At 38.0% G+C, this 144179-nt stretch overlaps 2 protein-coding genes and 3 non-coding genes across 5 annotated transcripts; 1 reads left to right on the top strand and 4 right to left on the bottom strand.

Moving 5' to 3' along the window:
- Positions 1–20942: 20942 nt before the first annotated feature.
- LOC128058456 (small nucleolar RNA SNORA40) lies at positions 20943–21069 on the bottom strand. Its single transcript, XR_008200478.1, has one exon. It is a non-coding gene; the product is annotated as a small nucleolar RNA SNORA40 (small nucleolar RNA).
- An 8295-nt stretch (positions 21070–29364) lies between these two features.
- Positions 29365–30381, top strand: GPR160 (G protein-coupled receptor 160). Its single transcript, XM_052638382.1, has one exon. The coding sequence runs from the start codon at positions 29365–29367 to the stop codon at positions 30379–30381; it is 1017 nt and encodes a 338-aa protein (XP_052494342.1).
- A 9849-nt stretch (positions 30382–40230) lies between these two features.
- On the bottom strand, positions 40231–111209 carry PHC3 (polyhomeotic homolog 3). Its single transcript, XM_052638373.1, has 16 exons — positions 111190–111209; positions 108558–108723; positions 104783–104938; positions 103617–103694; positions 86687–86845; positions 84370–84468; positions 77661–77907; positions 69216–70087; positions 68881–68928; positions 64734–64887; positions 59592–59842; positions 56181–56340; positions 50395–50509; positions 46167–46299; positions 45844–46075; positions 40231–40385 (listed from the first exon to the last, which is right to left on the bottom strand). Exons 1-16 carry the CDS (start codon positions 111201–111203, stop codon positions 40231–40233), a joined length of 3039 nt encoding a protein of 1012 aa, XP_052494333.1. The 5' UTR covers positions 111204–111209.
- LOC128058155 (U6 spliceosomal RNA) lies at positions 47281–47386 on the bottom strand. Its single transcript, XR_008200408.1, has one exon. It is a non-coding gene; the product is annotated as a U6 spliceosomal RNA (small nuclear RNA).
- Positions 111210–139125: 27916 nt separating the features above from the next.
- On the bottom strand, positions 139126–139198 carry TRNAG-UCC (transfer RNA glycine (anticodon UCC)). Its single transcript has one exon. It is a non-coding gene; the product is annotated as a tRNA-Gly (tRNA).
- Positions 139199–144179: the final 4981 nt, after the last annotated feature.

Raw genomic sequence — 144179 nt, 5'->3', positions numbered from 1 at the left:
TTGACCTAAATTGTAGATTTTTCTTTCTGGATCTGTCTTTTAAGGCAAAGGAATAAAAGCAGAAAGGAACAAATGGGACCTAATTAAACCTAAAAGCTTTTGCATAAAGAAACCATCTACAAAACAAATAGACAACTTACTGAATGAGAGAAATATTTGCAAATGATATGGCTGACAATTGTGCTGCAGAAGACTTTTGAGAGTCCCTTGGACAGCAAGGAGATCAAACCAGTCAGTCCTAAAGGAAATCAGTCCTGAATATTCATGGGAGGAACTGTTGCTGAAGTTCCAGTACTTAAAGTGGCCAGCTGATGTGAAGAGCCAACTCATTGGAAAAGATCCTGACGCTGGGAAAGATTGAAGGCAAAAGGAGAAGAGGATGGCAGAGAATGAGATGGTTAGATAGCATGACCAACTCAGTGGACATGAATTTGAGCAAACTCTGGGAGACAGTGAAGGACAGGGAAGCCAGGCCTGCTGCAGTCCATGAGGTCACAAAGAGACACGACTTGAGATGAACAATGACAAAGGCCTGACGAGGGGTTAATATCCAAAATAAACAGCTCAGACAGTGCAATATCCAAAAACAAACAAGCCTAATCACAAAATGGGCAGAATACTTAAACAGACATTTCTCCATAGAAGACATACAGAGCTCAACATCACTAATTATTCCAGAAATGCAAATCAAAACCACAGTGAGATGTCACCTCACACTTGTCTGAATGGCTGAAAAGGAACACAAATAACAAATGTTCGCGAGGGTGTGGAGAAAAGGTAACCCTTGTACACTTTCGGTGGAAATGTAAATTGGTACCACTGCTATGAAAACACTATGGAAGTTCCTCAAAAAACCAGAAGTATAGTTGCTGAATGATCCAGCAATCCCATTCCTGGGTGTATATTTGAAAAGAAAAAAAACATGAATTCAGAAAGAAAACAGTGCACCCCAGTGTTCATAGCAAGCACTGTTTACAATAACCAAAATATAGAAGCAACTGACGCGTCCATCAACAGTTGATTGGATAAAGAAGATATGGTATATGTATACAGTGGAATACTACTCAGCCATAAAAATGAAATCCTGCCATTTGCAGCAATGTGAATGCACCTAGAGGATGTTAATGCTTAGATAATTCAGAAAAAGACAAATACTGTATGATACAATGTATATGTAGAATCTAAAAAGACAAATGTATATAGCAAAAGAGAAACATATTCACAGGTCATAAAAGCAAACTAGTGGTTACCATTGGGGAGGGGGAAGGAAGGAGGAGCAACGTAGGAGTATGGCATTAAAAGAGATACAAACTACTATATATAAAATACATAAACATCAAGAATATATTATACAATATATGGAAATTATAGCCATTATCTCGTAATAACTTTTAATGGAGAATAGTCTGTAAAAATACCGAATCTACTGTACACCTGAAACTAATGTAATATTGTGTCAACTCTACTTCAATAAAAATAATAAAATTAATCAATGTGAAATGTGTGTTATATTTTCCAAATCCTGAGAGAATGGGAAAAAACCAGTGGGTGTTTATGGTAGTAGAGTAAGCTGGCATAGGTCTGGAATGCTGTTGTCAATGACTTACAGGACAGCTAGACCCCAGGTTGATTGGGTAGGCTATCCCAGATTGTATGAAGTTGAAAAAGGGATCTTCCTTAGGTGGCCTAGTTTAGTTTCTCAGCAATAACCAACAAAGCCATAGTTTTAGAAACTATAGACAACTGAACTTGAGCAATGTCATCATCTGATTATTGAGTCATCCCAAGAGCCGGGGACTGCTGGTGAGGTCTCATTGAGTGTGAGTTTCTGATCGGTACTTTCCAGATCATTGTATGCTTAAACCCCTTCCTTTGCTTAAGAGCAGGACGAAAGTTGAGGATAACCATTGAGAACTAGGAAGCAGTCTCTAGTTCAAAAGTCCTTTGAGGACTTAGTAAACATGTTTACTAAGCATTAGTCCCATATATATTAGGACATTTCTGGTGGTGATGCAAACACTAGCTCCCAAATAACATGTCCTGCTTTTGAACAACTCCCAATCTTACAACCCTCTAACTATTGCTCTTATGAGTGCTTTCCCCATATGTGTTAACTTCTTTAGGGATATTCCCGTTTATTGATATCATTCTTAAAATTTAGTGGCAGGGAACTCAAACAGGGGCTCTGTATCAATCTACAAGGGTGGGATGGGGAGGGAGATGGGAGGGAGTTTCAAGAGGGAGGGGACATATGTATACCTATGGCTGATTCATGTTGATGTTTGACAGAAAACAGAAAAATTTTGTAAAGCAATTATCCTTCAATTAAAAAATAAAAAAAAAATTTTAATTTGGTGTCGAAAGCAATATAAGGTATGGAACCCCTTTCTTTTTAATTACGAACATTGCACTTGTGTTAATCTATTTGTTCCCACCAAAATGATAAAAAGATGAACACACATGTGTGGAATTTGCAATAAATAAGACATAGTCACATTATGAGGGAAGGATATAGGAAAATATACATCATTAGAATGTTAATTTATAAGGAAACCTAGAGCATTGGGTAAAAATTAATGATAGCCTTATGGAAAACTGAATCTCATCAATGTAACCTAATTTTTTCCAGAACATTGTAAGGATCTGGAGGAAACAGGGCACATACATCTTGACTTTCTCATGCTGCTGATTTAATTGTGAATAACATAATCAGCAGCAACCCAGGGAAGCACAGTTCAGCTTACATGTTACCACAGTCAGATGGTGGGAAGGTCAGAGACATCGAGGATGTGCTGCTGGTATGGAGTAGCACTTACCAATTAACCCTTCAGAGGTCAGTCTGGGACCAACCAGTTCTTTGTTAGATAAACTTTAATCTTGTGTATACATTTGTGTGTCAGAAATACTGGAACAGAAGTCAAAATAACCTGGATAAATTAGGTACTTACAAACTGGACAGTGTCAAATGAAGGCTAATTTTGTAAGCAGGAAGTTCACATTAGAGAATGGTTGGTTTTGTGTCTGTTCCTGGCAGAAAGAGCCCCTGGTCAGGGTGAATCACGAGGTAGCTGAACCATCAATAACTATAACATGTGTAAAGTACCACATCTTATAAGCCAGGGCTCTGGCTGAGGATACTTACATGAGGCTGAGAGCAGCCAAAGATACAGTGAAGGCTTACAGTGGATAAAAATTTTGAAATAGAAGCAGGGACATATGCAGCTGGACGGGAAGGGTATGAAAAAGAAGCAATTGGAAGTATTTTGTATTAAGTAGAATAGGCTAAAATGCTGTAAAGTTAGGTAAAAACTACAGTGGCTCAGATTGAGTGCGAGTTTGTTTCTCCATGTAGCAGTCCTAGGTGAGCATTTGCAGCCCTCCATGCCCAGCTGGTGGCAGCTCTGCTTCCTTGACCGTGTGCCCTTCAGAGTTGCTCTGGCTGCTTAGAGAAAGGAGGATGAGTTTTGCCCAGAAATGGCTGACATCACATCTGCCCACACCCCATTGGCGAGCGATCAGTCACATGGCCATTCCTAACTGCGTGGACGACTGGGAAATATAGCTCAGCTGTGTGCTTCAGAAGAGAAGAGAGCACAGACTTTGAGAACCAGTAACCATTTCTGCCATACCTCTGAGAAACAGCAGTTGAGTTGACAAATTCTTTTTTCAGTTTTCTTTTTTGATATGGACCATTCTTGAACTCTTTATTGAATTTGTTACAATATTGCTCCTGTTTTGTGTTTTGGTTGTTGTTGTTTTTTTTTGTCCATGAGGCGTCTTAGCTCCCTGACCAGGGATTGAACCCATACCCACTGCCTTGGAAGGTGGAGTCTTAACCACTGGACCACCAGGGAATTTCCAACAACAGAGAATTTAATATTAGTTAAACCATCATTCAAGAATGGTCAGCAGTCCCTGTGGAGGAGAATATGGCAATATCTGACAGAAGTGTATAAGTAAACATTTACCCTTTCACCTGGCAGTCTCACTTATAGTAATTATTCCAGAGGAAACACCTCCACAAATCACTTTTGTGGAAAGTAGTTAGTAACTATAAACCAGAAACAAGTGATAAAGGGTGGGTCCATATGGGTGGAGGAAATAGCATTGGAAATGGGACTTTTCTGAGTATCTGTTTTTATATACTTTTTACTTTGAACCATGTAAATATTTAAATATTCAACTACATGAAGTTAAACAAAAATAAAAACAAATCCTGAAATTTAACATACAAAAAACAACTAATAATCAAAACCAGTATATCAGATTGATTGTTGTTGTTGTTCAGTTGCCCAGTCACGTCCAACACTTTGTGACCCATGGACTGCAGCATGCCGGGCCTCCCTATCCTCACCATCACCTAAATGCATGGCTCGTAGCTTCATTGAGTTATACCAGCCCTGTTCGCTGTGACAAGGCAGTGAGTCGTGAATGGGATCAAACTGATTATACAACCATAAATTTTGTTATTCTTGTTGTTCATTCACTGAGTTGTGTCCAATTCTTTGCGACCCCGTGAACTGCAGTGTACCAGGCTTCCTTGCCCTTCACTATCTCCTAGAGTTTGTGCAAACTCATGTCCATTGAGTCGGCGATGCTGTCTAACCGTGTCATCTGCTGCTGCCCTCTTCTCCTTTTGCCTTCAATCTTTCCCAGCATCAGGATCTTTTCCAGTGAGTCAGCTCTTCATATCAGCTGGTGAACGAATTGGAGCTTCAGCACCAGTCCTTCTAATGAATATTCAGGGTTGATTTCCTTTAGGATTAACTGGTTTGATCTCCTTGCAGTTCAAGGGACTCTCAAGAGTCTTCTCCAGCACCACAACTTGAAAGCATCAATTCTTCAACGCTCAGCCTTTTTTATAGTCCAGCTGTCACATCCATACATGGCTACTATTTCACCATAAATTTTTAAAAAGAATTAATTAAACTAACTTTAACAAAGTGCTACTCTGTACCCCTAGAAGGATATAGTCAAGGGCAAAAGGAACGGGAGAAGGAGCTGCACTGTGTTTATATGTTTAGTTCTTGGCAATGGTATCATTGTAGTAACTCGAAAACTAGTATGTACTGTAGTTAGTAGAAGTAAATCAATATCCTAATGTAACTGGGAACCAGGTTGTCACTGGGAGAAGGAAATAAAAATAAGGAATGAGGTAAGAAAGAATCCTATGATGTTAGCCTTGAAGTGGAGGTTATCAGTATCAACTCCTGACTAAAAAAAAAAAATTCTAGCCCTGCCCACTGAAAAGGCCTAGACACAAAGACACCTCAGTAATAATGTGCACACCTCTTGCTCAGAGGTGTTGTTTTCTTTTCTAAATAATGGTTTTTGCTTTTTTACCCCAAAAAAGAACTAGGGCTTCTTGAAAAAAGTGACTCTGGGTCTGCAAAAGTACATGGTGCCTGAAAGCAAATGAATGCTTAAGGACTGAACATGTTGGGAGGACAGAGTTTCAGATGGAGGGAACTCCGACAGGATGAATGTGGGAAAGTTTAGCTGTTCAAAAGAATGATGATGTCAGTGGATTTTAACATACTGAATAAAAACAAATCCACTTATCTATAATAGAAGGCCAAGGGAAAATAATTGCCAGTTTGTAAATGCAGAAAAATCACTGTTTTGCAATTCTCAGTGTGGTGATTGATTCAGGATGCTAGAACTAATATCAGGTTAGACTTTGTTAGGAAACAGCATAGTTTTATCAGTCTCAAGGTATTACCACCCTAGAGATCACTTATTGACTACAAAAGGGAACAGGTACCCCAACAGTAGAGAAATACGGCAGACACCTCCTTCATCAGATGCTCTAAATTCACATGACCAATAAGGAGATAAACTGAAACAGTGGGACATACAGTCTAGTGTTCTTACCAAAAATGTTTATCGAATATGGAGGAAACAATTAGACAAATACAGATAGTGTAATATTCTATAAGATGATTGGCCTCGAGTCTTCAAACATAAAGTATCAAAAAGGAAAAAATGGTAGAGAACTATTCTAAATTAAAAGAGACTGAAATGACGTAAGTAAATGCAATCTGTTATCCTTGATTGGATCTTAGACTTGTTTTTAAAAAGGTATAAAGGATAACATTGGGACAATTGGGGAAATTTTAATATGTACTTTGTATTGGATGGTATTATTTTGTCACTAATTAATGTTCTGGGTAAACTAATGGTATTGTAAATTTAGGAAAATGAGCATCTGATCACAAAATAAAAAATCATTATAGGGAAAGTGGGAAAATATAAGGAAAACCTATATGGAAATAACCATTGTTAAAATTTGGTATATTTTCATCCAGTTTACAAAACAAAATTGAATTTTACCATACCTGGTTTTTACTATTGCTTCTTTTTGCTCCATATCATTGTCCATTCTCCATTTTATTAAATAGACCTCAAAGATACTATTTTAAATGGTTATTTAATACTGTATGTTTTCTTTTTAATTTAAAATAGGTTTTCTGTTTTATGAGATTTATTACTGCTTTTCATCCATTCCAACATACTATCAGTTGTAAAACATTATTATTTCATGTACCACTAAAAAGAAACTATCTTGTCAAATTACGATACTAGGGTTTTTTTTTTTTTTTGGTCATAACTTTTTTTGTATATGCCTTGTTAGGAAATTATAAGCAAAACAAATTTGGTTAAGGTCTTCCTAGAAATTCTTTGCATCCACTGTCCAACTTTGCTAAATTGTTTTCCAGTTAGGTCGTCAGCACCTGTGTTCCACACCACGTGCCCGCCCCCAGTATCACCATGAAAAGCATTGGATGGCATAGCATTCAGTAGTGCTCCACCATCTTTGAACTTTACTCTTTAAGTGGATGAATTGTATGATACGTGAGTTCTATTTCAATAGCTGCTTTTTTTTTTTTTTTAATGCTCCATTATGATGGCTGGAATTTCCTTCCAAGCTGCAAATTCTGATGTTCCCTGATCTGACAGAAAGTGTCAACAGAGAAGGTGTCAAACAGCCACCAGGACTTCTCAAATGGTCTCTAAATGGTAGTTTATCAAAACATTGAGTGATTGTATTTATCCAGTCATGCCACCAGGAATAACTCCTAAGTTCACTCTTGCATGGGCAGTGATGTGCCACAGCTGCCTAACCGTGCTTGTAACATGCTGTCAGCATCCTGCCTTAGAGATGTAAAAAGTGTTGGGGAACAATGTGCCCTAAAGTAGGTGAAATACAGTCTTGTCTTTTAAAGTAAAGTTCCTTCATTTTCACTTTATTTATTTTATTCTTCCTTTTGTATTTTGGCTGCACTGAGTGGCATGGGAATAGTTCCCCAGCCAGGGATCAAACCTGCACCTCCACAGCGAAAGTGCAAGTCCTAACCATTAGGCCACCAGGAAACTCCTATTTTCATTTTTGTATTTATCCAAGTAACAAAAAATACATTATTCATAGGATTGTCTAGTTGGGTCACAAGGCAGGGGGAAAAGCCATTTCTCTGCCTGCTCCCTGCAGGTGACCTCAATCCCTTTAGCTGATAGCATTTACATCTGTACCTCTGGTAACATGTGTATACCACAGTTTTCAGTTTAAGCCTCACCTGTTGACTTTCTAAAGGGGAGAAGATTATTTAGGCCTATTCTGCCTTTTCTGGCAAGCTCCACTACACCATCCCGGTACCCATGAGCACTTTGCAGATCCCATGCTCTCAGTGTAACTGTTACAGTTGGGGTTAGATCAGTACTCATTCGTAATGTTAAAGTTAAAATGACTGCAAAAGCTACCCACAGTTAACCAGTATAACATGTATAACATATTCTTCCCTGAACAACCTTTTTGTTTTCCTTTGCGTGATCTTTTTTTCTTCTTTGTTTCTCTATACTTACAAATTCAACTGCAGACCCTTCCTTACTCTGTAAATAAATCTCTTTAAGTGCACCCTGAGGTATTTGGAATTTTCTTCTTGTAGAAGTTTCTCCTATAGCCACATGCACTGTTTTGTTTGAGACTGTGTGCTTTACACCTGTTGTATCTAATCTTCTCCCTCCTAGGAACCCTTCCTCTTTGGTAATGAATACCCTGTTTTCTGGATCCCATGTCTTTCTCTTTCCTAGTTGATTCCCTTGGTTTGATGGAAGCGTGCCTTCCATTTTCCTCCTAAGAACTTTGTGTGATACAGACATTTTTGAGACTTGACATTTCTAAACATAACTTAGTTTTATATTTACACTTAATTGATTTTATTTAAGTTAATTGACTTAACTTGGCGGGGAAATTTATTTTTTCCATTAAAGACTTAAGAATTGTAGATAATTTTAGTTTTTTCCTTATTCAGTATATTTTTTTGAGTCACGTAGTTAGAATTTTTTATATTTATTTTTAATTGTGGAGTAATTACTTTACAATATTGTGATGGGTTTTGCCATTCATCAACCTGAATAGGCCATGCTGCTGCTGCTTATTCACTTCAGTCGTATCCAACTCTGTGTGACCCCATGGATGGCAGCCCACCAGGCTCCCCCGTCCCTGGGATTCTCCAGGCAAGAACACTGGAGTGAGTTGCCATTTCCTTCTCCAGTGCATGAAAGTGAAAAGTGAAAGTGAAGCCGCTCAGTCGTGTCCGACTCCTAGCGACCCCGTGGACTGCAGCCCACCAGGCTCCTCCGTCCATGGGATTTTCCAGGCAAGAGTACTGGAGTGGGGTGCCATTGCCTTCTCCATAGGTATACATATATCCCCTCCCTCTCCCACCCCTCTAGATTGTTGCAGAGCAGCAGCTTTGGGTTCCCTGTGTCACACAGCAAATTCCCACTAGCTATCTGTTTTACATATGGTAATGCATATGTTTCCATGCTATTCTCTCAAACCATCCCACCCTCTCCTACCCGCACTGTGTCCACAAGCCTGTTCTTTATGTCTGTATCTCCTTTGCTGCCCTGTACGTAGGATCGTCAGTACTGTCTTTCTAGATTCCAGATATATGCGTTGTGTGTGTGTGCTAGTCGCTCAGTCGTGTCCGTCTCTTTGCCACCCCACGGACTGCAGCCCGCCAGGCTCCTTTGTCCGTGGGATTCTCCAGGCAAGAATACTGGAGTGGGTTGCCATTTCCTTCTCCAAAAAGGGTGATAAAAGTGTGTAAAATCAAGATGATAACCATACTTAACAGCACAGTCGCAATAAAGCATCACTGAGATCATATATATGCGTTAATATATGATATTTGTCTTTCTCTTTCTGATTTACTTCACTCTGTATAATAGACTCTAGGTTTATCCACCTTAATAGAACTGACTTACATGTGTTCCTTTTTATAAGTTGAGTAGTAGCAATAACCTCAGATATGCAGATGACACCACCCTTATGGCAGAAAGTGAAGAACTAAAGAGCCTCTTGATGAAAATGTAAGAGGAGAGTGAAAAAGTTGGCTTAAAGCTCAACATTCAGAAAACTAAGATCATGGCATCTGGTCCCATCACTTCATGGCAAATAGATGGGGAAACAGTGGCTGACTTTATTTTTCTGGGCTCCAAAATCACTGCAGATGGTGATTCCAACCATGAAATTAAAAGACACTTACTCCTTGAAAGAAAAGTTATGACCAATCTAGACAGCATATTCAAAAGCAGAGATATTACTTTGCCAACAAAGGTCTGTCTAGTCAAGGCTATGGTTTTTCCAGTATGGATGTGAGAGTTGGACTATAAAGAAAGCTGAGCGCTGAAGAATTGATGCTTTTGAACTGTGGTGTTGGAGAAGACTCTTGAGAATCCTTTGGACTGCAAGGAGATCCAACCAGTCCATCCTAAAGGAGATCAGTCCTGGGTGTTCATTGGAAGGACTGATGTTGAAGCTGCAACTCTAATACTTTGGCCACCTGCTGCAAAGAGCTGGCTCATTTGAAAAGACCCTGATGTTGGGAAAGATTGAGGGCAGGAGGAGAAGGGGACAGCAGAGGATGAGATCATTGGATGGCATAACCGACTCGATGGACATGGGTTTGGGTGGACTCCGGGAGTTGGTGATGGACAGGGAGGCCTGGCATGCTGTGGTTCATGGGGTCACAAAGAGTCGGACGTGACTAAGCGACTGAACTGAACTGATTATTCCATTGTGTGTATGTACTGCAGCTTCTTTATCCATTCATCTGTCATTGGACATCTAGGTTGCTTCCGTGTCCTAGCTATTGTAAATAGTGCTGCAGTGAACATTGGGGTACATGTATCTTTTTCATTTATGATTTCCTCAGGGTATATGCCCAGTAGTGGGATTGCTGGGTCACATGGTAGTTTTATTCCTAACTTTTAAAGGAATCTCTATACTGTTTTCCATAGTGGCTTTATCAGTTTGCATTCCCACCACAGTGTAAGAGGGTTCCCTTTTCTCCACACCTCTCCAGCATTTCTTGTTTGTAGGCTTTGATGATGGCCATTTGATCAGTATGAGATGATCCCTCATTGTAGTTTTGATTTGCATTTCTCTAGTCATGAGTGATGTTGAGCATCTTTTCATGTGTTTAGCCATCCGCATGTCTTCTTTGGAGAGATGTCTGTTCAGGTCTTCTGTCCACTTTTTGATTGGGTTGTTTGTTTTTCTGGTATTGAGCTGCATGAGCTGCTTGTATATTTTGGAGATAAATTCTTTGTCGGTTGTTTCATTTGCTTTTATTTTCTCGCATTCTGAGGGTTGTCATTTCACCTTGCTAATATTTTCCTTCATTGTTTTCCTGCACTTAAAGCTTTTAAGTAGGTCCCATTTGTTTTTGTTTTTATTTCCATTACTCTAGGAGGTAGATCATAGAGGATCTTGCTGTGATTTACATCAGAGAGTGTTCTGCCTGTGTTTCCCTCTAAGAGTTTCGGGTCTTACATTTAGGTCTTTAATCCATTTTGAGTTTATTTTTGTATATGGTATTAAGAAGTGTTCTAACTTCATTCTTTTACATGTAGCTGTCCATTTTTTCCTAGCACCACTTGTTGAAGAGTCTGTCTTTTCTCTATTGTAAATTTTTGCCTCCTTTGTCAAAGACAAGGTGTCTATGGGTGCATGGATTTATCTTCGGGCTTTCTATCTTGTTCCGTTGGTCTATATTTCTGTTTTTGTGCCAGTACCATACTGTCTTCATGACTGTGGCTTTGTAGTTTAATCTGAAGTCAAGAAGGTTGATTCCTTCAGTTCCATTCTTCTTTCTCAAGATTACTTTGGTTTTTGGGGGTCTTTTGTGTTTCCATACAAATTATGAAATTATTTGTTCTACTTTTGTGAAAAAATACTGTAGGTAGTTTAATAGGGATTGCATTGAATTTGTAGATTGCTTTGGTTATAAGTCATTTTCACTATATTGATTCTTCCAGTCCAGGAATGAATGTAGTATATCTCCATCTGTTTGCATTGTCTGATTTCTTTCATCAGCATCTTATAGCTTTCTGCATGTAGGCCTTTTGTCTCTCTAGGTAAATATATTCCTAAATATTTTATTCCTCTTGTTGCCATGGTGAATGGGATTGTTTTGATTTACAAAAAGAAAAATCTTTTTGATTTTTCCTTGTTAATGTGTAGGAATGCAATGGATTTGTGTAGGAATGCAATGGATTTATGTATTAATTTAATATCTTGTGACTTTACTGTTTTCATTGTATTTGCAATACTGTATATACTGTATTCATTCATACTTTAGTGATTTTCTGGTGACATCTTTAGGGTTTTCTATTTAGAGAATCAAGTCATCTGCAAACAGTGAGAGTTTTACTTCTTCTTTTCCAATCTGGATTCCTTTAATTTCTTTTTCTCTGATTGCTGTGGCTAGAACTTCCAAAATTATGTTGAATAATAGTGGGGAGAGTGGGCACCCTTGTATTGTTCCTGATTTTAGAGGAAATGCTTTTGGTTTTTCACCAATGAGGATAATGTTTGCTTTGGGTTTGTCATACCTTTATTATGTGAGGTATGTTGCTTCTATGTCTATTTCTGGAGAGTTTTTTTTTTTAATCATAAATAAATGTTGAATTTTGTCAAAGGCTTTCTCTGCATCTATTGAGATGATCGTATGGTTCTTATTTTTCAATTTGTATCACATTGGTTGATTTGCATATATTGGAAAATCCTTACATCCCTGGAATAAAAACCACTTGATCATGATGTATGATCTTTTTAATGTATTGTTGGGTTCTGTTTGCTATAAGTTTGTTGAGGATTTTTGCATCTATGTTCATCAGTGATGTTGGCCTATAATTTTCTTTTTTTGTGGCATCTTTGTCTGTTTTTTTGGTATCAGGGTGATAGTGGCCTCGTAGATGGATTTGAGAATTTTCCTTCCTCTGCAATTTTGTGGAAGAGTTGAGCAGGACAGGTGTTAGCGCTTCTCTAAACTTTTGGTGGAATTTGCCTGTGAAGCTATTTGGCCCTGGTCTTTTGTTTGTTGGAAGATTTTTTTATTACAGTTTCAATTTCTGTGCTTGTGATTGATCTGTTCATATTTTCTGTTTCTTCCTGGTTCCGTTTTGGAAGGTTATACTTTTCTAAGAATTTGTCCATATCTTCCAAGTTGTCCATTTTATTGGCATATAGTTGTTCATAGTAGTCTCGTATGATCCTTGGTTAGGAGAATTTTAATAGTAGGGACAGTGTATTAAAGTCTCCATCCCATCATGACCCCATCTGACAAGTTCCTGCTGATGTTATCATTGTTTTTTGACTAAAATGTCTTTCCAGGATTTCTTTATGCATATGTGGAACTATGTGTTTTGTTTTGTCTTCTTACTGCTTTTACACAAATGGTGGTGTGTTCTATGCACTGTTCTGTATCTTGATGTTTTCCTTAATAATGTTTCTCAGAGACATGTCCATGTCAGTATCCGGAGAGTTTCTTTTTAAAAAATAACTGCATAGTATTGCATTGGATGAATTTATGTAACTGTTTCCTTGTTGATGGATATTTAGATTATTTCCATCCCTTTGTTATAATAAACAGTGCTTCCATGAATAATCTTATAGACATTTTTTCATGCATGAAAGTGAATCTGTAGGATATATCCTTAGGAGTGGAATTGTTGGCTCAAAGAACATACACATATGTTTGCAACTTTGATAGATATTTTCAAATTGCTTTCCAAAGGAGTTTTTCCAGTTATACTGCTACAAGTCTCACAGATATACACTACTGACAAATTTGGGAGGGTGCCTGTCTTTTTAAGAAACAGACAGGATAGTTTAAATTTCTGGTTTTCTGTATGAGTGATGTTGATGCCTTTTCGTATATTTAACACCTCATTTTCCCTTTTTGTTAATTGTCTCTTCCAGTCCTTCGCTCTTTTTACTGTTTCACTGTTGGACTTCTGATCTTTTCTCTGGTTGATCTGTAAGAGATTATATTTTATATATTTTTTTCCAATTTGTTGTTTTAATTTTTCCTATAGTTTTTATGTCAGAAAGTGTTGTTATTATTTGGTTAAATTTAGCAACCCATTAAAGGTATTTCTGGCTTCTGGTTGTTGAAGAGCCTGATCCTAGGCCTTGTCTATCCATCCTTTATATAGTAGTTTCCATCTGCTAATTCCAAACTCCCACTGCATCCCTTCACCATCTCCCCTCCCCCTTGGCACACAGAAGTCTGTTCTGTTTGTCTGTGAGTCTGTTTCCATTTCATGGATAAATTCATGTATGTCATATTTTAGATGTCACACATGTGATATCATATGATATTTTTCTCTTTCTGACTTCGCTTAGTATGATAGCCTCTGTGTCCATCCATGTTGCTGCAGATGCCATTCTTTCATTCTTGTTTACATTTGAGAAGGCTTTCTTGCATTTCTAAAAAGTAGTTTTATCATCCAAGTGTTTGTCCCTGGAGACTGTAGTCCTACACTTGCTTTGAAAAGTGTTTGAGAGGTCTTTCACGTCTTTGTTTTAATGTATAGATCACGTCTCCATTCCTTCTATTGAAGAACTGGACCACTTGACCTTTAGGGTTATCCACTGTGACTTTTGCTGATTGCACACTCATTGTGCAGCTCAGTAGCCCCTCTGTGTTCATCACCTTGTTTAAAAACGGCTTTATTGAAGTATAACTGACATACAGTAACTGCACATAACTGATGTGTACAGTTTGATACCTTTTGCCATGTATCTATACCCATGAAACACCACCAGCATCAGGAGAGTAAACACATTTATTACCCCGAAAGTTCCCTGTGGCCCTCTGTAATTTCTCCCTTCTCCCACTCCTGTCTCCTCAGCAAGTAGTATCTGCTTTCTGTCATTCTAGGTGAGTTTGTGTTTTCTGAGATTTTATGCAAATGGAATCATGCAGCATGTATTCTGGTTTTTGCCTGGCCTCTCCCACTCAGCATAGTTATTTTGAGACTCGTCTGTATTGTTGCGTGTATTGATAGCTCCTCCTTTTTATTGCTCAGTAGTGATCCACAGCATGGGTCTCCCACTATTGTTTATCCATTCACTCATTGATTGAAATCTGGACTGTTTCCAGTTTTGTGTCCTTTGCCTTTCTTGCAAATTGGCAGCTGGATCCAGAGATTGGCAGACTCAGGTTCAGCCTGTAGAAGGCACAGAATGTCGGTTCCTCTCCCGCTGTGACATCACAGCCATAGGTGCTTAGTGCCAGCAGCTGTTAATTCATGGGTGGAGTTTCAGCTCTACAACTTATTTTTCATTTACAAGTTGGAACACTTTAAAGAGCTGCTTCCCCTCATCTTCTACTTGGTTACCCAGTGGTACGCCTCATATAAGGCAGCATAAATCCTGTATTTTTTCCCTTAATTCACCTGTTTTCAAGGGATCCCTTCTATCCCTTAATTCTTGGTATAAAATTTGTTTTCTCTTGGAAAACTGGTTATCTCTTCCCTTCTGTTATCAGTTTCGAAATTTCTGATGTATCTCAGCACAGGTCTATTTTCTTCCATCAAGGTGGAAGGTTTTCAGTCTTGAAAAGCTTTCAGTTCTAGAAAATGGTACACCTTTTTCTTCCTTGATTCCCTTCTTTCCAGTTTATTCTCTTTCTGTGACTCCTATTGTTCAGATTACCCACCTGCTGGATTGGTTTTCTGTTTTCTTATCCTTTATCTTTTTGTTCTACATTTTCTGGGAAATTTCCTGAACTTTATTTTCTAACTCTACAGTTCAGCTTATCATTTCTGCCATCAGACTTTTATCTTCCAGGAGTGATTTCTTTTCTGTGGTGGTGGTTGGAAATAGCTTCCTCTTTTTGTTTCGCGAATGCAGTACCTTCTTCCTAAAAACGATGAGTTTTTAAATAACGTTTTCTTCTAGCACTGTGTCTCTTTTCTACAAGTTATCTTTCTTTCTGCTTGTGGGTTTGACTTTTCATTGTAGAGATTTTCTTCGAATGTCTGAGAATCTGTGGATGTCTGGTCATACTTACGAGTAGAGCATAATCTGGGAAGTTTCCTCAAGTGTCAGTGTCTTCACTGTTTTTTCCTGGATTGATCCCTAGAGAAGGATGTTTGGATCTTCATGTTTTGTCAAAATGGTATTCTTGCAATCTAAGTGGGGAAAAGAAGGCTGGGGAGGTCTCAACTTTTAATGTGCATGGTTTTACTCAGAGTCTGTTTTCAGCCTGGTAGCCCTTCATCTTCAACTCTTGCCATAGTCTAGAGACTCTGTGTTCCCTGTGCCAGAGAACACCTCCATTCTTATTCCACAGTTTGGGAGAGACTGTTACGTGTTGCATTGTATTGGGGAAGGAATCTCGGATCTGTTTCTTTCATTTGCAGGTAATCCTCTTGTTTTTAGCCCCATCTTTGCATCCCTTTTCAAAGCTACCTGGGCCAGCAATTCCTAAGCCTTTGGGGGGCCCTGAAGTATAAATTGAATTGCCACTGTGCTTTCTCTGTTGCTGGCATTCTTCAGTCTATTATCAGTATATATGACTCATCTGAAGATTTGATTAAAAATGCTGATTGATTCAACAGCTCCAAGTTGGAGCCTGAGATTCTATATTTATAATAAGCTCCTTGCTGCTGTTGTTTAGTTGCTAAGTCATGTCTGACTCTTCACAACGCTGTGGACTGTAGCCCACCAGGCTCCTCTGTCCATGGTATTTCCTAGGCAAGAGTACTGGAGTTGCCATTTTCTTCTCCAAGGAATCTTCCCAACCCAGGGATCGAACCTGAGTCTCCTGCTTGGCAGGCAGATTCTGTTCAGTTAAGCCACCTAGGAAGCCTATAGCAAGCTCCAAGGTGATGCTTATGTTCCTGTTTTCTTGGAAAGGAAAGAAACAGCTTTATTGGAGGTTGTATCCTAATTTATATAGTGAATTTCCTATTGCTGACTATTTAAATTAATTCTAGATTTTTACTTTTAAATTTAACACTGTGAGATGAAAGCGTTAAAAATAAATAAAACATACCCATTTCCATGTTTGGTTTGAATTTTGAAAGATGTATATTAACTTGTTGAACCACCAACTCAATCCAAATAAATTACATTTTCATCTCTACGAAAAAGTTCCCTGGTGCCTCTGCCCCAGCCTGGTCCTAGGTTTCTACTGATGGTCTGTCTGACCCTATAGATTAGTTCTGCTGTTCTGTAATTCCATATACTTGGAATTATACAGTCTGTACTATTTTGTGTTAGGATGTTTTCTTTCAGCATGTTTTTTCAATTTATCCCTGTGTAGCATGTATCAGTACTTTATTCCTTTTCATTGCTGGAAAGTATTCTGCTGTCTGTCTATTCTACTACTATTCTACTTCCTATCCATAAAAAGTACATTCTGTGGGGTATACTACTGTTTAGGTGGTGCTAGTGTTGAAGAATCCACCTGCCAGTGCAGGAGACAAAAAGACTCGGGTTCGATCCCTGGGTATTGCCTGGAGAATCCTGTGGACAGAGGAGGAGCCTGATGGGCTGTGGTCCATAGGGTTGCAAAGAGTCAGCCATCACTGAAGTGGCTTAACACACAGTTTTTTATCCATTCTCCTGTTGGTGGGCGTGTGGTGTGGGTTTTGGAGCCATGGTGAATCAAGCTGCCACTCACGTTTGTGTCTGAGTCTCTTTTTGTGGACATATATCTTCATTTTTCTTGGGTAAATACCTAGGAGGAGGGTTATTGGATAAGTAACCGAATGTTAACATTGTTAAGAAATCTGCACACTGTTTAAGCACTTTCAGGTTGTTCTTCATCCTCGTCAACACACATAGCGTCAGTCTTTAAATTTTAGCTCCTCTAGTGGGTCTGCAACAGTATCTCACGTGGTCTTTGTTTCCTGAACACTTCTGTTCAGATCTTTCGCCCATTTTTTGAAAGGCTAATTATCTTAGAGTTAAAAGAATCTGTTTTTATTCTGGGTCTAAGTCATTGATAACTCTGAATGTCATCTCACTGTAAAGTCTGTAGCTTTTGTTTTTCTTAACTATGCTTTTAAAGAGAAGTAAATATTTGCTTTTTAACTGAGTCCAGTTTATCAACCTGTGTGTGCGCGTGAGCACATGTGCACATGCTGAGAAAGCTGTGACCACTGCAGTGGATGTCCGGTTGTTTTTCAGTCACTAAGTTGTGTCCAGCTCTTTGTGGCCCTATGAACTACAGTGTACTAGGCTTCCCTGCCCTTCACTGTCTCCTGGAGTTGGCCCAAACCATTGAGTCCATTGAGTCAATGATGCGATCCAACCATCTCATCTTCTGTCATCCCCTTCTCCTCCTGCCTTCAGTCTTTCCCAATATCAGAGTCTTTTCCAGTCAGTCAGCTCTTCACATCAGGTGGCCAAAGTACTGGAGTTTCAGCATCAGTCCTTCCAATGAATATTCAGGGTTGATTTCCTTTAGGATTGACTGGTTGGATCTCCTTGTTGTCCAAGGGACTCTCAAGGGTCTTCTCCAATACCACAGTTCAAAAGCATCACTTCATCGGTGCTCCGCCTTGGTCCAGTGCTCACATCCATACATGACCACTGGAAAAACCATAGCTTTGACTATTCAGGACATTTGTCAGCAAAGTGATGTCTCTGCTATTTGATACACTGTCTAGGTTTGTCATAGCTTTTCTTCTAAGGAGCAAAAGGCTTTTAATTTCATGGCTATAGTCACTGTCCACAGTGATTTTGGAGTCCAAGAAAATAAAGTCTGTCACTGTTTCCACTTTTCCCCCATCTATATGACATGAAGTGATGGGACCAGATGCCATGATTTTAGTTTTTTGAATGTTGAGTTTTAAGCCAGCATTTTCATTCTCCTCTTTCACCCTCATCAAGAGGCTCTTTAGTTCCTCTTCGCTTTCTGCCATTAGAGTGATACCATTGTATCTGAGTGTTGGTATTTCTTTCCACAGTCTTGATTCCAGCTTGTCATTCATCCAGTCCAGCGTTTCACATGATGTACTCTGCATGTAAGTTAAATAAGCAGGGTGACAATATATAGCCTTGATGTACTCCTTGCCCAGTTTGGAGCCAGTCCATTGTTCCATGTCCTGACTGTTGCTTCTTGACCTACATACAGGTTTCACAGGAGACAGGTGAGGTGGTCTGATATTCCCATCTCTAGGAATTTTCCACAGTTTGTTGTGATCTACCCAGTCAGAGGCTTTAGTGGAGTCAGTGAAGCAGAAGTAGATATTTTTCTGAAATTCTCTTATTTCTATGATCCAGCAGATGTTGGCAATTTGATCTCTGATTTCTCTACCTTTTCTAAATCCACCTTGAACATCTGGAAGTTATTGGTTCATATACTGTTGAAGCCTAGCTTGAAGGACTTTGAGCATTACCTTGCTAGCATGTGAAATGAGCGCAATTGTATGGTACTTTGAACATTCTTTGGCATTGCCCTTCTTTGGAATTGGAGTGAAAGCTGCCCTTTTTCAGTCCTGCAGCTACTGCTGAGTTTTCCAAATTTGCTGGCATATTGAGTGCAGCACTTAACAGCATCATCTTTTAGGATTTGAAATAGCTCAGCTGGCATTCCATCACCTCCACTAGCTTTGGGTCCCCCCTGCCCAATTCTTATTTATCTGAAATGCAACTTTATTTGGAAATAGGTTTTTGCAGATGTGAAGATAAGGTCATACCAGAATAAGGAGGGCCCTGAATGCAGTGACCAGGGTGCTTACAAGAAGAAGGGAGGACACACAGAGACAACACAGGGGAGAAGCCTGGGTGAAGATGGAGGCAGAGACAGGTGTCACGCTGCCACAAGCCACGGAGTGCTGTGAGTCTCCAGAAACTGCCAGAGGCAGGGGAGGACGCTTCTCTAGAGCTGTAAGGAAGCACGGCTGTGCTGAGACCTTGACTTCAGATTTCTGGCCCCCAGAACTGTGAGAAAATTAATTTCTGTTGTTTTGACTACCCAGTGGTAATTTTTTATGGCAGCCCTTGGAAGCTAGTACACCTACTGGGATCACAAAGATCTTCTGTTTTTTTCTACAAATTTCAGCTTCACTTCTACATTTAGTCTTATGATCCATTTGGAGTTTATTTTTGTGGATATGGATATATCCATATGGATATCCATTTTCCAGCACCACTTTTAGAAAATACTATCCTTCCCCTTCTTAATTAACTTGTCCTTTTGTTGAGAATCAACTGACCATAAATGTGTGAGTCTACTGGATTCTTTTCTGGTCCATTGATTTATAGAACTATCCTTACAGAAATGCTGCTCAGTTGTGGCCGACTGTGCGACCCCATGGACTGTAGCCCTCCAGGCTTCTCTGTCCATGGAATTTTCCAGGGGAGAATACTGGAGTGGGTTGCCATTTCCTACTCCAAGGAATCTTTCCAACCCAGAGATCGAACCTGTGTCTCTTGTGTCTCCTGCATTGGTAGGTGGATTCTTTACCACTGGGAATCCTATCCTTATGCTGCTGCTGCTAAGTCGCTTCAGTAGTCTCCGACTCTGTGCGACCCCATAGACGGCAGCCCACCAGGCTCCTCTGTCTCTTGGAGTCTCCAGGCAAGAATGCTGGAGTGAATTGCCATTTCCTTCTCCAATGCATGCATGCATGCTAAGTCACTTCAGTCATGTCTGACTGTGTGTGACCCTGTGGACAGCAGCCCACCAGGCTCCTCTGTCCACGGGATTCTCCAGGCAAGAATACTGGAGTGGGTTGCCATTTTCTTCTCCCCCTTATGCTAATACTCCCTCTTTATTTCTGTACCTTTATAACAGTTCTTAAGATCAGGTAATGTAAGTTCACTAACTTTGTTCTTAAAAATTATTTTGGCCCTGTTGGGTCCTTTACATTTCCATATAAGTTGTAGAATCAGCTTGCCAATTTCTACAAAAAACTTGCTGAGTCTTACAGTCCGTCATAAACATCTTCATTGATTTAGATCTTTAATTTCTTTCTGCAGTATCTTTATTTATAAGCGTAAAGGGCTTTTAACATTATGTGTGACACAGACAAAATTATTTGTCAATACATTTTTGAGGAATTTAACATGTTCTGATTCCTTCCACTGCCAGTCACCATAGTTCCTCCAGTGTTTGAGTCATACTCTTCAAGAGAGCCTTTTTAAAAAGAACTTTTGCTCAGTTCACAGTTGTCAGTCCAGAATTCTTTGAGGTCACCTTCTTTGATCTCCAGTGGGATATGGACACACTTCAAAAATTCCCCACCTGTAACCTTTGGGATCCAGTTTTCTCAAGCAGTTTATCTTAGGACCGTGTTTAGGGTCAGAGGAGACAGATGTGATTGGTTCTTAATTTTGCACACCCTCTAAACATGCATAAAGTTGAAGTCATATTCACTCCTAAGCTGTCACATCCTAGGACAGATCACTGAGCTATGCCATTACCTTTTGAAGTATAGACGTTGTGTTCTCAAGATGAAAAGTCTGAAAAAGCAAGCCATCCTTGTTTCATGTCAATGCTAAAATTAGAGTACTAAATCAATATAATCATTTCCCTCATAGTTTATGCTTTTAAATTATCAGTTCTATAATCCTGGAAGCAACCTTTGTGTATATCAGAACCCATGTTACTTTAATCTGCTTTAGGTATCATGTTCCTTTTTATCTGTATCAAAATTGATGCTGAACAGTGAGTTCTGAGTTGCAAAAGAGGATTTAGATTTATACCTGTCTATAAGTTTTTGTCCACAAATGATACAAAAGCATACACAAGTGCTATTTCTGAGTGTTTAAAATATTCAGAATACTGTGCTTGCATGTGGTTTGTTAAACTTAGTCCTACATTTTTCATATTTTTAATGCTATGGCAAATGTGATTTCGTTTTCCAGTATCACTGGTATATAGAAACTGATTTTAAAAAATTAATCTGCAGCCTTGCTAAATTCACTTATTTTAGTAGCTCTTACTGCAGACTTTTTAAGTAATGATCATATCACTCATGATTAAAGACAGCTTTACTTCTTTCCTATATACATACCTTTTATTTCTTCTTAATGACTTCCTGTGTTAGCTAAGACCTCTAATGAAATGTTGAGGTGGGTTGGAGGGTGGACATCCTTGCATGGCTCCTGATTGTAGGGAGAAAAGCACGACTCTTTCAGCATTTGGGTTTTTCATTGATGCTTTTTATCTGGTTGGGAAGTTGCCTTCTCTTTGTTTTTGTGTGAGTTTTTTTATCATGTTGGGTTTTGTTAAGTGCTTTTTCTGCATCTCTTCAGATGATCATATAGCTTTTCTCCGTTATTCTGTTAACATGATGAATTACATTGATTTTCTAGTGTTGGAAGATTGTATTAGCTATGATGTATTAGATTATATTGTTATTTTTATATATTAATGAATTTAATTTCATAGCATATGTTTTGTTAAGGTTTTTTGCCTCATATTCTTGAGGGATGATGCTTTGTGACTCAGTTTTCTTGAAGTGCCTTTGTTTTGGTGTTGTAAGTTGGAAGGTATTTCTCTCTTCTGTTCTCTTTGTCTGGTATTTCTTCCTTAAATGTTTGGCAGAATTCATCTGTGCGAGCATCTGAGCCTAAGATTTTCTTTGTGGGAAGGTTTTTAAGTACGAAATCAATTTCTTTAATAGGAATTTTAAACATGTGTTTATCTATTTATTTTTGGCCAGGTTGGGTCTTCGTGGCTGCACAGGCTCTTCTCTAGTAGCAGCACATGGGGGCTGCTCTCTAGTCGTGGCGCAAGGGCCGCATCACGGCCGCTTCTCTTGTTGCCAGCATCAGGCTCTAGAACACCTGGGCTCCGCAGCTGCCGCTGAGCCCACTGCTGATTGGGCTTCAGTCGCTACGGCTCCTGTGCTCTGGAGCTTGCTGCTCGGCACGTGGGATCTTCCCAGATCAGGGATTGAACTCGTGTCTCCTGCACTGGCAGGTGAATTCTTTACCACTGAGCCAGCAGGGAAGCCCTATGAGCCTTATTTTTTTAAGGGATCTTTTTGAATGAGTTTTGGTAGTTTGTATCTTTCCAGAAATTTGTCTGTTTCATCACAGTTGTCTCATTTATTGGAATAAACTTATTCTAAATAGTCCCCTATTATCTTTATAATGTTTGTAGGGTCTATACTGAGACCCTCTTTTTCCTAATTTTCCTAAGTTTCTTTCTCAGTTTGGTTGGAGGTTTACAGTTTTATTGTTTTGGTTTTTTTTTGTTTCAAAGAACCAGCTTTTGACTGTTTTTTCCGTTGTGTTTTAAAATTTCTGTTGTTTTCTGCTCTTTCTTATAGCCTTCCCTTGGTTACTTTGGGATTTACTCTATTCTTTTTTTTTTTGGCCACACTGTGAACCATGTGAGATCTTAGTTCCCTGACCAGGGATTGAACCTAGACCCTCAGCAGTAAGAATGGAGAGTCCTAATCACTGGACTCCAGGGAATTCCCTTACTTTTCTTTTCCTTAAGGTGAAAATTTGGGTCACTGAATCAAGACCTTCTCTTCCAATATAGGCAAATATAAGAATGTCAGAACAATACCGTGCAAAAGCAATTAGTTTAGTGGAAATTAAAACTGAATTTTGATTTTCCTGATTTTCTTATATTTGCATTGCTGCTTTTCAAAATTCTTTTTCTACTATAGATTTATAAGTTCTGATAATATAAATAATACATGCTATTCCTTAAGGAAATGTTAAAGGTCCAGAGAATTACAAGGCATTTTAAGTGTCAGGATAGGCCATAACATATTATCACAAATCCTTCCAGCTTGATATAACAAACTGTCTTCTTGCTTACACTGTCCATCCATTCTGAATCCCTGGGGGCTTTGCTGCTCTGCCGCACACAGTCACGCAAGCACCCAGGTTGACAGGTCCCACTGTGTTGAGCTACACCATCTGGAATACATGCCGTTGATTCCCTGTGGCAGGAAGAGTACCCTGAGGGACTCTGCTCCGCTCCTGTGGGTACCAGTAATCTAAATAGTCACTCTTACTTGGAAAGTTCATTCACATAAATTAGATTCCCTTCTACATTTCCAGTTGTGAGATGAGCCATAATTGTGGCTTCCTGAAGAGTTTTGAAGTCAGACCCAATGTTGAACTTCAAGCTTCAACACTTAACAGTCATGTATCCCAGGGAAATGTGCTGGTTAACCCCCGGGCATTTCCTCATAGGAAAAAAATGCCTACTTTTCATGATGCTTGTAGGGGTTAGAAAAAATGTATGTGAAAACGCTGGACAAGGTGTAATACATTATTTCTCCCACAGGCTTTCTTCACTCAGGAGGTTCAGCAAATCCAGCTACAGGCTAATCTCATTTTCTGTGTAACAGTAGACCAGAATGTTAGCTGTGCTCATCTTCCCATCCTGTTAATGAAGACGGTTTTGTTAAATTTTTCTGTGATTGCGTAACACAGCCGCTTGATTGTAATAATGCTATGAAGTTATGTATCTTTTTTGTTTTACTCTCAAACTTTCATTAATGTGCAGCAGACTTTACAAAAGCTACATGTGTGATGTTGCAGCTGATTTTTATAGATGAGAATTCAGCTGCCTGCTATTGAGCCAGATACTGACTGAAGTTATTTGTGAAATGTGAAAGAGTGCAACTGTGCTCACTCAGTTTTTTTGTTTGGGAAAAGAGAGTAATTTTTCACTTAAAAAAAAAGTTATGTTAACATGGAACAAGTGCCAAAGGTCCTGAAACAAAACAATTTGAGAACTGCTAGTTAGGCTCTGAACCAGTGGGTGAAGACTGCCGTGAGAGCAGGATTCTTGTTATCTGCACTTGTATCTCAGGGTCTTTGGTGACTTCATCCAAGTATCAGGGTCTCCCGGCAATGATACAGAACCTGCCTGCCACTGCAGGAGACCCAGGAGACTCGGGTTCTCTTCCTAGGCCAGGAAGATCCCCTGGAGGAGGAAATGGAAACCCACTCCAGTATTCTTGGAGAATCCCATGGACAGAGGAGCCTGGCGGGCTACAGTCCATGGTGTCTCAGAGTTGGACATGCAGAAAGAAAAACACAAATATGGCATATTAATGCATACTACTGCTGCTGCTGCTAAGTCACTTAAGTCGTTTCCGACTCTGTGTGACCCCATAAACGGCAGCCCACCAGGCTCTCCCGTCCCTGGGATTCTCCAGGCAAGAACACTGGAGTGGGTTGCCATTTCCTTCTCCAATGCATGAAAGTGAAAAGTGAAAGTGAAGTCGCTCAGTCATGTCCGACTGTTCATGAACCCCATGGACTGCAGCCCACCAGGCTCCTCTGTCCATGGGATTTTCCAGGCAAGAGTACTGGAGTGGGGTGCCATCGCCTTCTCCGATATTAACGCATACATACGGAATTTAGAAAGATAGTAACGATGACCTTATATACGAGACAGCAAAAGAGGTACAGATATAAAGAACAGACTTTTGGACTCTGTGGGAGGAGCTGAGGGTGGGATGATTTGAGAGAATAGCATTGAAACATGTCTGTTACCATATGTGGAATAGGTCGCCAGTCCGGGTTCAATGCATGAAACGGGTCGCTCAAAGCCGGTGCACTGGGATGACCCTGAGGGATGGGATGGGGAGGGAGGTGGGAGGAGGCTCAGGATGGGGGACACATGTCCACCCATGGCCGATTCATGTGAATGTATGGCAAAAACCACTACAATATTGTAAAGTAATTAGCCTCCAATTAAAATAATTTAAAAAAACATTTAAAAATCAGAGGTGACTGAGCACATGTGTGCACATACACCCACATACACACATATAATCTAAGTATCTTAGATTGTATCTTTTATTATTAGATAATAATTATTTATTACAATAATTATCTATAATAGATAAATAATAAATAGATTATTTTTTAGATCTCTTTTCTTCCTTTTGCTGGAAAAAAGATTATAAGCAATTAGTTACTTGCTCTAATCCCACAAATAGTTTTTCTAAGCAGAGATCTGAAGGCAGTTGCACTGAGCTGCAATTATTTAGATGGCTATTAATGGTGGTTATTTTTGTTTTCATTCACACACAGCTTATTTGCATGGCGTTTTGGTGTGCCAGGAACCAAAAATAAGATAATTAAAGGCAGTGAAACTGAAGTAAAATAGGAAGATCATCAGCCAAGAAGGGCCTATTGGAGGAAGCAGAGTAAGTATAGTGTGTCATTAAGAATTTGAGCAGAGACTGGGTCAGTGAAAAGAAATAATGTTTTGTTTCTCTCAGGATTAACAGTAATTGTTAATTGTAATTGTAAACAGTAATTTGTTTCTCTCAGTATTAACACTAATACTTCTAAACTGGCCAGATCACACAGCAAGCCCAAAGATGCCTTGAAAAGGACTTGCACGTTAGCTTCTTAAGTTGTGTAAGAGCATGACTTGACTCATAAGTAGTCTAAAACATCATGTAGGAAAGGATTGTATCTTAATAAATCTCTGAATCCTAGTAGTCAAGGGAAGACTGGGGACAGGTAACCTATCAAAGGACTTTTGTCCAACAAAATATTGCAATTTTAAATACTTTCAGTGGTTTCTGGGGGACGTGGGGTATAACATTTTCACCTAAGAAAGTTTTGGTTTCCACGTCATTTTCCAACATACTTCCCTTTAACTGCTAAAAAGCAATAAAAATTGCCTCAATTGCCTGTCTTCCCTGGGTCTTGTTTTTCTTGCCTCTGAAGTTTCTTCCAGCTCTGTGATTCTCTTACATATGCCATTTTAAACTTGTCTTCTCTCTTCCAGTCTTCTCTTGAAGAGGTTCCTGGTTTGTGACTCCTTGGCTGGGGCTGCCCCCGCCCCCTTCCTCTTCTCTGACCCTCCTTAGCCCCTGGGAGACACTCAGGGCTACTTGCCTGCTGTAGGGACCTGTCTTTCTCAAGCAGCTCCCCTCAGAGAGTTAGTGGTGAAGTGGAAACTTGGCACACATTCCTTGGATGTTTCCTACTTAAACACGATTCCTTAGCCTTACTTTCTGAATTTTGGATAGGAGTTATAAAGGATACAGTCATTTTATACTGATGATTCTTTCTTTCTTTTAATCCTAAACATACTTTTTAAAAGTAGGTCTTTATAAACCCATACCATTTCCCTTCCCCTCCCCCATTCCCAATATCTGCCATTTAAAACTAAGCCAGTTCTTTCCTTGGCACAAGGAGGATTTCATATGGTCTTATCATTCCACCCAGGTTTCTTTACCCAAAGCCAGTAGCATTTCATGGTGGTAGCCATGATTCTGTGCCCTGGTGTAACAAATCCGGAATGGAACTTTTCTGAGAGGATAAAGTTTATAGTGTATTTTGAGTATAGTTTAAAAAAAAAATTGAGCATACACCCAGAACTTGTTTGATTTGTTCTTTTATAACGTATAGTTATGGAAATAGGTATTGGGTGATTTTTATAGTTATCTTTACATATATACATGTGTGTGTAAATAGGTACATTATTTGTGTGCCTTAATGACAAGGTAGATATATATCCATGAGAGTATGTTAAAGACAGAATTATCCATGATCCTTGTTAGAGAACAGTGAGGCAGACTTTAAGACCATGGCGATAGGCACGGGCACCACAATACTGGGGTTTTGCAGTCGGGTGTGGAGACTGGACTCAAGCTCAAATGCAGTAGAAGTGGGAATTTACAGCCAAGGAAGAAGGTAGGGGTCTGTGAATGGACTACTACCCAGGAAAACAGCAGTAGTGAGAGGGGATTCTGGTTAAACTGACTTATCAGAATTCTTGCTGAAGGCAGGTCAAGGTGGTTAAACATCACCTGAAGTATAGTGAGGATGAGGAACCTGATCAGACATAGAGGGGGAGAGATTCTGGCTAAACCAACTAAGCAATATTCTTGCTAAAACTGGGTAATGTAAAGACAAATAGAAAAGCTTAGAAGTTGGCCTAGTTGAGAAGAATTGAGAGACACTGTCAAATTACAGTTGATTTTGTCAACAGAACTGGTGACCAGCCCTCTCCCATACCAATTTCTTTTCTTTACCCTCAGACAGGATCCTCACAGCTTCCTTGAAATTGTGTTACCTGTTTCTAGGCAATTTTTTTTTTTTTTTACTTCTTAGACTTGATACTCCCTTATTTTTTTTTTTTCCTTAAAGTTTGAGAAATTCAGAAAAACCTGTAAGTGGAATACCATATTAATAACTTAATGTGTACCTTTTTACTTTTTCTGTACATGTATAATATCTTTAAAAAAAACATGAAGAATTGCTAGGTAAGTGCAAAGGAACAGGAATGGAGCTTGAACAGCTTTACAAGCAGGAAAAAGCAATGATGAAAGAGGAAGTTCAAAGAGGAAGAAATCCGGAAAGGATGGAAGAAAAAGAAGGAAATTCAAGAAACATCCTAAAGACAAAAGGCACAGTTGACCCAAAGTTGTTTCTGCAAGACTGTTCTACCACTGTGTATAACAGCAAGGAAAAAAAACCCAGCCCCAACAGTAACAAAAAACTTACTCATGAATGTCAACAATTAGGGATAGGCTAAAAGTGATACCTCCTTATGATGGGCTACTAAGCAGCCATTAAAAATGTTTCTTGGGATAGGAAGACTTAGTTTTCACTCTGTATTTTCTACACATTGAATGTTGTTATGCCTTGTGAATGTTACATGTTTAAAAAAAAATACCATGCTAAATTTCAACAGGAGGTTTACTTAAGTGAAACGCAGGATAAAAATTACGCAGCTCCATTCTTGTTCCTTTGCACTTACGATGGCACCCACTCCAGTGCTCACGCCTGGAAAATCCTGTGGACGGAGGAGCCTGGTGGGCTCCAGTCCATGGGGTCGCCAAGAGTTGACACGACTGAGCGACTTCACTCTCACTTTTCATTTTCATGCATTGGAGAAGGAAATGGCATCCCACTCCAGTACTCTCGCCTGGAAAATCCCATGGGTGGAGGAGCCTGGTGGGCTCCAGTCCATGGGGTCGCCAAGAGTCGGACACGACTGAACGACTTCACTCTCACTTTTCACTTTCATGCATTGGAGAAGGAAATGGCAACCCACTCCAGTACTCTTGCCTGGAAAATCCTGTGGACAGAGGAGCCTGGTGGGCTCCAGTCCATGGGGTCGCCAAGAGTCGGACACGACTGAGCGACTTCACTCTCGATTTTCACTTTCACTTTCATGCATTGGAGAAGGAAATGGCAACCCACTCCAGTGTTCTTGCCTGGAGAATCCCAGGGATGGGGGAGCCTGGTGGGCTGCCGTCTATGGGGTCGTATAGAGTCGGACACGACTGAAGCGACTTAGCAGCAGCAGCAGCAGCTCTTGATGTTTCCAGGTAGCGCTACTTGGTCCCTGCTCCTTCCCTACCTTCTTTCATCTCTCCAGGTGCCACACTTGACAGGTCACATCCAAAAGATAAATCTTTCCTTTACCAATCTTCTCATGATTTTCACCTGAACCATCTGTTTTATATCTTTGAGCTTTGGAGATTTAAATGATGATCCTGCAGCTAAAAGGCTTTGAAAACAGCTATACTAAAGGGGCCTCATGAGTATCATCTAAATTTCATGGGCAGAAAAACAAAACCAGGTAATGTCTAGAGTCAGAGTGGAACTGAGTCCACAGCTATCAGTGGATGATTGTTCTGAGTATTCTGATCAGGCTGCTATTTGAAGCCTGTATTTTGGCTCTGGTAAATAAAGTGTTTTATCTAGCTTTTTAAAAATATCTTGAATTTAAACAATTTAAATTGAAATCAGGAGGAGACGGGCATTCAAGAAATTTATCCTCAGAAAATAAGTTAACTAATTTAAATAAAGCAGTTTGGTTATAGATGCGACCATCTGCATCTCAAAGAATGACCAGAGTATATGCATGAATTCTTCTCGATCGTGTTCTGTGTGAGAAATATAAGGTTAATTATTCAGGGAAGTGACTGGATTAAAATATTTGATTTTTGAGGTGCTTACTTTGTAAAGTTTTACAGTAGTGAGAACATCAAGATGGCATCAAGGTTTTCTTTTCACTTTTCTTTGCAGGGATGGAAAATCAAGTGAAGCACTGTTTTATTGTAGCAGCAGGCCTTTGAAATTTAACTCAAAAAATGAGTGCTCTTAATTCAGAGAACTGCTCTTTTCAGTACCAGCTGCATCAAACACATCAGCTTCTAGATGGTAACTGTCTGTTATTCTTGATTATACTTGGGAAAATACTGTTAAATATTCTCACATTAGGAATGAAAAGGAAAAACACCCATCAAAATTTTTTGGAATATTTTTGCATTTCACTAGCGTTTACTGATCTTCTACTTTTGGTGAATATTTCCCTTATATCTTATTTCAGGGATTTTGTGCTTTTAGGCATTAGATTTACTAAATACCACATCTGCCTATTTATTCAAATTATTTCTTTTACTTACGGTTTTTTGCATTATCCAGTTTTCCTGATAGCTTGTATAGATTATTACCTTTATTTCTCTAAAGCCACCAAGCTTCCATGTAAGTGTCAAAAAGTATGTTATTTCTTTGCAATTATTTTAATTTGGATTTCTGTCCTTACTTATGTTTTGGGAGATCCAGCTATCTACCAAAGCCTGAAGGCACAAAATGTTTATTCTCATCAATGTCCTTTCTATATTGGTGCTCAGAGTTACTGGCTGTCATTCTCCATGGTGACAATTTTATTTATGGGTTTTATAACCTCTTGGTCAGAAGTCATTACCTTGGTACAGGCTGTTAGGATAACTTCCTACATGAATGAGACTATCCTGTATTTTCCGTTTTCATCAGACTCTTCTTATACCATGAACTCTAAAAAAACACTCTTGCCCAAGTTGATCATCTGTTTTCTTGGTACCTGGTTACCATTTGTACTACTTCAAGTAATTATCCTTTTACTTAAAGTACAGATTCCAGCTTACATTGAAATGAACATTCCATGGTTGTACTTTGTCAATAGTTTTCTCATTGCTACAATTTTTTGGTTTAATTGTCACAAACTTAATTTTAGAGACATGGCATTACCTGTGGATCCATTTGTCAACTGGAAATGCTGCTTCATTCCACTTATACTTTGTAATTTTGAGCAAATTGAAAAGCCTGTATCAGTAATAATTTGTTGATATGTTACTATGTTAAAACTAAAGCTACAAGACTAATAATTTTACAAACAGGAAACAATGAGGCCTTGGGAAATATAAGTAGTTAACTGAAGCTCTGCCCTGACCCCAAACTTTCATACCTTTTCAGAATGTGTCTTTTGGGGGCTTTATTTATGAGTTTTAACAAAATACTTCCAAAAACATATTTATACCTGTTGGCCATACTCATGATTGTGTTACCCAGAAAACTACTACATACAAACTGTTATGTAAATCTGAGATTCTTCTGCCCACTTTTCAGATTTAAATAAACATTTTTATTAAACTCAGAGCAAGAAAATCAAGATTGTTTTCTTTAAATAGTTTAAAAATTAACATAAGGAAAGGATTAGCTCAGTTTAAATTTAGCTAATTTTTAAAACTACATCTGTTCTTAATGCAAATATTCCTAAGAGCAGAGTTTTTGTTGCTCACCATAGAGAATTGGGAGTGGTGACTGGGTCTCTTCCATGACATACCAGATTTGTTTTCAGTTGTAACTTAGATCTGTCATAGAATCTGCATGGCAACCCATAATCACATTGGCAATATACCATAGTATGAAAGAGTTTATCCTTAGCACTGTTGATGTTGTAGGTTGGATAATCCTTTGTTGTGGGAGCTGCCCCATGTACTATATAGGATGTTCCGGAGCACCTCTGCCGTTCATCCACCAGATGCCAGCAGAACCTCCTTCCCCAGTCACCACAATCAGTGTCTCCAGAAATTGCCATACTTACCTTGGGCAAGTTCGTGTGTGAGAACTACTGAAGTGAAGCAATCTGAATGGCAGAGTAATCTGAAATCACACTGTGAGTTAAACTACAAAGACACCATCTAATTTGTCAATGTCTAAATATATGTTCTGCTTCTGTGTTCCTTTCCTTCTTAATGTATGGCTTTCTAACTGACCATACATGGGACTGAGATATTTAAAACTATTTTACTAATAACTAGTAAAGACTTAAAACTCTCTGCAAATTTTAAATCTGGAAAATGTATACTGTTTCTAGCCCCTTTTTAAGCTGCTGGTTTACAAGATGCCCCATTCTTCACACAAGCTTTAAAAAAAAAAATTATTCAATAGACTATCCAAATGGAAGAAGCTTTTATTTGTAAAGAAATGAACTTACAACTGGTCTACAATATATTATTGTAATATAAACAATATAAATAAATGATCCTGTAGGCCCACTAACCTTCCATCCAGACCCACATGAAGCAATGTTACAACAATATTCTATGTGAAAATGTGCAGGTTAACAAAGGTGCAATTACAAGCAAGTTTAAGCAGCAGAGTATAAGGTGCTTTAATTTAACAGTTAATGTTGCCATCAACAAACATCTGAATGTTCAATTTTACTTCACTGAATACAGATACAACAAATATGAAAATCTAAAATTCATACACATGCTACTGTTAATATGAAAGTGCTTTCTCTTTTAAAAAAATACACCAAATGGACAATCTTTTTACATAGATCATGGTGTGCTCTTATAATGCAAAATTAACTTCATTTTCAGGTTATACATTTTAAAACTGGTAGCTACGGACACCAATCTAGGAACACTAATGCTAAGAGTTCTAGAACTATTTCATTTCCTGTAAGGAGGACTCTAGTACAATATCCAACATAAAGAATACATCTATATATAATCTTAACATTTGTTTTTTTGTAAAGATAAAAAATGTTTTCTTTCCCCTTGGTGATGCTTTTTGTTCATTCTGCGTGGATCAGTGTTTGAGGTTTTAAAATATGAAAATCCTATTTTAGGACAATGGGAGGAACCAAAAGGAGGAATTTAACATGTGCTTGAAGCATCAAAAATAAAGTTTTTTTAAAAAAAAGTTTATCACAATCTGCCTTTGTTAAATCAACAGCAAAAAGTATGCTTTCAACAAGCAAGAAGACAAAAAGGACTGATTCAACAAAGAGGCTTGGAATGCCCAACACCCGTGTCAGCTTCCATTCTGCACATTGCTGTCTACAACTCCAATCTTTATCACAAGCTCACCCCTTACTGTGAGGATAATTTTTAGAGCTTACTTTGACTTTTTTTTCCTATGGAAAAAAACATGCTTTTGAATGAGGTGATTGAGAATCTAGTTAAATGTCTTGGAAATTAGATGTCTAAAATTATTACCATCTTTGCACACTCAAACTGGTTTTTTAAAATTTAGAATACACATACAAAAAAATATTTATGTAATATTTTAACAGCAAAAATATTTGAAAAACTAGGTAAACTAAAATACTTTAAAAGTTTTAGCCAGTACCATGAAAAAAATTTTTTAAACCCAGACTATCTGGTTACTTGGATGTTAGTGTTCCTATTTACAAACACTTTATTACAGATTCTATTCTTAACACTTATTTGGACATTTTCCTGCTTTAAAAAGCTGTTTAACTATGATACAGAGAAGTTTTTTAAATCTTTTTTCATTTTGCATCTATTATGGAGAAATTAATAAAGTGTCAAACAGGAAATTACACCAGAACTCAGAATTCTCTGGTGGCAAGGAAATTTCTACCCAATTAAATCAATCCTCCCATTCTGTGTTTGCTCCCCAAATACTTGTAAATTCAAGCTCCAAGCATGGAACTGTTTTATTGTTTATAGGTTCTGCATGTTAAAGGAAACCCCTTTACTATGTAAAAGATGTGTGCTTTCTAAAAAGTAGCTATTTGTGATAATTGTAGAATTTTATGTAGTATTTCTTGCTTTAAAAAGAAACACAAAAACTAAACCTGTTCAGCAAGCTCCTTTGAGATTTTTCAGTTTTCAGAAGTTACTGCACTGTCAATACTGGGTGTAAAGCTTTCTTAGTACAGAATGTATATAGTAAGCCAGCACCAGCTTTCCTCATAATCGTTCTGCCACACACCCGCATATCAATACCTCCGGAACAGACTCGTGTCAAAGTTAACTGAGAAATATGGGCTGTTAAAATAGCTTCAAAATGTAAATCCTAATATTAAGTACCTTTAATTTTATAAGCTAATCAGGTCCATGGATTATTATGCAAAATGTGTTATAGGAATTGTGATATGATTCAGTCAGACCCCTTGGATATCATCTAGCTTAATCCTTTACCCAATGCATAAATGAGCTCCAACTTTATATTCACTGCATTAAGTAATAATGCAGTGAATGTTTGTTTATGCCAAAATGTTTATGCCACTATCAAAACTGAGGGCAAGAGTTCCTTAAGTCAGGTATACCAACCACACACTGCACTCTACATAGTGAATGTTCAAATCATTTGCTAAATGAATGGATAAATGAATGACAATATTTAGATGTGTTTAGTGATTTAGCAAGCATTTAGAAAAATCTCCACTTCCCTGGTGGCTCAGACGGTAAAGCGTCTGCCTACAATGCGGGAGACCCGGGTTCAATCCCTGGGTTGGGAAGGTCTCCTGGAGAAGGCAATGACACCCCACTCCAGTATCTTGCCTGAAAAATCCCAGGGACGGAGGAGTCTGGTGGGCTACAGTCCATGGGGTCTCAGAGGGTCAGACACGACTGAGCGACTTCACTTTAGAAAAATCTCAATTAGCTCATCTGTGTGAATTTTCTACCTTAATCCTAAGGAGAACAAAGACTGTGGGTGTCCCAGGAAATGGATCATAATAAATAATTATCTTTTAGCCAAAGCTCTTAAGTGTGAAACAAACCATTAAAAAAAGAAATTAAGAGAGAAAGAAGTAGGAGCAATTTCAAAAAATACCTCACTATGTGGTCTGGAATCATAGTTTATACAGCTTAAAGATGATTTAAACAGAATCAACCTTTTGAGTAGTACAGGCTCCATACTGAATATTCAGAAGAGGGAACAGGTTATAAGCTTAGTAATGGCCTAAGATATCACACAGCTAATTTATGAACTAGCAGTAAAACTCCAGTCTCCCAGCCAGTATTTTATCTACACTTACCATGTTCACTTAATGATTATGTCCACCTATTGTTTGCTACTGTTATTATTTGCTAAGTTATTATTTAGTACTACATAAAATTATGGTTTTAACATAAATATTACAAAAGATTTTAGCAATGAATACATCTGGTTTGCTTGAGGCAAGACTAAAGTTCCTTTTCTAAAACAGGTTGATGTTCATTTCACTACTATTCCTCATCACTCTCTTATAAATACCAACTGTTTCACCTCCATCCATTAAAGCGCCACAAAAATCAAGGATTTAGCACTGATAATAGTCCCTAAAGTATAACTTTTAAGTCAATAAATGACAACTACTATCAATCCTTAAGATTACTGGCATCAATTTAAATAGGTGGTCTAAAAGGGCTTACTTTTATTACTCTTATATTTAAAACTGTACCATGTTAGAATAAGTGCTTTAAATTTATATTGATTTTTTGTCCAAATTAAATTTCATTCATTACTTTTTAAAATATTTTAAAACCCTGGCACAGGCTTTCTTTCTATGGATTCATACTGATGCTACCAATATCATTGACAGCAACTGTACTTTTCAGTAGAGAAAAATGTTTTAATGTACTTCTTCCCTAATGTCGGAGGTTGAAATAGTCACCTTTAATAAGTAAAGTTAAATGTTCATAAGCTGTTCAAAGGGGGAAAAAAATGAAACTGTGGAAAGCATTTCCCAAAGCTTCCATGAACATGGCACTTTAAGAGGTGTGTGTCAGAGTAGAATGGGAGAGCTTTTATTAGAGACGCTGGGCTTCAAATCTGAGAAGGGCAGGTCTCCCTTTTCATGCAAGTATACTAAAATGCAAGTTCAGAAAAAGCCACATGTTTTGCTCTGGAATATGATGATTATTATTTGTACTAGTGCTTTACAGTTTTCAAAAACAACTATCATAGTATTATTTTAAGATAGATTAAATAAGCTCTGAAAAATATGTAAAAACTTCTAAAAATTCTTTAAAATTTAGGAATTTTCCAAAGATAATATAATTTTCAACATTTTTTACTGAAGAAATGGCTTGTATTAGTGCTGAGTAAAACTATATGATACATTTTTTGAACTTCTAACAAAAAAGGAATTATCTTCCCAAAGAATCTTTTTAAAGTGTACAGCTTATAGGTTGAAATTAAATTTTAATAAGATTGCATATTTACTTTCCCTAATACTGCATTTTTTGTGCTTTTAATTGAATCACAACTGTTACATAAAAATCAAATGCTCTAGATTCAGAAATACCAATTTTGATGAAAGTAGATTAAACAGATTTTTCAAGAACCACACTACTGTGCATCAAAGAAAGAGGTAGGCTTGTAGTTACTGAAATCCACACTAAGAAAACAGAACCCTACAGCTCTAGTCATCCGATTCTCAGACCAAGACACAACCTAACAAAATACTATCCGTGGATACTCTCTCCTCTATATAATTCTGATACCTCATAAAACCTTTGAGTTCTTGACAAATACTCTTCCCAACTATACCAGCTGTTAACCTTCCTCAGAAGTCAAAAATCACCGATTTATGTATCACTGAAACTATTAATGTGCTCCTAAGGGCAGGATCATTTGACCAGGAGAGTAAAAGAATGACTTTGATTGCAGGTAAATCTTGACATTAAGGAAAAAAAAAACAACCCTACACCCTGTTTATTGCAGTAAACGGAACCCAACCATTACAATTTATTTGAACTATGAATGGCCATATCTATACAATACCACCTCACTCAGTTAACTGAATTATCCTCTTGGGTCTGGAATGCTTTTCTTTCTGTTTGTCTCGTCCCCCACTTCCCTGTCATTTCCCCCTAGAAAACCTTCCCCAAGACCCAGCAGTAGTGTGCAGGAAACATCTGAGAGGACACTGTGCAGAGTGGCCAGCTTCCACTGCCCAGAGGCTGCTCAAAGACATGAGTCGAGTGCTAGGTATTAGAAATTCCTGCCCCAGTTAGTTCCTCCCTGAAATTAACCCTACCACAGAGTTGTCTATAGGGCCTCTCAGGCAAAGAAGAAAGTTATCAGTCTCCTTCGGGCTTGAGGAGGTAAGGGAGAATGAGGTCCTTTCATCCTATTAGGCAATAGTGTTCCTCAATGCCCGTTGCTCAGAGGCAGCATGAGTTCTTGCCATTCAATGAGGGGAGAGGGAGGATCTTCAAACCACAAAATATAACCAAGCTGTTCTAGTTGAAAATACATTTTTGAAATGTTCTAACAGTGTCCAGCCAGGGATTTCTTCCACTTGATATGGCTATGAAGACAGCATCTTTCCCATGCATCTGTACCAGTTTCTTCTTTCCAAAATTCTTTACACACATGTAAACACAGCCTAAAACTACACACAATCTATGCATTGCCTCACTACCATACTTTATGCCATGGTGGTACCAAAACCTTGCAAATGCAAACGATGGGTCTTCATAATATTTAGATGAACAAGTCAGGTGACATGAGGCACTAGGACAGATTTCAATCCAAGACTGGTATCTGAATACACTGTCTGACTATAACATCACACTGGATATGGGAAAATTAGCTATGCCAAAAATTTAAGCGGGCTACCTAAAAAAATTTTTTTTCTATTTAAAACTAGGTAAAATGAGTATTAACTTCAAAAGTACAGAGATGTGTTCAGTGTTAAGGTGGGATAAACTAAATGTGGCAGGTCTCCTGTCTGCTTCTCCTGTCCTCAAGCTCCATCACTAACATTGCTTTCCGCCTACTCCACATTCTCTGTTCAGAGGGGACGGCCTTAAACTGGGACTTTAGAAAGGGTCTGTTTAGAGAATGCCCCAGCAAATTAAAAGTACCATCATGGGAAAATAACCAGCCCCTCAGAAAGCGACAGGCTGTGGGACAGCACTCTCATACTGATCTTATCAAAGCTGCACCACTGTGTAAGACGCATGCCCACATAAGGCTTGAGGAAAATGCGCATCATGTAAGAATTTTTACAAACCAGCTGTTTACTTTCTTAAGCACACATGACTTAACACAAGTAAAATTTCAGACTTCTAGGGATTTCCTTCCTCAATGGGAAAAGAGTGCCTCAGTATAAAGAAGTCAGAAAATGCAAACTTAGGTAGCAGAAAGTAAGAAGAACTTCCCATGTCCCCTTTCTGCTTATCATTCCCTCTCAATCAAAATCCTGAAACAGGCAGTAATACGAAGGAAAAGGAGAAGGACAGCACTCACCCCACCTATTTCATACTAAAACTGTGCTTCGAGCTCAGGAGGGAGGTGGGCATCCAGTGTTATCATCTATATCCATTCAATGTAGAGCTGAAATTTTAGAATTCACATGATTAAATCATCCAGAAAGAAAACAACTGTGTCAATGGTAAAGCTACTACTTAAAAGCCAATGAGCCATTTCTAAAATAAATTGGAAAAAAAGCAAGTGTGTTTTTTAAGTATGTTTTGAGTGGGGACAGCAGAAGATCTCGACTGTTTTTAACATTATTATACCATTTAGGATTATAAGGTGCTCTCCAATGGAAACCCCCTCGTAAACGTTCTTGGACACCAAGCACGGTGTGAAGCACAGGGGCTCTGGGTAGGTACGTGACAACTGGGATCAGAAGAGCAAGCGAGCAGGAGAACCTGTAATGCAGGTTATATGTCGATAATATAGTTATGGGAGGTGCTCATTACTGCTAGAGGAGTCTATCCCCAAAGAATCAATTTTGTGTGGACTGTCTATGGATCGTCTATGACAAAGTTTTACTTCAGGAGAGAGTTTCCTTTGTGCCCTTCAGCCCTCATACAGTGGACTGGCTCCTGCTAACGCTTCGCCTTCACTTGTGTCCTGAAATTGCAAGCTGAGGGGGAAAGTCAAAGCATATGACAACTCTTGTCATAAAGATTAACTGCTAATAAATGAAAACTGACTGTAGAGTACCTACCTTTCCTTGGAACTTTAATCCAGTAATTAAAAATGTGATATAAAAGAAATATGTGACATACACTACAAGCTATTGTAGGTCTGGAACATGAGCCTTATACTATATTACATACTCTAATCCTACACATAACTATCAGTAAACATCTTTTTTTTTAAAAAACATTACTACACAAAAGAATCCCACAAAGCATACATTCAAACAAGAGGCATCTAAAGGTTAAAAAAATTACCCGCTGTATTTTTGTATAAAAATAATCAACATTCTCTAATGTACACAAAGCCAAAAGATAAATATCTGTGATGTCTTTAATGACATCTTTAGTCTTCTAATAGCGTAACACAATCTTTCTGAAAAGATCAGTGACAATGACTGAAACCCATGGACTCTTCCTCACTTACTGAACGTCTGCCAAATATCTGTGTATGTTCCTTCAATTACTAAAAGATTTCCACTGTATGGTAAAGAGAAGATGATAAAAGAGTCAAATGTTTTTGATGTCCAGGACTATATATAGTTTACAGGGCTCCCACAACTTTTAGTGCCATAACTAACTCAACACTAACTGTTCAATGAAAAATTTTGCTTTAAGGATGTTTTCCCTAAAACATGTACATACAAAATTAGACTCAATTTATTGAAGAGTGCTTTGCAGGAACCATACAAGGATTTAGTCAAGGAAAAAGGAATGTGCATTCTAGCTAGATCCACCTTGTTCAACACTAGAAAAATCCAAAAACCAACCACATAGCCACCACAAACTAGCGCCCTGCCAGCAAAGGCCGAGCCCTTGTTCTCAAGGCATAATCATATTATGCCTTCATCAGTGCAGAGATATGAAAGATTATTATTATGAATCAATTCTGAGAGTCAAATTATTGGTATGCTAGTTCTCATTTTATATGCCAACTTAATGGATTTCCCATTTTCTAGAATGCATAAAGCTGGGAACAATATTCCAGCAGAACAGTAATGCTATCTGAAATATTTCCATTATACAATGTATTCCTTATTACATCCCATCTTTTTTTTTTCCCAAAAAATATCCCTCTGGGTGAAAAAGACCAACATTAATCACTCCTTCATTACGGTTTCTCAGCCTTGGCACTACTGACATTTTGGACCAAATAGCTCTTTGCTGTAGAGGGCTGTCCTGTGCATTTGTAGGATATTTAGTGACATCCCTGTCCTCCACATGCCAGATACCAAGAGCAACCCTCCCCTCCCCTAACCCCTAGGCTGTGACAACCAAAATGTCCCATGACATTGTCAGATGTCACCTGGGGAACAAACCTGACCTCCATTTAGAACCACTGCTCTAAATGAACAAAAACTAAGAGGAAAACGAACTTCCTTAGTCACACCAAATTCTTGGTCAAGTTTGGAAGAGAAACCAAATCTTCTAACTTCCAGATCAGTATTATTCATGCTAGAATGCAATTCTTTTTATAGATAAAGCAACTGTTTAACAGACATGTTTTTTTTTTAAACATACACTGATATCTCATTGCATACAATTCCAGTCACTGGACTCCAAAATTATTCCTTAATTACTCCTAAATTTATATCTCTCATGACAACCTATAGAAAACTTATAGGGTAGAAAAATGTATATAAGAAAACCAAATCAAAAGAGGAGAAATGTAAATTATTAAATTACTTTCAAAAGGATTTTTATATTAATGATAAACATCACCTTTTAAAAAATTATCTAGTAAAACACTTTGAAAAATATCATGACCCTCTGTAACAAGTCTTTCAATGTTGTGTGTAACCTGTAAAATTAATTCACCCATGTTAGCTAATTATGAAAATGTATAATGAATTATTGTATCTGTACAAATGTCAGCCTTTGATGCAGGGATCCCAATGTGCTTGGCTATCCGCCACAGTAAGTGATAATATTTTAGGCCAACTTGAGCCTTTACCCTTACAAGTTGGTTTAAGAATACAATTGCTGTTATCTCAAAGCCTCATGATCCTGTTAAGATTCCTTCAGAGAGTTGATGCGTGCACAGATCTTTAGGGCTGGGCCTAGCTTGATATTCATTGCACTCATGAGATGGTCTTCTTTGAGTAAGAGAAGAGCCTGTCCATCAATCTCCTGTGCTCTGAACTCATCTGCGATATCCTGGCAGCCTAGAATTTCATCAGAGGAAGGATGTTAGAATTAATACACAACAATCTGACATCACTGCTAACAGTCACAGATAAGTCACCCTGGGTGACTTAACACAGGCTGAGAAACAAATGAAATTTACTGATGGCAGTCGTAGGCTCACTCTGGAAGAAGGCAGTATTTCTTGGCATTCTAAAAAAAATTAATTTGAAATCTAGGTAAAGCAATTTACTTGGAATTCTTGCCTTAAAAATAATATTGCAGAAATAATTAGTAAGAGGTTAAATGTACAGCTCGTTCAGTCCAGACGTAACACACCTTCATGAAAGGACCATGCTGCCACCTGAGAGCACACCACACACGCAAGCCTGGATTAACTGCTTGTAACGCCTCGAGAACTCTTCTCTGTATCCGATACCCTTCACATAGAGGTACAAAAGAATACAGCACACTGTTCTGCCGCTTAATTTGGAAATATTTTCTCAAGTACCACTTTCACTGTCATTGGTAGTTTTATTCTGATTTACAACCTTTGACTGCCAGGCACATCTGAAACATTTTTATTATTCACTCAGCATAGAACCAATCCATCAAAATTATAGTATCAATCTACTGTCGAAATGTATTACAATACTCAACTTGTAATTTCAACTTCAAATCTTAACATCATTGGACTCATCTCCACTTCTGATAAGAAAACAAATTCTTAATGAAATCTTGAGCTTGCTGGGCTAATCTCTTGATGAATAACCAATATTTTACCTTTCAGCATAAACTGGGTGCTTTAGAACAAGTAACAGTGCGAACACTCTATTTGACCCTCGAACGTTTTTATTATCCACCACATTTTGCACAGCTAATGAACTTCCCCACTAAGGGTAAAGAAACCAGCAGGGAAAGTAATGAATTAAGGACCCATGAGAGGAGAGAATACAAAAACGTGGAAGCTTCCTTATAAAAGACAAAATTATGAAAGTGAATTTAAGAATAAAAAAACTAAGAGCTTAAAGTCTCTTTTCTTCAAATCAGCATTCTAAGGGAAAACACAAAGAAAAAGATACTGCACAATGACAATGGTTACATTATACCTTTGGATAGGACTTTGTTGGAGTCATTATTCTTTCTACTGCAAATGTATCATCCTCTTGTTTATGTAAGGTAACAATGTAATCCCTATAACCCCAGTACCAAACACAAAACATTGCAGGTGCTAAACACGTGTATTTTTGGGTAAGTGAAGGACTGAATGAATAATGAACAAAAACAGAATCTGCTAAAAAGGAGCCATCTGTAAGAGTAATGCAGATTTTTTTCCCTGTATTCAGCTGTGTGGCCAGCTTTTCTCTTGCTTCTTTCTTTCCCAACTTCTCTCCTGATTGTAACCTGCCTGTCTTCTATGTGGCAGTCAGCTTTTCAATTCCTCTATTTTAATAATTTCTCAGATTTTTAAAAATTGCTATTTCAAAAGTACCCTCCACAGAATTTTTATGGTTTTGGCTATTTACCATATAAAAGAAACTAAATAGTTAAAATGAGATTACTCACCATAGAAAAGCCCCTTTTCTTTTCCCAGAGGTAGCTCTCAAAACTGAGCAGACAAAACTGACTAATCTTGCATCTAGTTGTGACTTCATCCTTCTTTTTATGAAAGAACTTATGTTCTTCTCTCTTCAGTCTTACTTACAAGAACACAGGAAAGAAGAGAAGAGAAAGACAGGGTAGGACTTACTTAGATTCAGAAAAGAGAAGCAGTGAGAAGTAATGAGGACCGTAAGAGCTACATTTGGGAATAGAAACAAGGAGTTCTCCATGAAGAAATTCATAGTATGTTCTTGTTCCTCAGTATTATTAGATCCCTCTTCAAATGTCTTCTTGTAGGTAGACAAAATATGTGTTAGCAAAATAATAAAGAACAAAATGTGGGGAAACAGCATGATCAAACAGGAATGATCTTCAGAATTTTAGATCACAACTTTCTTAAGCCAACCACAAAAAAAGGATGTTTATACATTAGTATAGAAATGAAAAAATAAAGTGATTTTAAAAAGGGGAGGCAGAGGCAAATCTAGATGCCCAAGGTATACTGAGCTAAAATTCTATGAATTTCTGACATATTTAGAATCTACATCTATAGAACAGCTGGTGCTCCAGGGACATTACAGAACATACCCTGACTGCAACAAGCAGTCAGCTCAGCTGGCTTCACATCCCCAGAAGCAGATCAGGATGGGATGGACCTCTGTACACAGACATGGGTCCCAAAGGAACCTCACAAGTGCCCAGTCACATTTCCAGCTAACCCTAAAACAAAAACACCCCATACAAAAATTAACCTCGGTAAGGATATGAAAGGCTATCACCTGCACTCAACATTACAGAACAAACGAGTCCCAATATCAATATTATGAAACTATAGTAAATAGTCATGTTTTTAAACAATACCTACTTTTTACACCTACATAGAAACTAAACTTACTGCAGATTCACAGACCAACAAATACAGACTAAAGTGATCTTTGCAAAACGCAGTTCACTGTATCAAGGAAGAGTTAAAGAAGATAACTGCAGTAAACCGAGTACAAAGAACCTTTCCTATAGAGAACTTTTTAATGTACAAACATTTAGAAGAAGATAATATTTTACTCTGGTAACAGCTCTGAGACTTGTCTGCATACCAGCTCTAATATGGGCCCACCAAGATGGTTCACAAGATGACTACAACAAGAAGAGAAAACTCTAGGAATAAATACAGGTGCCCTGATGAAAGAGGGAAACCTAGCCTCAACTGGAAAGAAACAAAAATGCAAGAGATTACAAAATTTACAAGTTTATTCATTCCATGAGAAGAGCTCAGGGGAAAAAATAAAATACAGCCCGGTATGAGCTGAAAGAGGCTCAAAAGGATTTACAAAGGCCAGATGAACACAGAGAAATGACACTAACGGCCTTTTCTGGCTGAGATTTACCTTAAGCCACAGGCATTATTCAGAGAAAAACTCTGAGAAAGAAGATGTAACGCATCACACAAATAAGCTTGTTACTCAGCCTATCAAAGCAGTTTAGAAATACTCCCATTTAATCAGCAAAAAAGTAGTTATATTCAGCACATTCTTAATACCAAGAAATTCTAAATTACAAAACAGTCTGGGTCTACCTTATATGTAATTTTCTCTAAAAGGCTGGCAACAAAATTGTCTTAACTCAATAAGGCAAGTTAAAAGAAATATTTTTTTTCAATTCAATGAAGGAAGAACAAAACAAAAGAGTTAGCCTTTGTCCTAATAAAGCAGCCAAGAGTGGCCTTGTCACAAATAGATGCTGGGGAAAATTAGAAAACTAGCCCTAAAAAAAGCATATGAAGTGATAACAAATAACAGCTGCTGCTGATTGTTCTATCTGTTTGGCCAACTACTTTCCTCCTCCCCAAAGGAAAAGAAATATTTCCCCCTCCAAATGAGAAATCAGGCTAACAAACAGCTCATATATCCCATTTGGAAGACTGAGACTGTCTAAAGATGACAGTTCCAATGTTAATTCTCAAGATACTTAGACTGGTGTAAAACTTAAAATTTATTTCACTAACTGTTAAAGCCACACCCTGTGAAGACGCACCATTCTCTAATGTATCAGCTTTTTAAAGCAGATTCTAAACCCACATGGTCAGCACTTGAATCACACCTAAGTTTTCCTAGGTGCATGCTTAAAAATCTTCCCAGGAAAAATGTATCCCTTCTTTAAACAATTTCATCTTTCTTTAAAAGTGACCATATCTTGTTTAATAGAAAAAAAAGCTTACTTCACATTTTAAAAATAAGCCATTAAAAAATAATTTAATAAAACTCGAGTTCTGTATATTTATCTCCCTCAAACTTGACATCCTGATAAAACCACTGAAAGTTGAAAACATCAAGTCAAAAATGCATTTAACACACCTAAACTTCCAAACATCATAGCCTAGCTTAGCCTACTTTAAACATCCTCAGAACATTAAGAATACCCTACTGTAAGTAGGGCAAAGTTATCTAACATATAAAGGCAGTTTTATAATAAAGTGTTGAATATCTCATGTAAGTTATTGAAGACTGTACTGAGAGTAGAAACCAGAATGAGTGCATGAGTCAAGCATGGTTTTGTCAGCTATTTACCCTCATGACAGCACGGCTGATGGAGCTGTCCTGCCCAATCTGCAGAGAGTATCATGCTTCGTATCAACAGCAAAAGATCAAAATCCAAAATCTGAAGCACGCTTTCTACTTAATGTATATCACTTTTGTACCACCGTAAAATCGAAAGTTCCTTAAGTCTGTCCATCACAAGTCAGGAACCATCTGTGTAAGGTAAAATGGCTAACAGATTTTAAAAAAAAATGCAGAATACTTCTGAATATATTTTCTTCAATCGTAAGATTTTAGCTCTAAGTCTGCTTCTGAGACAGTGGTCACCTTCATAGAAAGATTGATTACCAAATATAGGTGGATTAGTTTTAGTTAAGTCTGGACAAGTTCAAAGGGGATGTATTTTTCTGGAAAGCTTATTTCAAGAGAAACGGTATGATTCACCAAAAACCCAAAATGGAACAAATATTTTTAAAAATCTTACTTTCCATATTCATTAAGTTAAAGTGAATGATAAAAGATTTGCTGATTAAAAAAATACATACTGTCTCAACATATAGAGGCAGTGTGGGTCTCATCATTGGCAAAGGTGGTCTTCAGTACCCAGCCCAGTAGAGAAAGTGGATATAAAAGATTATTGTTTAGTAAAGATAAAAGAACATAACGACTTAAGCTGATGGAAAGAATACCAAATGAGAGAGCAGGAAATATAAATAAGAAAGTAACCCTCAATATTGGAATGGAATATCATAACTGAATTTCAGTTGTCTACTTAATTTCAGAAGTGTTCTTGATGTCTTAAACTTTCTGCAAAGAATCAAAGAATGCAGCCTCCTTTAAAAGAAACGACATTTTTGGTTTTTTTAATTTTTTTTAAAGAAACCAAAATTTTATCACACTCTGAAAGGTCTTGATTAGCTTTCAAAAATGTAAAAAAAAATTTTGGTCTGTGTTATTTCATTTAAAAAAGGTTAAATTAGGAAATGAGGAGGAAATATTGGTAGACTAGAAAACTGGAAGAGCAGAAGGGAAGAAGTGTCTGACTCAATCTCTCTACTGACCTCTCGAGAGAAATCAGACTGAAGAGAAGAGAGCACCTTTAATATCTTCACCGGCTGAGGTGTCACAGCAGAAGCAGGACTAGTCAGTTTTTATCGACTTGGGGGGTATGAGAAAATACCCAGTTGTGCTGAGGGAATAAGCAAGAGGAAACAGATCACATTTCAACAGCAAATGCCATTTAATGAGTATATATACACAGAACTTCTCTAGCCCTTTTGTGCAACAGGGGTGGACGGATCTAATGTCATTCCTCGGTGTGTGCACAAGGCAAAAATCAAGGTCAAAGTGGCCAATCACATACCGGGCAAAGAGTGGATGAAGGCCCAGACGTCATCAACTGTCCATATAGACGGCTCTGTTTGTGCCACTGGCAGCAGGCCGCTGTTTTCAGGCACCTTCCTCATCCTCACGTCCCGAAGCTCACGCTCTCTTTCCCGCTCACTCTGCCTGCGCAGGCGTGTTGTCATAGCAGATGGCACAGCATCTTCGTGAGAAGCCAAGTCTTCTTCTGCAGATGGATAAGTAATTGGAAGCTGGAAAATGTAGTACAAGTAAAATACAGCATTGCACTTTCCTTGTATTTCTGAAAAGGGTATTGTACATTGAATCAAGGTTTCTACAGACCTGCCTAAGGATATGTTCTCTTGCTGCCCCATCAGGGCCACTTGGACGACGGCCACGATGCCCAAGACTTTGATTATCAGGCTTACGATTCCAACGACTAAGTGCAAATTTTTTAGAACAGCTAACATTGTACCTAAGAAATTCAAGTAAGAAAAAAAATATTAAATGATGTGTGGGATGCTCCACTTAGTAATTATGACCTTAATTAAAGTGCAGCTGTGAATCAGTAAATGCCATTTATTTCATTATGGATTATAATACCTCAGAAAGTAAAGCACAGTGTTCAGTAAATTTATTATGCTAATAGTAAAAAAAAAATGGCCTCGTTATATATAATATAGCTCTCAATATAATACTGGACGCCTATAACAAGGTACTGATATCTCCTAATAACAGCATGATAGTGGGAAACTTTCTGCAAAATACAAACAATAACTCATTTTTACAGCTGCAAAATAATTCAAGGTTCCAGGAGAAGAAGAAATTATTAGTTAACTATTTAGATGATCATTCAAATGGTTATTTTCTTGGGTAACCATTTCTGAAGAGATTTTTTTTTAAAGAGATTAATATAGTAGAGAAGAGGAAATCTCAAATGGCTAGTAAAATATTTGTCAAATATAACTAAAATCAAAGACAGAAAGGTAAAGTTGAGTTATCAAAGTTATACAAGGAATTCATGGTTCTTAGGAATTCAGGCAATTCAGATATAGTTCATTCCTTAAAACTGGCTGGAAAAGGACCTCCCTGGTGGACTAGTAGTTGGGAATCTGCCTGTCAACGCAGGGGACACAGGGTGATCCCTGGCCCGGGAAGACTCCACATGCCCGGGGAGACTCCACGTGCTGCAGAGCAGCTAAGTGTGCACCACAACTACTGACATCCACATACACATAAGCCTGTGCTCCTCAACAAAAGAAGCCACCACGATGAGAACCTCACACACCGCAACTAGAGTAGCCCCTGCTCTCCAAACTAAAGAAAGCCCTCGTGCAGCCATGAGGACCTAGTACAGCCAATGAATTTATTTTTTCTTTAAAAAAACTGGCTGGAAGATTATTTTTATCAAAACAGACTAATATTTCTAAGTGTATATTTTAATATATACATATTTTTAAATGTGGAACATTTTATTAATTTGCCTATCATTTTATGCAGGGACCATGCTAATCTTCTCTATAGCATTCTAATTTTAGCATATGTATTGTCAAAGTGAGCACTCATGACTTTTTTTAACATCAATCTTTATAAGGCCCTGGTGGCTCAAATGGTAGAGTCTGCCTGCAATCCAGGAGACATGGGTTTGATCCCTGGGTTGGGAAGCTTCCCTTGGAGAAGGGAATGGCAACTCACTCCAGTATTCTTGCCTGGAGAATTCCATGGACAGAGGACCCTGGCAGGCTACAGTCCACAGGGCTGCAATGAGTCAGACATGGCCGAGCAAATAACACTTTCACTTTCTAAGGCATGATGACAGTTTACTGGGACTTAACTGGAGGTCCAATGGTTAAAAATCCACATTTCACTGCAAAGGGTGCAGGTTCAATCCCTGGTTGGGGAACTAAGATCCTGCACGTTATTCAGTGTGGGCCCCCCCCCCCCCAAAAAAAAGACAGTCTTTTGCCATTTATTGGGTTCCAATGCCCTAAACAGGGGCTGGGCAACTTTTTCTATAAAGGGCCAGATATTAAATGTTTTAGACTTTGTAGGCCACACAAAGGTTCTGCCACAACTATTCAACTCTGTGATTGTAACATAAAAGCAGCCACAGACAGTAATGAATGAGAATAGATGTGTTCCCATAAAACTTTACTCAGTGACACTTGGGGCCTTCCTGGTGGCTCAGATGGTAAAGAATCTGCCTGCAATGCAGGAGAATTGGGTTTACTCTGGGTGGGGAAGATTGCCTGGAGAAAGGCATGGCTACCCACTCCAATATTCTTGCCTGGGCAGTCCCATGGTAGAGGAGCCTGGAGAGCTACAGTCCATGCAGTCACAAACACGCTCAGTCATGACTGAGCAATACATTACATACAGTGACAATTAAACTGAATTTTATTAATTTTCATGTGTCACAAAATATTCTTCTGATTCTTTTTTAACCACCTAAAAATTTAAATACTATCCTTAGTTCAGGGGCCATACAAAAACAGGCTACAGAAAGGACTCAGCCTGGGTATAGTCCTCTGACTCCTTCCCTAGAAAGAAGAGTGAAAAGAGATCATCTAATAAGCAAATTTCATAGCTCCTCCTTTTTTACACATAAAATTGCTGTTGTAATTTCTTATCTTCAAAGTTCTTTTTGAAACTTTTTTGCTCTAAGATGATTTTTCAGGGAAATGACAAGAATAAATCCCAGTTAACTTTGCTATTGAAAACTGTTTTACCAAAAGAAAATTCCCTCACTTATGTTTATGAAAATATCAATGAGGTGGAAGTAAGAAGTACTATGAGAGTAAATAGGCTATTTTTCCCCTAAAAATATAAAAAAGAAGAGTGTCCTGATGGTCACCTTCATTTTACCCTGAAACAATTAAACAAGCTCCTTCTGTGTTCAATATGCTCATCTGTGGGCTCAGCTCTAAAGGTCCCTGATTTGCATTTATATCAACTAACAAACTTCTTTCCCAACTGACTAAAGAAGAGAGAAGGGAGACTAACTTCACATTCGCTGTTTAGTCCCTAAATACTGAGACAGCGAAAAAAGACAGCTAGGCATAAATGCAAACAGCCTTTCCTACCTGGCCTAACTTATCCTCCCCTCCTTACTCTTCTCTCCTCTGTATTTTCCTACCTTAGGACCTCTAAGCCTCTAAAGAGCTCCACCTAAAGGTATACTACCTGACAACTCAACCATCATCTCTGGGAGAAGAGTGATGGTAGTGTGTTAACTGTCCTGAAATATTTCTGAATAGTTAAGAAGTTTAAAATATTCTGAAAGGCAATCCTCCTCTCTCAGTTTTTCATCCCTTTGAATCAGAGAGCCACTATTCTTTCTTGTGGTATATGCAAACAAAATAGGAGTTACATAATTTGATTAGGACTATCAAAATAACATGAAAGAATATCTGAATAACAGATTGACAAATGAAAAACCACTAACTCATTTTCAGAAGAAAATACTTCTGCTTATTAAGTTTTACTAAATATATTTTAGGTGCACCATACTAAATAATGGATTTATTTAGGGAGCAAGAAATTCCCTGCTGCTGCTGCTAAGTTGCTTCAGTCGTGCCCGACTCTGTGCGACCCCATAGACGGCAGCGCACCAGGCTCCGCCGTCCCTGGGATTCTCCAGGCAAGAACACTGGAGTGGGCTGCCATTTCCTTCTCCAATGCATGAAAGTGAAAAGTGAAAGTGAAGTTGCTCAGTTGTGTCTGACTCTTTGCAACCCCATGGACTGCAGCCCACCAGGCTCCTCCATCCATGGGATTTTCCAGGCAAGCATACTGGAGTGGGTTACCATTGCCTTCTCCAAAGAAATTCCGTAGATGTATCTTTAAGATCTTAAATTCTTTGAGAAAATAACTTTTGGAATACAGAACAAGGTTCAAAATAAACTGTGTACACACTTTACCTTCAGTGGGAAATACCTGTATTAGGATTCATTAACACTTTACCTTCAGTGGGAAATACCTGTATTAGGATTTATTAACAGAATTAGAGAGGCTTTCTTTAAACTAAATTTGTGACTAGATCAATGAAGATACTAAAAAGGCTTTTTGACAGTAGTACTATTTACCTATAATATTACTGAAAAAACCTTTAGAAAAGACAGGCATTTTTGTTATCAAGTAATATAACAATGTGGAGAATTTATGCTACAGATGTCCCACTTTAAACCCTAAAATAAACAGGATATGGTTAAAAGAAATGAAACATTTTAAAATATAACAAAGTAAATCCAGGTATTTCAATATTGTTAAAACAAAGGACTAGCAGTGTATTCACAGGAGGGATTCTCCTAACCATATTCTTACCACCTGGAGATTGCTACTTCAATATTAGATTATGCTATATGTCATTAGATTATGCTATATGTGTTATGAATACAGTTTTCGCCAAGTAAAATTTAACAACTAAATAGCAAAGTAGCTCCAGATAATGTCTATTTGATATTATTCTTCTACAGTACCTAATTGTGACTAATGGTAAACGCTGCACGTTTTTTAGTTTTGTTACAGCAGTTTTTACCTTGTACTCTAGGAAACTTGAGAACAGAAATACCTTTTGGCACATGACATAGTGCAGAATCGTTTTGACCGAAGAAATTCATTAGCATACCCCATCTTTCCACAGAATTCACACTTGAGCAACTCACTGTCCATTTCTTCTAATGTCTCTAAAAAAGAAAAAAACAACGAAAAAAATTCCAAAAACTTAATTGTGGCAAATTTTCTTTTAGCTTCTACTTTGGTCAGATGCTGCTAGTGTTCAGACCCTACAGGAGACTTAAAAGGAATGGTCTTAACTTTTCAATCCACAGCCACTTTGGCAAGGCAAAGCCCCCCAAAACAACCACTTCCACCAATTCCCTCCAGCTCCTGCATAAAAATCTTACGGAGTTTTCTCTATATAAATAAATAATACCTTTTTAAAGGTTGATTTGCAAAGAATCCAACCTACATAAAATGTGCAAATAAAGTCACTACCTTCCAAAAAGTATTACATAGTATATGAATTTTGATACATTGTGCTATGTATAATATACATAGCAAAGAACACAATTCTACCTGGAGAAAATGAGGACTCCAAAAAGAAGACTTTGATGTCTGATTTCAGGGAAGCATTTAAAATAGTTAACACTCTCTAAGATCTACAGTGTACAACAGAATATATAAAGATGTATTTATCTAATTATAAAAGTCCCTTTTAGTTATATTAAAATAATTTACATTTACCTTCAAAATCATCAATAGTTTTATAATTTCTAACCTCTGCTCTTTTTTTGTCAGGGTGCTCTCTGTTAATTAAGAATGTCCTTCCTCTACCTCTGTATCCATAACTTTCTTTGAGTCATACCACAGGACCTAAAGAAACTTCCCACCTACATCCTCAAGTATCCAGCAGCAGTCACCTATAAACAAGCAACTTAATCTTCAAGACCCACAGTTTTCTCATCTGTAAAACGGGGCTTATGATACCTTCCCCAAAGAAATGCAGTGAAGATTACATGAATGCCTAACAGGTATCAAGCATAAAAAAGTGACAGGTCCACTTCCTATATTCCACGTAAGAATTAGGAGTACCAAGACCTATAACAAGTAAACACTTCAATGAAAACTGTTTAGTTCTTTAAATCACCCTATTTTACTATTTTCATGCATCAGCATAATTCCTATGCTGAGTCATAAAATATACCAAAAAAAGGAACTCTAACTAAAGCTTTTAGCTATGAGCTCTTTATGTGCTTTTCTATATTATTCACTTAACCAAGACTTGTTAAGATGAAGAAAGGGACTCTGAAATGTAGACGTGAACATGCACTCATACGTTCAAGGATCGTTTTATCCCAGTGTTACTGGAGAAGCAAATGGCAAAATCCTAAATTAAGTGAAGGCAGCAAAAACACACTGTGAAATATTTGAAGTGTCAAGGGACATCCAAAGACACTGTCATGACCAATCAAGTCATAAACTAGCAAATGATCATCTCAAAGAAATTCTCAGGACTATCTTCATAAGCAACTCCTCTATTTAGTGCCAATGAGGAACAAAGAGTCTCAAACCAAGTCAAGTAAAAACTGTTTCTTCCAATGACCCAGAGATGGCTTTCACACAGCTCTGCCCCACAACACATTCCTGGGACCTAGTGTGATAACTTCCAGGAGTACTGTTTCTAGCTTGTCATGCCTATAACCAGATCTGACCTTGAAAAGCCTGTACTAGATACAGAACCTCTCATCTGACCACCAATCCAGCCCCAAAGAACCCATTCTTTGGGCCGTTTCATTTTGACTCTACTGAAAGCTTTATTTCAAAACCTTTAATTAATTAACATAAAAATATGCAACACTTGATAATAGGTTAGGCAACCTTATGAAGGAAAAGGAAATGTTTTTGCTGAGGAGAGACGCAAGATCCCAAACAGGTATGGTCTAAGGGTTAACAACCTGACAAAAAGTTTCATCAGTTTTATTTCTCATAAAGATGAGAGGAACATTAACAGATTCAAACAAGTCCAGTTCTAATTTTGGTCAGAATTTCAACAAATTTGGGAATGTTACCAAGGCTACTTTTTCACATTTGTAGATAAAAAATTACAGAGCCAAGTAAGTTTCAAAAAACTACTGCTTGAGATAATAAAGATGGGATTCTATACAGAAACAGCTGGCAATTCCCTAGTGTCAGCTCATTTAACCAGGTATTACTCTGGGTGTCTAATGGAGTGGCCAAACACATATCCTAACTAATAAAGATCCCCAATTTTTTTTGTGCAAAGAGGAATTACTTTTCAGTTTTCCTGAAGACTTGAGATCATGTGATGATCAGCAGTAAGAAGGCAATGAGACAGAAACCATCATCAGCATGATGATTTACCAGGGAAGACATCAGACATTTTGATAAATCACATTTTAGATGGAGATTCTGGTTATACAACCAGTCCAAACAGATACAGTTTATCCTTTAAAAAAAGAATAATCATTACATTAAGTTTTTTATACTGAATTAAATGGCATACACTCATAAAGCCAAAGCCACTAAATAAATGACCCCACCATTTCACCCTCTAGTACTTCCCATCAGAAATACTTAATAAAATTACCATGGGAAATTATGAAGTATTTTAAAAACTGATACATTTTCAGTAAATGTATCTCCACTATGAAATAGATTCATCTTTTTTAATCCACAGTTAACATATAATACTATGTAAACTTTAGGTGTACAAGACGTTAATTTGATACATTTATACAAATGACTGGCTCAGTAGAAATTCTGAACATTTCTATCACATTACATTTTTATCTTTTTAGTCATTGGGATAATTAAGTTTTAGCTTAAGTTAGACTGATGATTATAGTACAATATTGTCAATATTCATTATACTGTGCATTAGATTTCTATGGCTTATTTATTATTCATTGCAAAGATTAATCATCTTTAAACCTTCCTTTTCCTTACTCTGGTATCCTGTTCGTTAAAACTACCCTTTGCCTTGTCTGCCATCAATTCTTTCCTTTCCCTTCCCACCGTGACTACAAGTATCAATTATATGCCAAACCTCTACTATTCATCCAACATGACCAGCAGTTTCAAAAACATTTTTTCATGTCACCTGCCTAAAAATTTTCAGTAATCATCCTCTTGACAGCAAAATAACTCCTAACTCCATAATCGAATCTCAAGATACGCTAGAATCTGGCTCTGCCTTACTGCCCACTATCTTCTCTAACCCAACTGCCTACTCTTCACTGCCCCCTCCTAAAGTTACTGAGCACTTGCACATCTTCTGTGCGTTTATTCGTGGTATGCTAACCTGAGAGGTTCTTTCTGTTATCTTAAATCTATGCTTTATCAGCCAAGACCCAAATCAAACCCCTCTTCACAGAAAACTCACCAGTCTGGCATTAATATCATCCAGCTTTACAGTGCCATGTTCTTACTGTCTATATAATTCACTTAATACCTAGCATATGCTGCTTCTTAGTTATCTTTCTGTTGTAGAGATTGCTACTTCCTACTAGATCGACTGCAAGGAGATCCAACCAGTCCATTCTGAAGATCAGCTCTGGGATTTCTTTGGAAGGAATGATGCTAAAGCTGAAACTCCAGTACTTTGGCCACCTCATGCGAAGAGCTGACTCATTGGAAAAGACTCTGATGCTGGGAGGGATTGGGGGCAGGAGGAGAAGGGGATGACCGAGGATGAGATGGCTGGATGGCATCACAGACTCGATGGACGTGAATCTGAGTGAACTCCGGGAGTTGGTGATGGACAGGGAGGCCTGGCGTGCTGCGATTCATGGGGTCGCAGAGAGTCAGACATGACTGAGCGACTGAACTGAACTAGATCAAAAGCTCCTTGATGTTCTAGCACAGTCCACCGTATGTTTTATACGTATTATATTATAAACCATGAGCATCACAAAGTATGCTGTGAAGTTTCCTAGGCAGTTTTCCATTTTTCTCCAATATGCGCACATAAGAGGGCACATTATATAGCTTATTAACCTAGAAAACTTTTGTTTATACACTTACATAGGCAAGAAAAAAAAATCCCTGTACATTTGTCTTTACTACTCTTCACCTCAAATGAAAAATTCTCAGATAAATAGTATGCGTAACTATAATAAAAGCAAGTATGTAGGAATTCAATGAAATTAAATTCCTAACAACAAAGGGCTTCCCTGGTGTCAGTTGGTAAAGAATCCTGCCTGTGACACAGGAAACCCAGTTTCAGTCCCTGGGTGTAGAAGATCCCCTGGAGAAGGGAATGGCAACCACTCCAATATTCTTGCCTGGAGAATCCCATGGACAGAGGAGTCTGGACAGACAGTCCATGGGGTTGCAATGAGTCGGACACAACTGAGTGATTACCTCTTTACTCCTAAACCACCACCGGGCACTTTCTGAACCCTGATTTGAACAAAATAACTATAAAAGGACATTTACACTATTTAAGTAATTATAAACAATTGAGGAAATTTGAATATGAACCAGGTACTAGATGACAAAGAATTATTATTAACATTGTTTTGGGTAACAAAGCATTAAAATGTACATTTTATAGATGCACACTGAAGTATGTACTAGTAAAAAACAAGAACTATGATTTGTTTTTAAACAGAGGAAGAAAAGGGAAAGAGAAAAAGTGATAGAGAAAAAGAGAACGGGGAATGTAGGAGGAAAAAAACAAAGGGTTGCATGAAGCTAACTTCGCAAAATAATGTTTAAAACTGGGTAATAATATTGAGTCTGGGTGAGCTGAGATTCATTATACAGCTCTAATTTTAAGTATGTTTGAAGTTTTTCACATTTAACATTCTTTTAAATAAAAAAATCAAACTGAACTCAACATAAGTTAGCAGTAAAAAATTTTACACTATCAGTTCTTTGCTATTCAAATAACAAGTAAAACAGTGATAAAAACATTGCAACAGTCCGTATATTACCAATAATGACAGAGATGCCTTCCTCTTAATTAGGAAAACTGTGAGCCAAGTCAATATCTATTTTGCTTACGAGCATGCTATTTCACTTAATTCAGCAAAGTACAGGCTCACAGTACATATTCAGTAAACATTTGCAAAGTGAATAAATTTAGATGAAATACACTAATATTTTGAGGATAATTACTTAGACACAGATGTTAATTAATTCACAATTGTAGAGCCCCGACCATACTACATGCTATTTAATTGAACAGTATCTACTGCAGAGCCATGATCAGAATCAATAAAAAACATCATTTTTGCATTTGTGTTTGTTTTCCTGAAGTCATTTTGCATACCACTTTAACTTTAATGAAATATTCACTGGTAGAACAAGGCCTATTAAAAAAAAAGATTCTTGGACACTAAGAAGATTTAGTGGTATTTTCCTCCTTGAACAAATTTAATCATCTTTTGATTGAAGACTTAACACAACTGTTAATACCCACCTGATATCAAACATAAGAATACATAAAATCTAAAACCAAACAACCTGGAAGCTCTAAATTTTTAAACAAGCTCAGTAAAATAGTCATTTAATAAAGTCTATTTAAAGAAGAAGATTGGTTGTTTTGATCCTAAAATTTTGAACTGGTTTCATATATAACAGAAATTTTCCCACTCACACTCCTTCAAAGGTCAAACTGGTATTATAAAAATTAACACCAATCTTGTTATTTTAATTAAATGGTCATTAAGAGTCTGGTTCGAGTTCCCATTATTTTAGTCAAATAATGCATTATATGAGAATAAAAGTAAATACTTCCAAGGGAAAAATCTGTGTATGATAAAAATCCATGTTCTGATTCAAGTAATAAATGCCAAAGTTAAAGAGTATCTTAAACAAAAATCCACAAACCTTCAGCAATCATGTCTTCCATCTCTGTGTCAGATGAATTATCTGCATGCTTTGCATTATTCTGTAGCTCTGGCTGAACACACACAGAATTTATCACCTGATTATCCAAAACAGGCCTTCTTTTCACAGGCTGTTCAATAAGCAAAGATGAACGACTCACCTTTAAAAGACAGAACAAAATGAAACGATCTTTTTAAAGACCTTCAGAAATAATTTAGTTTAAAAGTCTCTTGAAATTAATAGGATCTGTGATAATTTACTTGTACAATAATCAGATCCATTCATTTACTTCTTGAGAAAAGGTTATGTTCAGGTTGCCTAAACACTTTATATCACAGCTCATGAGCAGTATGACCAAAGTCTCAGTCAAATGGAACCAAGGGTCTTTGTTTAGGTGGGTAGGCTAAAAAAAATCTTTTAAAAAAATCAGTAATAAATTGTGATTATAATTACCTTTACCTTCTTCTGCAACAACCTTTAAGATTGATTTTTCATGTACAAAACTTTTTATTTATAGGATTCTTTCCTCAGGATAGATCATTACTGTATTTTAAGATAAGGGAACTAATATTCAAAGTGTGCAGGTGATTTCTTGGTAACAGCAGAAACAGGACTAGAACTCAAGTCTCCTGACTCCTAGTTAAGTAACCTATTTTAATCACAAATAGAAATGGAAAATTCCTCAAACATTAACATCCAAAATCAACAAAAATATAGTCACTTATGTTCAGTACACCAATTTAAGTCATGAAAACTACTTACTTTAGAAATGCTTTCAGCAAAAATAATCTACAACAAAAGTATTTACTGATTTACTAGGGAACCCTCAGCTAATCTTAAAAAACAGAACCTTTGATTCTATTTGAGAATGCTGGTCAAGTCTCCATCATTTTTCATACATAGTGAACAGCAGCTTATTGGAACTTTTTACATGTTACCCTGGAGAATAATCACCCATAAACTTTTTATTGGGCCTCGTTTGCAGGGATTGAACGCCCCTGCAGTGAAAGCACCAAGTCCTAGCCACTGGATCACCAGGGAATTCTCAACCCATAACCTTTTAAATTGTGTTTATTTCAGTTTGTATATATAATTATGTCTCAAATAAAAACAGTGGAAATTATTGCTGAAAAAACCACTATTGAGTGCTGATGAGAGTATACACTTAGGGTATATGAATAAATTTAAATACTCTTCCAGAAAATGATTTGCCAATATATATCAAGAGTCTTATGAATACATATGTAATGTGATCTAATACCTATACTTCTGGGAATTTATGCTAAAGAAATAATATTTCAAATGTGGATAATTTACATACAAGAATATTCCTTTGAACAGCAAAAAAAATGGAAACCTAAATGTCCAACAGTATAGATGTCCCTCAGTATCTGCAGGGGATTGATTCCAGGACTCCACAGGGTACAAAAAAACACAGATGCTCAAGTCCCTTATGTATAAATGGAGCGTTATTTGCATATAACCTATGCATTGTGCCGTGTGGTTTAAATCAGCAAGAATACTGGAATGGGTTGCCATTTCCTTCTCCAAGGGATCTTTCCAACCCAGGGATTGAACCCAAGTCCCCTGCATTGCAGGCAAATTCTTTACCACTTGAGTCACAGGGAAGCCCTTTAAATCATCTCTAGATTACTGATAATATCGAAAACAATGTAAATATGAAGTAAATAGCTGCCTGTGCATGATCAATTCAAGTTTTACTATTTGGAATTTTCTAGATTTCTTTTTTTTCTAGATTCTTGATCTACAATTGGGTTGACTCCCCAGTCTGAAACCTGTGGATATTTGGGGCGGGAGGTGGGGGGGAAGGAGCAACTGTAACTGAAGGATTATATAAATTATGACTGTCCAGAAAGTGAAATATTAGGTAACCTTTCAAAAGGTTTCCAAAGTACTATTAATCAAATGAGAAAATAAATGTTCAAGCTACACTAAGCAAAAGAAGCTGATCTGTAAGGAATTCCCTGGCAGTCCAGTGGTTAGGATACTGCACTTTCAATGCCAAGGACCCAAGTTCAGTCTCTGGTTGGGGAACTAAGATCTCACAAGAGGTAAGAAGAAAGGTGTGGTCAAAAAATTTTGTAATCAAAAGAAAGGGAATCTGAACTACATATACAATTATAGTCCTGATCATACGAAAATATATATATTAAAATACATTTTGTGGTATTACTATTTGCTCTGTACATTTTCCAAATTTTCAGTGAAAAAATAATACATATTACTACATAGAACAGTTACAAACATTTAGTCTTCACAGTAACCGTAAGAGCAAAGTATCATCTCCATTTGCTGTATGAGCAAATGAATTTCAAAAAGGTTGAGTGGCCTGACAAAGATTACACATTCAGTATATGGCAGAGCCAGGATCCAATCTCTGAGAACAGGGAGAAAAGACTGTTTCTCCACTCATTATATCAGAGGTTCTTAGATCCCAGTTTTGGTTCTTAGATCCTACACACAGTAAACTGAAAACAAAGGCAACTGGCTATAGTCAACTATCACTGTGCAGTTATAATGCCCTACCTATGAATCTGAAAAATCAGATGCTTCAAAGGGCTTCAAAATACTTAATTTTGTTTTCTCGTGTCTTTGTTTGGGGCTTTGATTTTGGCCATTTGTCTTGGTATATTTCCTAAGGAAAAATGTTCATTTCTAAACACAACATGTAATGTAGCTAACGTAGCTGTAACGTATAGCTAGTCTCAAATCAAATTACTTTTAGTGATAGGATACAGCATCTCAATTCTGATGTGTACATTTTGAAGCATTTATAAAATCTGATTGAAGCCTTAGATTTAAAAAATGAGAAAATATATTTGCTAATTAAAAACCATCAACTGGATAACTTCAGATGAATAAGATCATTGGAAGTTACTATTTTCTGTATCCAAGTTAAAGTTCTCAAGTATCACATTATACAAGAAACACATTTTAAAAGAAAATAATGCACTTCTCGTGTCATTTCAATCCCCTTAAAGGGGAAAAATTGAAAGTTTCCTTCAGAGTGAACATCTAATTGCCTTCTCTAAAAATTATTTAACTAATATCCTTATACCCTGAAACTGTTTGCTTCCATCTTATACATCTAAATAGCTAGCATAAAATTCTTGAACTATTGATATATATGGAAATATACAAAGAATAGACAGAAAGAAATTCTCTTTTTTTTTTTTTGACCCCATGGTCTGTGGCCCTCCAGGCTCCTCTGTCCATGGGATTTCCCAGGCAAGAATACTGGAGTGCACTGCCATTTCCCTCTCCAGGGAGATTAATAACTTTTGAAGTAAGCTTTTTATTAGAGAAAATACATTAGAGACCAATAGATCATACATTTTAAAATTATGCTACGTGAATAATTTTGAAAATGCAAATTTGCTTGCTACTTACAGGAAATGGCTCCAATCCCTCCTGAATCACAAAACCTTCAATAACATGGGTCAAGATCTGTGGCTTTACAATAGCCTGTGGAGGTTTGTTTTCAACACTAGGTACGCTACTGGGCATAGATGTACTATTACTTCTTGTGGTAGCAGCTGGAAGTAAGAGCGGAGGTGGAGGAACAGAAACATGTGAAGGATCTGAAGGAGATTTAATTACTGAAGCACTGACTGATGCCACTGCAGGTAATTCTACTTGCTCTGGAAAAAAAAAAAAAAAAAGTCACTTTTTAAATCTGTACCATTCTGCCCAGGCAAATATGAAAGAAAACTGGAGAACATTAATAACAGTAACAGTTTAATGTCTTATGTTTTAAAACAAAATTCTGAGACCCTTATATTTATTATCTCATCTCTCCACAATTCATGCTAAGTCGCTTCAGTAGTATCTGACTCTTTGAGACCCTACGGACTGTAGCCCACCAGGCTTCTCTGTCCATGGGATTCTCCAGCTAAGAATAACAGAGTGGGTTGCCATTTCCTCCTCCAGGGGATCTTCCCAAGCCAGGGATCGAACCTGTACCTCTTGTGTCTCCTGCAGTGGCAGGTGGGTTCCTTACCAGTAGCACTACCTGGAAATCTCCACAATAACCTTATGAGATATGTACTCCTATCCCCATTTACAGCGGAAGGCAACAACTTGCTCAAAGTTAGCATTCCAACTCTGGTTAAAAAGAACTGTCTGATAAGACATGAAAATGTTTTAGAATGTCAACTTATGAACAATTATTTTTAAATTTTTTAAAATTTTAAGCTACAGTTATTAAATTTCCTATGTTTCTATTCATATATTCCAAATGGTACTAGGGAGGGGAGAATATGCTTAAGAAAAAAAGATCATGAAATTGATAGAATAAATAGAAATTATAATAAAATATACAGGGCATTACCTTTATTTCAAGTAATCCACAACCATGCACAAATGTTCTTTGCTGTTGCTATTTTTAACAAATCTTCAATGACACTGTACATGTCACTTTGTAGGAACACTGCAGTACCAGGCAATTGCAAAATGCTGGGCTAGTTCACTTTGATTTTTCCCAGGCAAGCTCCGACGACCACAATAAGACAGATCCATAGCCTACGACAGAGACTTTACCTACCCATTTGTTAGCACTGAACCTTTACTAAGCTGTACCAAAGTGGAGAGATGGAACCAGGTGATAGCCAGGAATACCAGTGAGTACAAGATGGCTGAGAGAAGTAACAACAACAAAAAAAAGGGGCATGTGGTAAAGATAATACCACTATTTACTGAGCACTTATGTGCCAGCACTTACATGTATAAATGTCTTTACACGTTGTAACACATTTAATCCTAGCTAGCCTTATGGGTGCTGCTGCTAAGTCACTTCAGTCATGTCTGACTCTGTGCGACCCCATAGACGGCAGCCCACCGGGCTCCTCTGTCCCTGGGATTCTCCAAGCAAGAACACTGGAGTGGGTTGCCATTTCCTTCTCCAATGCATGCATGCATGCTAAGTCGTTTCAGTCGTGTCTGACTCTGTGCGACTCCATGGATAGCAGCCCACCAGGCTCCTCTGTCCACGGGATTCTCTAGGCAAGAATACTGGAGTGGGTTGCCATTTCCTTCTCCAAGCCTATGGGTAAGTACTGTTATTATCTCCATTTATAGATGTGGAGGAAAAAAAAAAAAAAGATTAACTTGCCTAAAGACATGTAGCTAGTAAGTAGTAGAGCTGGGTTACTAACACAGACAATGCTTTTAACTCCTATGGTAACTCCTCTCCACCATTAAGTATGAAAAGAATTGATATCACTATCAAAGATGGTCAAACATAGCCCAGTTAGGTACAGAAGAAAGAAAAATCCCTATCAAATAAAAATTTCAGAGGCTTCTTTGGTGGTCCAGTGGTTAAAAATCCACCTGCCATTGTTGGGGACACAGGTTTGATCCCTGGCCCAGAAAGACCCCACATGCTGCAGGGCAACTAAGCCTGTGCACCACAACTGCTGAGCCTGAGCATCTTGGTCAATGCTCTGCAACAAGAGAAGCCACTGCAAAGAGAAGTCCTTGTAACACAAAGAAGAGTAGCCCCCACTCGCCACAACTAGAGGAAGCCCACACACAGCAATGAAGAACCAGCACAGCCAAAGACAAACAGATAAAAATTTCCACTAATGAAACAGTGCAGTGATAACTGGTAGTGTCAGAAAAGGAAAAGCTAATGGTTCACACCTAGTAACTTTGATGTAATTAATATTACTATATAGCTTATTTATCACAGCAATATTATATCCATAAATTAACCTTGTTCCACCAAATAATCCACCAGGATAAACTGTACTAGAAAACCTATTTAAAGTCACACAATCCCTCATTAAAAACTAAAAGTCAGCAGGAAATACTGATTTGCTTATTTCCAGGAACAAATATACAATTGTACACATGTATTACAAGACTGAAAAACTCCATAAAAATCCTATCCCACATACCTAATTTTCACATACACTCCTAGAGTAAAAGGGATAAAAGATAATTCTGAACAGGAACTGGAAAGCAACTTTTCTGTTGGAAGGGAAATACAAATCTATGGAAAGCTGAAAAACAAGAAAAATGTAATGTCCCCTTACAGGTGTATAGATACTGCATTAAGTATAATGGTTTTTTTCAGAAAATACTGCTTGGTATATATGTTCTAACTGATTTTTGGATCATATATACAAATAGACCTAAGTTTTGTTGAAAACTTATGAGTTACTGACTTTATGAAGAATGTTTACATGCCAGTTCATAATCAGCTGTTAAAATAAAAAGCACAACACAGTAGAACAAACGCAATTATTATCCTCTCTAGATTTAAGACAACTGTGAATTGAGAAACCCCAAGTTAACAGATAAAGACTTTGCCACAAGTTACTCTGCCTGTTTGTAGTTTCATTTCCTGGGTGAAACCAATGAGTTTGTTCTACTTTTTTATAGATGCTTTTAATTTACTTATTTTTGGCTGCACTGGGCCTTTGCTGCTTTGCGTGGCCTTCTCTAGTTGTGGTGAGTGCCAGTTTTCATTGCGGTGGCTTCTCTTACTGCGAAGCACAGACTCTAGGTGCGAGGCTTCATGAGTTGTGGCTCACAGTCTCTAGAGTCCAGCCTCAGCAGCTGTGGTGCACAGGCTCAGCTGCTCCACCGTACGTGGAATCTTCCTGGATTAGGGATGGAACCCGTGTCTCCTACACTGGCAGGTGGATTCTTGTCCACTGTACCACCAGGGAAGTCCTTTATGGATGCTTTAAGAATTCTTAAAGACTTATGAAGACTCAATCCTGGTGGAAACAAGTCCCTCTATTTTTATAGGTTAGTTTATTATATGATTTGATGAGCAATCTGTACTTGCTTTTCCCTCTCATATACTACAGAAAAGTAGTTAAGCATGAAGAAAATTAAAGGAAGATTCAAAAATTTATAGTTTACTGAGGCAATTTAGCCAGAGGAATATGTCTGGCAGGATCTCAGATTATATTTCTAAGGAAATAATGTGAAGATATTGTTGAGATTCAATACTTCCAAAGTATTTAAATTTTCTTGAGTACCATTAGTAATGCTTATTAGGCAACTGAATCACAGTCACAATGCAGGGTTAGTATCCAGTGAAATATATATTTCTGCCTTTAAATAAAAACTCCCAAGAGATCTGCAGCAACATGAATCCATTTTCAGTATACAAAAACTACAAAGATTTAGTACTATAGGTAAGTTTCCTTAGATCTGTCTTTTGAGGTATTATTTTGAATAAGCAAAGGCAATGATACTGAATTTGTCTTAAATATTTTTCATAATTTTATTGACTAAATGTTTTTTGTTTTTCAGGAAGGAGAAAAAGTTGGAGTAAAATTGGTTTTCTAGCTCCTTGCTTTCTGGAGATTCACATTGGCAGTAAGAAATAAAAGCTAGAAAGAAGAGAAGGGTTAGAGATGTGGCATGCTGAAGAAGGAGAGGCTAAGTAAGTGCCCCATTATAGTTTGTTTCCGTGCCTGATAACATTGGTTCCTCTCAACTAAACATGATCATGAAGGTGATCAGATATTCAACAGGACAGAATACTTACAACAAAGCCTGAATCAAGATTAGCATTATCTGGGTGAGGGGTCAGTAAACATTTTTATAAAAGACATATGTTCTCTGCAATGACCCCTCTCTGCTGTAGTAGTATAAAGGTAGCCATAGATAACATCTGAACAAATGAATGTGGCTACGTTGCACAGAATTTTATTTATGGACAATGAAATTTGAATTTCACATAATCTTCACATGACATGAATTAACTCTTTGATTTTTTTTTTCCGAACGTTTAAAAATTTTAGAACTATCCTTGGCTCGTGCGCCATACCAAAACATGTAGCAGAAAGATCTGAAGCGTGACCTACCATTTGCCACGCCCTGATCTAAATAAAATATTCAAAATTAAAAAAAAAAAAACTCCTAACCCAGAATATATCTGTTTTAGGACTTAGATACTGGGCTATACATCATAATGTTTTAGTGAAGTAGCTAGGATTCACAGTCACTTTGATAATGTGCAGAGAACAGAGAGGATTAACTTGAACTCATAAGTAGTTCTAAAGTAGTGAATAAGAATTTGAAGGTGTTAGGAATGTTTTAATCCATGTCTCTAGTAAGAATCAGAGTAGCTTAATTTAAGTACTATCCAGAAACCAACACTTTTAAAAGCATTTACTCAATCTGAATCACAAGAAATTATGAGGAATGTCAGACATAACTTCAAATGCTTTGTGATTTTTGGACAGTGTAACTGAAATTTTCTAATAAACTTTGCCTTGTTCTAATTTTTATGCTAGAAATAGCTTGACAAATAAATCTGAAAGAGCATATGAAACACATCTGTACAACTACAACTTCAAAGACAAACGTGTTTTTGATTTGGGCAGTTCCTCATCAATTGCTCTAATTGTTTTTCATCAAAAAAAGCTCTTGAATTCTAATCTATGTTTTGCTGCAATTTATTATATAACAAATTAGTTTAAGATCATCTCTGGTGGAAAAAAAATGAACTTTTTCCATTACTAACATTTGTCTAACAGAAATTTCCCCCAAATTTAGGCACCTCCTCACCTAACAAGGGATGTTCAGAAGTCAAATCTTCTCCTCTCCCCACAGTTATAGCTGCTGGAGACAGCGTGGGTGGCGGCGGCGTCCTATCCATCCGGACACAGTCTTCTGACTCTTCTGGCATTTCTTCTTCACAGACATCTTCTACTTGATAAACCTACGACGACAAACCACACTGCCTAAAAATGTCTGTGAGACACATTTAATAAGGTGTTCCTAATTTAATTAACAAAATAAATTCTAAGTGTTTTAAAATGTAAAAGACAAAATGACTATTTGGTCGATTGAAAGAGAAGCTTTAAAATCATTCAAATGAAGTTTTTCATAATACTTGACGATTCATAATACCTGATGATATTTTTCACTGGAAGCAAGTTGTGGATCAGTACCTAAGTTATAAATCACTAAGGTTTTCCCAAAAGGTGATAGTTGAATCAGGAATTACTTTAAATTTTGTTAACTTTTAAAAATGTTTTAAATTTATACACTCAAATAACTATTTGGAGAGTTTAATAAAATTTCTATTAACTTTCAATTGTCATAAATCAAAACAGATACTAATATTTTTCAAAGCATGTTAGGTGAATCTCCAGAACGACACATATTATATAAAGAAATGTACTGCCTAAATGACTATATCCCAAGCTCTTCTTCACTGTATTTATGTAAATTAAAGAGCAAATTTTGAAAAGTAATGCCTGAGAACCTACAAAATTGTATGTGATTACATTTTTAATCTTCTAATCGACTCAAGAATCTAATGAATTTTTATAAGCTAATTATCAAGTAAACAAAAAATATCTGTCCCTGGAATCTCACTCACACACACACACACACCCCATCCTAAGCCATTTGACATATTACTTGTATTTCTTTAATATTGTTCCATACTTACAGAAGCAAGTTTTTACATTTCTGCCTTGTTATCCAATGGTAAAGACAATACTTGAGGAAAACAGACTCAAAAGCACTCTGAGAAGGAACTTTATAACCAAAAAATATGGAACCTACTATTGATTTTTATTAAAATTAAGGATGAATTTTCAATGTCCACTTGTAACAGACTGACACAAGTATTTTAATTTGTCCTCATTTTTATTGAACCATTGTTTTTGAAAGACAGGTTACTAAAAGCAAAGCCACAAAGCAATTTACCCCCCTTCTTTTATGTACAAAGCTTATTACTTATGCTTATAAAAGTGAGTTTTTAAGATAACTTACCTAAAGTGATTAATATTTCTAACGTCAAAAAAGTTTCAGTAACATTCTTAAAAACATTTTTAATCAAACTATTGAAAAAGTTTGATGATTTGAAATTAAAAATGATCAAGATTTCTGAAACCAGCATAAACCATGTGTGAGAAAAAGGACTATGAAGTTTTACCTACAAAGGCATATCTAACAACAGCAATAGAATTTAAAAACCAAAAACAAAAAAACTCCTAATTTTTCAACTCTATTAAGAAAAAAATTTCCCTTTTGTTTTAAAATTTTTAAATTCCTATTGTTACTGCTAATTTTATATAAATATAATATTCAGAGTTGTGATCTGAATCAGCTACTAAGTAGGCAACATTTTTTAAAAGTTATTTGCTCTCAACCCTGCATCTGAAAACCTGTTTCACCAGGAGAGTCCTTGCCTCGTATTTGGATCCTCAGTAGTGAAAGCAGTCGTTGGTTATTGTACAGTGCAAGAATGATAGCTGCTATTATCTGTTCATGATAAATTTTCTTAAATGATGATAATGTCCAATATAAGGAAAGTCATCCAAAAAAAAGTCCTGGGGGTTAAAGTAAAAACAAAAAAAACTTCTAGTGAGGGGCATCTGCTGCAGTGGTCATTACCTTAATTTGGAAGAGTGGTGGGGATGTTGATGCATAGGTAATTATACAAGTAACAGTTTTATCAACTACACTAGTTCAGTTTTTCTATGCAGCATTCCTTTATTAGATAATTACTCTTCTTACAAAGGGCATCTTTTCCTTAAGTGCTGAAAACTTTTTAATATTAATGCTGTCACAAGTTTTTCAAACAGCTACTACAATAGCTTTTAAGGAATCAAAGATCATGGAGATCATGCATAGAATTCTGATTTTTAAAAAAACAGGAAAAGAGTTTTAAAGGATTAAAAGAGACAAATACAAATAGCATATTCTGAAATAATCCATATTCTGAAATAATCCATCAAACAATCCTATAAAATACTTTTCATTCTTTACAAGTAAGCCTAACTATACATACTTTATTCTAAATCTCCCACGTGAAGGCAAAATAAAGAATAAAAGAAGTAGGCAAAAACAGACCGGTCAGACACCTGGCACCATCAACATAAAAAACATAAGTACAATAACTAAAAGATTGAATAAAGCAAAGAAGTGAAGGTTTTGCTCACAAGATCATTTGGAAACAATTTCTCTTTAGTTCATAACTATTCTATAACTAACAATGGCTGCCAAACTTACCTCAAAGTACATCAGCCTCATCTTCCCTAAATAAACTGTGGAAAACATTTATTAGTTCTAAATTATCTACACTCATCATATCCTATTTATCATACCCAAATATCAATGAAAAATCTTTAAAAAAAAATATTGATTTTACTTTGAAAATTCACACTTATGTTTGAAAGTTTCACATCTATTATTTAGAAGTAGATACCTATTATTTCTCTTTAGAAGTAAACATCTCTCTACCTTTAAGCATTTGAAAAAACCTGGAAACTGTGAAGGAATGAGTAACTCATGAAGAAATCTGATGGTAAAAACATAGACTTGATAAAGGTAGTAAGAGAAAAATACAGCAATGTAATAAATAGGCTATGGTACTCAAAAGTAAAAGAAAAGTAACATGGAAACATATATAGCAAATATAACCACAGCAGTGATAGCAAAGAAAACTACTCTTCTCATGAAAAAAATTCCAAAAATTAAGTAACATAAATTTTAAGGAAAAAACACAAAATTAATAGAGGGCAGAAAATAACAAGATCTTAGATTTTTAGCTTTAATTTAAGGCAAGTGTTCTGTTTTTGATATTTCTATCCCCAATAGTCCTCCAAGATTTGCCCTAACAAAAATAATTAGAAAAATAAAAGGCATAGAGAGGAACTTTATTTTTCACTTGTTAAAAGCCAATCCACTGAACTAGAAATTGAGAACATAAATTCAAATTAAATCTGATTTCTCTGAAGGTACTGTACACCTTAAAGACTGTGTTTTTATGTTACATTATCCATTGTAAACTCTTCAAAATCCATTAAAAGAAAATACTGAAATGCAAACTTATTTCTAGATGCCAACTGTTAGCTTTGCCAAGTTCTGTTCTGAATAAAAGCAGAATTCAACCTCTTCATGCTTATCAGTCAAAATGACAAGAATGAAGAATGTATAAATTTGTATCCTGAGAATCAAAATGTTGTCCACTAAGGAACAAACTTTGAAACTCTTTTCCTTTCTGAGCTAATGGTTATTTGTATTTAAGTGTTAAGATCTCTTCAGTGAGGTTTGATATAAATCTCCTTTGGGAATATTGTTTTCCTCAGTTATAAATTTGATCATTCTAACATTTAGAGACCTTATTTCAATTTTATTATAAATTATTTTATAAATTCCTTTATAGAATGTTTAAAAGACAAATGTTTTTACAGAATAATTTTCCTTTCTGGGCAATATGTGCCATTTTTAGAGGTTTATTTTGATAAATTTCATCATAGTCTCAGTTATTCAAAACTTTTACTCCTCTCAATGAATTTTTTTATTCTCAGTATTCAACTCATCCTTTTTAGCTTTTTAAATGAGAAATATTTCAAGTATATGTTTTCCCTTAGTAGAAATTTAAAAATCAGAAGTTACAATTCAAAAGATGTTACAAAAAATGGTTACCAAAGAAAGTTACAAAAGATGAACTACAGTTAATGTTTCTTTGCAAAGCTGGATTCTTTCCTAGAATAACTTTTTTTTTTTTACAAAATTTTAATTATAAAATATAAGTTTACCAAAAAATTACATCATACAAGCATACCTCCACCTTGATGCAAAAGCCCCATAACGGCCTATAACTGCAGAATGCATACAACCAAAAAGGTTAGCTAGATAAACCATACGTTTAAGAACATACAAGCCAACAAAGGGATCTATGAAGGATAATCACCTTAAGAGAAAAAACTTTGTGCAGATGACACTGGTTCAAATGCATTCCCTTGGGGAAAAAAAATCAACTCTGTAAAGATAGCAGATGGATTTGTTTAAATAGTAATAAAATTAACGAGGGACTTTAATAACCATCACAAATTATCAAGCATGCAACCATACTACAACAAATGGCATTTTTTTTGGCCCATATAGCACGTACGTCAGACACTGACAGATGGAAATTTCAAGCTTTTTAAATTCATAGGCATTTAGATCTAATGATAAAACACAACGTGGGAGAAAACTGTTTACTTTCAGTTCAGCAAGAAAGTCAAAGAGCTTCCAAGGGCTTACCACTGGTGGATCAACGGGTGCTGGTGGTTGTACTTGTAGGTTTACCGCAACAGTCTGTGGAGGAGGAAGAGTCTGAAATGGCAACTGGACCAAAGCTTCTGCAGCTGGAAGCTCCTCTTCAGACACCAAAGCATTCTGCACCAAAACCTGACCCTGGGACAGAATTTCAGGCTGCACTTGTAAAGACTGCATAGACTGCAGGGGCAGTGGTGGAATCTGAGCTGGAGGTGATGTCGACATCTGTGGAGGGGTTGCAATTGGGATTGGAGAGGACTGCAGGGCTGAATATTGCTGGTGTGATGTTGGAGACACAATCTGCTGACCTGGGGACACCAAGGTGGACTGCTGAACTGGACCAATGTGTACAACAGGGGAAGCTGGAAGTGGAAGGTGGGATGGAAGATTCAGCTGTGCTGTAGACTGCACCTGATTAGCAGTGGACTGCTGCAAGTTTGACCCTGGCTGGAGAGCTGATGACACAAGAGGGTGTGGCTGAATAAGTGCTTGTGGATGAATAATTATAGTAGGAGACTGACTTGGTGAATGAGGTGGAGGAGGAGACACCACTACAGACTGCTGTGCTGACTGTGACTGGCTAGGAGACATTGCTAGAGGAGGGGGATGACTTTGAATTGGTGAACAATGCTGTGACTGGGCACTACTGGGAGCTGGAGGCAGGCCGTGGTTTTGGAGTGGTATACAGTGCTGGGAGGGCGCTGGGTCTTGAGTTGGACTTTGAAGTGTGATTGGCTGAATTTGTTGTTGCTGCTGTTGTAGTATCAGCTGATGATGGGAAACTTTGGGAGGTGGTGAATGAAGAGGAATCTGCTGATGTTTTATTAGAGGATGAGGCTGAATTGGAGGATATGACGCTACAAGAGAAAAAAATAACAATTAGTCTTTTTACATTACATAAATTTTAAAATAAATCTAGAGGAGGAAAGTTTTCACATCAGAAATCTGTAACGAGGCTTCTGAATGATTTGAAAATGTAATGACAACTTTTCCTTGAAAAACTACATAATTTCATAAAATAAATGACACTGTGATAAGTTCCAAAAGAAAACTGCCTAAAACAACTGATATAAATCTGAATTTATACATGATTTATTCTTATTAAATTTTAAAGGTCATCAAATACTTCCAATGACTTTTAACAAAGTGTATCAACTTGAATCATTCTTTGGCAAGAAGAGCATAACTGAACAAGTATATCTTTATATTATATTATGGTAACTAAAATCATAAAATAAAGACTGCATCCTTTTTAATCCATGTCTAAACATTCTTCCAGCTAACAGTCAATTACTTAAAAAGCTTCCAAAATAAATTCCCAAATTTAAACCAAGATAAACAGTTGGTACTATTTGACCCAGGAAAATTTTTGTATAAAAAGTTAATTCATTTAAGCAAAACACGTGTGTAACTCCTACAGCATGATTAAATGAAATTTAACCATGGTGAAACGAAATTTCAGAGGCCATTCCAAATCTAGGAGAGCACTAGTTTTGCTTGCAGAAAAAATGATACCGTCAGTCATGCTGTCTAGATAAAGGATCTTGGTTTACTTCTCTTCTTCCCCACACTCACAGAACCCTACAGTAATCTGTAAGTAATAACATCAGTTCTTTCCACAAGGGAGTCACTCATAACAGGAAAAAAAGTGTATATATACACACATATATATAAGAATTAGCAAAATCAAGTACTAAGTGGTTTCCACATCATTATGCCTCTTCTGTATACTGGTGCGTATGTTTACATAGAGGGAGATGCTGATAAAATCCTATCTAAATAATGGAAACTAGGTTCACTGGAAGATAAACTGGAAAGACTGCTTAATATTAATATCATGTATCAATCACATTTAAAACATACCTAAAGACAAAATTTTTTCTTAATTTCAGACTGTAATGCCTTTTATTTTTACACTGAACTACATTTGTGACAAAAACGTTATAAAAAATTCTAACAACTTATTTCAATCTTTTTGCATTTGGTTATTATTTAAAATTCTGGAGATTCTTTAAAGAAATTAACATCTGATTAACATCTCAAGAAAGAAGCATTTAGAAGGTTTAACAAATACCCAAGCATTGTTGAAACCAAAATGGAAATTAGATAATAATCTTCATATAACTAGACTAGCATTTCTTCATGTAACTAGACTAGCATTTCAAACTAAGACTGAAAATTTTACGTCACCACCTTATAAATGTGTTGGTAAACACTCTATAATCTTGGCTTTCTATAGAGTACCTTTCCACAGAGGGGCTTAAGATGCTTTCACATAATTTTCTTTTGTACTTACAAAATGCCTGTGGAATAGGTATTATTATTGCCCTTTTACAGCTAAGGAAATAGAGGTTTTGTGAGCATAATAGCAAAGGCCCACTTTACTTCAATTTTTTAAGTTATAATTAAGATTTACCATATTCTTGAAATACAATGGAGACTATACACAGGAATAAAAAGTCTCTCTGTGCTCTAGCAAGTAAGCAAACTTTGTTTTCTAGAGCTGGTAATTCACTGGAGTAATAGTTATCTTTTCACCTAAATTAAACTTTTCTTTGATCAGACATCAGAATGTGTCTCTATATTTTATATTAGTCCTAAATCCAACTGACAAGCACATATACTATAGAATAACTGTGAGGATACCTTAAACAATACTTCTGTATAAGAAAAGTCTCAGTGCTCAGGAGAATATGACATTTGTCAACTTTTCTTATTTTAACAAACACTTTAGTATTGTCAGGTAGTCTACATACAAAGTAGAACCTTTTATTATCGTAAATAATTGTATTATTGTAAATTATTAAATATATCATTTCATTCCATAGTTACTACAACCCCATGAGGTAAGATAGGTATTCTACGAATCCAATATATTTCAGGTGAAGAAACTTTCAATAGTCAAGTGACTTGCCTGCAATCACCTAGCTATTAAGGGGCAGCACTGGGTATAAAAGAAGCCACAGTCCTAGCTGAGTCTGGGTTCCAACTATGGTCCAAATGTTTGTGTCCCCCAAAATTCATATGTTCAATTCCTAACTTTTTATGTGACTGTATTTGGTAATGGGGCCTCTAAGGAAGTAATATACGGTTAAATGAGGTCAACGGGCAAGACCCTGACCCAACAGGAAAACTTGCTATCCTCTTCTCACACTCAGAAGGAAGACCATGTGAGGACATCAAGGTGGCAGCCACCTGCACGCCTGGGAGAAAGCACTCACCAAAGACCAAAGGCCACCAGCTTTTGATCCCGAGCTTTCCATCCTCCAGATCTGTGAGAAGATCAATTTCTGTCGTTTAAGCTACCTAGTCTACGGTATTGTTTAATGGCAATCTAAGCAGACTAATTAGGCTTTCATTAAGTCCTTCTACATACTTCATTAATATCTGCAAACAAGCATATTTTTTAAACTAGATTAATTTCATAAAAGCTCTAAAAACTTCTACTAAAAAACTTGAGTTCCAATACAGCTCATGATAATTTCCAGATATTTGGTTAAAGTTTGCCTATATTTTATATATTAAGAAAAGGATTAATAAATATCAAGCAGGAATTCCACTCTCAAGAAATGGTGAAGAAAAGTAAATGATTTTAGCACCCTAGAAATGTATGTAAGGAAATAATAAACATATCTATTATAATAAATATTAGGCTGTACATTATGTTAGAACACAAGTAGATTTTTTAATATTTGAAAGTGACCTGCAAGAGCGAACATTTTTCCAATTGAAGAAAAGGACAAATTACCAAATCAAGAATCTAAAAAAAAATTTTAGCTTCAGACTAATACCCCACCAGCAAGAGGAGAAGACCCGAAAGGGCAGAAAAACTGTTAACTGCTGCCTTGCCAACTTAGAACCAGGTATTAGGGGGTTCGAAGGGACTGAAAAATCAAAAAGTGAATATCTTTGCTTGAACTAACTCTGACAGACTTTGTACCTTTCTCTTTGGAAGGAAATTAACCTACCCTCCATTTAAACTATAGAAATCAGTAAAAATTTTCCCCTGAGCAGTCATTCCAAGCACAGTGAGTTACTGCCTCTCCACACTAACTCCTTCTATCAACACTGGCCAGGGAATTACCAGGCAGTCCAGTGGATAGGACTCTGTGCTTTCACTGCCGAAGGCACCATCCAAGGTTCAACCCTTGGTCAGGGAACTGAAATTCCACAAGCCATGCAGTGTGGCCAAAAATAACCAAAAAACAAAACACTGGCCAGGGGCAGGTATGAGGCTAAGAATGCTCTAAACAATACAGAACAAAAGTCCTGTTACCAGGCCATACAGACAGCAGGACCGGGCACCCAGATGTTTATAAAGAAGACTTCACAGGTAACCACACTATCAATGGATTATTTTTACATTTTAACAAGATCTTGAGACTATGTCATATAGAGAAAGTTGGCAATATTAGCACAGAGGAAATATGAAAAGAGAAACAGGTTTAGATGGAGGAAAGGCAACCTTCAGCAGTGTATTAGTAAAATGAAACTTTAAGAAGTAATGCATAGAGGGCGGTTCAAGATGATGGAACAGAAGGACATGTGCTCATCTCCTCCTGCGAGAGCACCAAAATCAAAGAGCAACTAGCTGTTGAACAACCATCAACAGAAGGACACATCAAAAAAACATACCTCGTGTCCAAAGAAAAAGAAGCTGCAGCAAGGTGGTAGGAGGGGTGCAATTGCAATCAAATCAAATCCTGTAACTGCCAGGTGGGTGACCCACAGACTGAAGAAGAGAAATACCAAAGACGTTCTCACACTATTGTGAAGATTCTGAACCCATGTCAGGTTTCCCAGCCTGAGGATCCGACAAAGGGACTGGGAATCCCCAGGGAATCTGGCCTTGAGGGCCAGTGGGATTTGATTAGAGCACTTCCAGAGTACTGAGGTAAACAGACTCCAGTCTTGGAGGGCACAAACAAAATTCTGCATGCACCAAGACCCAGAGGAGAGGAGCAGTGACCCCACAGAAGACCGAAATCAAAACTACCTGCTAGTGTTGAAGGGTCTCCTGTGGAGGCATGGGTGAGCAGGGGCTCACCACAGGCAGAGGCACTGCAAAGTACTCACTGGCATAAACCCTCTTGGAATTTGCCATTAACCCTACCACAGAGCCCACACACTCCAGGGCTGCTGGGTCACCTCAGGCCAAACAACTACCAGGGAGGGAGTACAACCCCACCCATCAGCAGATAATTGGATTAAAGCTTTATTGAGCAAGGCTCTGCCCACCAGAGTAAGACCCAATTTTTCCCATGCCAGTCCCTCCCATCAATCAAGCAGCTTACACAAGCCTCTTAGCCTCTTCCATTAGAGGGCAGACAGAAGCAGCAGTAAGGAGTAGTCTCATAGCAGCTAAAACAAAAACCATATGACAGAAAGTTAATCAGCAAGAAAAAGCAGAAAGTTATGTCTCAGATGAAGAAACAAAATAAAACCGCAGAGAAACAACTCAATGAAGTGGAGACAGGCAACCTTCCAGAAAAAGAATTCAGAATAATAGTAGTGAAGATGATCCAGGATCTCAGGAAAAGAGTGGAGGCAAAGATTGAGGAGATGTAAGAAATGTTTGCCACAGACCTGGAAGAGCTAAAGAACAGGGATGAATACTACACTAGAAAGAACCTACAGCAGAATAACTGAGGCAGAAAAACAGATAAACGATCTGGAGAGCAGAATGGTGAAGATCACTGCTGCAGAACAAAATATAGAAAAAAGAATGAAAAGAAGTGAAGACGCCCTAAGAGACCTCTTCGACAACATTAAATGCACCAACACTCGCATTTTAGGGGTCCCAGAAAGAGAGAAAGAAAATGTTTGAAGGGATAATAGCTGAAAACTTCCCTAACATTGGAAAGGAAATAGTCAATCAACTCCAGGAACCACAGAGTCCCAGTAAGGGTAAACCCAAGGAGAAACACCCCAGTACACATAGTAATCAAACTGACAAAAATTAAACACAGAGATAAAATATTAAAAGCAACAAGGGAAAACAACAAATAACATACAAGGGAACTCCCATCACGCTATCAGCTGATTTCTTAAGAAACTCCACAAGCCAAAAGGGAATGGCATGATTATTTAAAGTGATGAATGGTAAGAACCTAAAACCAAGAATATTCTACCCAGCAAGACTCACCTTCAGATTTTATGGAGAAATCAAAAGCTTTCCAGACAGACAAAAGTTAAGAGAATTCAGCACCACCAAAAGCAGCTTTACAACAAATGCTAAAGGAACTAACTTCTCTAGGTAGGAAACAAAAAACAAGGAAAAGAAACCCAAGACAATAAAGAAAACAGGATCATACATATTGATAATTACCCTAAATGCAAATGGATTGAACGTACCAACCAAAAGACACAGACTGGCTGAGTGGATGAAAACACGGACATGTATGCACTGCCACTTACCACATCACTCTGCTTGACCCCCCAAATTGTATGTAATTATTTTATACTGTTAAGCTAATCATGTTCCTATTATAGCTTCAACTGTCATTATCTTTCATTTTTTGTCTGGCTATTGATTCTGAAAGCTGATGAATATCTTTTACTATTGTGATTATGTAACTGTTATTCACTTAATATCATTGTATCATGATTGGTCAACAGAAAAATAGAACTCTGTATCACCAAAACTAGGATCTAATAGAAAAACTTGTAATCACTTTTAAAAACACAGATGCATTATCAGAATTATCTTGAAATTTTTTGAAAAATACAAATGCTCAAGTATTGCTTTTTTTCTCCAGAGCTCCAGATATATCTCCAATGAGCAATCATGTTTAAAAATAACTGGACTAGATGCTGATCTTTTATTTTTATCTAGTCAGTTTCACTTTTTTCTATTTCATATTCAATGCTCCCATTTCATTCAGTTTATGTTCTCCAATTCCTCCATCTCTTTTTTACATTGTCTCTCAAGCCTTTATCAAGTGTAGTAGAAAAGCTTTTGTCTATGTATAAATATGTATAATATATTATATATTATTTTACAAAATTTATGAGTTTTTGTCTAAGTAAAAAAATTATGACATTTTGATTCCACTTGTTTGACTTAGTATGAACAGAATGCTAGATTTCTAATTAAAAAATAGATATGCAACAAGCAACAAAGGTCTACTATATGGTCAAGGGAACTATAGATAATATCTTGTAATAACCTATGATAGAAAATAATTTCAAAAATAATATATGTGTATTTGTATAACTGAATCACCTTGCTCTGCACCTAAAACATTGTAAGCTAACTATACTTTAGTAAAATATATATATTATAAAAAGTAATGCATAATTATAAAAGGATAGAAAGAAGAAACTTACCTGATGAGGTTGGATCAAAGGAAGATTTTTTTTTTTTTTTGGTAACATATGAAGTGCCTAGCTCAGTGCATGACACACACACACACTTTCAATAAACAAATTAAACTGGTATAAAAACATATGTAGCTATCCCACTCCAGTACTCTTGCCTGGAAAATCCCATGGATCAAAGAACCTGGTAGGCTATAGTTCATAGGGTCGCAAAGAGTCAGACACGACTGAGTGACTTCACTACCACTATCACCAGATATATGAAGAATAGGAGAGATCTAAGTAGGCTTAAGAAGCAAAAGAAAGGATCAAGCATGAGGCAGACACAAGCTGCTGTAACTATGAAAGGTCAGGAACCAGTTTAAAAAAAATGCAATCAACGACACAAGGAAATAGTGCTAACTTTAAAGCAGAAAGCAGATAATTCCTTATCCTACTAGAATTGAAGAAAGCTCAAAACTGAGAAATTCTGAGATGAACAGAAGACATGATAAGGAAACTCACTCTGCACAGCCCTGACCCTTTCAGCGTAAGAACCATGAAGGAAGATTATCTGTAGATGGCAAAGGGCACAGACATGGGTTTCAAAGGCTGACGAGAATGAAAACAACTTGGCTGGTTCCCTGACATCTTCCTCTCAAAGATGAAATCAAAGATGGAAAAAGAGCAATATGGTGAGGAAAATAATTATGCATAATCCTTATTTTTGCAAAGTGATAAATTCCTCCCACTAGTCACAACTTTAAAGAAAAATATATACTTGCTTTTTAAAAAAGCTTTTAATTTTGGACAAGTAAAGCATATTAGATAAACCACAGGCAAAATTTTTTTTAAAGCTAACAGGTTTTATCCATACAACAGGAGACTAGCACACAATGAAGATGTTAATCAAATGTCAACTGACCAAAAAAATCTATTACAATGCTTTAACTGTTGGGCTCTTTTTCTTTTTTCAAGCTACACTATTGAAACATTCTTTTGTTAACTTAAAAAATTCACACTTTATAATGTTTTAAAAGTATTCTTGTTCAAGTAATGGGTATCTTTTGTTTTGCTCCTCCTGTGAAAAAAATGAATAATGCAACTATTTTCAACAAAAGTTTTTCCCACCTGGTGCTATTAACTGGTGAATACTTGATGTCCGGGTGACAGCTGTGCTTCGTGATTCCAGACTTGGACTTTCTCCTTTCTTATTACTTTCTGGAGAAGGATCTCGTTGGCTGATTTTAGAACTGGTCACTGTTGTTTTGTTATGACAAATTGTCAATGACTGAGTTTGACTAGTACTTTTTGGCGGACCATTTTGTGAGCTAGATAATACACCCAACTTCTGGCTGCGTAATGTTAAATTCTGAACCTAAGAACCACACAACAAAAAAACAAGGATGAAACAGATGGTGTTAATTGATGTGGTAATCACTACCATTATAACAATGACAACATATTTATATTGTGCTTTTTTATACATAAAGTTCCAAATACATGAAACAACTAATTAACTCTGAAGGAAACAGGAGTTGTTATTCTAATTAATCATACCTTAAAGATTATGTGGCGATTTTTTTTAAAAGACATGAAGGAAAAGAATCATTAAGAACTAAATAAAAATAGAATATATATATATATTGCAAAAGAACTATGAATAGGAGGAAATTACCCTGTAACACGCTGCATTTTAAAGTTACCAGGTCAGAAACAGTCAAAGGGAAGGAGAAACAGGAGGAGCATTCCAGGCAAAGGGGAAAACTTGAGCCAAGCTGCAGAGGTGGGAAAGCCCAGGACGCAGAGGGAAGAGTGAGCAATTCCTTCAACTTCACTCTTGAGTTCTCCACGTTAGCACCGAGAAACATTTCAAGCCTACAAACCCCTCATAAACTTGTGAGAAATTACTATACACAATTAGGGGAGTGTGAATACAATATTGCTATCTTAATAAAGATCAGAAAAGAGATAACAAAAAAGTTACTAGGTCTACAGAGACTATTATCTCTATAGACCTAGAAACTTTTTTACTATATATATATATAAAATAATAGATACAAGATCATAAGGGAACACCAACCTTCTAAGAAAACAAATTCATGAAATCAAACCCACTGTGACAATTATTAAAAGCATTTCCACCAACTAACTTTAAAGAGTTAGAGACTTTGTTGGGATGGTTATGAAACACTCATTTGCCTTTGAGAACTAGATCTCACTAACTGAGGAGACTGTGCATGGCCCTGAAATGCTTTACTGTGGTGACTCCTATCTGTGCTGTGCTCAGATAGTTGTGTCCCACTTTTGGTGACCCCCTCAACTATAGCCCGCCAGGCTCCTCTGTCCTTTGGATTCTCCAGGCAAGAATACTGGAGTGGGTTGCCACGCCCTCCTCCTGGGGATCTTCCCAAACCGGGATCGATCCCAGGCCTCCCACACTGCAGGCGGAGCCCCACAGAGGCCTGACTCCTGTAGACGCCAGGGCTTCTACACACACTGCCAGTCGGGATGGTGGCAGAGATGATCCCAACTGCTCTCATCTGAGGTTTACGACATTTTAAAACAGTGAGACAGAAAATGCCTCTTCCGGATGCCTAACTTTTTGCCTCTCTGGAATGAACGCACCAAATACATTAATGCTAGGAAGGGAAACTGAAGTAAAAGAGATTTTAGGGTGACAAATATACGGCTGCTCTATGAATGTTCTTCAGTTTCATGTGTGTTTGGTCTCTACAACAGTACCACTAACTGATGCTCTATACCTTCTCTTTCCAAGCGCCAATGCAGTGTTCAGCCAACAGCAGACGCTGAATAAATGTTTACTTCAGCGCAGCTGAAATTTTAGTCAGTTCTAAGTTACTGAAAGAATTTTCTAAGTGAGACCATATGGAGCATCTTCTCTGATTTTTGTCAAATATTTCACAGCAATGTAAACACACTAAATCACTGCTGTATTACTGAAATTTAATGCAAAAATAAAATATGCTAAAATCTAGATTTCTCAGCTTGCCACTCAAAGTCCTCCACTGTCTGGGCCCAAATCGCTTTGAGCCCCTTTTTCCACTATTTCAGTTCACAATCCTCATTTTCTAGCCAAACTGTTCTGCTAATCCTTCTCCACACACACCTTACACTGTCTTCATTTAGAGCCCTCGTTCAAATTCCCCTTGCCTCAACACGGTCTCCTGAAGTCCAACACACTGCTCAAGACCAGTTAAATTTCTACTCATTCTCCCAAAGAAACCTCTCCATGTCTCTGGTTAGAAATCATTTATCTTCCTGTCTATACATTTCCCATAGAATTTGGATCATACTGACCTGTACCACTGACAAGGGTCTAGCTTATTTTAGAATTAATAATGTCTGTGTCTGTCACATACTGAGGCTCTGAGTGGCAGGCTCTCACCTCTGACATTCATTTTTTTAATCCCCACAGTTCTGGCTGCAGACCTAACAGAAACTACACAAGTCTGAGGCATTTTCCAATATGTGATTCTGAAATATGTATGACATGAATTTTGTTAAGCATCTTGTTCTATTTATAGTTTTCTTAAGCTAACACTAAAATCTGTCATGTTTAACCAAAAAAAATCTCAACAAATGTCTAGCAGAGGAATATTAAAATCTCTCAGGAAGCAAGGGAAAAAAATCATAAAATTTAACATGTGCCACAGATAATACATAAAGTGGACCACCTAATGATGATATTCAAAGGCTGAATTATAGCCTGAAAAACAAAACTTTTCAAATTAAAAGAATATTCAAAGCAAATGAAAGTCTGACACAATGAACCTTTAACCTGCAGCAGTACATTTAATATACTTTTTTCTTCTAATTTTCCCTTTGTTTTCTGGAGTTCTGAAAGAAAATGTGTGTGTGTATATATGTATTGTATTTTATTTATATAAATGAATAAACTTCAGAATATGGCTTTACTATCTATGGTCATCTTAGCTTAAATATTTACAATAAATTTCAAACATGTAAACTATACTCCTGAAATATATACAGAGCCAATTGAGCTGTTAATAGAAAAACCACATGTTCAGATATCCTTGACAGAACTTCACTTTTAAAAAGAACCCACCCTTTCTAAGATAAAGAATATTAAGGCATCTAATGTCCAACTTTAATTTCATCTGAACTTTTCCTATGATCACTTTGTAGAAACTTTCTGACTTAAAAGAGTCTAGGTTTCACACAAAACATTCTTGCTAATTTCACACCTCACATTTTTATAGTGGACTACCCAAATAATCACTTGTTTTAATTTGGACCTAACTATGTGTGAATTATCGCAGCATCTCTTCTTTGCAGATACGGAAATTAAGAGTGCTGGCAGCAGAACTGTTTCTAGCATCTAAATCTAAAAGACTGTTTTCTCCTCAATTCTTACAATATTCCCCTGATATCCTTGGTAAGATTTCTTACTATTCCATAACATATTTTAGTATTATGATAACTTTCTGAAAGTCAGAATTCTTTTTTCAACGTAAGGATACAAGATGGAGCATTTAAAATAGTAAATAAGGGTAAGATAGTCCCAATTTCTTATTTTTTACAATGTGCTATGAATTTTATTACTAAGGAAAAATTAACTTACACTGACTTTTGTAAGTTAAAGAATATTAAAACTTCAAATTTGGCATTTCTCAATTTGAATCAAAATATTTTAAAAACTGCAAACATATGTTTAAAAATTAACAAAGTGGAACACAAATTCTTCAAATGAACAGCCCTAAACTTGAGGAAAGTTACCACTGGAATACTCAAAGTCAGATTACTAGAGAGCCACATACCTATAAATATCATATCTGGACCCAAAGAGCTAATTCTATAAATTACTTCGACTATGTTCACATTAAAGATGCTACTAAAGACAATGCAAGACGTTTTCTCCATGAGAACCCACAAAACAGACTGTGCTCTATAGGGAGTTTGTTAATTGTATGTTCCTAATAACTGGTTTATTTTACCTTGGAAACTGCAAATCATTTAAATGGTTGTGTTTCTCTCTTCACTATTAGCTATGTAAAAGCTAAGAACCAAATTTGTGACTCATCTTTAGACAGTGTATAACAAAAACAGTAATTAGTAGCATGTGATATTTTATGTGCCAGGCACTATGCCGTGTCTATTTATTCCTTGTAACAACTCTGAGCTATTACTTCCAGTGTAAAGTGAAGAAATTGAAGCTAAGCATAAGTAATAACAGCTAACATTTAGTGAATGCTAACTAGGTTAACAGAAACTTCCGTTTTTCATTTTATTAACCTATTTAATTCTCATTACAACCCTATGAGGCATTATAATTATTTCATAAATATTTATTTTACTTTATATTGTTGAAACTGAAGTGAGAGTTTAAAGACAGAAATGAGAAGGTGGTAGAACATGTGTTTGAATTCAGAGAATCTGGCTCCAGAGTCCAAACTTATAAACACCATGCTATGACCTGTCCAAAATGAATCAACTGGCAAGTGACAAAGTGACTTGCCGCAAGTCAGCTTACAAGCCCATGTCTTCCTATTCTTCCCTTTGCAGAGATGGTACTAATGAGTACCTATAAGATTTTAGGCACTAAATATATATTACTCTTCAACTTAACCCTACAAGTACGTATAACCATGTATAACCACTAGAGATGTTTGGTAACTTGTCTAAAGTCATACAACTAATGAATGACTGCAGTGGAAGTTGAACTTAAGCCCATACAGGACTTCTTGCACTTAAGTTCAATGGCAACCTAACTCCAAGCTCCATGCCACTTTATAATTCTGTAAGCTGACAATGGTCTAGCTCTATTAGGTTTTATAAAAAGACAAAAACGGGAAGATAATTACTTCAATAAATTCACTCCACAAAGAGACATTTAAAGTTTAGAGCCCCAAACATCTTAATGTTAACAAAGGTCTCATTTTGTAAACGTGGAAAGTGACGTATACAAATAAGTTAAGGAACTATAGAGGGTCACATAACACATTAGGAGAAACCAGAGTTTAACTGATCACCACCTTTATATGCTGATATACAAAAACAGACCTTTATGATTAAAAGAAAGATTCCATGAAAAATACCAAAGAATATTACTATCTCATTTTGTACCTTTGACCATATGACTGAGATTATTAAATTCAAATTACGAAGCCAAAGATGACCTTAGGATATATTAACTTCTGCCATATGCAATCCAAAATATTAACAATGGAAAAATACAATACAAAATAGTATCATACAATATAAAAGTCTATTCAACAGCTTTAAAATGTACTCGATTTCATTCATTTTTATTAACCTGAGGTGTAACTTACGTACAATAAAATGAACCAGTGCATTAAGTTTTGACATGTATACATCATGTTACCACCACCCCAATTAAAATATAGAACATTCCCTTCATTCATGCCCCTTCCCAGTCCATCTCCTCCACCTTCTGCTCTAGGTATCACAAATCCATTTTTTTTTCACTACAGATTAGTTCTGCCTGTTCTGGAATTCATATAAATGAAGTCACAGAGCATGCACTCTCTGATATCTGGCTTCTTTTACTAATTATGTTTCTGAGATGCATCAGTAGCCTGTTCCTTTTTATTTCTGAGCAATATTCACAATATGCTTATCCATTCACCAGTTAAAGCAGACTGGTTACTTCCAATTTGGGGCTATTCTCAACAGAGCTGCTATGAACACTCATTTAAAATCTTTATGTGGATATATGTTTTCAAATCTCTCAGGGTAAACGTCTAGAAGTGGAATTGCTGGGTCACATGTTAAGCATATGTTTAACTTTACATGTGATATAGTATGGCTGCTCCACATTCTTGCCAAACATGGTATTTTCAGTCTCCTTCATTTCAGCCTTTCTAGTGAGTCGATAGTGATACTCACTGTGGTTTTGGTTTACATTTCTAGAAAGATTAATTATGTTGAGCATTTTTTTCATGTGCTTATTGGCCTTCTGCTTATCCTCTTTTGTGAAGTGTTAAATCTTTTGCCCATTTTTAACTAAACTGTTCAAGATCTTACTGAGTTTTACACCTATTTTATATATTCTCAATGTCAGTCCTTTGTCAGATATATATATATATATATATATATAGTGTGAACATTTCCCCTCAGTCTGTGGTTGCCTCTTCATTTTTGTAGCAATGTCTTTTGAAGAACAGTTTTTAAATTTTTATAAAATCCAATTTATCATTATTTTCTTTAATGGCTAATTCTTTTTGTGTCCTATCTGAGAAAGCTTTGCCCACCCTAGAGCTATAAAACTATCTCCTATGTCTTCTTCTAGAGGTTTAATAGTTTCGTCTTTTGTCTTCAGGTCTACATTCTAGTTCTGTTTTATTTTTGTGAATGGTGAAAGGTGAAAATTAGTTTTCCATTGAACCAAACAAATATAAACAAAAAATTGAGTAATATCCTACTCAATTTTTTAAATTTAAAATTTATCCAACTCTATTTTTTTAATTTAAATTAATCATTTTTAAATTAAAGAGCCATCCTGACTTAGTTATTACTTAACTGCTTGCAAAGGAAACTGAAAAATACATCTCACATAAAAGCAGATCTGCTTTACAATAGATCTGAACATAAAATGTCATTGCAAAACCACATTAACTTCACTAATGTCAAATAATCTAAATATCCATGTTTCATGGCATTATATTGTCTACAGAACCAAAAAATGTTCTTGAAGTTCTCACTATATCAATTGTTAATCTGAAATGTATGACCAAAAGCACTGAAACCATCAGTAACTTAAACACAAATGTACGTTAATCTTTAATCTGAAGACCCAGACCTTAGAGTACCAACTTATGAAGCTAGACAAGCTCACCTGAGTAGCTGCAGACTGACAGGAAGATGACGATGACGACGAGACAACAGGAATGTCAGACTGTACAGCAGCCACAGTGGTAGCGGGTGTGAAAATCAGCTGTACAGACAGAAAAACCAAAAAAATACCCTAAGACAAAAGAACATGTCCCACACACAATGTACAGCAGGCAAGAGAGACTGAAATTTGTGACAGAAAGACAATGCAGATTAGGACTGTCTCCTACGCAAAAGGTTTTACATGACAAGAAGTTTTTGATAATAGAGAACTCAAAAGGAAAAAAAAGAAAAAACCATAAACATTTCTCAAACAGTCCATGACTCTGATGAGTAGAAAATAAATCAGTGCTCAAAAAAGAAAATGTATATTTTGGCAATATAAAATCCACATACCAAATTTTTCCCCAAGTAAACTATTAATCTTTTCCTAGCTCAAAACTATTGTGGCAAGATTCCTAAAATGGAAGTTGTAATAGACAACCATTGTCACTGCTCTTGAATGCAAGTTAAATTTCAGTGAGAAACATGAAAAGAAACATCAAAAAGTCTTTTCAGTCCTCTTTACCCTCAAAGGACAACTATGCCACATACTATACTATTCACTCACCTACACAGGATCTGTGTGTAGTACAAACCTAGATTGCTCTTGATTTTAAAAGTATTTGTAAAGAAATATTTATTCTAAGTATAAATGCCAAAACATGTCAAAATTCAACAACAAAATAGCTTGCAAAAAAAACTTTACATCAAAAAAAGGACAGACATACTCTATTTAATTATCACCATCTGTTTAATTTTTTAATACTGAAACAATGTCATTAATTTAAAAAGGCAATACAATCCACTTAGAGATTACCCAATCCAACTTAGTAAATTATGACAGTTGTTTCAAAGAACCTGTGAATATCTCAAAATTGCATCAAAAGTTATACAATTCCTCAAAAACCATTTGTTTAAATTAAAATGATCAATTAAGGGATCTTTTAAACTTCAGTTCTTTATATACTAAATTTAAGTGAATTAAACAACAAAGTATAACTTTCACAAGAAGGATTCAACACAAATAGCTAAAAGCACTAAACCTAAAAAAATGTTCTATCTAGCATGAACCATATGAAACTGCCAGTTTTAAAGGTTAAAAACAGCCGAACAGCAATCATTTCAAATGGTTTCCCTAATTTTGAAGCGTGTGTGTGTGCTAAGTCGCTTCAGTCGTGTTTGACTCTTTGCGACCCTATGGACTGCAGCCCACCAGGCTCTTCTGTCGTCCATGGGATTCTCCAGGCAAGAACACTGGAGTGGGTTGCCATGCCCTTCTCCAGAGGGTCTTCCCAACCCAGGGATCTAACGGCATCTCTGACATCTCCTGCATTAGCAGGTGGGTTCTTTACCACTAGAGCCACCTGGGAAGCCCAATTCTGAAGCTTATTATCGATTAAATAAGATCTCATGGTGGGGGGGAGGGGACAACCAGAAATATGGTCATGTCTACTGAATAGTCTGTAAATAAAAACAGGGTCATTATCACTGCTTCCCATTAGAAATATAATGGAAACTTTCTTCACAATTTTAGTAAAGAATTGGGAATCCAGATATATGTTCAGTTCACTGGATATCAAAATATAAATAAATTCCTATCAGGGATAAAGCTCTTCTCTAACAATCTGTAAAGACATCAAATAAAGTAAATGTCAACCAATTTTTACATTCCTTAAAGCTCAACAAGTGAATTAGGAAATCAGTAGCCAAATTAACATTCTTACATTAAGCAAAGATCAAAGTGATCAGAAGAACATAAATCAGCTTGCAGATTTTAAGATGGGAACAACCAAAGACAAGACTCATCTGGTAAATTATCAAGAACTCCAATCCAGCTTTCAGAAGATTCCACAATATAAACTGTAATTATTAGTTAAAACCATGCTTTTAATGTTTCTAACAATTTCATCAAATCTAAAATGTCAAAGATACATGGTGATTTTATACATCACTGTAAGAACCAACTACAATGCCGGGGCATTGTAATATAAAATGCATCTCAGTTTTGAGATGTTAAAATATGAAAAAAGGTTTGAAATAAAAGAAATTTGATACTAAAATATAATCACTCATGATACAGTATGTTAGCTACAATCAAGAAGGCCTACTAAAGCAGAATTTTTCATGGCATAAACGTGTAGAGTTAATCACATACACACAAAAAAATTGTTAAACATTCCTTAAGTATTAAAAATGTCTCCTACTGCATCAAATCAAGAAACATTTTGATCTCTCTCAAGTTGTTAAACACTGAACAAATCTGGTAGCTCATATCTTACCATTTGAGCTCGGAGATACATTTGAGCTTGGCTGGCCGTTAGGGTAGGGGAGGTACTCCCTAGTAACATAGTCTGTTGGGTAATACTGCCACTGGTAGAACTGGAAGCCTGGGAACGGCTTATTAACTGTGCAGGTGTAGGAGAAGTAGAGAGGTTGATCTAAGGAAGAAAACATATCAGGTCATAGGCTTCCGTTTCTTGCTTCCATGTCACTGATTTTCACCAAGTTGCAGTTAGGCAATCAATGGTATATATTGTGGCTAAGGAACCTAAGAAAGGGCTTCATCTTTGACAGACCTGTCAGTTCTTAGGTGATTATTTGCACATATGCAAACAACAGCATGTATGGGTTAGTAATCAGGACCATTTTTAAGGATATTCTCATTGTGTTTCATAAGACTCCAACATCTTAAAATATCATTTCTACTACTTCCCCAAAATTAGGGCTATTATTCCATTATTTCAATATTCCATGTAATAATTTAAAACACCTGAATCGATAGTTTATACTATTTTGTCATTTTCTGTCACATTTTGAGGGATTTCTGAAATGAATAAAAGTTAAAACACAGATAATCCATTCACATGTATAAAAACATACACAGAACTAGTATAATCTCTTTCAAAAGTTCTAAGAACAGAATTGTTACTTCTCATACAGATGGAAAACTCCTTAATATTGGTTACAAGATTAAACTATAAAAACTAAAACTGTTGTTCAAGAATAAATTAGTGCATGGTCTAACTCTAGGCTATAAGAGAGACCAGTAACTAGTTTCATCTGTGAAGGCAAACTGGGTAGCACAGATAGGGAACAGGGCAAAGGGACACATGTAAACCACTATATCATATATTATCCACTTAAATATTTTTAATGATAATTAAAAATCCAACCTCTGGAGAAGGGAATGGCAACCCACTCCGGTATTCTTGCCTGGAAAATCTCATGGGCAAATGAGCCTGGTGGGCTACAGTCTATGGCATTGCAGAGTCGGACACAACTTAGCAACTGAACAACAACACACAATCAGGCAGACTGTGATTTAGGGAAACAGTTCTTGATGAAAACGTGACATAAAATGAAGACTGAAGTGACCGAGCAATATGGAATACAGAGTTTTGTAAGAAGTTAACATTTGTGTATAGAATAATAATTGCAAATATTCAAACAATAAAGTCCATGGCTAAAGGAAAAAATCCAACCTCATTCTTTTTGTGGACAATGCAGAGAATAAAATTAAGAAATTTAAAAATAAAAAATAGTTTATTAGACTTCTGATTCAAGGAACAAGGCAGACTGAGCTAATACATCCATGTGCCCAAACGAACGCACTGAAAAGAAGATCAACATGTAAAATAATAATATATAGCTGAACCCAAAAAAAGGGAGGGGAAAGGGAAATTTCCAGGAGCCAGAAAGGAAGAAACTCAGATACAAGACCCAAGTAACAGCAAGGCAACCTAGACAGATATTGGCCCACAGAGCTAGAAGACCTGATTTTGAACCTATTTCACGGGGGACCTAGAAGTAAATCTCATTCTGAGCCAATATCCTCAGAAGGGCTCCTCAATAGGTGAAAAGCAGCTGGGAAAGCTCTGCCCATGTGTCCTGAAAAGCAGCAAGAAAGCTTGTTATATGCCCCGTTCCCAGTGGAAGGAGAGAGGTTCTTATGAGAATCAAAACTCTAGGCTTGTGCCATACAGGGGTACACTACCTGCACAGTTCCATAATCTATCCCAAAACATCAGCATTTGTACTAAACCAGGACATCTGTTATCCTCTACAAGTGACTGGAGGGAGTTGAGTGAAGGTTATACAGGGGATCTCTGTTCTGTTTCTGTAACTTCTTGAGTCTATAATTATTTAAAAATAAAAAGTTAAGAAAACTGCATAGTGGGTACATGAGTTGGTTAACTAACTCTTGAAATTTATTTGTATCTTTTAAGTATTTCTTAATTTTAATAAAATATTGTCCATGGAATTTTCCAGGCAAGGATACTGGAACAGATTGCCATTTCCTACTACAGGGAATCCTCTTGGCCCAGGGATATAACCGGCATCTCTTGTGTCTCCTGCTTGGCAGGTGGATTCTTTACCACTCACGCCACCTGGAAAGCCCAACTAAAATCTGTAATTCAGTGCATAAACACAAGTAATAAAATACAAAAAATCATTCTATAATCTAGCTTTTATTCCTAGCACACCACTAAAATCCCATTAGCAAAAATCACCACTACCTTATGACAAATTCAGTGGATTCTTCTTAGAAATCTTTTTTAATCTTCTTTACCAGCTCTTTCTAGCCCACCCCCAAACTCTTCATCCTTTGTTCCCAACACTTTTCCTCTTCAATTCTTAGATTATCCTATCTACTCCCATAGTTTGAAATAATTCAATCCTAAAGACGCTCAGTCCTTGATGACAAATCCTTCCTCTCCAGGTCCAAATGAGTAACAGAATACATCTTTCTGGATGTCTCCAACTGACTCAAACCCAACATGTTCAATCACCAAACTCATTATCATTCCTCCTTAAACCAGCTTCTCCTCAAATGGCCACTGACATCTTCTAACACTCTCCCAAGACAGACTATCTGGAAGTCATCATAATTCCTCCCTCTCCTATAACTCACACAGAGAATCACTCACATATCTTACTGTTTCTATACCTCTATCTTCCTCAATTTCATTCTGATTTTGAATCACTTTGAGTCTCTGAGCCCACAGTACTTCCAGCTACTTTACCAGCTGCAAACTGATCTCCCTGCTTGGAATATTATCTTCTCCGACTTGCCAGATAATCCTTCCCATTAATTAACCACTTAAAAATCTCTGGTAACATTCAAATTCCCCTGACTACTGCTCTAATATCATCTCTTCCTACTCCTCCATACGAACCCTTCACATTAGTCATATGAAGCTACTGACAATGTCATAACATCTCAGGCCTTTGTGGCTTGGCAACAATGCTCCTGACTTAATTGAGCATGACCTACGACTATACACCACACCTCTTCCCCACCCCGTGTAGCAAATAACTCCCTCTCAAAAATCACCTGCTGAGCTTTTTGAGGCATCCCTATACCCCACAGGAGAAGTGACTATTCCCTCTCCCTTTATACCTGTTATCTTATAACTTCCATATACTTCTGGCACATACTTCTATCTCACTCGTCTAAACAATGATTTGTTTTAGAGTGGGGCCTATGTGTTATTTAATTTCTTATATTCAATATCTATGAGAGAGCCTTCAATTACTGTTAATTAACTTAATGAATGCCATGTTATTTTAAGGCATACTTCATACTTTAAGCGTAGTATCATACAGAGTGAGTGTGCATGTGTGTAAGAAGAAAAACCAATGCTGGCACAGCCCCTAACAAAACACAGTAAAAATGCAGATCGTGTGGTGATACTAGTTTCACCTCTATCTTTGATGTGCTATATAATAAATTATTAATACCCCCCCAAAGAAAACATATTCTTTTTCTACACCACTCCACACAAATGTTTTTGGATAAACCCTTGCCCCAAAGATTAAATCCCTTAGCAGAGTAAAACTGGTCATGTTTTCTGACTCATTTTGGCATACAGGGTGCTTTCCTATACCCTGAGAGCTTGTTAATTGGGTCACTCTACAGTAATAATGCCTTGCCACTGTTTTCCAGTCAGTGATTCTTAAAAAAATAAAAGAGGAAGGTAGGTACGTAAGCAGGAAGGAAGATACTCTAATAAAGGACAGACCACACACTCTTTAAACAAAAACATAAAAGTCTTAAAAACTGACCGCTGATAGCTAGTGCTTGAGAATACTCTGTAAGGAAGTAGAACAAAAAGTATTTACAAACAGAATGCTTTCTTTTTCTTAAAAAAGAAAAAAAAAGGAACTAAGAAAACTAAACAGTAACCTCCGAGCCACCTGCATTTCACTTTGTCAAAGTTGTGAGATCAAAGAATAAATGTTTAAGTTCCAGATGGCAAGCACCATTTCACAGTGTCTACTAATGAAGGTGTAATCCGTAAGGGCAAGATCAGCATCCAACCCTGCAAGAAATCCTTTCCTTTCCAGAACTGATATGCTCTCCTCTATTTTCTGCTCTGCTCATCTAAACCAGATGCCCTAAACTCTTTGCATCATCTTCTCTGTCACTTCTATCTCAACATTCGTAACTCCCTTTCATTTTAAAGCCTTGGCCAATCCTGTCACTTGACAACCCATGCCCACACTCCATAAAATAACTTACTTCTTTAGCCTTATTACTGGAAGCTCTCTCTCTACTGACACTACAAGTGACCAAAGGAAACCAAATCAAGAAAAGCCATGTAACTTCCAACCCCTCCTTGGTGCCCCCAGTAGGAGGCTACACAGAGTACTCCCTGAAACCAAAGCCTATTTGAGATCCACCACAGCCATTTGACTCATTGGAAAAGACCCTGATGCTGGGCAGGATTCGGGGCAGGAGGAGAAGGGGACGACAGAGGATGAGATGGCTGGATGGCATCACGGACTCAATGGACATGAGTTTGAGTGAACTCCGGGAGTTGGTGATGGACAGGGAGGCCTGGCCTGCTGTGATTCATGGGGTTGCAAAGAGTCGGACACGACTGAGCGACTGAACTGAACTGACAGCCATTTGACTGATCAGAATACATAAGGTGCATCTACAGAGAGACATGGTACACTGATATTAGAAGGCTGATGTATGTCTATATTCAATAGCATGAAAATATTTTTATGACCTACTGCTAAGTGAAAAAAATCATAGAACATGCACAATACCAGTATCTGCATGTTCATGTATGGATATATACATACCATACATGTGGAAAACATGTTAAGAGAGAAATGACTACATTATATATACACAGAATAATGCATACTCATAAAACTATCTGCTTAGATTTGATATCAATACACACACACACACACACACACACACACACATATTTGGAAGAATAGTCACCAAAATGCTAGAGGTGAATCATGCCTACTAGGGGTAAAATTTGGGAATCATTTATATTTTCTTTTTCACAGTTTTTGTCTTTTCTATGTAGGTATTAACTTGAGAATCAGAGAGGAAATGTTTTACTTTCTTTTATATTTAGTACATTATTTTGTTTTTATCACATTAAAGCAGCATATACATTTTCTTGCCTCATTCAGTGGGAATCTGTATGTGAGTAATACAGATACCTAGGAGTATAAAATATTACATAGAAATTTCAAGTAATAATACCTATCCATGAAGGATTTCCTTTTTAAAAGACCACGTATTTTTAATAATGAAGTAAAATGCCTATCCTATTTATTATAGAAAATCATTATTTCTACTTTCTGCAATACAAGCTGTAAAAACAGCAGCAAAACAATCAAACAAAAAACTTCATGACCTCCTAACTACCCTCAGACTTTTGACACCCTCAGACACCAAAAAAGTTGCAACGCTGAAACAATTAAAACACTGGAAATAATGGTCCAGCAACAGAAATGATTACATAAGATAAAGTGCAGCCATACTATGTGCAACACTATACAGTAGCTCAAGTAGCTGAGTGAGATAAAACGCTCTGAAGACACACTGTTAAGTATAAAACCAAAATGCAGAACACCTACCTGTGTTTATGGTGTGTTTAAAAAATTGTATATTAAACACATATGCACACATTTCTTATACTATTTATGTTCTTAATGTATAAATAAAGACCTGAAAAGATACCCAGCAAACTGAGGAAACAGAGGACTGAAAGGGAAAGAAAGAAGGCTGAAGAGGACTTAACACTTTATCTGCACTACTGGAATATTTTATAAGAATCCAGTACAACTGCTCACAACCATACAAATATGAAGGCTACAGTTTTATTTTAGACTGCTGTTAAGTTGTGGAGTAGATTTCTAACTATCAGTTAAAATTAAATATTTTCAGAATCCTTGAAAACAGTGAGTTTTAAAACTTAAAATACCTTCTAAAATTAATAGAACATAAATATCTATGGTTGTAAGCAAGTAATTTTCCCTCAGATAAATTTATAATGAATTCATTTGATATGTAATTGATCTGATTTAGACATTTTTTGAGAAAACCGATCATTTATAAGGTTCTTGATCTAAAAACAATCTCACCAATAAGTACACTCTTAGGAAATTTTTTTAAAGAGCATTACTAGATAGAAAGACACATAACATTCAATCCAAGTTTACTTATAACAACCAAAAAAGAAAACAAATAGAAAAGTTAAAATTGCTAGGAAGAGGAAAATAGTTTTAAGTAGATTATGTAGCCATTAAAAGTCATGTTTATAAAACAATAAATACTGAAGATAATGGGCCTCCCTGATAGTTCAGTTGGTAAAGAATTCGCCTGCAACACAGCAGACCTGGGTTCAATACCTGGATGGGGAGATTCCCTTGATAAGGGAAAAGCTACCCACTCCAGTATTGTGGCCTGGAGAATTCCATAGACTATAGTCCATGGAATCGCAACGAGTCGGACACGACTGAGCGACTTTCACTTCACTGAAGATAATGGTCTGAGTACACCCATTTGCTTCTCCCTTCTACTTACTGAAATAGCAGTTAAAAGACAATAACAAAAATGATTCAGGGAAACAAAAATACAAATTTAGACTGTGGGACAAGTGACCTGAGCTGTTTAAAAAAAAAAGGAAGGGGGAACAGGGGAGACTTTCTATATTAAAGGAAAACAGGACACTCACACGCAATGCGTGAGCCTTAACTAAATCTTGGGAAAATGTATTCTGGAGACTACTGGGGGAATCCAAATATGAGGCATATACTAGATATTGTCTCGATATTGAATTTCTTAGGTGTGATATGTGGCTGTGGTTATGTAAGACAATCTCCCTCCTGGATAATACATGCTAAGTACTTGGGACTGAAGTGTCATGATGTCTTCAACTTATTTTAAAAATGGTCAGGAAAACAGTGTATAATAGAGAGGAAGTTAACAACTGTTGTAGACAGCTACATTAAGAGTACACAAGGGTCAATGCTTAATCTCACCATTTTTTTGTGGGTTTAAATGTTTTTTCCAAAAAGAACTTAGGGGATTTAAAAAAAAAACAGTATCAGAGAAAACACACATACAGCAAAGAGAGAAAGAGAGAGGAGGGTACCATCTGCATTTCTGTAAGACCTAAAGAAGATGGGATCATACTAATAGATAAAACAGAGAAGGAAGCTATAATCCAGAATACAGGGGGAAACAGATTAGAGTGGATTAGACTCAGAAAAGCATCTGCCTCCAATGTGGGAGACCCGGGTTCAATCCCCGGGTTAGGAAGACCCCCTGGAGAAGGAAATGGCAACCCACTCCAGTACTCTTGCCTGGAGAATCCCATTGATGGAGGAGCCTGGTAGGCTACAGTCCACAGGGTCGCAAAGAGCTGGACACGACTGAGCGACTTCACTTTCACTTTAGACATGAAAGCAGAGGTAAGAAATGCAGCCAAAAACTGAAGGATTTTATCTACAGGTCTGTCTAGAAAAGAGACTTACCATACATAACCCCACCCCTCTCTCATGCAGAACAGGCACTGAGACCTAGCAAGGAAGGAGACTTCTCTGAAAGTAAAGGAACTGTCAAGGAAAGGCTAGGTTTCTAGAATGGGTACTCATACCTGGAAGTAAAACTCTTACTCTGAAACTACTGGCTTACCAGCCTAACAGCCAGCTTCTAATCTGTATACCTTCAATTCTAAATCTACCAAAGATATATCCTTCCCACTGTTACCACTAATGCTGTTTCCACCTGCAAAGACAGAAATCTTAAATTGGTCTTTCCACTAAGGAAAGGGAAAGAGGTCTGTTAGGGCCAAACCTATCTTCAGAGCAGTGGAAGAAAGCCATGCTGATTAATTCATATAATCATCTACTCTTACATATAAACAGAAAACCAAGCATTTTAAGAGAACACTGCTTTCTAAGAGAAAAACCAACAGCATGAAAGGAAAAGACCAAGATAGTTTCTAAGGAATATAAATGATTCAAGAAAAAGAATTTTGAAATCTGATAACAGAGATCTAAATATTTCATCCATAACAGAAAAACAGGATTCTAGGAAAAAGAAAATGCTCTTAGAAATTGGAAATATGAAGGCTAAAATTTTCTTTTAAATGTAAAAAGAAGGGGTTAAAAAAGGGGGGCAAGGAAATATGTCACAACAGAATAAAAAGATAAAGACAGAAAATAAGTAAAAAGCTAAACAAAGTAAAGGTTCAATCCAGAAAGACCAATATCCAACCAGGGAGTTCCAGAAACAGTGGACAGAGAAAAACAGAAGGAAATAAATTTTTGTTAAGACTTTAGTTTCATACACATGAAAACTAAGTTTCACAGTAAGAGGGTCCAAAGTGTCCTGAACACAATGACATCTAGACAGCCTTCATGAAACTCCAGAAAAACTAAACAGGCATACCTAAAAGCCCGAAGGGAAGAAGCACAGGTAGTGATGGTAAGACTTACATCCGCCCTTTTTTTTGGGTCATGCTAAAAATTTGAAAACAATGGTTCCTGCTTTCCAGTTTCCTAAGAAAAATCATTTTCAATATAGACTTTATATACAAATAATTATGAAAAAGGTAAAGGGGAGGGAATTTTTAGGCCTACAAACATTCCAAATTTACAAGCAAGTTTTTAGAATATACTCCAATAAAACAAAACTCCTATCACAGTGTTCTTTGACTATTTATATGTGTGCAGACTATATCCAATTGAAGGCAAAAGGAGAAGAGGGCAGCAGAGGGTGAGATGGTTGGATGGCATCACCGGCTCGATGGACATGAGTCTGAGCAGGCTCTGGGAGATGGTGAAGGACAGGCAGGCCTGGCGTGCTGCAGTCCATGGGGTTGCAAAGAGTGGGACACAATTTAGCAACTGAACAACAGCAACAAGACTATATCCACTGTACTCTAAGACCTTCGTTCACTTCAGATCCTTGGCACCTAACACAATGCCTGGCACGAAGTAGGTATGCAGGAAGGAAACACTGGCACAGATTATCCTCAGGAGTCTGGGAGACGAACACCAGAATCCCATTCAGGAATGAATCTCCAAAACTAAGCTCTGCTATTTCAGGATCATGAGCTCAGGACTGAGTCCTCTTCTCTCAAATTCCACGTATTTTTTAAAGCTCAGCTTAAGTCCCATACAGAAAGCCTTCTTCAACTACCCAATCCCCAAAGATCTCTCTTCTGTGAACTCCTACGGAATTTATCACTTGATTACATACTGCCGCCTTGTTTACTGTTTGGTATGTCTAGGTACACTGTGTCTGAGGGAGGCGACTTTGACTCCCCCAGGGCAACTAGCACAGCATAACACAATAAACCTGATAACTGGCTGTCTGCTCAAAACTAGCAATGAAAGAATCTCATCACCGAAGTCAGGACTTAGACTGTCTTCTACAATGCAATTTCAGGCAATCAGAATATATCCTAAAATGATTCTCTGCACTGAAGATAAACCACTTGCAGTAATCAAGAATTAAAATTAATAACTATGTATTGCATACTCCAGCTGATGATTATAATTAAACTTTATCTTTCAACAAATATTTATTATATACCTACTATGTGATACGCATTATTTTCCATAACACATATAAAACTATTTTTAAAAACCGACTAAACCTTATTTAACATTTAAACCACTGGTTTTCTCTTTTTAAAAAAAAAAAAAAAACAGTACCCTTTCTTCACACACTAACTTATTCAGAATTCCCAGATTCAAACATCACAGAACTGTTCTGTGGGAACGGAAGTTGAAGGGAAGGCTCAGAGCCCCATCCCTCTTAGTCTGCTGCGGCTGCCTTAACAAGGTGCCAGACGAGGTAGCTCAAGTTCCAGAGGCTAAGCATCCAAGATCAAGGTGCCACCCAACTCAGTTTCTGCTGAGAGCACTCTGCTGGCTTGCAGATGGCCACTTCTCACTGTGTCCTCTCAGCAGAAAGAAGGACACGTTCATGTGTCCATTTCTGGTGTCTCTTCCTCTGATAAAGACACCAGGTTCACTGGATCAGAGCTCCACACTTATGACCTCATTTAACCTTAATCACCTCCTTAAATGGAGAAGGGAATAGCAATCCACTCCAGTATTCTTCTGGAGAAGGAAATGGCAACCCACTCCAGTATTCTTGCCTGGAAAATCCCATGGACAGAGGAGCCTGGCAGGCTACAGTCCAAGGGGTCGCAAAGAGTCAGACACGACTAAGCGACTTCACTTCACTTCCAGTATTCTTGCCTGGAGCATTCCATAGACAGAGGAGCCTGGCGAGCTATAGTCCACGGGGTTGCAAAAGAGTCAGACACGACTGAGCAACTAACACACCTCGTTAATGACCCTGTTTCTAATATAGTCACATGTGGGTTTAAAACTTCAACATACCAATTTGGGAGGGACAGAATTCAGTGCACATTCAGGTTCATCTCCTGAAACTTCTCCTTGATCTAACCCCAGGAACATATGCATGAAAAGACTAAAAATCATCTAATTAGACAACTTAATTTTACATGAAAGAAAAGTGGGGTGTAAGGAGGTTAGTCACTTGCCCTAAGTCATGCCACCAGTTAGTCACAAAATTAAGACTAGAAGCTAGGTCCCTCATGTCCTCCATTCTACCAAACTCGCTCATAATACTCCACAATGGGTAGTAAAGTCACCAGGTACCCTGGTTGACTGGAAATGTCAATGAGATGTACAAGGACTGTCATCAGTCCTGCCAATAGCCATTTGGCTATATGAACTCCAAATTCATACAGCCAGTGTCTATCAACATGTATGGGTGGGTATCTAACACACATCATGTCTAAAACCGAACTCCTGATTTTCTTTTCCAACACCTTTGGCAGATCATTCCAGGCACTCAGGCCAAAATACTACAGTTTATCCGTGACTGTTTACCTTTCCTCACATCTTCTAGTCAATCCCTCAGCACCTAATATTAGCTATTTTCCAAACATCCAAATTTCTATAATAAAATATTGGTGGAACAAATATTCAGAATCTTTGCTAACCACTTTTTACCACATCTATCGTCACCATCATGGTCCAGCCCCCAATATCTCGCTCTCAGATTACAGGAACCATTTAACCAGTCTCCCTACTTCTATCATTGACCCCCTAGAACCTACTCAACATTGTAGCTGTTAAAGCCTATATGAGGTCATGTCACATCCCAAATAAAATAACTTTCTAGCAGCTTCCCAACTCATGCTGAGTAAAACCCAAGGGTTTAATAATCTTTTCGTGATTAGATAATTTCCTCTCTAAAGTTATCTCTAAACATACTCCCACTTTCATTCCACACCTGCCACACCACCCTCCTGTTTTTTAATTTAAATTCATTTATTTAAATTGGAGGCTAATTACTCCTTTCTGTTTCTTAAGCATCTTTGCCTCCCTCACCCTCCTTCACATGCCATTTATATTAGCAATGCTTTCCCTGACCACCCTAATTAAACAGGAAATTCCCTCATCCCATTCCTCTTCATTGCTTTATTTTTCTCTGCAGAGCTTACCACCAACTGACATATTACATACTAGGTTACTTACTATCGATATATCCCTAGCTCCATACAGATTTTGTCAGCTGTGTCCCAGTACTAGAGGAGTATTTCAATGCTCAATAAATATTTGTTGAATAAATGAGTGAATTATGAATGAATAAAGTCATAAAACCAACTGGGCTTCAAAATCTCATCCTGGGATGCCCTGGTTGTCCAGTGGTTAAGACTTTGCGCTCCCAAGTCAGGGGCCATGGGTATGCTTCCTGGTCACACAGAATTATGATTCTACATGGTGCAGCCAAAAAAAAAAGGCTCATCCTCTCTGGCATCAGAGCTAGAAAGTTATAAAAAAAAAAAATAAGGTTTTTCCTTTTTACTAGAACAGTACAGTGAATTAAAGTCAAAACATCCGGGATTAATGTAGATTCTAAGGCCAAAAAACAACAAAGGGAATGAGATACAAAGAGCCCTTGAATCATTTAAAGGCTTACGATTGCAATTTCCAGCCACGTAATCCTTTCCAGCTGAAAATGCCCAGACTTAGAGACAGAATGATGGCACTTCACTTACACTAAAACAGAATTAACCACAGGCCTATCTACTTACATTTATGTATAGAAATGCACAGTAGTAAGTAATAAGCTTCACACAAAACTTTGTCAGGGCAAAAAAGGGACTACTGAAATGGGATGTCACTTTCATGTATACATTTGTATTGTCTCTATCTAAGACAACAACAGAGCACTGATGTTTTTTTTAAGACAAAATGAAACTTTTCAAACCTACTTTCTCAAAGGTAACCACTGATTAACAGTTTGTTGTGTATTACAGATTTCCTTCCTACATAACCAGACAGATATAAGTTTTAAAAAATAAGGGGTAGGAATTCTGTTTCCAGGAAAGTGGAATAGACACATACTTTACCCCTAAGTATAACTAAAAACCCCATCACTGCACAGAAAATAAACATAAGAAAGTTCTAAAAGATGGAGAAAAGTAGACTCCAGGACTCAGTCAACCACGTGGTTGCACGCTCCCTGGATTTTTTTTTAAATCTCATATAACCCAAACAGAAAGCTGAACAAGTTAGTAACCCAGAAACAGGAATGGGTACAGACAAAAAAAAAGAAAAAGCTCCAATGAGCTGCTCTTTATAGCTGAGGATCAGAAAAGGGACAGCCTAGCAACACAGAAAACTTTTAGACAGTAATTACTCTACTCCTGCCAAACACCACAGAAACACTGTGGCCACATCCACACTAGCAAAGACCTAGGCCTCTCCCCTCACCAGGCTGTAATGAGGCACCCCCAATCCCATCCAATGGGTTAGTGTCAGAGAAGGCCACGTAGAGAGCCAAGACCTTCATATCAGCCAAGCAATAACAGACCACAAATAACAACCCACCCCAACCCTAAAGCATCAGTGGAGACCACATAGGGAGCAATGACTGGGCACTCCTTTCCCTCCTAGCCAGAGAAACATCAGTAGAGGCCTAGTGAGGAGCCAGAACCCACACTGACTCAGCAATTACAGGGAGCATCCCTCAGGTGTCATTGGAAACCAAACGGGGAACCTGGACTTCTACCTCCAATGGCAGTGAGGAGGTGGCACATGTTCCCCTTTGGAAGCCAGCCAAAACTTAAGTAAGATCCACAATCTCATAATACTCAATATGTCCAAGTTTCAATGAGAAATCACTCATTGTACTGAAAACCAGAAAGACCTCAAGCTGAATGGAAAAGGTAACAGATGCCAACACCAAGATGGAAAATATTTTAATTATCTGACAGAGATTTTAAAGCAGCAGTCATAAAAATGCTTTGAACAAGCACGTATGACCCAACTTGAAACAAATAAAAAATAAACTCTCAGCAAAAGAAAGAGAACAGAAAGTTTTAGAACTAAAATACAGAATAACCTATTAAATAAGCTAAATGAACTAATACTATATGTTCTTATTTTCACTTAATACCTAATGAAAATCTGTCTCTATATATACATATATAGCATTCTAAAGCAGCCGCAGTGTTTAAATTAACTATCATTTAACTAATCCTCAATTAAAGAACATTTGTATTGTTTATAATTTCCTATCATTACAAACCATGCATATTTGCCTAATTATCTATGTCATCATTATTTCTCATATTTAGTCAATGATATTATTTCACTAAAAATTAGACTGCTATGTGAAAGGGCATGTGGTTCAAATTTTCATACACACTGCTAAATAACCTTCTAGAAAAGTTGTACCAATTACATTCCCACCAATAGGTTTATGAGTGTACCATACTTGTCAACAGTTATTGTCTCAATTTTTCCCCCGTTTTCTAATCTGACAAGTGAAAATAAAACATTGATGTTTTTACACTCACTTCTTTATTACCAGTAAACATATTTTCATGTGCTTAAAAGCCAAAAGTAGTCTATCTTTAGAAAATTACCAATTGAGGTCTCTTGTGAATTCACATTATTTATCTTACTAATATAATACAGCCCTTGGTATTTCACAAATACAAGCTGTGTGACATACATGGTGCAAATATATTTTCAACCATTCTACTGTTTAACATTGTTGATGCTTTTTTCACAGAAGTTTTTAATTACATTGCACTTAATACAAGAACAAAGACATCCAACCTAAAGACTCAGTCCCAACTAATTTTAGAGCCAATCAATCAAACACACATACAAACCACTCTCACTACTGGTTAAGACTATAGAATTAGCTTTTCTGTTCTAATTGCAGGAAAGAAAAGGATGCTGGCACCCACTATACAATCAATTAACAATGGTTTTCTCCACACACATAGTTTCCCCATGTGGTAGACTGGACTTTTTACCTCATTTTTTTAAATATAGTATTCCATTTCCCCTCTGGCATTTCACTGCTACTCTAAATCCGAACCTATTTGTTAGGTGACTTGACAACCTACCTTGAACTCCTTTTATCTACGAGAGGATTGACCCTTCCCTCTTGGTGTTCATTGTTATCAGGCACCTATCTCAAAACAACCAAAATTCTGAAAACTAGCAGACTGCCAATAAACAATTCATTATTATCACTATCTAGGGATTTCTGCTATTATGCTCTGCCCCTCTTAAAAATTACTAAGCTACCCTGGGTATCATAATTTGGACTGCCAGTCAACTCACTTGAGCTACTGTTCAGCTGGGACAGAACACAAAACAAATGCAATGTATTATTCTCTGGTTTTTCTAGGCATCTATTCTCTCTACTTCTTTTCCTCTCACCAGTTATCCAGAGATTCTGGCAATGACTTATGACACATAGTAGTAACAATTTCATAAAAAATAACCACTATCACCAGAACTATGGTTCTAAAAGTCACATACACAAAATTGTAATGGAACAAAAATAGTTTTAAAGGATACCTTTTAATAATGTGAAGGGAAAAAAATCTAGAACACATGCTGTGCTATGCTTAGTTTCTCAGTTGTGTCTGGCTTTTTGTGACCCCATGGACTGTAGCTTGCCAGGCTCCTTCGTCCATGGGGTTTCTCCAGGCAAGAATAATGGAGTGGGTTGCCATGCCCTCCTCCAGGGGATGCTCCCAACCAAGGGATTGAACCCAGGTCTCCCACATTGCAGGTGGATTCTTTACTAGCTAAGCAACCAGGGAAGCCGAAGAATACTGGAGTGGGTAGCCTATCCCTTCTCCAGGAAATCATCTTGACCCAGGAATCGAACATGGGTCTCCTGCATCGCAGGCAGATTCTTTACAAGCTGCACTACCAGGGAAGCCCTCAGAACACATATCTCTGAGTGTGTGTGTATATATATGTATATACCCTAGTGCTATTCCAGTACTTCATAAAGAATTTATCTATAATTATTTAACTAGTTTACCAGTATGTTCCATAACTACCAATATATTAATTAAAGATTACTATCTGACATCAATAACCATAACTATATAGCATTATTGCTTAGGGCTAAATACATTACTTAAATTTTTCATTTTCTTCAGTCTAACATTTTCAAGTCACAAGTAATTTTGTAAGTAATTTTATTCATGTTCTAAGATATTTCCATGCTAAAACGGAATTTTTTAATTAAACACATCAATAGCCCACAAATAACTATGTGCTCATTATACATGTACTTAGTAAAGATCACACCCTTAGCTGAAGAGATACAGCACAAGTTCAACTTTAATTCCTCAGTAATCTATAAACTATATTCCACTGGAGTCTATGTTATCAAAGTATTACCATCCTGGATCAGAAAAAAGTAGCTAGGAAGGACATTATTAGTTTAACTCAATGGTTCTCAACAAGGGGCAATTTGGCCCCTCAGAAAACATCTGGCAGTGCCTGCAGACAGTTTTGGTTGTCACACTGGGGAAAGGAGAAGGGCACAGCCTACTGATATCTAAGCTAGGGATGCTATCAAACACCCTACAAAGCACAGGACAGTATCCCCATAAGAAAGAATTTATCTGGTCTATTATAAGGTCTATAGGGATGAGGCTGAGAAACCTGGAAGAACTGATGAAATATGAATATGAACAACAGTGTATCAATGTTAAATTTCCTGAATTTGACCTGTTTCATGTGGCTTCATAAAAGAATGACTTTGTTCCTAGGAAATACATATCAAAGTATTCAGGAGTAAAGGCACATGTCTCAACTTATCCACAAATGGTTCAGAAAAAGGTAACTGTATATATGTAGGCAGAAAGAATGAATGATAAACCAGTGAGCCAAAATTGGTGAATCTAAGTAGAGAGTATACAGAAATTTTTATTATTCTTGCAATTTGAAATTACATCAAAATAAAAGGGTAAACAAGTATTATCACACCTGTAAATTTCTTTTTAACTGGAATACTTTGCACAATTTCCCAGTACATATGTGCAATATAGCAAATCACCTTTTATTCTCTTCTCAAAATAAATTACACTATTTTGAATGGATACTTGTAAATGTGACCCAGATAACTCAAGCAAGCGTAAGCTGGGAAGTAAAATTTCTAAAATGTGAACTGCACGGAGAAAGCTAGAAACACTTAGATGTCTACCAAGGACATGACATTCTCTAGTACTTGTCAGAGTAAATGCATGACTTAACCTCCCTGCATTATATATTCCATGCTCTCAATGCACACTGAAAACTGCAACCATTCACAATCATAGAAGATCTGAACACAATCAAGGGGAAAATATGTATAAGAAATAATACAAAAACATTTTTATGACTCAGATTTTCTGAAGTTTGACATTAGTTTCAAATTCTGGAAATTTACCATTCCTGTTTCTAGCCAGTTGTTACTTAAACAGAACTCAACAGATCAACAGGAACAGCTTTGTAAATTTTAACAGTTCATTTCTGGAAAGCAATAATCTAAAATTTTAAAACCAGGAAAAAAATTAGAGCACTTACAGATGTCTGAGACATACTTGACTGTTGTGTGACACTTCCTGTGGGGGATGCAGGTGGTCTTCCACTGGACAAGCTTGCCTAAAATAGTAAGATCTTTATGTCTATAAGAAGTCTGAAGTTAAAGGTTCTTGTACCAGGACACTACAAAAGTCACAATAAAAGTCAAAACATCTATTTTACAGACAACATGGATTAAGTTTTGGTCAAACAAATTAAGAAAAAAAGAAAACACTGCATGGTGAAAACAGAAGACCCAAAGGCTCATCTTATTTTAAGAGCTGCACCCATTGTCGGTTTTACTCTATAGATCTCTTCTTTGAAGTGAAATTACCAATCCAATGTTATGAAAAACAAACTGGAGCTATATCAAATGCCACTGGGTTTCCGTTTCCTATCATGAACAAGATATTATTTAAAATTACACTAATGAGAAGAAGTAACAGCTGGGACGTGTTTAACAGAAATAAACCTTTTTCAGGTTCAGTCAACTTGAGATCCTACGCTGGCGCTGAGATTTAAATCTCACATTAGAGTTTTATTTAAATAAACAATGCAATAATGATGAACATCTATTTGAAAACATAAACATTTAATCATAAAATCATCCTGATAGCACTAAGAATCATATGACTGGATTTTAGAAAAGTGCACATACACATTTTTATACAGAGTATTTCTGGAGGGATGCATATTAAACAGTGGCCACCTCTGAAGAGTGGAAAATACCAGTGGGTGTGGAAAAGGAACACCTCTATACTTTACCTCTTATGAACGATTTTATACTGGTTGTTTTTTTTTTTTAATGAGTGTAAATTACTTATGTAATTTTAAAAAACCTTTTCTGGTTAAAATGTAAATAAGATTTACGTAACCGTAACTATTCACTGTCATCCCTAGAATTTTATACACATAAGACTGGTATAGCATTTCTGCAATGTAGATAAAAAGCAGAGGGACAAAACTCAGCAACAGAGTAACACATTAAACATTCATTTTTTTAAACTAACTTTTATTTGGCAGCCTATTATATTTTCTTAAAAAAAAAAAACAAACAAAACAGGACATTTGAAAACTCTGCAATGATACCCAGTGTTTTTATTTTCAGTAACTGTCTGCAGGTAATGTCAACTTTGGCCTCGTAAGTTCTTAATTCGTTTCAGTCTCACCTGAACAGCAGCAAGGCTCTGAAGCTGGGAGCTGCTTAAGTGCTGCTGCTGGAGAGCCGCTGTGTGCAGCATCAAGTGCTGCTGCTGCGCCGCGTACATCTGCTGTAGATACTGAGCAGCTGAGCTGGGAGGGCGATGCAGTGCCTGTTGAATTACCTGTGATGAGCCAATTGAACCAATGTCAAACCATAATCTTAACCATAAAGTATTAGAAAAGCTGTATTAGAAATTTTAAAAAGTAAAAGTAACCATGATTTCACTCCTTTAATATTCACTATCTTCACACTTATTAACAGTTCTCTCCTGGTTATACATCACTAGGATTCACTAATCTGTACAGATTAAAGTTACCCAATAGAGGCAATTCACCAAAGGGAAAAGGGCTAAGTAAGCATTTGAAAATATCTTCAATCTCATTAGTAGTCAAAACTTACAAATTAAAACACGACACTTTTTCAACCTTCCAATGAATAAGCATTTTAAAGAATACTACTACTACTGGAGAAACAGATACGCTCATACACTGTTAGTAACAATGTAAACTGGAATACCCATTTTGGATAAAATGGAATACCCATTTTGGATAAAACTTCTTAGAATTCGAGATTTGGGTATAAAAAGAATATATATATCCTGCATGTATTACAAACAGTAATGTATAACAGATCAGTGCTGTCCAATACAGTAGCCACTAACCCTAAGTATCTACTAAGCACTTACAAGGAGACTAGTGCAACCAAGGAACTAAGTTTTTAATTTTACTGAATTTTAATTTAAATATAAAATAGCCACATGCAGCTAGCAGTTACTATATTGAACAGAGCAGATAACAACTATCAACAAAATCATTTCCAAATACATCATTAGGTGGGAAAAGGTCACTCAATAGTGTACAGAGTAAGATACCATTTATATTAAAATACTTTAAAGAATATTCAGGAAAACATTAAAAGACTACTGATAGGTAACTAGATTAGAAGTGATTTTTTACCTGATTCTCATGTGTTATTTTTTCCTAAACGTCTGAAAAAACTTAGCTTCATTATAGTAATAACCACAGAAAATTGTAAAACCTTTTAGAAAATTACTAAGTAACCACTCATGTTTTTTAAATGTCAGATGCAATTGTTTCAACACAAAATAAAATTATTCTTATTAAAAAAAAATTCTTACAAGTGTTCATTACTGTGACTATTTATTAGTAAAATGAAAACTCTGAACCCAAACTTCATAAACTGATAAATGTGAAACAGTCAAAAGAGTTCTAATAAAAGAGAAAAATCCTTTATCTGTCCAAATGGTACACTGGACTACACCAGTCCTCTGCAATCACATCCCAAAGTCATGTCATGCCCATGGGGACTCTAAAACAGCACCCTAAATCTCAGGATCAAATCAGTGTTTTCAAAGAGCTAATGAAGAAAAAGAGACATAATCCTATACTTTGAGCTTCTGAGTCAGGATACCTTTATCACAAAGGCATGAATGTCTTTATTAAAATTCCAAGAAAGCATGTTTCCTTGTGTTTTTTACCTTCCTGCATTCATGTCACAATTCGCCAACAACAGACTGCTATACCTGCTTCAGATTCCTGTCACAAAATCAATATAGGCTTTTGACCCCTAGTTGCAGAGAAGTACAGACCAGCATTAAGTGCTTTAGAATCACAACAATATATCTTTTTGGTTAGGTAATCTGTATATGTGGCTCTAATTCCATAACAAAACTCTAAAATCAAGCTGAAATTAAAAATGAATAACTTATTTGAATATACTTATTTTTTCTATTGTCAGCACAATTTTTCATTACCATTCAGTGCCATACTCATGGATGAGAGACTCTTTAAAACAAGTTAAAGATACAGCACATTGCTCTTATTTTGTTCCTCTGGAGCAAGGAAGGTGAAAAGGATTCACGGGGTGGGGGGGGGGGGAAGCTGGAAGGTATTAAACTACTTAGGCAGGTCAATAAATATTGATTTGATTACATTTTAAGGGAAGCAATTCTATAATCTTATAAGAATTAGAGTTAGTGTTGTTTGTGAGATATTATCTTCAACTACAAATCTCCAGTAACTGGTTTTTTATTAACACAGCCAGCTTAGAAAATAGGAGAACAAAATGGTATTTCAAATATCACATTATCTTTATGTTCAAGGATCTAGATACTCTTCCCTGTTTCCCTTGCCTCAGAGAAAGGTGAAAAACATTAAAACACTATGTTCCAGTCTGAATTTCTACTGAACTGACGGACGAGTTTCCAACAATCCTGATTCTACTCCACACTAATTTCAGAATACTAAGCCATATAACAGCTAGACAGTCAGTATACTGGGATCTGCACTCTAGAGAAATGGATCAGGGAGATGACAAAACCAGGTCTGTTTTTTTCAGGGTGGAGTGCAATTATGCAGATTTGAGAAAGAAAACAGGTGTAATGGGGAAAAAAACTCAGTATTTAAGGGCACAACTCTAAAGTCAAGAGTACCAACTAGGTATGTGAGTTTAGGAAAGTTATTTAGCCAATTTAAAACATCAATTTTTCCATCTGTTGAATGGAAATAATCCATGTAAAGCATTTATCAAATACTTAGCACATAATTATTCAGTTATGTATTAGCTACTATCATTTACTGAGTATATAATGTGCCCCACAAAATTCTAGATCCTTCGTCTAATCCTCATAACTAATTAAGCAGGTGGTCTCATTCTCATTTTATAGTTTCCTGAGGCTCAAGGAGATTATGCCTCTCACTCAAGGCTAGCTACAGTAAAGAAAATGGAATTCAAACAAAACCTGCATCAGCCTGCAATGCCCATGCTCTTTCTATGCAATACCGTATTGCCCCAACCTCCATTACTATAAAGGCTGCCTTGCTGTATCTCACTGTTTGCTGAAGCCAGGGTAGGCAAGGAGTGAGCGGGGAAGCTGGAAGAAGATGCAAGGAGCCAGAAGAACTGCAGACACGTTTCTTCTCTCCTGACTGGCACAGCAGGCTTAACAGTAGACACGCTGTATTCTCTTGTGGTTGACCCAGCAGACATAGCCATAATGCTGCCGCAACAGCGTTCCAGGTGGAGCTTATATAGGTTTACAGAACAAAAGTGGCCCGTGGTCAAGGGGGTACATCGCAACACACATGCGCAGTGCTGTAAGTGATCTCAGCTGTTACACAACTGTATTTACAAAACGTGGGGCAAGAGATTATGGGCCGAGAGAGCCTGACCACCACCATCTTTGCTAATTTGCTCCTTCCCTACAAAGGTTAACCAGCTAAACTTTATTTTCTCAACTAAGTAAACAGCCTAAGACTTTTCCTAATATTCCCTTTCTCCTCTGCCTGATAGCTCCTGATGGATCCTCTTGCTTAGGGTTCTTGGGTTTAAAATGAACCTCTTAACTTATCTATAGAGCTGAATAAATCCTAAGTCCAAATTCTGGGTTCAAATACACAATAATCCAGAAATACCTAAAGCTATTTTCATGTTGGGGCTCTTGGTCGAGTTTCCCCACTTGCAGCAGCACCTACAGACCTTCCAATTATAAGTTTCCTGACATTGTGTTCGAAGCTACAGGCTGACAAATGTAGGCCCTCCCAATAGAATGATTATTAAATGACTCTGTTGGTAGTTCCAAACGTTCACAATTCTAACTGTACTCATTTAGAGGGTTATCATGTAACTCATTTGAGGATATGAAACAATACATTTACCTGGCTTAAGCAAAAAGTAATGGCTCCTAAGTCTTAGCCTACCCACCATGGTTACCGAAATACCTGTACAGCATGTCGGTCTGAGCCACTATAGACAGAGATCTGAGGCTGCTGCATTCGAGAGGAGGAAGTAGTGATGGTGGTGGTGGTGGTGCTGCTGTTTGTCGTCGACACGGAAGATGTTCCGGGGTTTGGTTCACTATCCATAGCTGTACTGTGGTCCTTAAATCTAGCAGATAGCACAAAGGATTCGTATTGGCAAAAGCGTTATACTGTTCAAAGAATATTTAATTATTCCAAGAAATATCAGAACAGTCTAAATTTCTAAGGACCTCATAAAATACAGATAGCACACAGTCACCATCAACAGGTGAAAGGGAAAAATAATTTACAAAGATAAAGCATAATTAACAATTCATATCTACTAAATTTGAATCCAGAGGACTCAGGATACAGAACTCAGACAAAGCCTGCCCTAAAGTTTACCTTTTTATTGTTGAAGGAAGATGAATGTCTTGAAACCAAAACAGGTGATGACAGAATACTACCTAGGAAAATTAAAACTTAAGCAATATCAGAGTATTAAAATACTTCTTTATATTCTTTTGACCATACTGATTACAAATAAAATCATTCTTATGTAGACATTAAAAAAGGATGCCTGTGGACTTGTGCTAGCTTAGTTTAGCTTAGTCAATTAACTCAATTTTTAGTTACCGTATGTACTTTATCTAAAAATACGTTCTCTAGGAAAATAAGTTAAAAAATAATTTATTAACTCAAACTGCTTTCCCTCTAATTATTCTACAATTCTGTCCTTACCACATCTAATAGCTCTGAGTTAATACTCATAAGCAGATTACCCTAGGTAAATAAGAGAAGCAGTGGAAAACAATTTCCCCACTTGCTAACAAAAATCTCTTTCACAAAATTCAGCTCCAAATTTTGAAAACAGCGTAACTATGTCACTTTCCTTATGCACGGAGTGCAGTTTTGTACCATTCTGATTATCTTCCCTCCCACATTACAAACTCATTTCACTGCTGTGATACAAATACAGAATTTTTATTTTAATAAATTCAAACAACACAGTAAGTCAATTCTGAGTGCTTTAATGTTGTAGAAACTAGAACTATAATATTTGTTGTAGGGATAGAAATGCACCACAAAAAGTAAACTTAAGAATATATTGGTTTTCTCTGCCTTTCTTATTTTTTCTTCTAAGAAACATAATATGACCCACCTCACATGAGAAGTACTGACAAGAAAGTAACACTTTCTACTTCAGGAAAAGACCAAGGAATTTGGCACTAACTGTGTACGCATGCACTATTCCCACGTAGTGTCCTCTTACCTACAAATTTTTTATATCACATATATAAACAGTATTTATATGTATAATCATAAGAGTACGATTGCTCTGTGAGGAATCAAATGTGTTTAAAAGCCCGATTTATAAGAGGAAACGTGAAAGGAAAAAAAGTAGGGAGCCAACTCTTACTAACCTTTTTGATTAATAAATGACTCACACACCTTTAGACTTCTCTGGGGTTTTTACTGGGGGGGCGGGAAGGGTTGGGGAGCAGTTTGTTAGTTTTGCAAACTCCTTCCCAATCATCAACTCACAGCAGCATATGTTAACAATTCAACAACATACAGGTCTGGTGGTAAACTTTTTACCAAATTGCTGCCTGTCATAACACTTCTGAACCACGCATCAGTGATATGCAAAAAGCCAGCTTTAATTCTGGTCCTTGTACAGTGCTGTTCTGCTCAACCATCTCCTCAAACCCTGCAGTAAGCAGTAACTAAATATGGTCACAGAGAATCCAAAATCTAGACACAAGTCTAAACATCGGTGGTAGAACTGGCCAAATCATTAAACTGCATCTGGAGACCTGGCACAAAAGAACAATTTTGCTAACTCCACCGACTAGCCTTGTATATTGCCTGCAAAACACAAACGGCAGTTCCGCTGCACAAGCGGCCTACCCAGGAAACACTTAAGTTTGAGTCGCTAACTAAGCATACCATCACACCGCCACACAAGAATGTGGCCCTCTAGGGCGGCAACAGCACTGCAGCCAGAGACCCGCGGGAAAGAAAGATCTTTCCTACCAAGGGTGTTTTCAGCCCCGCCAAACACGCCATAGCCCCCGCCGCTGAGACCCTCCTCCGAGCCCGCCGGGGGAGGGAGTGAGCAGCCCCGCGTCTCGGGCTCTCCCACTGAGGCGCAGTGGGGTGGCGCCGGGGCGGGAAGGAGGCGAGCGTGAAGGAGGCCTGGCAGTGCCCGCCCAGCCCTACCCTGCCTCCGCGGGCCCCCGGTGCGGGCGGCCGTCACAACGCTGCCCGCGGGGCCCACTTGCAGGGATGACAGCCTCTGAGGGGCCCACCCGGGCTCATCTTCCGGAAGACCCCGGCGGTAGGGGTCCGAGAAGGGACCCTGCGCACAGGGCCCCGTAGATCCGGGACCAGACGGCGGAAGGGGCGCTCCCGCCTGGAGGTAACTGGACCCTTACAGTTCGGCTCCGTCCTCCGACAAGGGCCAAGCAGGCTCCTCCACGATAAGGAAGCGCTCGCGTCCCCTTTTCCCCGCACTGCCCGCGAAAGAGCCCTGAGCTTTCCCCTTGGGGGGACTTGTCGCTGCCCCCTCGCGCCCCCCAGTTACGACATCAGTCACCAGCAAGTCACTCACTCCGCTTCCGCCATCTTCTCTCCTCCATCACTAACATGGGCTGCGCATGCGCCCCCCGGCGGCGGCGACAGCGGCGGCCGCGGCAGAAAAAGGAGGAGGGGCGGGGTCGGCTCAGCCTCGGGCCCCCGAGGTCACGTGGCGCCTTCGTCTCCCAATTCCTCCTCTCTGAAGGCTTGCTCGCTCGGGGAAGCGACTAGGTTTTGCCAATTTAGGTGTCAGTGTCTCACGTGCACCCCCTCGCTTTCTCTAGGGTCTTCTTCCTACTGGGTAGGGGTGTCTAACCGAGATATGAAAAGTTCTGATTAGATTTAAATGACAAATTTTATGAATATCTAAAATATACCAAAGCTTGTGCAAACTGCAAAGAGGGAGAGGGAAGAGAATAACACCAGGATTGGATGCTGAGGTCTCAGAGTAAAAGGAAATGCCATGGTAGCTGCAGGGCTTATTACCTGGGGCACATGGCAATTTGGGGATAGAACCAGCAGGCCCTCTCTTGGGCTCAGAGATAGAGTTCTGGCGGCCCATTCGTTGGACAGTTAAGGTATTATCATATTACCCTTTGAATATCACCCACTTCTTTGACATGAGTTTACTGAGCGCTTAGTGGAGATTACAAATTTGCATACCGCAGAGAGAACAAGCAGGAATAGTCACCAGTTTGCTAATATAATTTACTGTATTCTACACAGGTGGCAACTAATCTGAAGCAGGATGAGACAAACATATGAAGATGAGTGAACCAAGTCCCTGTCTTCCAAAAAGTCTTAATCGGGATTTTACAGAGAGAGTCACACAATCTAAATGTTCTGACATAGATCCATTAAGTGCTTTGGAAATTTAAATTCAAGGAATAATAAGTCTTCACTGCCCTTCACCAAATAAAGCATTTTGAACACTAATATGCCTTCTTTTTGCACTTTTTAAGATGGTGGAGTCACATTTCAAAAGTGAGAAATGAGGAACTTCCCTGGTGGTCCAAAGTTTAAGACTTGGTCCTTCCAATGCAAGAGGCCAAGGTTTCATCCGTGGTGGTGGAACTAGGGTTCTACATGCTGCACTGCAATGGCAAAAAAAAAAAAAAAAAAAAAACCTGAGAAATGAACTACTGATATAAATTCAACACAAAGTGTAATATGGTCTAATGAAAATATGCTCAATCTTACAATCCTGTGATCAGGATATCCCTAGGGGAAGGAAAAGACCACTTTCAATGTTGGCTAAATTGTCCCTTTACCACATCTCCCTGTATGATAACCTTGTTTCTTTACCTTATTTTCTTATCTGAAAGCAAAACCCTTCCTACTATCCCTAGGAGAACTCACTGAGAAAGTCCCCTTTGAAAATTCCCTGTGGATGCTTAAAAATAAGATATTACTACTTCATCTTTCTTTTCTGATTTGCTCAGATGATGCTGGAGAAGGCAATGGCACCCTACTCCAGTACCCTGGCCTGGAAAATCCCATGGATGGAGGAGCCTGGTAGGCTGCAGTCCATGGGGTCGCTAAGAGTCAGACACCACTGAGCGACTTCGCTTTCTCTTTTCACTTTCATGCATGGAGAAGGAAATGGCAACCCACTCCAGTGTTCTTGCCTGGAAAATCCCAGGGGCGGGGGAGCCTCGTGGGCTGCTGTCTATGGGGTCACACAGAGTCGGACACGACTGAAGTGACTTAGCAGCAGCAGCAGATGATGCCATTGCCGTATAATTCCCAAGAATCAACTGTTGGGACTTCCCTGGCAGTCTAGTGGTTAAGACTGCACTTCCAGTACAGGGGGTGTGGCTTCAGTCCCTCATCACAGCAGAATTAAGATCCTGCCTGCTGTGTGGTCAAGAAACAAGTTGACCGTCTATTGGTATCGCTGAAATTTTCATTCATCAAAGCAAAACTGAAGAAAGCAGTCTTAAGGACTTCCCTGGTGGCCCAAGGACTGAGAGTCTGCACTCAATGCAGGCAGTCCAGGTTTAATCCCTGGTCTGGGAACTAGATCCCACGTAGAGCAGCTAAGTTTGCATACCACAAGTGAAAATCCCCCATGCTGCAGCTAAGACCAAGTGCAGCCAAATAAATTAAAAGTTTTTAATTTTTTAGAAAAGCAGTCTCAGAGCTAAACATGAAAAATGCATAATCCAAAGGAATGTTTGGAATAAATGTGCCAAAATCGTTCCTTTTCATCCTTCTTTCTTTGAATATCCAAGGCCTGTATCTATATTGTTATCTCACGCAGATTGGCCTTAAAAGTCATAATACATATTGGATAAAGTCAGGCCAGTACTGCCTTTTTTTTTTTTTTTTTTGGCCACACCCAGTGGCTTGCAGGATCTTAGTTCTCCAACCAGGGATCAAACCTGGGCCCCAGAAGTGAAAGGACCAAGTCCTAACCACTAGACCACCAGAGAATTCCCAGTACTACTTTCTTAGAAACATTTCAAACCCAACATTTATTATAACAACAACTAGTATTTGTCTAGCCTATTACTGAAGGCAGAGGATTTCCACAAACTCATTTGATCTTCACAATTGTCATTTTCATTTATCACAGAAATATAGTGAGGTCAAGGTGATTAAATGACTATGGTAACTGCTAGAATGGAGTTCCAGAATTGGGGTTCTAACTTAAGCTTTCCATGGCCAAAGTCAAGTTTTCTTCACTGCATCATTCAGAAAGCCACCGTGTGAAATGTTAGAGAAGACAAAGTATGATGCAAGACTATCTCAAGAAACTTACCATCACTTATCTGATGAAACAGAGGAAGGTGTTTTACCTCTTTGTGATTTCCTATAGAAAAGATTTATGTGTCATGCTAATAGAACTTGAAAGTTTCTAAAGTTTCCAGGAAGTGTTGCTTTGGGGAAGTGCTAGCATCCTATATAATTTTAGAAAAATCCCTCTAGCAAGGATGCTTTGGAGGAAAATGAAACTGGAGACCTGGAAACTAATTGGAAAACTCTATTAATCCCTAGAGAAATGGTAAAAAAAAAAGTCTCCAGGAATGAAAAGAGGGGATAGATTAAAATTTTGATTCCTTAGTTGTACTAGTCACACATCAAGTGCTCAATAGATATATGTGGCTAGTGGCAACTGTATGGTACCATGCAAATATAAAACATTTCTATTATTACAGAAAGTTCTATTGGACAGTGCTGGTCTGAACACTAGATCGAGCATTGGCCAACTACTATTTCTGTCTTAGTTTGGGCTGTTATGACAGAGACCATGCACTGGATGGCTTAAATGAACTTTTTTCCCACAGTCCTGGAGGCTGGGAAGTCCAGGGTCAAGGTGCAAGCAGATTCAGTATCTGGTGAGGTCCCTCTTCCTGGTTTGCAGGCAGCCACCTTCTCACTGTATCCTCACATGATGGAGAGAGAAGGCAGAGGAGCAGAACTGGGGACCATGGAATTCGGCCCACTTCGTGTAACTCACTTGTGGCTTCAACACCTGTCCAGCCCTGTTGTACTGACCAGGGTTCTTGGCCTTCCTCAATCAATAGAAATTGACTAGAGGCCAGAAAAGAAAGTCAGACAAGGCTATACTGGGGCCCCTGCTGCAGCAGGGGTAAGTGAGAATAATCAACAGATTCCCGTGCTTACTTGCTCCCTGTGACAGGGGCAAGCTTGTTCCCCAGCAGCAGCAGGGGTATTTTCAGAGGTCAAGGGCTTAGGTGGTTTGCCTATCCCTTAGGTGGTGTTGTATGCAAGGGTGTGACTTTTCTTCCAACACCCTGTTATTGCTCCAGGCTCTTCAAAAGTGTGGCAATCAGGTTTTTTAGTCCCACACAGTTTCTTTGTGTTTTGTGGCTTGAGGAGATGTGTGTCCAAGTGTGAGCAATGTAGCACTGCAGCAAAGGGTCCCAAGTCCCAGCCTGTCTCACTATCATGTATAATCCACTCCATTTGATGGGTAGGATATTGCTATGCACATTCAGCTTTACGGCCTGATAGGCAAGATGATACTCAGTTCATAATGGGCAGCTCAAATTCCATGGTAATTTGGTGACCCATAATTAAGCGATCAGTAGGTCAAATAAATTCTTCAAACCAGGCTTCAGCAGTATGTGAACTGAGAACTTCCAGATGTACAAGCTAGATTTAAAAAAGACAGAGGAACCAGAGATCAAATTGCCAACATATGCTGGATCATAGAAAAAGCAAGGAAATTCCAGAAAAACATCTTCTGCTTCATTGACTATGCTAAAGCCTTTGACTGTGTGGATCACAACAAACTGTGGAATATTCTTAAAGAGATGGAAATACCAGACCATCTTCCTACCGCCTGAGAAAACTGTGTACAGGACAAGAAGCAACAGTTAGAAGCAGACATGGAACAACAGACTGGTTCAAAACTGGGAAAGGAGTATATCAAGGTTTATATTGTCACCCTGCTTATTTAACTTATATCATGCGAAATGCCGGGCTGGATGAATCACAAGCTGGAATCTAGATTGCTGGGAGAAATATCAATAACTTTAGACATGCAGATGATTCCACTTTAATGGCATAAAATGAAGAGAAACTAAAGAGCTTCTTGATGGAGATGAAAAAGGAGACTGAAAAAACTGGCTTAAAACTCAATGTTCAAAAAACTAAGATCATTGCCTCCGGTCCTATCACTTCATGGCAAATAGACAGGGAAAATGTGAAAACAGTGTCAGATTTCATTTTCTTGGGTTCCGAAATCACTGTGGATGGTGACTGCAGCCACGAAATTAATAGACACTTGCTCCTTGGAAGACTACCTATGACAAAAGACAGCATGTTAAAAAGCAGAGACATCACTTTGCCAACAAACGTCTGTATAGTCAAAGCTATGGTTTTTCCAGTAGTCATGTGTGGATGTGAGAGTTGGACCATAACAAGGCTGAGCCCCGAAGAATTTAAACTCTTGAACTGTGGTGCTGGAGAAGACTCTTGAGAGTCCCTTAGACAGCAGGGAGATTAAGCCAGTCAATCCCAAAGAAAATCAACCCTGAATATTCATGGGAAGGACTGATGCTAAAGCTGAAGCTCCAATACTTCGGCCACCTGATGTGAAGAGCTGACTCATTAGAAAAGATCCTGATGCTAGGAAAGATTGAAGGCAGGAGGAGAAGGGGGAGACAGAGGATGAAATGGTTGGATGGCATCACTGACTCAGTGGACATAAGTTTGAGCCAACTCTGGGAGATAGTGAAGGACAGAGAAGCCTGGTGTGCTGCAGTTCATGGGGTCACAAAGAATCAGACACCACTCAGCAACTGAACCAACAACAAAGGTCAAGGAGCAGGCCAAAAGCTGTTTCTCAAAAGGGCAGCTATCTGCAGAGGATGATAGAGCTTTGTTCCAAAATCCTAATCACAGCCTGGGCTGTGATTTACCCATAGGGGCCTGCTGAAGGCTTGCTTCAGTTATGTTCAACTCTTAGCAATCCTATGGACTGTAGCCCTCCAGGCACCTCTGTCCATCGGATTCTCCAGGCAAGAAGACTGGAGTGGGTTGCCATGCCCTCCTCCAAGGGATCTTCCCAGGGATTGTACCATGTTCCCTGCAGCTCCTGCATTGCAGACGGATTCTTTACCTCTGAGCCACAGAAGGGTAAGGGTGGGGAGCAGATGCAACATTTTATCCTTCACTTTAGAAGGGATATCTCAACATGGTCCACACCACTGGACCTCCTAGAAATTTCACTGACATAAAAGAAGAAATGTCACTGAATTTTTGTCACTGAATTATTTTCCAGCCCCTGACACACAAATGTCTTACCAACAAGTCTAGAGTTGTTACTACTTTTTGCTCACTACATCCAATCAGCATGGTGTCATCAATGTAAAAGACCAATGTGATATGATGTGGAAGAAAAAGGTGATCAAGATCCTTGTGATCTGTGGACTCAGGACTTCCCTGGTAGTCCAGTGGTTAATATTATGTGCTCCCAATACAGGGGATCCAGGTTCGATCCTGATCAGGGAACTAGATCCCACATGCTGCAATAAAGATAGAAGCTCCTGGCAACAAGACCTGGCACAGCCAAATAAATAAATACATTAAAAAAAATTTTTAAGATTCTTGCAAGCTGGTTATGACACGGGCTGGAGAATTGATTTAGCCCTGATGTAGGACTGTAAAGATGTACTGCTGGCCTTTCCAGCTGAAAAAATTGCTTCTGGTGGTCTTTGCTAATAGGTATCATGGAAAAAACATTTGTCAGATTGATAGCTGCATGTCAGGTACCAGGGGATGTAGTAATTTGCTCAACCAATAAAACCACATCTGGCAGAGCGGCTGCAATTGGAGTTACCACCTGGTTTAGCTTACAATAATCCACTGTCATTCTCCAAAATCCGTCTGCCTTCTGCACAGGTCAAACAGGCCTGTTGAATGGAAGTGTGGTGTCAATGATCTCTGCAGTTCCTCCAGGAATTCAGTATTGCTTTTGGTTTACTATTTTCCTAAGTAGAAGCAGTTCTAGAGGCTTCCACTTGATCCTTCCCACCATACTAGCCCTCATTCCGCAGGTCCGGGAACCAATGTGGGGACTCTGTGAGGTGCTCAGTGTATCTATTCTAATTATTAATTCCAGGACTGGAGGATAATCACAGAATGGGCTTGGGGAGCCAGTGTCCCCGCTGTGAGACAGACTTGAGATAAAACTCATCGATCACCTGACTTCCATAAGCCCCTTCCAAGATAGTGTACCACAGTGATGTTTGATCTCCTGGAATTCAGTTCAGAGCCAGCGTCCATTAGTTCCCAAGTGGTCTGATTGTTTTATTTTTTTCTCAGTGCACGGTTTCCCTACTAAAAAGATTTGGAGTCCCTTTGGTGAAGTCTGGAGAAAAATTTTCTGTATACATTTTGATGGTGTACCAGTGTCATTTCTCTGGGGGATGTAGCCTCCCCTTTACTTGAGGGATTCTGAGGTCTGTAAACTGTCTCAAGTCTGGGAAATGTTGGAAGGGATATGACTCTCTTTTTATGATTCGGGCTAGACTTCTCTTTAATTGACCTAGAACTTTTCTACTGATACTGTTTCAGTAGGAATTTAGTGGGTTTTCTGTCTATTTCACTTCTAGGAATACCATGATCAACTAGCCAATGACTTAGTTCCACGCAAGTCAGACAGTTCTGCTTGCTGCTCTGATTCTGCTGTCCGCCACAGTGACCATGCCCATCTTTGTCTTTGGCAGTGGTGTGCTGCCACTTGGCCCCTGCTATACTAAGATCCAATTACTCCTATTTCATTTAGGTTTCTCGGTTCAGTGGCTGCAGGTCCCACTGGCCTACAGAGAAGAGCAATCACCAACCACTTCAGGAATGCTGGAGGTCCCCTCACAAATTGCTATAGACTGAATACTTGTGTTCCCCCAACATTCAAATGTTGAAGCCATAACCCCCAGTGTGATAACATTTGGAGACTTTGGGAGGTAAGTAGGTCATCAGAGTTGAACCTCTATAAATGGGATTTAGTGCTCTTGGAAGAAGAAAGATGAGAGAGGTGATCTCTTTCCACCACGTGAGGATACAGCAACAAGGTGGCCATTGTCTGCAAACCAGGAAGAAGTTTCTCACCACACACCACATTGAACCTGCCAGCACCTTGAACCTGGACTTCCCACTCTCTGGAACTGTGAGAAAGAATTGTTTGTTGTTTAAACTGCTCAGACTATGGCATGTATCATAGCAGCCCAGACTGACTAACACAAGCCTATGGGCCAAACCCAACCTGCTGCTTGTTTTTATATAGCTGTCAAGCTAAGAATGGTTTTTACGTTTTCTAACAATAGAAAAAAAATATGAAAGGAAGAATAATATTTTGTGACAAGTGAGAATTATGTGAAATTTGTGTTTCAGTATCCATAAATAAGGCCTTATTGGAACACAGCAATGCTCATTCATTTACGTGCTGTCTACAGCAACTTTTGTGTTGCCACAGCAGAGGTGAACAATTGCAATAAACACTATAATGGTTCACTTGGCAGAAAAAGGATGCTGACCCATGTTCTAAATCACTGATCACCTTGTGCTGGGCCCTTCCTCGGTAGTTAATATGGCATATACACTGTCCAACACCCCAACAACACTATGATTGCTTTCCTAATATGAGACAGAAGATGGACCGACTCAGATTTGAACACTCAGACCTGAATGTAAAGTACTGAAAGTTTTAGTTTTATAATGTGAAAAAAAGAGGAACAACAGCTTCAGGATTGTGATACAATCTTAAAAACCCAAATGCAAAGTCTAAAAAAGTCCTCTTTTAAAAAGTTTATTTATTTATTTATTTTTTCCTGCTCTGAGTCTCGATTGTTGTGTACAGGCTTTTTCTAGTTGTGGTGAGCAGGCCCTACTCTCTGTGGGAGTGTGGGCTTATTGCAGTGGCTTCTCTTGCTGCAGACCATAATCTCTAGAGCACGCAGGCTCAATAGTTGTAACACACAGGCTTTGTTGCCCTGTGGCATGAAGAATCTGCCTGGACCAGGAATCAAACCCATGTCCCTTGCATTGGCACTTGAATTCTTCATCATTGGGCCACCAGGGAAGTTCCTCTTTTACTTTTTGAAATTTTTATCAAGATCTTCCTTCACCTGGACTTGACTAAATAATCAGTAGGTTTTAAATGCTTGTTGTGGGACTGAATGCTTCAATATTTGCATGAATAAAGCCTAAAATTCTAGTACACCCTACATTCTAGTAGACTGGAATGGCACAATATATGGACTTGTTCTAGCTTTTCCTTGAAAGTAACACCCTAAAACCAGATACTTTAGTGAATAAAGCAAATAGTATTGAAACGGAGAAAAGAGTCTAGTCCTGCCACCTCTCATCTATTCTTACAATAATTGGTGTATTAATCAATGCTATCAATCTTATCTTGTATACCTATGGGCGACACTGTTCCCAGTCCTCTACATTTGCCTAGATGATAAGTCGTAGGGACAGGGAACTTTAAAGCTTGAAGGGACATTAGCTGTCACGTGCCCCAAGGGGGAAGAATCCATAGTAAAAGCAGAATTTGAACTCTGGTTTCCTAACCACCCAATCCTGGAGTTGTCTACCTTGTGCCAAAAAGCCTTACTTGAAGCATGTAGGTACTTGATAAACATTTGAAGCAGCTATTGACTTTCATTTCCATTCTTTTTCCCAGCTTTTATGCTGTATTTACTTAGCATTGTGGAAGCTTGAAAGAGTTTTTATAAGTAGAGCGGTAGAGTTAGACAAACTTAGATTTGAATCCTGATTTTGCCACTAACTAGCTGTGTGACCTCTGGCAATGTCATCAGCTCCATCTTCAAAATATAGCCTTTATTGGAGCAGGCTAGAGAGGCAGGGTCATAGATGTGCAACATTGCTGTCTTTAAAGATAGAGAGCCTTCAGAAAGGAACACAGAACTGCTGACATGGTGTTTTTAGCCAATGAGACCTGTAATGGACTTCTCACCCATAGAGCTATAAGAGATCAAGCCCTGAGCCTTTGAAGTGGGAGCACTTACTCCAAGACCCTAGACTACCAGAGAACTAACCCTAGGGAGTATCAAATAGTGAGAACTCACACATAGGAAACCACTTGAATACAAGACCTGGCATCACCCAACCACCAGTATCATCCTGTGTAGGATGCCTCATGTAAACAAGAAGGAAACAAAAATACAAACCCAATCATCAGCAGACAGGATTACCAGCTCACTTAGCTTTGCCCATCAGAGGAAAAACAAACAAAAACTCATCACAAATCTCACCTTATTCAAAGCTTACACAAATCACTGGACCAACCTTAGGAAGGCAGAAACCAAAAGGAAGAAAGAATTCAAACTTGAAGCCTGGGGAAAGGAGACCTCAAACACAATAAGTTAAAAAAATAATGAAAAGGAAAGAGAAATAGTATACAAATGAAGGAACAAACTAGAAACACAGAAATTCAAATAAATGAACAGGAAATAGGCAAACTACCTGAAAAAGAATTCAGAATAATGATAGCAAAGATGATAAAAAATCTTGAAAACAAAATGGAGAAAATGCAAGAATCAATTAACAAAGACCTAGGACAATTAAAGAATAAACATACAGAAACAAACAACACAATTACTGAAATTTTTAAAACTCTAGAAGGAATCAATAGCAGGATATCTGAAGCAGAAGAACAAATCAGTGAGCTGGAAGATAAAATGGTGGAAATAACTTTTGAAGAGGAGAATAAAGTAAAAAGAATGAAAATAACTGAGGATAGTCTCAGAGACCTCTGGGACAATATCAAATGCACCAACGTTCAAATTATACAGGTTCCAGAAGAAGAAGAGAAAAAGAAAGAGTATGAGAAAATTTTTGAAGAGATTATAGTTGAAAATTTCTCCAACATGGAGAAGGAAATAGTCAATCAAGTCCAAGAGGCACAAAGAGTCCCATACAGGATAAATCCAAGGAGAAACACATGTACAAGACATATACTAATCAAGCTAGCAAAGACTAAACACCAAGAAACAATATTAAAAGCAGCAAGGGAGAAGCAACAAGTAGCATACAATGGAAACCTCATATACTTAACAGCTGATGTTTCAGCAGAAACTCTGCAGGCCAGAAGGGAATGGCAGGATATATTTAAAGTACTGAAAGTGAAAAGTCTACAACCAAGGTTACTGTACCTGGCAAGGATCTCATTCAAAATTGATGAAGAAATAAAAAGCTTTTCAGACAAGCAGAAGTTAAGAGAATTCAGTACTACAAAAACCAGCTTTACAGCAAATGTTAAAGGGCTTATATAGTCAAGAAATACAAGAGAATAAAAAAGATCTACAAAATCAGCCCCAAACAATTAAGAAAATGGCAATAGGAATATATATATCACTAATTATTTTAAATGTAAATGGATTAAATGCTTCAACCAAAAAACACAGAATGGTTGAATAGATACAAAAAGAAGACCCATATATATGCTGTCTACAAGAAACACACTTCAGACCTCAAGACACATATAGACTGAATGTGAGAGGAAATATATATTCCATGCAAAAGGGAAGCAAAAGAAAGCTGGAGTAGCACTCCTCATATCAGACAAAATAGACCTTAAAGAAAGAAGATTATAAGAGTAAGGAAGGACACTACATAATAATCAAGGGATCAATCCAAGAGGAAGAGATAACAATTGTAAATATCTATGCACCCAACATCGAAGAAGGCGATGGCACCCTACTCCAGTACTCTTGCCTGGAAAATCCCACCGATGGAGGAGCCTGGTAGGCTGAATTCCATGCGGTCACGAAGAGTCAGACACGACTGAGCGACTTCACTTTCAGTTTTCATGTTCATGCATTGGAGAAGGAAATGGCAACCCACTCCAGTGTTCTTGCCTGGAGAATCCCAGGGACGAGGGAGCCTGGTGGGCTGCTGTCTATGGGGTCACACAGAGTCGGACATGACTGAAGCGACTTAGCAGCAGCATTAGCATTCACCCAACATAGGAGCACCTCAATACATAAGACAAACACTAACAGACATAAAAGGAGAAATTGGCAGTAACACAATCATAGGAGGAGACTTTAACACCCACTCACAGTAATGGCCAGATCATCAAAACAGAAAGTTAATAAGGAAACACAAGTCTTAAATAACACATTAGATGAGATGGATCTCTTTGATATTTTTGGGACATTCCATCCAAATGCAGAAGAATACACCTTCTTCTCAAGTGCACATGGAACATTCTCCAGGATAGACCAAAATCTTGGGTCACAAATCAAACCTCAGTAAATTGAATAAAATTGAAATTGTATCAAGCATCTTCTCCAACCACAATGCTATGAGACTAGATATTAATTACAAGAAAAAAACCCTCGAAGAAACACAAATACATGGATAAAATAATACTTTTCTAAATAACCAACAGGTTATTAAAGAAATCAAAAGGGAGATCAAAATATTTCTAGAAACAAATGACAATGAAAACATGACAACTCAAAACCTATGGGATGCAACAAAAGCAGTTCTAAGAGGGAAGATAATAGCAATACAACCCTACCTCAAGAAACAAGAAAAACATCAAATAGACAACTTAACTTTACACCTAAAACAACTGAAAAAGAAGAACAAAAGACCCCAAAATTAGTAGAAGGAAAGAAATCATAAAGATCCAAGCAGAAATAAATTAAAAAGAAATGAAAGAAACAATAGTAAAGATGAATAAAACTAAAAGCCGGTTCTTTGAGAAGATAAACAAAATTGACAAACCTTTAGCCAGACTCATCAAGAAAAAAAGAGAGAAGAATCAAATCAACAAAATTAGAAATGAAAAAGTAGAGGTTACGACAATGCAGAAATAGAAAGGATTATAAGAGATTATTATGAACAACTATGTGGCAATAAAATGGATAACCTGGGAGAAATGGACAGATTCTTAGAAAAGTTCAATCTTCCAAGACTAAACCAGGAAGAAATAGAAATTATGAACAACCCAATTACAAGCATGAAATTGAAGCTGTGATCAAAAATCTCTCCAAAAACAAAAGCCCAGGACCAGATGGCTTCACAGAATTCTATCAAACATTTAGAGATGAGTTAATGTGTATCCTTCTAAAACTCTTTCAAAAAAATTGCAGAGGAAGGAACACTTCCAAACTCATTCTATGAGGCCACCATCACCCTGATACCCAAACCAAAGACAACACAAAAAAAGAAAACTACAGGCCAATATCACTGATGAACACAGATGCAAAAATCCTCAACAAAATTTTAGCAAACAGAATTCAGCAACATATCAAAAAGCTCATACACCATGATCAAGTTAGGTTTATTCCAAGAATGCAAGGATTCTTCAATATATGCAAGTCAGTGTGATAGACCATAGTAACAAATTGAAAGATGAAAACCATATGACAACTCAATGCTGCTGCTGCTGCTGCTAAGTTGCTTCAATCGTGTCCAACTCTGTGCGACACCATAGACAGAAGCCAACCAGGCTTCCCCGTCCCTGGGATTCTCCAGGCAAGAACACTAGAGTGGGTTGCCATTTCCTTCTCCAATGCTTGAGAGTGAAAAGTGAAAATGATATCGGTCAGTTGCATCCGACTCTTAGCGACCCCATGAACTTCAGCCTACCAGGCTCCTCCATCCATGGGATTCTCCAGGCAAGAGTACTGGAGTGGAGTGCCATTGCCTTCTCCAATGACAACTCAATAGATGCAGAAAAAGCCTTTAACAAAATTCAACACCCATTTATGTTTAAAACGGTTCAAAAAATGGGCATAGAAGGAAACTTCCTCAACATAGTAAAGGTCATATAAACTAAGCCTACAGCAAACATTATTCTCATTGGTGAAAAACTGAAAGCATTCCCCCTAAGATCAGGAACAAGACAAGGGTGTCCACTTTCACCACTATTATTCAACATAGTTTTGGAAGTCCTAGCTACAGCAATCAGAGAAGAAAAAGAAATAAAAGGAACCCAGATGGGAAAAGAAGTAAAGCTCTTACTGTTTGCAGATGACATGATACTCTAAATAGAAAACCCTAAAGATAGTATCAGAGAATTACTAGAGAGAGCTAATCGGTGAATTTAGCAAAGTCACAGGATACAAAATCAATACACAGAAATCACTTGCATTTCTATATACTAATATGAAAATCAGAAAGGAAATTAAGGAATCAATCCTATTCACCATTGTGACAAAAAGAATTAAATATCTAGGAATAAACCTACCTAAAGAGACAAAAGAACTGTACACAGAAAATTATAAGACACTAATGGAAGAAATCAAAGACAAAATAAACAGATAGAGAGATATTCCATGTTCCTGAGTAGGAAGAATCAATATTGTGAAAATGAGTATACTACCAAATACCATCTACAGATTCAATGTCTCCCTATCAAATTACCAATGGCATTTTTCACAGAACTAGAACAAAAACTTCCACAATTCATATGGAAACACAAAAGACCCCGAATAGCCAAAGCAGTCTTGAGAAAGAAGAATGGAGTTAGAAGAATCAACCTTCCTGACTTCAGGTTATACTACAAAGCTACAGCCATCAAGACAGTATGGTACTAGCACAAAAACAGAAACATAGACCAATGGAACAAGATAGAAAGCCCAGAAATAAACCCTTGCACCTATGGGTACTTTATTTTTCACAAAGGAGGCAAGAATATACAATGGGGCAAAGACAGCCTCTTCAATAAATGGTGCTGGGAAAACTGGACAGCTACATGTAAAAGAATGAAATTAGAACACTTCCTAACACCATACACAAAGATAAAGTCAAAATGGATTAAAGACCTAAATGTAAGACCAGAAACAATAAAACTCTTAAGAGGAAAACGTAGGCAGAACACACTTGATGACATAAATCAAAGCAAGATCCTCTATGGCCCACCTCCTAGAGTAACAGAAATAAAAACAGCAGTAAACAAATGGGACCTGATTAAACTTAAAAGCTTTTGCACAGCAAAGGAAACTATAAGCAAGGTGAAAATACAACCCTCAGAATAGGAGAAAATAATAGCAAATGAAACAACTGGCAAAGGATTAATGTCCAAAACATACAAGCAGCTCATACAACTCAGTGCCAGAAAAACAACCCAATCAAAAAGTGGGGAAAAAAAATCAGACATTTCTCCAAAGAAGATATACAGATGACTAACAAACACATGAAAAGATGCTCAACATTGCTCATTATTAGAGAAATGCAAATCAAAACTACAATGAGATATCACCTCAGAATGGCCCTCATCAAAGAGTCTATAAACAATAAGTGCTAGAGAGGGTGTGGAAAAAAGGGAACACTCTTGCACTGTTGGTGGGAATGTAAATTGATACAGCCACTATGGAAGACGGTATGGAGATTCCTTAAAAAACTAGGAATAAAACCACCACCAGTTCAGTTCAGTTCAGTCGCTCAGTTGTGTCTGACTCTTTGCGACCCCGTGAATTGCAGCACGCCAGGCCTTCCTGTCCATCACCAACTCCCGGAGTTCACTCAGACTCACGTCCATCAACTCAGTGATGCCATCCAGCCATCTCATCCTCTGTCATCCCCTTCTCCTCCAGGCCCCAATCCCTCCCAGCATCAGAGTTTTTCCAATGAGTCAACTCTTCGCATAAGGTGGCCAAGGTACTGGAGTTTCAGCTTTAGCATCATTCCTTCCAAAGAAATCCCAGGGTTGATCTCCTTCAGAATGGACTGGTTGGATCTCCTTGCAGTCCAAGGGATTCTCAAGAGTCTTCTCCAACACCACAGTTCAAAAGCATCAATTCTTGGGTACTCAGCTTTCTTCACAGTCCAACTCTCGCATCCATACATGACCACAGGAAAAACCATAGCCTTGACTAGATGGACCTTTGTTGGCAAAATAATGTCTCTGCTTTTCAACATGCTATCTAGGTTGGTCATAACTTTTCTTCCAAAGAGTAAGCATCTTTTAATTTCATGGCTGCAGTCACCATCATATGACCCAGCAATTCCACTTGTAAGCATATACCCTGAGGAAATCAAAACTGAAAAAGACACATGTATCCCATTGTTCATTGCAGCACTATTTATAATAGCTAGAACATGGAAGCAACCTAGATGTCCATCAACAGATGAATGGGTAAAGAAGTTGTGGTACATATACACGATGGAATATTACTCAGCCATAAAAAGGAATGCACTTGAGTCAGTTCTGATGAGGTGGGTGAAACTAGAACTTATTATACAGAGTGAAGGGAGTTCATAAAGAGAAAGATAAATATTGTATTTTAAGACATATATACGGAATCTAGAAGAATGGTACTGAAAAACTTATTTACAGGGCAGCTTCCCTGGTGGTGCAGAGGTTAAAGCGTCTGCCTGCAATGTGGGAGACCTGGGTTTGATCCCTGGGTCGCAAAGATCCCCTGGAGAAGGAAATGGCAACCCACTCCAGTATTCTTGCCTGGAGAATCCCATGGATGGAGGAGCTTGGTGGGCTAGAGTCCCCAGGTTGCAAAGAGTCGGACATGACTGAGCGACTTCACTTTCACTTTCAAAGGAGAAACAGACATAGAGAATTGAAAAAAAAAAAAAACTTCATCAGAGCTGAATCACTTTGCTGTACACCTGAAACTAACACAACATTGTAAATCAAATATATCTCAATAAAAGTATATATGGAGAAGGCAATTGCACCCCACTCCAGTACTCTTGCCTGGGAAATCCCATGGATGGGGGAGCCTGGTAGGCTGCAGTCCATGGGGTCGTGAAGAGTTGGACACAACTGAGCGACTTCACTTTCACTTTTCACTTTGATGCACTGGAGAAGGAAATGGCAACCCACTCTAGTGTTCTTGCCTGGAGAATCCCAGGGACGGGGGAGCCTGATGGGCTGCCGTCTCTGGGGTCGCACAGAGTCAGCCATGACTGAAGAGACTTAGCAGCAGCATACACACACACACACACACACACACACACACACGCACATAACCTTATCACTGCAACACTAACATGAAGTGAAGTCGCTCAGTCGTGTCCGACTCTTTGCGACCCCATGGACTGTAGCCTATCAGGCTCCTCCATCCATGGGATTTTACAGGCAAGAGTGCTGGAGTGGATTATCAAAATACCAACTACATCAGTCGGATACTTTGCACCTAAGCCAAGCCACCAGCATCTCGGTACCACTGCCATAGGCTGACAGGTCACCCTGCTTATGTTCTTGCCCCTCTGTAATCTACTCTCCACACAGCAATCTGAGTAAGCTTTTGCAATTATTAATGTACATCAGGTCACGTCACTGTCCTGCCCAAATCATTCAGTGCCCATAACACTCAGAAGAGAGCCCTGGGTGTTCTCTTGCTCACTTTGCTGCAGCCACACTGGCCTCCTTGCTTTTCCTCCTCACACTTGTTACTTCCCCAGCTGGGAAAGCCTTTTACACAGATCTCACCTCCTCACTTATCTGGGACTCTGCTTAAGTATCTCCTCAGACCTCATGCCGCACCACCTTACCCAACATGGCCTTCTCCCTTCTCATCACTTTCTTTCCCTTGCCCCCCTTTACTTTTCTCATGACGTTTCAATGCTCTTGATACTATGGATTTTTGTTTTGTTTTGTTTTTGCCACGCCACACAGCATGTGGGATCTTAATTCCCTGGGATGGAACTTGGGCCCCCTGCAGTGCAAGCATGAAGTCTTAACCATCGGACTTGCAGGGAAGTTCCGAGACGTTATGTACATATTTGTTTATTTTTTATTTACCGCTCCCATTAACCATGAGGTTTTAAACTACACATTTTGTTTACTGCTGGATTCCTAGTTCTTTAAACATTGCATGCATGCGAGCTCCGTTGCTTCTGTCGTGACCGACTCTTTCCTACGCCATGGACTGTAGCCCACCAGGCTCCTCTGTCCATGGGATTCTCCAGGCAAGAACACGGAGTGGGTTGCCATGCCCTCCTCCAGGGGATCTTACTGACCCAAGGATCGACCCCGCATCTCCTGCATCTCCCGCATTGCAGGCGGATTGTTTACCGCTGAGCCACCAGGGAAGCCCCTTTCAACACTAAGATCTCGACAATTATGCATTGATTGAATGAAGTTACTTCACCTCTCTAATCCCCAGTTTCCTAATCTGAAAAATATGGACAATATTTACCAGTTATTATGGAAGTTAAAAACAGTTGAAATAATGTATTTGAACAGTAGAGCATAATAAATGCTCACTAAGCATAACTGTCTTTATTTCTCACTTTTTAAAAATTTTGCCACTAATTATTTTGCAACATATTGTTATGCTTAAAATAAAGGAAATAATCCATTTATTGTATTTCCAAAAGTCATGCAGTTTTAATGAGACTGTCCCTACTCTTAAAAATTAGTTAGCATCATACATTTTCTAATGTGCACATGCTGTATTTTAAAATATTTAGGGAATGCCCTGGAGATCCAGTGGTTAGGACAGTGTTTTCACTGCTGCAGCCTGGGTTCAGTCCCTAGTCTGGGGACTGAGATCCCACAAGTCTCACAGCATAGTCAAAAAAAATTTAGTGTCTGCATCTGAGAATAGATTTTGGCCTGTGTGTTCTTAATGCATTGAAATAAACAGTGTCATATCAGTTTCATATTGAATCTTAATTATAATGTTCTATTTATGACAGATAAGCCTCTCATAATTACATAAAATGCCAGAAACAACAGGAGGCAAAACAAATACATTATAGGGAACTAGCAAAGCTAGGGAATAGGGATGAAAAGTTGGGGGGAAAGTTATGTGACAGAAACCTGTAATGATATAGAATTTAATTTTAATATTTATCAAATTGTGAATACAAAATTTCCAAAAATCTAAATAGTGCAGAAATATATATGAAATAGATCAGTCGTGTCCGACTCTTTGCGACCTCATGGACTGTAGCCTACCAGGCTCCTCTGTCCATGGGATTTTCCAGGCAATAGTACTGGAGTGGATTGCCATTTCCTTCTCCAGGGGATCTTCCCAACCCAGGGATCGAACCCAGGTCTCCCTCATTGTAGACAGATGCTTAACCGTCTGAGCCACCAGGGAGGTCCTTAGGAAATAAATAGAAAGTGAAAATCCACTGAAATCCACTCTTTCAAAAAATAATCATTATTTACAGCCTATTTTATATTCTTAATTTTCTCTGTCCTGACATACATATGTGTGTATCTCTTTTATCAAAAATGGTATTGGATTATATATGCTCTTCTGCACTTAGCAGTATATTCTGCCATGTCAGTGTACATGACTTCTTCCAGTTCCTGAAGATGCCAAACTTTGCTTAGCTCACGACCTTCCATACAGTCCTGGAATGTTCTTTCCCATACTTTGCAAAGCTAGTTCCTTGTTTCCCTTTAATCCTCTGCATAAATGTCATTTCCTTGGATAGATTTTTCCAGATCAATTTATAGAGTCCTTCCTACTACACAATATTTATTTCCCTTGGACCCACTACACAATATTTATTTCCCTTGGAGCAGGTACCACAGTTTGTAATTGTATGTTTGTTTACTTTTTTTTGTGGCCTATTTTTTTTCTCTAAATTGAGTCTTACAAGGACGGGGAACAAACCTGTTTTGTTCATTATTGTATATTCAGTGCCTTGCACAATGCCAGGCATGTAGTGAGCTCTCAATAAATATATTGAAATAAACATATAAATAACACACTGAAAAAAACTGTTGTTCTTTCATTTCCTATCCATGATGGATAGAGCATTGTTTTCTCTTTTTCTTCAGTTCTTTATTTATTCTTAGTTAAGAAACAATACCATACAGTTGGCCTTTGAACATCATGAGCTTGAACTAAGCAGGTCCACTTATACACGGATTCTTTTTTTCAATAAATGCATATTACAGTTCTTTCATGGTATACAGTTGGTTAAATCTGTGGGTGTGGATACAGAAGCCAACTGTAAAGTTATACACAGATTTTCAATAGCCCAAGAGTTAGTGCCCCTAGCTCCCTACATTTTTTAATTGTACTTGTCTGGATTCCCACCTGGAATTTGTTTTAATCAAATATGGTAAGGTGACAAACACAAGGACAATTGCTTTTAAAAGAAGAGTTTATTATTTACAGTTTTCAAGAGATAGCGGCATGCCACACCATGCAGGGCCACATGGGGAAGCAACAGAGTCAGTCTGGAGGCAGAAGGAGTGAAAGAGAAAGCATAGCCCAGAGACTTTATTTTGGTTTCTGCAGGAACAAATGGGTGAGACAGTATACGAAAGTCTGAGTGAATTTGGGATTGGATAGTTAAAATAATTTTGGCAGGCTCTGCTCTATAGGGGTGGTCTCTAATTTTCCAGTACCTAGCCAGGGAGTGATTTGGAGCAGCGGAAATATTGGCTTCATATATGAGAAATAAAGGAGGATTTGGGGGATATGGGTTTTGGATTGGATGGTTTCCAGAGGAAAAGCACATTCACAGGGGAAGTTGTTTGCTAGCTCTAGGATAATTTCCAGAGATCAAAGCCCTGGGAGGGAAATCCTCCCCTTCATCACTAAGGCCACCAAGATAGCAAAGCATCATAAAATATGCAAAATAAAAACCATGATGAATACATTTCTAACCTAATTTAGATATTATGACTGTTCATTTCCCAGTTAAAATTTCTAGATGAAAGATATAAACCACATCTGTGTGTGTGAATTTTTTGTAAAGTTTAATGGAGGAAAATGGGCAGAGCCTGAAATTTGGAGTTAAGAAACTGAGTTTATGCACTGACTCTTCCCATTTCCAGTTGGATGCTCTTAGCCAATTCATTTAACCTCCCTGAACACCAAGCTCATCATCCCTACCACAGGGATGACAGTAATATTTACCAAATGAGTTTATTGCAAGAAATAGATTAATCTAAATGTAATTATATTTGTCAAAGCGTTTTATAACTGCAAGGCACCATATAATGTTTAAGTTTCACTCAGCGCAGTGTACTGCAGGGACTTTTTTCAGAATAAGAATTCAGGTTTTTTTGTTGCTGTTGTAATTGTAGAAATGTTCAAAGTGGCGATTAGAGGTGGAACACGAAAAATTCATTCAGGAAAAGAATAAAAATTCACTGCTTAGTTATTACACAGAATGAAATTTTGGATTTAAAAGATACTTTCCATTGATGTACTTCAAACAGCTTTGAAACATTTATTTATTTTCATAAGATTTTGAAGTCAGTTAGGTTAAATTTGTTGTCATTTATTCTCTGAAAGGGAAATAAACACAGAGCAAGTTATATAACGGCTTTCAATTTTGCCATAGATTTCTTAGACTGGTGTGGCGCTGCTCCCTACAATAAACAAGCACCTTCTTTTGCTGGAATCAGCTAAGTTTTGGTGCTGGTGGTGGTTTAGTCACTAAGTCATGTCTGATTCTTTGCGATCCCATGGACTGTAGCCTGCCAGACTCCTCTGTCCATGGGATTCTCCGGGCAGGAATGCTGAAGTGGGTTGCCATTTCCTTCTCCAGGGGATCTTCCCAACCCAGGGATTGAACCCGGGTCTCCCTCACTGGCAGGCTTTACGTACTGAGCCGCCAGGGAAGCATTGAGCAACTTCACTTTCACTTTAGGGCTTCCCTGGTGGCTCAGAGGATAAAGCATCTCCCTGCAGTGTGGGAAACTTGGGTTCGATCCCTGGGTCAGGAAGATACCCTGGAGAAGGAAATGGCAACCCACTCTGGTACTCTTGCCTGGAATGTCCCATGGATGGAGAAGCCTGGTAGGCTACAGTCCATTGGGCCACAAAGTGTTGGACAAAGTGTTGGACATGACTGAGCAACTTCACTTTTATCAAAATGCTTGCTGAATCAAGAAATTAATAGAGGAAGTCATTGAATAATCACTAGAAAATAATTTCTGGCAAATAGACCACATCAAATGCCTCTAAGATATAGACATTGCTTTTACTTAATGAAATTAAAAATCATTCCCCATTCCCCATTTCCTCCAATTTCTGGCAACCATTAATCTGCTTCCTGTCTGTATAGACTGGTCTGTTTTGGACATTTAACATAAATGGAATCATACAATATGTAGCCTTTTGTGTCTGGCCTCTTTTTGCTTAGCTTAATGTTTTCAAGGTTTATCCACATTGTAAAGTGTTTCAATACTTCATTCCTTTTAATTATTGTTGTTTAATTGTAAATTATGTTGGACTCTTTTGCAACTGTTTTAGGGATGTACCACATTTTTTAATCCATTCTTCAACTATAATGGACATTTGGTCTGATTTCATGATTTAGCTACTCTGAATAATGCTTATATGAACATTTGTGAACTAGTTTTTGTGTAGACATATGTTTTTATGGCTATAACCAAGTTCTCTTGGTTATATAACTAGCAAAGGAATTGCTGGAAGAAAAGTTATGACCAACCTAGATAGCATATTCAAAAGCAGAGACATTACTTTGCTGACTAAGGTCTGTCTAGTCAAGGCTATGGTTTTTCCAGTAGTCATGTATGGATGTGAGAGTTGGACTGTGAAGAAGGCTGAGCACCGAAGAATTGATGCTTTTGAACTGTGGTGTTAGAGAAGACTCTTGAGAGTCCCTTGGACTGCAAGGAGATCCAACCAGTCCATCCTAAAGGAGATCAGCCCTCGAATTTCTTTGGAGAGAATGATGCTAAAGCTGAAACTCCAGTACTTTGGCCACCTCATGCGAAGAGTTGACTCACTGGAAAAGACTCTGATGCTGGGAGGGGTTGGGGGCAGGAGGAGAAGGGGACGACAGAGGATGAGATGGCTGGATGGCATCACGGACTCGATGGACATGAGTCTGAGTGAACCCCGGGAGTTGGTGATGGACAGGAAGGCCTGGCGTGCTGCGATTCATCGGGTCGCAAAGAGTCGGACACGACTGAGCGACTGAACTGAACTGAACTGATGGTAACTTTATGTTTAACATCTTGAGAAAACGTCAAACTATTTTCCAAAGTAGTTGCACTTCTTTGCATTCTCACCAGCAACATATGAGGGTGCCAGTTTCTGCACATTCTTTCCAACACTTGTTATCATCTGTTTTTTGATTACCATCAACCTAGTAAGTATGAAGTGATTGAGCTGCCTTTCCCTAATGACTAATAATAAATATTTTTCATGGTTTTTATGGCCATTTTTATGTCTTCTTTGCAGAAATGTATTTAAATTCTTTGCTCACAAAGAGAAATTGAGTTGTCTTTTTTAGTTATAAGAGTTACTTATATATCTGAATGTGTGTGTGGTCGTATCCGACTCTTTGGAATGGGATGGACCACCAGGCTCCTCTGTTCATGGAATTTTCCAGGCAAGAATACTGGAGTGGGTTGTTATTTCCTACTCCAGGAGATCTTCCCCAGCCAGGGGTAAAACCCACGTCTCTTGAGTCTCCTGCATTAGCAGGCAAATTCTTTACCACTGCACCACCTTATCAGACATCTGATTTGCAAATATCTCCCATTCTGTGAGAAGACTTTTCACTTTCTGGATGAATCCTTAGAAATACCAGCATTTTAAATTTTGATGAAGTTCAATTTACCTTTTCTTTTGCTAGTTGTAGTTTTGGTGACAATCTAAGAATCCATTACCTAATCTAAGGTCACATAGATTTACTACTGTGTTTCTTTCTAAGAGTTTTATAATTTTAGTTCTTATACCTAAATCTTTGATCTGTTTTGAGCTAAGTTTTCTAAATGGTTTAGATACAAGTCCAACTTCATTCTTTCATGTACGGATATTCAATTTTTTCAGCATCATCTGTTAAAACCAATTAACTCCAACCCCCTGCCCCCCAAAACTATTATTTTCCCCACTGAGTTGAGGGGAACTCTTTGCTCACAAAGAGAAACTGAGTTGTCTTTTTCAGTTATGAGAGTTACTTATATATATGAAAGTCTGTGTGGTCATATCCAACTGTTTGCAACGCGATGGACCACCAGGCTCCTCTGTTTATGGAATTTTCCAGGCAAGAATATTGGATCAGGTTGTCACGTGTGGAGTTTTGTTTGTTTTTTTGGTTTACACTTTCTAAATTTTTATTTTGAAATTAAATACATTCACAGGAGTCGAAGAGATGGCAGAGAATATGTGTTTTTAAGTAAATATTGATACATATTTGTTACGGTGAGCTCCTTGAGGGCAAGATTTTTTGCATTCCTACCTGCATGTCTCAGAGGGGACCATGACATAGTAAACCCTCAGCAAACATGTTCAATGAATGAAAAGCTGATTTGAGAATCCTACTGTCAACTTCCAAATACCAAGTCCCACAGACTTTGTTAGGTGCTGGGAAAGTTTTATATCAATACATAATGTCACAGTCTAGTAAGTGTTTCAGGGGTCCCAGAGGTTTCCAAGGGGTCCCAGAAGCTTACAGTCCTAGACTGGAATGGGACTCAGAGATCATGAAGTGAGGTGAAAGTCGCTCAGTCGTGTTGACTCTTTGCGACCCCATGGACTATCATGGAATTCTGTATAGAGATCATGAACCCTCTCATTTTCCATTTTCCAGGAAACGCAGAGCTTAAAAGACTAAAAGGCCTGTGGCCTATCTCATGTTAATTTGCCAGAGGATCCCAGTTCTCTTTGAAATTACATTATGACTTTACAACTTAACAAAGGATTTTTTTCAGTTAGTCCTCGATAAAGCATTTTTTCAGTTAGGCCTTGATAAAGTCCTCTCCCAATGAAAGACAACTACTTCTGTTTCATATCACTCTTATCTTCTCAGATAACTGCTATCAGAGATTAAAAAAAATTTTTTTTTCCACTCTAGCTGGGCATAATCACTCCTTTCTCTGAATTCTATAGCTATTATTTGCTCTTCTACAAATTAGCAATTTGTTTTGTACTGCCCTATTGCTTTGGATTTTTATGCAATCTTGAATTGTTATTTGTCACAGGTTTATGTGTGAACTTCCTAAGGAGAGTATCCCAGCTAGAGCCAGGGGCAAAATTTGCATTTACATTTATTATATGACATTCAGAGCTTTGTACCAAGGTCCGTCTAGTCAAGTTTTTCCAGTGGTCATGTATGGATGTGAGAGTTGGACTGTGAAGAAGGCTGAGTGCCGAAGAATTGATGCTCTTGAACTGTGGTGTTGGAGAAGACTCTTGAGAGTCCCTTAGACTGCAAGGAGATCCAACCAGTCCATTCTGAAGGAGATCAGCCCTGGGATTTCTTTGGATGGAATGATGCTGAAGCTGAAACTCCAGTACTTTGGCCACCTCATGCGAAGAGTTGACTCATTTGAAAACACTCTGATGCTGGGAGGGATTAGGGGCAGGAGGAAAAGGGGATGACAGAGGATGAGATGGCTGGATGGCATCACGGACTCAATGGACATGAGTCTGAGTGAACTCCAGGAGTTGGTGATGGACAGGGAGGCCTGGCGTGCTGCGATTCATGGGGTCGCAAAGAGTCGGACACGACTGAGTGACTGAACTGAACTGAACTGAACTGAACAGATCCTAGTGGACATCCAATAGATGTTTCCTGATATTATTTGTGTTTTTATATGATTCATTTCTAAAATAAGAAGCTATTAGGTTTAAAGTTTCATTCTGTTTTTCCCTAGAGGCTCAGGGTGAGAGTCTCAAAGTGATAAGTACCTTCTCTCCTGTGGACAATTGCTAGTGACCCTCTACTTGTTTTTATAAAGGAATGGAGATACCAGAGAACTAATAATTACACATACATATTTCAGGGCTTCCCTGGTGGCTCAGACAGTAACAACAAAGGAGACCTGGGATCAATCCCTGAGTCAGGCAGATCCCATGGAGAAAGGAATGGCTACCCACTCCATTATTCTTGCCTGGAAAATTCTATGAACAGATGAGCCTGGCAGGCTACTGTCCATGGGATCACAAAGAGTTGGACATGCCTGAGTGACTAGCTTTCACTTTCAAGGCGCATATTAACTATTTCTTAATATTACTATTGAAAGTTTTAAAATCCTGCTAGAAGGATAAAGATTTGTAGAATTCTCCTGAGAACCCAGTATTTTAAGCTATCCCTCAAGGGAACTTTGTGTTGTAGTTTTTAAATCACTGAGTCAGAAAGTAGAGAAAGAGGGACTTCCCTGGAGCTCCAGCGGTTAAGGCTTCCACTGTAGCGGGCATGGGCTTCAATCCTTGGTGGGGGGACTAAGAGCCTGTGCCTCATGCAGCATGGCCAAAAATAGAAAGAGGAAGAAAAACAGAAAAAAAGAGAGTAGAGGAAGAGATCCTGTTTCTCTCATCGCAAGCTTGCTTTCCAGTTACTAGGTGGAGGAAGAAGATGGAATAATCTAGCCTCATATTGAACAGTGTTGCAGAACATAACCATCTCACCTGGAATTGTTTAACAGAGGTAAAAAAGAAAAGGTGGCTGAACAGAATGATAGGATATTCAGTTCATGGTCTTGCACCTACTGGAACACAGTGAGCCTGTTAATGGATTATGATAAAACTAGATTATGTGTAGATTATAGTGATTCTCTAATAACAATGAATCCAGACAGCGTTTTAGCATGTGATTAGATCATGGAAAACAAAGAGAAAAGAAATAAAAACTAAGAATTTTGTGAAGTTAATTTTCTTTTCCTCATCCGCCAGAAACCAGTCCTTGTTTCAAATTCATGTTATGCTAAAGAATGGAAAACACTGGAACAATGATACCAATCATTGCCATTTCAGTACTTTGGACTTCATTTGTAAAATGAGGCTTAGATTTTTTGCTCTTCAAGCTGCTCTCAGGGAGACCAGCAGCATCAGACATTTTAAATCAGAATCTGCATTTTAACAAAACCCCAGCCTAATTTTTATGTTTATCAGAGTTTGAGCAGCCAAAGTAACTCCCAGCTAGTTAATTCTACCATTCCATGATTCTTTGGAAGAGTCCATGTTGGTAAAAGGAGACTCTCTTAGGAGTCCTATTTGACTTGAGTAAACAGATCGCTCAGCAAGTTGAACTAACTTTTCAGGTCATAGCTTTAACAAGGCAAAGCTGAAATAAAGACTTGCTCTGCTTGTTTGGTGTCGTCAGCTTCCTTCCTCTGACACTAAGTAAGGTTAATCTTGTATCTAAGTGGACATAAACCAACAGAAAATTATTTCAATATAATTTAATGTTTGTGGAATACCAACAATTTTCTCAGTGCCAAAAAGAACTTAGAAGGTAAGATTCCTGCTCTTGAGGCACCTAGGCAAGATGGTCACTTTGCTTCAAAAGTCTGTGATCTTATTTTCTTGAGCTAAAAAATCACTGTGGATGGTGATTGCAGCCACGAAATTAAAAGATGCTTGCTCCTTGGAAAAAAAGCTATGACAAACCTAGACAGCATATTAAAAAGCAGAGACATCACTTTGCCAACAAAGGTCTATCTAGTCAAAGCTATAGTTTTTCCAGTAGTCATGTACAGATGTGAGAGTTGGACCATAAAAAAGGCTGAGTGCTGAAGAACTGATGCTTTCGAACTGTGGTGCTAGAGAAGACTCTAGAGAATCCCTTGGACAGCAAGGAGATAAAACCAGTCAATCCTAAAAGAAATCAACTCTGAATATTCACTGAAAGGACTGATGCTGAAGCTGAAGCTGAAGCTCCGATACTTTGTCCACGTGATGTGAAGAGCCAGCTCAGTGGCTCAGATCTCGATGCTGGGAAAGACTGAGAGTAGGAGGAGACGAGGCTGACAGAGGACGTGATGGTTGGATGGCATCACTGACTCAATGGACAGGAGTCTGAGCAAACTGCAGGAGGTAGTGAAGGACAGAGAAGCCTGGAGTGCTGCAGTCCATGGGGTCACAGAGAGTCAGACACGACTGAGTGACTGAAGCATAACATGGGTTGATTCATAATTTGTTATTATCCAGGATGGGAAGCCGTACCAATTCAGTAAAATACCTCATGCCTAAGTCTCAGGGTGATAAGCACAGTGTGAAGGTAAGCTAACAGGCAGCTTTATCTCTGAAGTGCTGTTCCCTTTGACATTGTGCATGGGATTAAGCAGCCCAAAATCATTACAGGGTATGAGCTCTGCTATTTCCCTTGATTTCTCTGTGGCCCAAAATAGGATGTGGTTTAACTCAAGGTCAGCAGAAATTTGATATGGGAAGATTTGAGTCCAATGGGAAATAGGTGGAGGTGGTAGAGAAAATGAGTTAGTCCTCTGTGAGAGGGGAGAGGGGTTGGCAACCTTGTAGCGGAGAGGAATTTACTCCAGAGACTGTGAGACAGAACTCAGTTATTGAAGGAAGCCAGTGCTGGGGTGCTGAGCTGCTGGAGTGGGAAGAATTTATTAGGTAAATTTACATTTTCAGTTGGAAATGCCATCCTCAAAAACAGGTTTGCCTTTTCAACTTGGAGGGTAGCTTACATTTAATGCTTGGTTATTGTTAGGGACAGCATACTTGGTATGCCAACATCATTAAACTGATACTTCTAAAAGAAGGCTGTATGTTGTTGTTGTTTTTAAAGTTTTTTTTTTCAGTATTTATTTATTTGACTGCGCCAAGTCTTAGTCGCAGCATGTGGGATCTAGTTCCCTGACCAGGGATTGAACCTGGATCCCCTGCATTGGAAGCACAGAGTTCTAGCCACTGGACCACCAGGGAAGTCCCAAAAGTTTGTATGGTTTTTTTTTTTTTTTGATGGAGGCTTTTTCAACCTGTCATTTACTAGTCAACTTTGTGCTGTTCAGTCAAGCCAGACAGAAGTGGATTCTTCTGGCTCCTGAAGAAGACGAGGTAGCACTCAAGAGCTGTTATAATCATTCTTTGTCATTTACTGGTGCAGAGTTTCCCATCTGCCGTGTTCTTCTCTTCATTGGTATATGTCCTGATATCCTATCTGGATTGTAACTTTCTTAAAAAGAAGGAGAGAGCATAGTGCCTGCACCAGTAAACCCCATAGGAGTTAATTATGTTGAGATTTCTCAGACCTCTTTGGTTATTCAGTAACTTTCATTAAGTACATGTTTGGTTTTCTCTCATTTATTCATTTATTTTGCTGACTCCTCTGCTTCACGGGACTCTCTATTGATAGTTTATTAAAACAAAGCCATTTTATTTCAGGCAAAACAAATTAAGGCTCAAACTGTTATATGTCATTATCTGTAGTGTGGGAGTGAGACTGGGGAAAGGCAGTGGAAATAAATGTATGTGGCTGGAATGAAGGGAGTACCCAGATAAAGCGGGCGATGTCAATAGGGCAGTGAAAGGGTATAAGAGAAGGGGGAAGGGGAGTTCTGGGGGTATTGTTTGCTATCTATGCTAACTCAGTAAAGTTAATTAACAGAATACAAACTAAACTCTCTCACTAACTTCAGCTGTCAGGACTCCAATCAGGAGTTTGGGTCATGACTTCTGCTCTTCAAGGTTAAGTAAAACAATTAATGTGATACTATTAAGACACAATTACATAGGACCTGTGTCTGTCATTTATTCCTTCAGCAGGTTATTTCTGGACATATGGACAAGCATTCTGATAATGACAAAATGAGAGAATGTTGGACAAAAATATTTTAAATCCCTTAAGCTGATGGATTAGAGCATTAATTAACTTTTTTCAATTAAAGTAATTGTAGTAAGCCAAAAGTAGGTATCCTTCAGCTCATTCAGCTTAATATTTATCTCCACAGGTCATAAAGTCTGTCCAAATGGCCAGGACTTGCAGTTTAAACACTTTTCTCTCCTTTTAGTGACATTATCACATACTTAGTAAAACCACTAAAGAATGGTAAGTTAAGGAAGGCAGGTTTTCAAAACTGCAGGTGTTAATAAGCACCATTTTAAGTACTGGGTTGGCCAAAAAGTTCGTTCTGAACAAACTTTTTGGCCACCTCAATACAACAGAAAGAAAAAGGACTGTCAGAGGCTTTTTCAGAATGTCTACCATTGACTTACCATTTTGGATCATATAATTCTCAGTTGAGAAACAGAAATCAAAGATCCAGCAGCAGGATTTATCACCTGACATAAAGAACATCGCATACAAATTTTCATATTTGATTTTGGCTTCAGAGCACACTGGTGGGGCTGGCTAAGACTGAAGATTGGAGTCTGCTCTCTGTGTCTACATCTCCACTGCTGCCTTGCAAATAGGTTCATCAGTACCATCTTTCTAGATTCTACACGCATGTGTTAATATACAATATTTGTCTTTCTCTTTATGACTTACTTCAATCTGTATAGAAAGAATAGAATAGAGAATAATGTAATATGGAAACATATACATTACCATATTTAAAATAGATATCAAGTGGGAATTTGCTGTGTGACACAGGGAGCTCAACCCAGTGCTCTGTGACAACCTAGAGGGGTGGGATGGGGTGGAGGTGGGAGGGGGTTCAGGAGGGAGGGGACATGTGTATACCTGTGTTTGATTCATGGCTATATGGCAGAGGCCAACACAATATTGTAAAACAATTATCCTCTAATTTAAAAAAAGATTGACTATACAGGTCTACCTATTCTGATTAGACATTTTCTTGCTAGCTCAATCTGTAGAAAGGAAGCCAAGTTTCCCTAAAGATATGATTAATGTGATGCTAGGTTCCTTTTAAACTCTTTTACAGAGTCCTGTTTTCTTTAAATTAAAGAGATAGTGTCTCATATTCTGTTACTAAAAATGACATGATCTCTACACCCTGATCATCCTATATGTTTAACTGTGTGTGCTTTATCTAATTTTAATTACATCAAATTGACTTTAAAAGTTAATGTCATAGCACTTCCAGAAATGGACACATGAGTAGCTCCCTTATATTCTCCCCAATGCAACAACCCTAACTGGTAGAAATTATAAATAAAAAACAATCGTTGGATCAGACTATGAAACAATTTTATGCCCCAAGGCATTGTCAAAAACACTGGAGCAATCAATTGCCAATTAGCAGAGGCTAACATCTGGGAGCTAAACCCCAGCCAAAAGCTTGATAGGGAGTTGAGGAGAAGAGACAGTCAAAGAAAATCAGACTAAAATCACTGTCAATCCCTAGGGGAGGGACCACGGGTCAGGGTGACAGTGTGCATGCCAAAGCTACACCCTCTGGGGAGAGACACTAGAGGCTGCACACTGTGGAGGAAACAGACTCTAGTGACCTAGTCTGGCCGACTCAAAAACAAACAAGCAAACAACCACAGCCGCCAAGGAGCTGGTTTGGATCAGTCTTCAGAGTTGCCACAGTGGAAAGGTACAGTTTGCAACAACAACAAAAAGAACATGAGACATACAAAGAAACAGGCAATGGGACCCATACACACCGAAACTGTCTTTGAAAGGACATGTATATAAGACATAGCAGACAAAGACTTCAAAGCAGCAGTTATAAATACATTTTAAAAACTAAAAGGGGTCTTCCCTGGTGGCTCAGTAGTAAAGAATCCGCCTGGCAAGGCAGGGGACGCAGGTTTGATCCTTGGTCTGGGAAGATCCCACACGTCTCAGGACAACTAAGCCCATGGGCCACAGCTAGTGAGCCTGTGCTCTAGAGCCCACGAGCCTACTCGACTACCGAGCTCAGGCACCACAACTACCGAAGACCATGCACTCAGAGCCTGTGCTTCGCAACAAGAGAAGCCACTGCAATGTGAAGCCCGTTCGCTGCAACTAGAGAAAGCCTGCACACATTAATAAACACCCAACACAGCCACAGTAGATTCAAAATTCTTTAACAAAATATTAACAACATACAATATAAAAAGGATATGTCATAACCAAGAGGGATTTTTTCCCAGGAATGCAACATTGACTTACATCCAAAAATTAGTGTAACATATCACATCAATAGAATAAAGCACAAAACTACATGATCATCTCAATAGACACAGAATAAGCACTAAACAAAACCCAACACCCTTCATAATAAAAATAGGCAAAAAATTAGGAATAGAATGGAACTTCCTTAACCTGATACAGGGCATCTACAAAAAATTCCAGAGCAATAATCACATCTAATGGTGAAAGACTGAAAACTATCCACATAAGACTGAGACTAAGACAAGAATGTTCACATACTTGTCTTTATTCAACATAATACAATAGCTTCTAGCTAATGCAATCAGACAAGAAAAATAAAAGATATACAGATTGGAAAGGGAGATGTAAATCTATTTGTATTCTAAAATGGCATAATCTTGTACAAAGGAAACTCTAATGAATTTATCAAAATACTATTAGAACTAATGAATGAATGCAGCAATCCAACCCAGGCTTCAGATATATACCAAATCGATTGTATTTCTATACACTAGCAATGAATAATAAAAATAGTATTAGGATGGGAATGTAAGTTGGCAAAGCTACTATGAACAACAATCGATGTTAACAATATTTTAATGATGTTAAAAAATGCTGATGTAGGCTTCCCTAGTGGTTGGTCTAATGGTTAAGAATCTGCCTACCAATGCGGAGCACACGGTTCAATCCCTGGTCCAGGAAGATCCCACAGACAGAGGGAGCAACCAAGAGCCAGAGCCACCGCTCTGCACCCAGAGCCACTGCTCTGCAGCAAGAGAAGCCACAGCAGTGAAAAGCCACCACACCTCAACGAGGAGTAGCCCCTGCTTGCTGCAACTACAGAAAGCCCCCATGCAGCAACAAAGACCCAGTGCAGCCAAAAATAAATAAATGATGATGCATGGCTAGTTGGATGGCTTGACTGATTGGCTAAATATTCATTGTGCATCTGTTCCATGCAAGGGCAATATACAAGGGCCAAGATATGGGGGCAGCAGAAGGAAGAAAAGTCAAGTCTTCCATCATACCTTCTGAGTTTCTTCATTACATTTATTATTACATTTGTTACATATATTATACTACATTCTTTCCGTAAAAGACGCTATGCTGCTGCTGTTGCTGCTAAGTCGCTTCAGTCGTGTCCGACTCTGTGCGACCCCTTGGACGGCAGCCCACCAGGCTCCGCCGTCCCTGGGATTCTCCAGGCAAGAACACTGGAGTGGGTTGCCATTGCCTTCTCCGAAAAGACGCTATCCTGAGCCCTTAATCAAATTCTTTCCCAAAAAGGTACTGTATAATTGAGATGATTTATGCAATTGGAAGGAGAATTCAGCAGAGAAGAAAGTCTAGACTGTGACGAATCCCAATCATTTCCAATGTCCTCGGATGCCCAAGGTGGATTCAGGATTTGCACACCAAAGTCTCCTGGGGCACGAGCCGGAGACAGACAGAAGGCGGGGCTCTCTACTTGTAAGGAACCTCAAGTCCCAGAATTCCACGGGGACTCCAAATCCCAGAAACCCGCACTCCAAATCTTCTCAGAGTCCCCAGTCGGCTGACCGCGGACGCGACCAAGTTAGGAAACTGGGGTGAGATGCCGCAGCACTTGTCTCCAACCATATTCGTAGGGAGGGCTTTTTACAAAAGTATGGTTATTTGAATCTTCACATTCTCTCAGTTACAGCTCCCACACAAGGCCCCCTGCCAGGGAATCTGATATGATGTTCAGCAGCCCCCATCCTCCTTCCCCTTTGCCTTGCTCCCCTAAGAATGGTTCAGCCGGACATTGAGGCTCCTTGATTTGGATCAATGGTTGCACCCGCCCTCCCCCGGAATGTGGGCCTTTGGAGCGAGCGA

This window comes from Budorcas taxicolor, chromosome 1 (assembly GCF_023091745.1).
Source record: "Budorcas taxicolor isolate Tak-1 chromosome 1, Takin1.1, whole genome shotgun sequence".
Taxonomy (NCBI): Eukaryota; Metazoa; Chordata; class Mammalia; order Artiodactyla; family Bovidae; genus Budorcas; species Budorcas taxicolor.
Note: the sequence above shows the minus strand (reverse complement) of the source record. Positions and strands in the feature narration are given on the sequence as shown.

Excerpts from the sequence above, each read along its gene's own strand:
- GPR160 (XM_052638382.1), top strand. The coding sequence starts at position 29,365 with ATGAGTGCTCTTAATTCAGAGAACTGCTCTTTTCAGTACCAGCTGCAT.
- PHC3 (XM_052638373.1), bottom strand. Across the intron at positions 70,088-77,660 it reads TCACCAGTTAATAGCACCAG|CGTCATATCCTCCAATTCAG; the intron begins GTGGGAAAAACT and ends TTTCTCTTGTAG. Across the intron at positions 59,843-64,733 it reads TTCTGAACATCCCTTGTTAG|AGCAAGTAGAATTACCTGCA; the intron begins GTGAGGAGGTGC and ends TTTTTTTTCCAG.